Source organism: Semicossyphus pulcher, unplaced genomic scaffold, assembly GCF_022749685.1.
Source record: "Semicossyphus pulcher isolate SPU_LCO1_2020_fin unplaced genomic scaffold, fSemPul1.0.p SCAF_9, whole genome shotgun sequence".
In the NCBI taxonomy this organism is placed as follows: domain Eukaryota; kingdom Metazoa; phylum Chordata; class Actinopteri; order Labriformes; family Labridae; genus Semicossyphus; species Semicossyphus pulcher.
Genome location: NW_027211770.1, coordinates 12,354,096 through 12,498,274, shown reverse-complemented (window position 1 = coordinate 12,498,274; position 144,179 = coordinate 12,354,096). Strand labels below are relative to the sequence as shown.

General features: G+C 41.5%; 3 protein-coding genes, 1 long non-coding RNA gene and 1 other non-coding gene across 5 annotated transcripts; 4 read left to right on the top strand and 1 right to left on the bottom strand.

The window, feature by feature from the left end:
- Positions 1–59,314: 59,314 nt before the first annotated feature.
- Positions 59,315–117,861, top strand: LOC138583977 (A disintegrin and metalloproteinase with thrombospondin motifs 16). Its single transcript, XM_069656072.1, has 24 exons — positions 59,315–59,404; positions 59,527–59,617; positions 62,120–62,469; positions 73,386–73,713; positions 76,163–76,365; positions 79,860–79,943; positions 80,673–80,832; positions 82,338–82,443; positions 84,374–84,511; positions 88,308–88,461; positions 91,068–91,163; positions 93,660–93,808; positions 95,924–96,096; positions 96,224–96,354; positions 96,655–96,778; positions 96,886–97,130; positions 98,266–98,401; positions 99,819–99,945; positions 113,561–113,765; positions 115,239–115,433; positions 115,561–115,617; positions 115,856–116,071; positions 116,164–116,311; positions 116,419–117,861. The coding sequence occupies exons 1-24, from the start codon at positions 59,315–59,317 to the stop codon at positions 116,532–116,534; spliced, it is 3,822 nt and encodes a 1,273-aa protein (XP_069512173.1). The 3' UTR covers positions 116,535–117,861.
- Positions 117,862–121,629: 3,768 nt separating this feature from the next.
- trnae-cuc (transfer RNA glutamic acid (anticodon CUC)) lies at positions 121,630–121,701 on the bottom strand. The gene has a single exon. It is a non-coding gene; the product is annotated as a tRNA-Glu (tRNA).
- Positions 121,702–122,381: 680 nt separating this feature from the next.
- ice1 (KIAA0947-like (H. sapiens)) lies at positions 122,382–132,515 on the top strand. The gene is made up of 14 exons (XM_069655683.1): positions 122,382–122,471; positions 122,664–122,722; positions 124,063–124,174; positions 124,263–124,339; positions 124,420–124,457; positions 124,564–124,646; positions 126,573–127,454; positions 127,986–128,993; positions 130,170–130,338; positions 130,518–130,678; positions 130,925–131,115; positions 131,225–131,325; positions 131,436–131,534; positions 131,739–132,515. The coding sequence occupies exons 1-14, from the start codon at positions 122,382–122,384 to the stop codon at positions 131,918–131,920; spliced, it is 3,252 nt and encodes a 1,083-aa protein (XP_069511784.1). The 3' UTR covers positions 131,921–132,515.
- Positions 125,811–126,572, top strand: LOC138584399 (uncharacterized). The gene is made up of 3 exons (XR_011305444.1): positions 125,811–125,875; positions 126,021–126,358; positions 126,483–126,572. It is a non-coding gene; the product is annotated as an uncharacterized lncRNA (long non-coding RNA).
- Positions 132,516–133,672: 1,157 nt separating the features above from the next.
- Positions 133,673–143,466, top strand: LOC138583923 (terminal nucleotidyltransferase 4A-like). Its single transcript, XM_069655989.1, has 12 exons — positions 133,673–134,452; positions 134,827–134,950; positions 136,864–136,910; positions 137,285–137,405; positions 137,542–137,649; positions 137,737–137,865; positions 139,239–139,452; positions 139,862–139,988; positions 140,077–140,180; positions 140,290–140,474; positions 140,684–140,821; positions 141,081–143,466. The coding sequence occupies exons 1-12, from the start codon at positions 133,755–133,757 to the stop codon at positions 141,522–141,524; spliced, it is 2,439 nt and encodes an 812-aa protein (XP_069512090.1). The 5' UTR covers positions 133,673–133,754; the 3' UTR covers positions 141,525–143,466.
- The last annotated feature ends 713 nt before the right edge of the window (positions 143,467–144,179 follow it).

Genomic DNA, 144,179 nt, shown 5'->3' with positions numbered 1-144,179 from the left:
CAGAGGAAACATCACTCTTCCACAGGGAGTGGACAGGAGGGAGACCCGGTACGGTGGCCTTAATGCTCTGAATCCCAAAGAAAGTCCAGAAAGTGTCAGGTAATCCACATTACCTTCTTTTGTCCCAGCAGGGCTAAATGCTACAGTATGCTAATGCTACGTGTTTTGGGTTGACAGGGTCTGGACGTTGAGGATGGACATCACATTTATTCTCTTAATTATAAAGAAGGACTGTGACAGTGTTATCAGGATGTAAACTTGGGGAATTTATGCAGACCATCCAGGGTGCAAAGATGACCAGATAATTAGCTGTCCGGTGCAAACATCACCCTTCAGGAGAGGCGAGACGGGGTGCAAAAGAGGAAGTGGACAACATTTGGGTTGCATTGTCGACATACCCTGGTTGGATTTTTTTATTTTGTGTCTATTTTTAAAATTCTAAATTGCATTTTGTAAGTGCTGTGTGAATAACAAAACAACCTTGGACGTAAACTTTCTTTCATTCTTTTTATATTATGAGTGTTAAGTTTGGGCTCATTAAGAAACTACAACAGCAAAATATTAGGACAATAAAACCAACCGGATTTCAAATTAAAAGCCTATCCTTGTTCAGGTGAGCGTGTACTGTACAAAAGGTGGTACACGACAAATCTAAGGCAGTGAAAAAAAATCTAATGACTTCAGCCCCATTTTCCAAGGTTGCTAATTAATGGTCATCAGCGACTAAATGCAAACTACTTTCTTTCATGCTAAACATGCACACTGGTCCACATGCAGAATCACACAGACACCACCTCCAATACTAGTTCAAACATCATAAGTGGTTTGTGGTCATGTCTAATTTATTATGAGATGTTTTGAAGACTGGAGTTGAAAGAATTATTTTATTCCCCAAAGACAGCCGTCTCTGCACGAACACAACAGCAGGGTCACACAGACTGTCCTCTTTAAAGCAGTAAATCATTAGCCATGTAGATGTCAGCTAATCACTGCTGTCCGCTGTTGTTAGTTCACTAGGTGAAACAGATTTCTTCAGCCAAATGATCCATTAATATCGAAGGATTAGGGTCTATTTTCTGTTATGATACAGGGCAGAAACTGTCCTCATTATATGATTTAGTCCAGTCAAATGTATTCAAACGCCACCTTTATTACCCTGGAGGTGCTTTGCATAAATTGAATAAATCCAACGGATACTCTTCGAGAATCAAACATATCAAAGGTTTCCTGTCTTTGAAGTGGGGGTAGTCTCTAATTCCAAAACAGATTTTCATGATAAATAAATGCATTATTTATGAATTGTGGGGTAGTGGTGGTAGAAGACGACCAAGAAGAAGACGAAGAAGAACAGAAAAAAAAAAAAAAAAAAAATGAAAACAACGATAAAAATGCATAAAACATTTTACGCTGTGGAAATGTCAAGAGAGGCGAAATGACACACAGAGTGGCGCGTGCCCACCAACTGCCTGACTGATAAACAAACTGATTAGCATAAGCACATTGGAGCATATGTTGTGCTCATTTGCTTACACAAAGTCTCAATCAAAATAATACGCCGCGCTCGACGCGTGTCATAAAAGTCCTGAAATATGTTGATGGGAACGATGAAGATGGAGACATTTCAATTATTTCATTTCTGACAATTACACTGACAATGTGACAACCTCGACAACCGGCGCGCGGCGCGGTGACTAATTGCCTTCAGGAAATTTATGGAAATGGGGAATGAATAAAAACAAACCAACATGTTGACCAACTGCAGCTGCAGCTCTCACATTACTGTATGTTGACATGTTGTCATAATAATAACTGTGCATCATTTTAATTTCTATTAACATGAAATGGAATTTGTTAACGTGAAAAAATGAGACGCGCAGTAGGCCCAGAAAGAAGGTAGTTAAGTAGGTAACTGAGTGTATATATTTTGGTGTGTTTTCTTTTGGATGCTTAAATAGCATTGAAGCAGCAGACACACCTCATATGCTAAAACATGGACCATAAGGAGGTGTAATGTACAGGTGCAGATGTCGGGTTGAGCATGTTCTTGAGGCGGGCCAGGGATGCTAACCTTTGCTAGCCTTTAACATGCCTTAAAAGGGGCCATATCCTTTAAATGGATATTCTCATGTTTTGGATGTGTTTCACATTTTTTATTTATAAGGTTATTGTTCACAGTGAAAATGTGAAAACTGCATAATGCCGTGTTTTTCCAGAATCACATTTTTAAAAAAGGTCGCCTCTGAAATGGGCCTTCAGAACACTTGCAGGTTTCTACGTAGAACCTCGCTTTCGCTGAAATCATCATTCACCCTCATTCGCCTCAAGCTTCTTGCTTGTAGTCAAGTCGTGGTCAAGATTTCAACTTACCAGGCCGAATAACCGATCCTAGAGCAGTGTCATGCTCTGTTCAAAATGCCATTCTATACTAGCAGTCGGACTGATTTGGCCAAAATGTAGTATGCAGTATGCAAACAAAAGCAAAATGTGCAGTATGGCAAAAATACCCGGATGTTGTACTGATTCTGGGAAAATCTCCAGTATGCATCGGACCATCCTACCTCGCCTAATGTATCCCACAATGCAAAGTGCTGGAACGTTTACTTTTGTCCAAATCCGGAAACTAGCGCCTGGCAGCACACTGCAAAATGAATTTGAAAAGTTCCTCCATACTACATACTACCGCCGAACACAGTATGCAGTATGTAGTATATAGTATTTCGAACACAGCATCAGTGTGGCCGAGGGGCTACGCGGTCACTCCAAATACTGTCAGCCAATCGTGGCTAAGGTCTGACCTTTGAATGGCAAAACGGTTTGTTCGTTTCAGGAGGAAGGAGAGGCTCCGAAAAATAATTAAAATAAAATATGTAAACAATTACGAAACGAAACAAACTTTTCCAGCATGATTCAAAAACTGTAATAATAGAAAATTGATTGCAAAGCTAAAATATGTCCCCCTTAAAGAAGTGGCTGCAGGATTCACAGAGGCCATGGCAGCTAGATTCTCTGAATAATTACACATTGGCTTAGCTAAATCAGCCGGCCAGAGGTTGAGGAGAAAAACAAGGCTTTTTATTACATTTCAAACTTACCTCAGTAGATGTTCTATCCTATTGACGCCCAATTTAAACATTTCATGATAGTTATTTTTTCTTGTATAGACCAGATGTTACATCCGGCTCTTTCAGCTGCATTAGACATCGAATTAGAGTCAGTTTGAACAAGGTGCTGCAACACCTTCTTCCCTGACTCTTGTATGGTATATTTTTGTATGCATGCACCTTCAAAATCAATTACAACCAGAATAAATTCTTCTTACAGTATGTAGACATCAGCTTGTGCACAAGCAGTCCTTCTTCCCGCTGTATAAGAAAAATTACCGTCTAAGAACCATGTTGCTCGGAGCTATGTGATCATCATTTAAAACGCCTGATTCTTTTTTTCTCTCCCACAGGAACACACAGAAAGTACATTAGAAATATTACAAAAAAGATATTGAATGGAGTGAGGGGGATTAATCAATTAAAGCTTTGAGTAAATAACCACAAAGGGGAGCCCATCGGGGGTAAATAATGGAGGTTCTGCACCTACCCAAACGTTCATTTAACCTGTGAACCACAAGGTTATTTCTGTTAGAGATGACGTTAACACACACTTACACACACACGCACACTCACACATACACTTAGACAAACACTCCAGCCTGGAGGAAGGATGATTTATGTGGGAAGATCAATCTTCATCATCTTGCCTCTCACCTTGGTCTCCATCAGTGTTAATTAAAGGAAGGTCAGTGTCACCCTCCCCGCTCCCCCCGACCAGCCCTCTTTTACATAATAAATCACTCCAGACACACAAAGGGGGCTGTTGACACAAACAGAATGCTCCTAGCTAACTAGCTAACTGCAGTTGGTTGGGCTGAGGAGTCAATTCAAAGGCTGCCATAAATAATACTGAATGTCACAGTGTTGTGTCTTTGTCTGGGAACAAAGGGTGGGAGACAAAGACGGGTTGTTCTGGGACGAAAATAATCCATAATATATACAATATTTACAAGCATATGAAACATACAGGAGCCTGAAATTAAACGCAGAAACCAAACGAGAGAGTGCGGCCCTGTGATTTAACTTATTGTACAGCATAATGTGATGTCATACTTCCTTATTCGGGTCAATATTTGAGGGAGCTACTTTTTTTTAGGGTGCATTTTCCTTTGAATATTTTAAGATAAGTCAGTCAGCGGCCATATCGGAAAAGAGTGCAGAGAAAGTCAGTCTGAAACTCGCTGCTTGGTTGTGACATTATGTCAACAAGTTTATCTTAAATCTTCCGTGACTGAAAACAATAAAACCCCAAAGTAGTCATTATGCGGGTGACTCGCCGCATACGCTCCCATCCGTTATCCGCCCAGGACAGAATGTGGATGCGCAGCCGACTTAAAAAGAAACACCCATTTGCATGAATACACCTCCCTCCCTTAAAACCAGTACAGTAGTGTGTGTCAGAGCGCTTTGGTCAGCCCCACATTGTCCACATCATTACTTTCTTGGAATCAATTTTCCTCCCCAAAAGAAACAAGAAACACATGCTTTGTATTGTGTACAATTTCCTAGGTTTTCTAGGTTACTGTCAGACTTGCATAATGAGGGCCACGGCGCAGCAGAGTTTCCCCTCTTATCACAAACTAGCATGCATGGCCCCGCTGCTCTCTCCTCAGTCATCAAGCAATTGATGTAATTGAACCAGCCCTTTGCTGTCAAGCAAGCAGCGCAGCTCAATAGCATATGCTCCGAACACTCTGGACAATGAGAGCCACGCAGCCGGGCAGGAAGGCAGGCTGGCTCGTCGCTGTTCTGTCAATAAATTTCAATCCCACTAATTGTCTGGAATTCATTAAGCGAGCCTTTGAGACGACTCGGTCCCGCAGAAAAACGACGCAACAATATGAGAGGGAAAAAAGGCAGAGGAGGGTTTTTGATGATGTTGTGGGGTGTGTTGTGCGTATTGTGAACTGTTGTTTTGCATCCTGTCGGGGGTGGTGTTCGAGTGAATCCGGTAAATGATGAGGGTACGCCGGGACTTTGCTGAATGAAGAAGTGTGAGTGACAGAATATCTCTGCAGAGGATAGTCAGCTGTGGTGGAGTAATTAAAGGCAAACACAAGCTAATTGTTGTACAAAATAATTTATGCTGTAGTTTTAAATGTTTTAATACTTTTAATAAATGTACAATGATAATATTAATGAACTAAACCCGGCTTTATTGATTCTTATGTTCCCAGTTCTTCTAATCAACATTTATAATGTGCTTTTCTGGCTTTAACTTTACAGTATTTATTCCTATTTATTTCCAATATTGTTTCTTCTGATCCTAGTATGATATTTTAAGAATAAGAAAAAAACACTTTAAAACACCTGTTTTTATGAGAGAAATAAGTGACGGTGACTTAAAGATTTCATCATCTAATTAGTGTTTGTTCCTGTTTGACTTGTTTTGGGTCTAAATTACCACCCTGATTGTATAAAACAGGCAGCAATTATCTCACTAATTTCCCCTCCGCCATCTGAAGTCACAATAACAACCAATAACTTCTTTCCTCCTCTTGTTTTTCTCCTTCCTGATTAGGCCAAGCTTTCTCAGAGAGTCCTCGCTGCCCTCCAACAAAGTCCTCAACGTCCCACGTATCTGCCTAAGTGACCAGTCGGGGGGGTCAGGGGGTCACCGGGAGCTGCCACTTCCCCTGTCACAGGAAACAAGCAGCGGGGAGGCGGAAAGGAGAAAGAGAGAGGAGAGGAGGGAGGGGAGGTGATATTCAAAACACAACAATGACAAGGAGGTGCCTGGAATTAGCGCTTTGTTTCTGCCTCTGACACGCACACACACACACACTTTGTGGTGCAGAGGGTTAGGGTGGATAATAAAAGGCGTTCAAAGTGCAGGTTTTCAAATTAAAGGTGTTGAAAATTATAGTTTTTCCTGATTCTCGCTTGTTTAAGGTGCAGTCACATTTCCACAAAATGCAATAATATAAACAACCACCTTCCGTGAAAACACACACACACACACACTTCTTCGCACACATATAGGAGGTGCCCCAGTGAGAGCAGGGCATGTTATGGTTGAGTAAGCATGGAGCCAGTGCTGCTGTTGAGCCCTGCGCCGCTACTCAGGAGGATCACTAGATCACATTATCAATCACACAGCGCTGCACGATCACACATGCAGTATATACACCCTGTGTGTGTGTGTGTTGCTGTTCTTTTCTCTCTGCCTTTCAGTGTGTGTGTGTAGTGTGTGTGTTTTCAGACCCTAGTGAAACAATCATGCTTTTCGTGTTAACTTTGTTACATACTCAAATTACAGTTATGATAATATGACTGCTGTGAAAACTGTTTAAAATCGTATTTCCCTTTCAGCAGATTTAATAAATCTCCTCCTCAGAGTTTTTCTAAATATTGTGCGCTGTGGTGCAGCAGCAGCAGAGTTACCATGTTAAAAAACTTTAACTTGGTGCAACAGCAGCATCCACAGAACCGCTGATTCTCTTAGTGGGTACCAAAACACTACTTAGAGTGGCGACAGTCATCTCTTTATTGGTAAAAGAGCATAAGCGCGGTTCGGTGAAATGAAAATAACAGTTATCAAGAAGCTTCCGCATGTGCAGCAGAAAACGCTCCTTTGTGAGACTATAAGCTGACACATTCACTATGTGAGCGCAGTTATAAAAGTTCTTTAAAATGCCATGCACCTAGTTATTTTGAAGGCCGGCCTGTCATTATGTTTGATGTCGGTGTATGGCCATGCTCCTTTTCTCTTTGCCCCCCGACAGGCTTGTTTGTCTTTGTTTAACACGCAGAGAACTTTCCAGTTTTAAGGCCAAAGCATGAAAAATTTGACAAAATGTGTCTGTGCATGTGAGACAAAAAAGAGTCTCAAACACGTGAGGTTGTGGTTTATAAAATCAGACCGTTATTTTTGTATCGCCGAGTGTTATAAATTTTAAGGAGAGAACGTCTTGTTAAGAGGAAATGTTTCCAAACCTTCGGCATGTGCGCAACAACATCTCAATAAATTACGTCCTTTGAAATCTCTATGAGAAAACCAGAAACACTTTGTTAAATATAGCAGGCAGCCGAGCCAAGAATAATATTTGTTGTGCGCGATCGCCTCTGGATGGAGTTCCAGGCATGCCTGTAAAACATAGCTTTGATGTGTTAACACCATCTCAAAAAGTGGGGATTTTTCATATGGTTAGAATAAGTTATATTTCTATAATTCAGTAAGTTATTTATAAGATTTCAAAGTGCAAACTTTTTTTTCCCCTCCAACATCAGAAAATGTGCTGCCTGTGTTGATAGTGATGGAAATGTAATCACTTAATATTTAATTTCACCTAAAAAGCCTCAAAGCTGTTCATATCCTGCAGCACTGACAAAGCTTTTATTTTGAAATCAGAACCTGCAATCCTTTATATTGACAATTTAAGCATATTTAATGATGAAGGCATCTTCAATACATTGATAGCCTACTTCCACTACTTTTCACGCATACTTGAATGCATTTATGACCATTTATTTGCATAATCAAAATCCTTCAAAATAAGACTTTTTGCCATAATTAAGTGATCATTACATTAATGCAAACAATGACACAAACCTCCTTACACGTCAGTGCAGAGAAAGTGCGGCAAGTTAATACAAAAAATGCTCTCATATTTAACTTAAACATGTAACACATCCCCCTTTAAAGAGTGGATTCTACACAGGTAAAGGTGAGACAAAACTTTAACATGGCCCTCTTTGTTAAGACAGAGCAAAGCGTGCACACGACCCGTGTGTTTACCCAAAACCCTGAGACTGCACTGCCCTCAAATGGCACAACGAGGTCAATGCATACGCCTCTTTCATCCCCGTCCCTGCCTCTCTCCTTACAGCTCCTCCAGGACAAAGAAGCATTAATTAAGAAGCAACCATGAGCAGCCAAGGAGCATAATGCACACAGACGAAACACACACACACACACACACACACTGCAGTGACTCACAGCCATTCTCCACAGCTTCTGATAACTGTGAAATTCACTCCCTGTGCACAAAGACATGGCCGCGGAGGAAAATAATTTCAGTAATAGAGCTAATGGGTTTAAGTGAGACTGGAGAGCAGCCAAGAGCAGCTAAAGAGGAGAAGAGGGAGGAGAAGAAGGAGAAAGGGGAGGAAGAAGAAGACATAGCAGAGAGGAGAGGAAGAAAAGGAGGAACGCAGAGTGTCTTTTGCATTGTTTCGTGATTAGATTGTTGGGGAACAGAAGGGAACGCTCATTTTCTCCTGACTGCCATGATACAGTTGCTGATAAGAGTCGCTCTGCGCGCACAATGGGAGGATTTGGAATGGTGGTTAATTTAATTGATAAAGGCAAACAATGGCACAATGCTCGCACACCGATTACATTTCTTTTTGTGTAATCACCATAGAGGGAGTTAAACAAAGCAAAGTGAGGCTTCCAGGCAATCTGCAATGATTGTGAATGCACGGTATCACTCTCCCGTGAATAAACACACAGCAACAAAGATCTGTGCGGAGGACAACATGGCCACTTAGTACATCAGTAGAAATGTAGGAGACATCTTACATGTCCTATAAAGGATTCCATTAAAACCATGCAATCACAGTATTTACACCAATGGCTCTTTAAGTGTTATTTGACTTTTGAGCTACACATTTGTTCCTTTCTTTTTTAGCTATAATTGCAATAAGGTAACAATTTATGTTAACGTAAACCAGATTTGTCTTCATTTTCATCCAAGAAATGGAAAATTAACCTTAAATAGCAACACAAGATTCAGAGGAAATCTGCGTTTACCTGCAGGTAATTAAGGGACTATTTTATCTGCATTTAACCGTTATACATGTAAGTGTGGAGGCATGTTTCTGAAAGTGACACCAATTTAACATAAAGCATGTAATGCATGCTACAAATGCCTTATCTAAAAATAGAGTTGTTGGTCATTTGTTGTCAGAAAGTTGAAAAAGATTTTGCAGAATAAATCAATGTAACATACAACACAGTATTCCAACATTGCCCTTGTGATCATAATGTGTTGAAAAGCTTATTTGCTCACTTATACACTTACTAAATAAGCAGGTAGAATCTGCTCTAAGGCACAATGGAGAAAAGAATGAGGAAAAAGGGGGTTCAAAATGTCTCAGCACGAGATAAAATAGTTCCTAAGTTACACTTATTGACTAGAAATCCTCTCCAGCTTCCACAGACATAATAATCCTAGCTTGTGTCTGTTGCACGACAGAAATAAAGCACTATCTGCACTTAAACTTTAAAGACAACAGTTTGGTTTCAACAGCTTCCCCTCAGTGAATATTAATGTGCTTTTATTCTGAAGGCCTCGAGGATTTCTTTCCAGGCAACCTCAATTTAACAGCAAAAAGGAACCAAAGTAACAAAAACAACATTTTGCCACTCGTGTGAAACGATGACGGACGTGACAATTACAAACTACTGTGAGAAATAGCTTCATCGTCTCCGTTAGCGACTTTAACTGCTGCTAATGTAATTGCATTTGCTGGGATGCTTTCATTAAATAAAGAGCCTGTGTGGACAGGAGTTCGCCAGCAGCTGCTGACTGCTACATCAAGAATGAACTGTCACGTCCTCAGCAGAGCCTCAGCGAGGGCCAAGTGAAACCTCTATCCACCCTTTTTCCTCTCCTCCTCTTCTTTCCATCCACCCAGCCAACCAACCGTCCCAGCATTAAGTGAGGCGAGCGACAGAGATATGAATGTGATATTCCCTCTGGTATTTTTAACCGCCGTATTGAATTCGTATAAAACACTTAAGGCTGCTCGGCTTCTGCCTGATGGGAGCCTCTCGCAGGGCTATCTGCGAGAGTCTCTGGAGAGAGCTTCTCTCCTGCCACGAAAAATTCCTGTTTTCGCTCTTACACCATCCATCCCTCCCGATCTCCATCTCAGCCCGGCTTCCTCTGCTCTTTGATGCATATGGGGATTTCATGAGGAGCCCCGCCTGCCCCTCATTCATAAAAACCTAATGAAGTTAGAAGGAAAAGTCCATAAAATTCTCATTAGGGGTTCACCTCGTGATATCGGATACAAATCAAACTTAGAAGCCCTCCTGAGGATTGGTTTAATGAGTAATGATAAGTAGTATGTCTTTGGAAAAGTGCTGTTTTTTCAAGGCATGTGCGAGCAGGATGTCATATCAACAGCACTACCAGGCAGTGACTCCCAGTATACTCAAATATATAAGAAATAAGGCTTCAAATACAGCAGATGGAAAGCGTCAAAATGCGGCGTTCAACTTCCCATTTTTAAATCCTACAGTCGTCATTGTCTTTGAGTCTAACCCTAAAAGAGGAGACCATTAATGACTGAAGTCAGCGAGGGGATGTACAAGTCATATTAGGTTATATAATGAATAATGGAGAACCCTGAGAGACGCCTACACTGATCGAACACAACCTTATGAATTATACCGCCATGGGTTTTCATATTTATTTCCGGGCGCCGGCTATTTCTCATGCTTGAGCGAGGCTTATCACTTAACAATCAATTATTAACATGTGTCAGAATAAGGAGTGCTATTACAGGGATTGAGATGCATGTTGTACACTGGCCAGAACTGACAACACTTCTTGTACTCTCGCTGCGCTGTCTGTTTGAAAGAGCTGGGATTTTTTTTTTTAAGGTGGAACCTGAAATTTCGGCCTCTTAATTTGTGAATAATGCATCGGGCGGAATATGCATTATACTAAAAAGGTACGAGGAAGTGGGATGGTACATTAGAAAGGTTTCTCGCCCGACATGTTGCCTTTTTGCTATCATTTGCATGGATGTGATTGCATTTGATAGCACTAATTCTGTTTTTAAGCGATAAAAGCTCAAAGTTTTCCATCTGTCATGATGATAAAACACGACAAAAACAAACTACACGACGTACACACTATTCTAAAGAGGAAGTACGAAAGGTCAGAGGTTAAATAATCCACATATTGTAGCTGTAAATTCTTCAATTACATCAAATCAACACTCAAACATAATGTATTTAACTAAACCCCCTGATTAAGGTTAAAACAAGGCGGCCTCGCAGGAATAACAATGAGGCATTCAAGTCAGTCAGGAATATCATCATCACATAGTCATGTCCATCAACAATGGTACAGATGTAAGCATTGGTAAACCTGATGACCGTTAAACAAAGAGCGCATTCATTATGCACACAGATCATCGTCGCATATTGTGTTCATTTGCATACATCACAATCTCGTCTATTTGTATGCTAATCTGACGGATGATGAAAAAAGTGTGTGTGTTTTGATTGGGGCTGCAGGAGGAACAAGGGCCGGGTAGGAAACTGGTGGGTGTCTTAACGCAGGTTTTGAATATGCAATGCGTGTCTGACCTCGCCGGGTACGGAGAGAGGAGGCATGTAAGATTTATAAGTCGTCTGCAGCCGCCCCTGATTGACGAAAACACAGGGGATCGTTTAGATAATGCATCCCCGCTCGGTGTCAGGAAGTAGAGGAAGGCTGCACTAAGAGAGGCAGATCCCAAAAAGTATAGCATACAAGTTGTTTTCTCTGCTTCTGTGTGTTTACTTCTGGCAGGTGTGTGCTTGATCGGATGTCATATTTTCCTGTGTGTGTGACCTGAAACCCAAGACGAGCTGAGGAGGAGGAGGAGGGAGGAAGAAGGACCCTTACCTTTTTTTTTTTTCTCCAATGGCAATCTGGGTACGGGAGATAACAGAGTGAAAAATGTTGGAAGCAATCCACTCTGCCTTGGAGTAAGACCTTTACGATTTCACCACTTCATTAGGAAGTGGCTAATCTCTCCACTCGAGAGGCCTGATAAGGACTCCGCGCTAATGCAGGGGGAGTCAAAGTTCAAACAGCCTTCGATGTTTTGATGCTTAACTTACTAAAGTTCCTGTATGTTCATTAGACAGCTTTATCAGGGAACTCTTCTCTTACATTCCCCAATACCCATCAAGATTGGGAGAGGGAGAGGTGGTGGTGGGCGGAGGGGGACAAGGTGGAGAGTGCGGTGCGAGGAGATAACAGATAGCAGGGATAGCAGCTCTTGTAGAAGGAGGGATGGAGGGATGAAGTGGAGGGAGAATGGGAGACGACTGGTCAGACCATCTTCTCCTCTACAGCGCTCTCGCTATATCTCGATTAAGCCTTCAGCCCCGACTGGAGTGTAAGTGTAAATCCAATAGAGAGTGTGCATGTGTGCTGCTCACATTTGCATGCATCTGCACAGCCCTGTGTGTGTGTGTGTGTGGGTTTGTGTGTGTGTGTCAGGCCTTGATGTCCTTATGCAGTCACATCTCCATCCACGCGACAACAGCCCAGGCCCCCTCCACTCATCAATTTTGCATTGCCATTTAAAAAAGCCTATCACAAGTTCCCCATCAGATTCACATCGGCCCCTGGCGCACATAAAAAGGCCTATTTATACTGATCCCCTCTCCCTGAAATTGTTTTTCAAAGGGAAGATATTAGTTTGTGCCCTTCTAGTATCAAAGGCTCGTCAGCACTCCAGAGAGTCGACCACATATATCAAAGTAACACAGGAGCAAGAAGACACATTGAACAGAGTGTGAGCGGGGAGGGAAAAAAAGAGATAACACATTTAGCATGAACTACTTTGGGATGTTTGGATGCTCTTATTTTTGTTTACCGAATCTGGATTCTGTCACTTTGTGTCAGGCGACACCCGCGCTGCCTTTTAATTGGCTCTGACATGTTTCTCATCTTAGACTAACTTTACCGATGTACAAACATGCTGTTCAGCCTTCACAGAGGAAGTGCTAAAAAAAATATAGTACAAACTCCAGAGAGTGACTGAATCAAAGGTTACAAAATGTTCAGACATAGTGGAGTGGTACGGTGCGTTAGGGTGCGCTTGATAAAGTCTGTACAGGGAGACACAGGTGCAGTAAGCAAAGTATTGGCACTATATAAGTCATATAAATATAAAAGCATGTAGAAACCTGGATTAGATTTTCAGCCTCTCTTCAGTATTCTTCTGAGGATTCATAAATTAAGACGAGTATGTTAAATGTTAACATCAGCTCAGTCACCAAGTAAAGCTCCAAACCAATGGATGGATTCTTCTTGCAACCTCCAACTAATCACAATGTATAAGTTAGTCAACAGAATGGCACTGCAGTGGCAAAGAGGGGGCAGTTTTTGATTTCAGGCACCTGGTGTTGAGTCCCCTCCCATGTGTACCTCGATTTGAAGGTGTCCCAAAAGGGCCAAAAAAGAGGAGTCCACAGGGCACATCCAGGAACCACAGAAAAGATTACATTTCCAGCTCGCCTCTGAGCTTTCTCGCAAACTCCCAAAAGATACACAAGGATGTTGGTAAGGAAAATGACATCTGGACTGCCCCGGCTGCAACACTGACTTAATATGGATGGATGGAAAACATTGGTCAAATCGTTTTGTGATTTTTTTAAAGATTATTTTTATGCCTTTATTTATAAGACAGCTAAAGAGAGACAAGAAATATTAGGAGAAGAGAGTGGGGAATGACATGCAGCAGAGGGCCGAGGGCGGGAGTCAAAACCTGTGGCTGCTGCGTAGACGACTATAGCCTCTGTATATGGGGCACCTGCTCTACCAACTGAGCTAAACCAGCTCTCAGTCTCAACTGTTTTAGTGTTAAACAAAAGTCAAGAACATCAAGAGAATAAAGATGTTATCAATTGCTTCTCAAAAAAACTAATTGTTGAGTTGTGGCACACTGCCTAAAATCAGTCATGAACAAGAGAACATTTTGATGACACCAGGACATACTGGAAATCATTCGCCACACTTCCTGCATGTTATCATAAATGTTAGCTGGTTGGCTGGATTCGGTCTTGGAAAAACATGCGTGTCGTGGCAAATCAAATCACATTCAACCGTCATCTGGATTGAAGTACTGTTTCAGTCAAGATAGAGCTTTAGCTATCTTTCTTTAACACATCATGCATCAAGTATGTCATTATTGTCACAGCTGGTTTAAACAAAGCGCATTATATTGCTTTAGTAAAAGATAGATATACTTGTTTTCCTATATCAACACATATTTCAACACAGCACTCTTGCACAAGCAACAGTGGATGGTCTACCTCTAGTATCTCTGTGCAGGTGCCACAGAAGTACTGCTGGTGGTTTGGTTGGACTTTATTACTTCACAGACATCCACACAATACATCTTCTAGCAAAGAGAAGAAGTGAATCTGTCTAAGATGTTTTATTCTGACATTTCTCTCTACCTGCACAGACTGTACCTCAGTGTATCTGTGAGCAGATAACAAATGAGGGTGCCAACTGGGCCACAAAATGCCGCAGAGATAATCTGCTATCAGTGAGCCTCACTGATCCCGGGGAAAAGAAATGGGGCTTAGAGGGCGAAGTGTCAACACCTTAGATATCTGTACACACTTAGCCCTGGAATCAAAGCTAAGGTGGCAGGGCCTGCTCACTGCTTAGCCTCATATCTCCACAACAGTGACATCCCTGCGCTACAAACCAAAGTGTCTCTTGACTTTCAACCCTGGGAAGGCAGCGAGTGCCGTCTATACAACCGAGGTGTCTCTGAAACACAAGAAATTCATGTTAAATTTAGACATTTAGAAAGATTAGTTTCTCCCCCCCTCAGAATATCTTCATTTGGTTGACTTCTTCCCTAATTACCATTCAAATACAGGCCAGACTTATTTGGCTTTTGACCTGATGGTCTTTTTCCTGTCTGACCTTGTTATTCAGGTGGGCTTTTGTTGAGGCCAAAATCTAGTGACACCAAAAACAGGATGTTTTATTCTTACAGAGCTTTTAATAGAGACAAAAATACTTTGCATAATTAGTTTCTAATTATGCATAGTTTGCTTACGGAGGAGCCTCACATGGAAAGAGATCAGGAAAAACCTTGAACTTTTTATCCACTTACAGAATAAAGGGAACATTTAACAAAGACAGGAAGGATTGTACGCTGGGAGAAATCCAATCCAACACATTTCTCCCATAATCCCTCTCTTTGAAAAGCTGCACCAGTGCCAAACACATCATTTCTTCTTTATATTACTGCAAACCATTTTCCAAACCAAACACTTGTGTTTTACCGACTGTTGTTTCCTTACTTTACATAACTTTTGTCCTCAACTCGAAGGCTAGTTTAACAAATGGTGTTCAGATGTGACTCTTTGTATTCTTCAATTAATCAGATGTCGTGATATATGATTGTTGTCCAATATACATCAATTATCCCAGAATCACTGTCTCGTGATATTATTGTTATCGTGGGCCACTTATCGCGTATCATATCCTGAGTTACCCTGCGATTCCCACCCCTACTCATATAAGAAACCTACTTTAAAAAAGCACATTTTGCTTTGTCGACCATTTCTTAAGACTGTTGACAGCAATGGCACAACAGACAATCAGGGTAGTTTAGAACTTTTAAGATCAAGTCTTCTGAGTCGACATCACAGATGGAGGCTGAAGGACTGTCATCTGAATATTATTCATTCAATTGTGCTATAATGCTCTGCTATTATAGTGTGATGAAGATAGTCTTCCTTACCTATGTGTGTGTGAACATTACAAGGCAGTATGGTTAAATAATAAGACGCAAACCAGAAGTTTAAAATGTGTTGTATTAGTCTTGCAGCTTCAGCTGGAGATGATTGGAGGTCGTAATGAGAAACAAACATTTAGTTTCCTCTAGTTCATTAAGTCAAGTTGTGCATATTGGTTGTTTAACTTTGACACATGTCTATTGGAAGTTAATGATTAACTATTGGAGGATTGGGCAATAGATAAATGAAAAGATTGTTCAAGTCACTTCCCTCTTTGGCTGTGTTCGAAATGCTGTACTATATATGCTACATACTGTATACTGCAGTAACAATAAGTAAACAATAACAGCCGCTTCTTTAGCCAAAGCGGCCCCTTCTGCTGGAATGCTGCTGCTGTCCGTCATTTCAACTGCCATTGTGACGTTCCAGCGCTTTGCATTGTGGGATACAGTAGGCGAGGTTTCTCCGAATCAGTACGACATCTGGGTATTTTTGGCATGCTGCACATTTTGCTTTTGTTTGCATTCTACATACCACATTTTGGCCTATATACTGTATTTCTCGTGTTGGTGAAATGAACACCCGGTTGGTCTCCTCCTGTTGAAATCCAGCCGCTACACGGCCACCCTAACATATAGATAACAGTTTATACATCCAACGTTAGCTGACAGTCTGGTATTTCTTCTCAAAGCTTTAAATGCAATGCTAAATGATGGAATAAATGTCCAAGCAAATAAGCATTACAGTAAGCAATTCCTTATAGTGTCCATCAGTGACATGCTTTATCTGTATACTAAGCACTAAGTTACGCAGCACAATCTGTATAACAATGTAACTGTAAATTCAGTATGCCCGAACTTCCTTCTTTAACGCCTCTGGGGTCCTTTTTTGCAGGCAAAGATTGGCATGAAAAGAGACTGTATATGAAGAGTATGTCTCATCTCCCATGAGCTTTGACGGTATTTAACTCCAGCAGAGCCTTCATTATGAGTCATTAAGCTTCATAAGGTTTTCATGAGATTTCTGAGGGATGAGTCTCTCTCTCATATGTAGAGAGATCCATGCAAATTTCACATGCGGCTTAACTCCACCCGCTGCAGTAGACCAACCAGCTATTCCAAGCTATCGGAGGTCCCAGTGGTCTTTATTTCCCTGTGACTGAGTTTCCTTTTACCCACTGAAACAATATTTTCTATGCTTTAAAAAGTCAATGGAACAGTGCACCCATACACACAACTATGTTATTACGAGTTGGACACGTGTGCATGATGTAAATGTGTAGCAAAGGGTGTGCATACCTGCGTGCACATGTGTAATTTTGTCTTTTTTCAGACAAAGCTTCAGACAATGATGTGTCAGTATATCAAACATGACTTTTTCCTTCATCCAGCTTCCATTTTTCCATTGATCTTAGCACAGTCACTTGAAAAGGCCCAGAGAAGCACAGAAGTACAAAGCAGGGTTCAATCCCCCCTTTACATCTGAAGGACAGCCATGGCCCAGAATGGTTCCCCTCTCAGCCCAACACTGACAGACCGGCCTGGCTTTATTACCTGGTGGTTTGAGCCGGTGCAGAACAGAGGGAACACAAAATATCAGATTGCCGTGGGCGTTTAACTTTTCGGCCTTGTCCATACCTCACATCTGTCTCATCCTCCGTCTCTTTCTCTTTGTCGTTCTGTCGATGTGTGTCACGGCTTTCAGCTGAAACAAGGTCAGAAGAAGCAGAAGCAGCGGTCTCGGAAACTATCGACTGTGAACAACGATAAAGCCTCTGGAGGCAAAGGACTATTTTTCTGGACTTGCTGTGTTGCCAGTGGATAAACTCTTTTCTGTGAGCTGTTTAATGTTCCTGACTAGACTCTGGAGGTGTGAGGATTAAGTTGAAAGGATTGTTTTACCCTAAACAGCCACTGCCCAACGCAGAAATGCAAGTGGTCCATTCTACTCGGACGACAAACAGAAAGCAGAACGTACAGATTATACAGATTCTGTATTAATTTGCAGAATGTGAGATTACACCAACATTTAAGTGGATCATTTTTCTTTAATTTGCAACTTCCTGTCAACCTTAAACATAATCTACATCTGTATTATACATGTACACATCTACTGAATACATATTTACAGTACACAAGTATTCACAAAGACTCTCGGACAAACTGTCATCCCCCAATGCATGGGCTTTTACTCCTGTTTAAACATGCGCTTACTGTATATGCCTTCACAACAAAGCTTTCTATCAGCCATTTTCACACGCACAACATAAATAAATCCACTGCCACCTCCACACACGTCCTCCACCACCTTCAAATTGCAGCCCAGCAGCTCGATCTTTAGAAGTTCTCCTAATCAAAGTGCAGCTGCGAGGCTAATCAAAGGGCCCTAAATAACTCCATCTCCCAACACAGGCCATAGGAGGATTAAAAATCCACTAGCCAGAACTGGGTTTCTTCGATCTTGGGGCCGCTAACGCCTAATGAGAACTCCCCAAAGCCTGAGATCACAGCTGAGCTGCTGGGCGCAGCATGCTGAGGCCCCTCTTTAAATCCTAAAGAGATCCTATCAGGACCAGATGAAAATAGATATTGCCCTCTCTGGGTGTCAGATGATTAAAAGAATGGCAGAGGATTATAGAGTCCAGTTTGGACGTTAGTTCTGGGAGGGGGAAAAAAGAACCTCAGAGTGCTCCTGTATCTGTGTGTTTTCTTTTACATGGCAGCACGGCCCTCACAGATAAGACTAGTCTGAGACCAAGGGTGAATGTAAAGGCAGCGCTCCATTATGCAGACTTAGAAGACCTACATTTGTTTACTTAGATCTCAGAGGGATTACAGAACTGTTTGCTGTGACTCCGTTAAGCACACAGGCCTTTTGTTCTACTACAAGGCTTGATGACAGTTGAAGTATGCTTGTCTTTGGTGAACAGCTATCTCTACATTATAGCGGTTTGCCCCCCGGCCCTCTGATGACAGGATTATAACATTCTCTGGACATTGGATAGTTTTAATCATATACTGTACGTACTTATTCCAATGAGACATGTTTAATTCCGACACATACAAATCTTATATGTTGTTATCTTAAAGAGTAGTTGCCTCTAGAAACGTATTTAAATTCTTATGAATGTGTATTTCTCCAAAGAGATGGCAGTGATTGAAGATCATAGCCTCGTTTATAAAAGGTGTCTAATTCTTACAGTTCTTCACTGAACGTGTTCAGAACTTTGCTGGAACAGCGAGAAGCAAATTTGTTTTTGCCATGCACACTAAAAGACACAATAAGAAAGTACCGTAAAAACTGTAATATAAATCGCACCGGAATATAAGTCTGTTTTGGGGGGCATCCCACAGGGAAAAAGGTTTTCTATCACTATTCACTGAGTGTATTATTAGAAGTTATTTCAACATGATTTCAATTTAAACACATTCAAATCACACCCACATAATAGCCTACCATCTCTTTTCGCCATGTCGAATTAGCAATCCTGCTAGCCACCGCTGCGGTAGTTGAGCTCAGCCTACAGTAACGGTGGTGGTTGTGAGGGTGGCGGCTACACGGGTAGACAGTAGCTCAATGTGCAGGGACTTGGTTCGGACCGGTAACGGACCACACATGGAATTGGGGCTGGTAGCTGGAGAGTTGCCAGTTCCTTTCTTGGGCACTGTCGAGGTGCCCCTGAGCAAGGCGCCGAATCCCCAACTGCTCGTGCAGCCCCCTCACTCTGACATCTCTCCATTAATGCATGTCCATATTATCCTGTTTGTGCATGTGTGTATTTCGGGAAAGTATACCTTCCTTCCTTCTACACTGGCGATCGTGACGGTACATATGCCCCATCGTCTGGGTAAAATAGCAACACAATAAAATACCTCTCTCTGCATTTCATACTGGTTGCACTGGTATATAGGACGCAGCCACTTTTTAAATGAAAAAAATGTGTTAAAAGTGCATCTTATAGGGGCGCTGTTTAGCTCAGTCGGTAGAGCAGGCGCCCCATGTACAGAGGCTGCAGCCCTCGTCGCACTGATCGCAGGCTCGACTCCCAGTCTACCGATCATTTGGTGCATGTCATCCCCCACTCTCTACTCCTAACATTTCCTGTCTATCTTCAGCTGTCCTACGAATAAAGCCAAAAGGCCAAAAAATAATCTTAAAAAAAACATCGCCGTCAGTTGAAATACATTTAATTAGCTAATTGAATTGTGAATTTAAAAAATACCAATGTTACTTTTTTTGACAATATGCAGCAAGAGCATGGTGATTTTTTCACTCAGCACTCTGCATGTCAAACCTCTGATTTATTACTAAGGAGCAGCATTATGACCTTTACCCCCGTTAATGTTTTAAAGTCTCTCTTGTAACCTGTAAAAGTTTTCAATTCTTATGAGTTTATTGGATCATATTGTTCTTTTTTAGGATCATTCAAATGCCCCTTAAAGATGTACATAAATAAATTAGTTCCAGTATCTCAGTCTGTATTTGCTTCGCATAAAATAGTGTCAACAAATACAAAATACTTCCATGGTTGCAGAACGTTGGAAGTATACCAATTGGCTTTTAGCATGTCTAACATACAGAAATATATAAATTGGATCCCCTGTGCGCTCACCTATTCCTATACATTAATATTTACATTATAGGAATTTGGCAATTAGTCAGTCACTTCCTTGTTTTTGCAGTAACACGTATGCTAGCACCCTATCTGCCTGTCGCTCTTTCCACTGTGGAGGATCTGTATGCTCTAACTAGACCAACACAGATCTGACAAGGTTGTGTGCACCTGTCATGTCCCACTCTCCTATAACTTTAACATGTTCATGTCTGGGCCTGGCAGGTCATTATAATAAATGAGGTGGGCTTAGTGGACAGCCATGCCTCGTTCCTTTCCCCCCCTAATGGGAGCGGAGAAATCTGCAAACCGGTACTTTACATTGACTGATGCTGAAGGCTCAAAGAAACTAGTTAAAGTGGACAATTAGAATAGCCGGGGGGTTGGGTATATATCTCCCTGCCCAATCACATGAAATGTCCCTTGTTATTTTAATAATTCAGACAGCGGCTAATTTCTACAGCTAGACCGTGTCAAGGTAATGTGCAGCTCACATGTCCTAGATGTGTCACTTTGAACTTAGTCACTACAGCTTCTAAAGTAGCGCGGACAGGTTCCTAGCAGGGGAGACGGTCTGGACTTTCAATTAAATCAAGAGCGGGGGATGAAATGGAGAGGGAAGAACTGCAAAAGGAAGAGCTAAAAATCCTTGCATTGTGCGTGCATGTACATGAGCTTGTCTCTCTGTTTCTTGACTTGTGAGCAACCATACGCCCAGCACCACCCTCCGTCAACAATATGCCGAATCAAACACAGAGAGGAAATCACTTGTATGAAATTTCCTCCCCTTCCGGGCCACATTCTGCCCTCGGTGCTTACACAGTTCAACAACAGACCTACACACATACCTTGATGCTCGAATGTAAGGCTGTTAGACCCTCCACTCACATCTGAAGTGGCTTAGCACAAGTGCAAATCTCTCCAAACCAGACCCTGAGGACTCTATTTCATACTCGCAGCCCCGCTCTGCCTCTTCCTCTCCAATATGCCTGACCTAGACATCTGCGCTTCTTTCATCCACATTCCCATGGAAACTCATTTAGCCTAGCTAGAGGGAGAAGGCAGCCCTGGGTTCAATTGGTTGGATTTACACTTGAGATATTATTCATTACATTAGCTGCCATGCTGATCTCTTGCTCGGTTGTTCTCTCTCTCTCTCTCTCTTTCTATCTCTCTCTCATTGTCTGGTGCCAGGCTTCTCAATATATTCCCTGTCTTAAAATTCATGGACTTCTCCTCAATACATACCTACATTTGGTTTTTCTGCTATTGTTAGCCGGGCTGTCTCATCGCCACATGGAAATTGCATTCTTGAATGTCAAGAGCAATATTCTCAAGGACGAATTAAAGCGACGGCACAAAGCTGCCGCATAACAAAGTGAAGTTGTGTTAGGTTTATTTGAACGTGTGCCGATGATTTTAACAATATGCAAATGCAGAGATTTCCCTTTTGTCTTTTAAAAAAACAAATAAATAAAGAAATAAGAATAATTGAATTGTCGACGCTTGTTAAGACAATTCAACATGGTGTCCAGACAATGTAACAGTGAGAGGATTTTTTTATCTTCAAACACCAATGTGTGGCTATCAGTACCGTGGAATGTAATGGCTAATTGTCCTTGCTGCTGCAGATTTTATGGTCTTTAAGCTTATTATGCAATTGCTTGCCAGAGCCTGCTTCCTGCAGCGAGCTGATCCGTAATGAGTGTGCACGTCTGAATGTGTGTGTATGTGCATATCAAAAGAATTGCACGAGTGTTCTTATTCATTTCTCTACTCAGTTCTCATCCACACTCATTCTTTATATGGTAGCATATTTAATTATGTGGCCTGAATGTTGTATGGATACACACTGCAGCATGTTAATGGACATTTACATGACTGGAAGTTAAGCTGTTATTCGAAATTGGGCATTAATATCTTTAACTGCAAACAACCTCAAGGGTTGGCAGATATTAGCTTTAAAGTAATAATCTCAAAGATTTTCATTTAAAGCTCCTGTGAGGAGTTTTTCACTGGTTATGAAACAGACTGGAATTAATTCTGATTACTCTATATGACTGACAAAAGCAAACCAGACCATCAGCGACAAGACTGATTATTTCTATATAGTTATTTTTAATGCCTGAAACAGCTGGCGGGGGGTAGGTGTCAGACGAAGCGCTTAACTGCACGCTGCCTTTGTTTACATTTTCCAGGGCAGATATTTAAAGTGAGTGATAAATATGACTGTTAAAGAAAGCGAGATTTTTTTGTTAAAAACTACCACTTAAGCATGTACAGGACAAAATCAGCAAAGAGATAAGAGGTACGGATTCTTTATTTACAGTATATAGTATTATTACCGACTGGGTGTCTGGTGAAACTTTCACAGAAAAAAATCACAAGCAACTACTATGGCTGAACAAACAAAGAAAAGATCAATGACTACAGATACAACTTCAAAAATAAGTGAAAATCCAAAGAAAAAGAAACAAACTCGACGCTCAGATGAAGGCAAACAGTCAGTGACCGTCAGTGAGGAAAATCAAGAGTTACAACCGGAGCCAACCGTGGACGTCACACATGCAACACTGTCTGGATATCTGGGAAGTGTGCTCCTGCAAATACTGTTTAATTGCCATAGGTGCCGCCAAAGAGAACAAAACTGTGATTAGCACTTTAACTGTAACCCCAAGTTTCACATAAACATGCATACATGTGCACATACACACATAATGTTCTGTACAATATAAATATGCTTCACCACCTCCTCAACTTGACAATATATCTGCACCTTTTGGTTTTCTGGTCAGACATGTCTGTGTAGACGCTTACATTTAACACATGCATGTTTGTATGTTTACTGTATGTATGTCTGTGCTGCATTATAGTATACTGTATACTTTTTACGTCATACAGTCCCACACACACATGCAAGTGTGTCTTTGTGTGCCGATATGTGTCTGCGTGTGTGTATCCACATATTGTGTGTGCACATGCCTCTTTGTCAAAGTGAGCAGGGGGGTGTATCCATCTTTCCCAGTCCATTTTTTGGAGATAATGACGGCCATTTCTTCTTCTCAGTGACTGATGACAGGCAGAACTAACCGCTAATGGCATGCCAGTGCTGGAGCGTGCCACTTATGTTATTTTTCCTGACAAGGCTCAGGGGAAGGCTTCATTTTTTTGACATTTGACCATGCAAATTCACTCCTGCTACATTATTCCACATTTACATCCATCTCTCTCACCCCTCCCACCTCCTCCTCCTCCGTCTCCATCCACCTTACCCAACCCCACCTCTCACTTTCTCTCTCTCTCCTTCAGAATCTGCTCGTGGTTGCAGACCGCAAAAGCCGGGGCTAATAAAGTGCCATGAAAAAAGTCACTTAAATAGCAATACAAAAGGAATTCTGCATAAAGAGCCCAACCTTCTTCTATTCAATTCCTTCCCGGCTAAGACCTTTTTCAAAGCAAATGAGGCAGTCAAACGGAAAGCTGGTAAATGCAAAGTGATGTGGTAAATATGAGCTCCGGAGAGTGCAGTCAAGGTGAATATGAGCGCCACCAAATAATTCATTGACACAGGAAATTTCAATTTGTGTCTCTGTGTATTGTTCATTTTTGAAGAAAATCTCAGGTTTTAACAAACCCTTGCGCTGCTGTACAACGCAGATGGAACTCGCGATCTTGGAAACCACTCAGATGATTTGCAAGATTTATTACAGAACTTTTAGAAAGGGGGTGAATAATGAGGACAGCGTGGTAGAAAAGAGCACGTAAGGTTGGATCGGAAACAACATTTTAAAAAGGTGAAAGAAAAGGCGAAAAAAGTTTAGACAAATGACAGAAATAGTGCGATTCCTGGACAGATTACACTTCTCTCTCAATCGTTTATATTGTGTAACCTCAGATTATAACAAACAACTTCGCTTCTACAGACTATTTAATTTTCATTTCAGATTTTAGCCTCTCTCTGCAAACTTTTTATCCTTGAAAATAACCGCTCTAAATCAATCCATGTTATGTACAGCATGTGCATTCAGGCACCACACATCCATATTGAAACCCCCTTAGTGCACAAACATCAGGTGTGTCCACATCCACTAATAAGACATTCCTGGTCCTCCGACTCCTTCCTGCTTTCTTCATCTCATAAGTTAGCGGTACGAGACGGCACTCTTATTTATGCAACAACTTCATCCCCTCATGATTTAAAGAGCCATCGTCTCCATGGGTGGTATTGGTCTGGTGTGTGTGTGTGTTTGTTATTGTTCATTCGTGCATATATGTTTGCATATGCGTGCACGCCTGCAGTCAGAAATTCTGCGTGTTCGTGCTGCCCCAGCTGAGACACAAGACTGTGCATGTGTGTGTGTGAGAGAGTGAGAGAAGCAGGGGGTTGATGGGTCTTGGTGGGTCAGCACACCTGCTGCGGCTACAAGCACTCTGGGACAGCTAATGTTCTCTGAGCTGACAGGAATCTCCCCCTCCACCGCTCGGATGCCCGTCCCTCCTCCCTTCTCCTTCCCCTTTAGTTTGAGCGCAGATAGATTGCCCTTGTAACGGGGGCTAATAATGTGCCACAGAAGGCTTTTTAATGGGGAGGACTTTGATAGGTTTTCCAGGACGCCGAAAAAGCCACACAAGAAGAGGAAGACATATGCATGGCATGCACATGAAGACACGAACGGACACACACATTGATGCACACGTGCATGCTTCCTGTGAACTCACAAACCTAAACAACACACATCCCCGTGCACACACACACTCTACCTGTCGGCTTGTTTTACCACATTATTATGGCTGGCAGGGGGTCTCTGGCCCTCTGCTGTTCTCCAAAGGCAGCCTGTAATGTGTCAAGAGAGAGAAAATGAGGAAGGAGGGAACAGAGGGAGGAATAGAAAGAGGAAGAGGAGGAGGAGGTGGACTGCCAGCTGACAATGAAATAAAGCCCATTAGAGAGAAGTGAAATAACGCAGAGACGGAAGTGACAGCAGGCCTGTTACACACGCAGCCTTACTGTCTTTAACTACTGTCAGCCCCACTGTGTGACAGCAGCTGCCATCCCTCACACATACACATATACTGTAAAGGCAGGACTGTACACATGCGCACAGGTACACAAACATAAGCACTCACACACTCAAAGGCTCACGACTACTACTTGTAATCATGCAACGTGCAGGCGTTTAAATAAAGGGACACATGAAGACAAACTTTCAGTAGAGACACAGAATGCTCGTATTAAAACAGCGCTGAATGCACCTTGAAGGATTGTTTTATTGTGTGCGTGTGTGTGTGTTTGTGTGTGTTAGAGGGTGTATTTTGATTGGGAGTAATTTATCTCTACACACTGTAGAAGAAGCAGCCATAATGTTATTATATTGTATAATGCTTCAAAATAAAAACAGGAAGACATTTTTAAAAAAAGGGGCGCATTTTTTTTGGCCCCTTTTTTTAGAAACACTTCAGAAATACAGACATATGCACACTTGAATGCCGTTACAGTATTTTGTAATGAACATTTATGCTCTTATTTTTGTATTCAGTTTCCTTTAACCAGCCCGACTGCTGTCTAAGACTTCTATCAAAATTGACTTTTTAAACGACCCTTAACATGTTGATGGTGTGTGTAACGATTAGTAATAACCTCCATGGGTTAATTCACAATACATAACTGCCTAAGGGCAATTTGTGCAACATGACTGTCTCGTTATCCACCGGATAAGAAACACCGGACTTATGGAGTTGACATATTTCCATAACAAATCTTAAAGTGATTAAAAGCTCTTCCGCCTCTCTGTAAAGTTCCACAGGACCACCTGTTCCCATCCGTCCTCTATATCCTCGTCGAAAGATCTAGCTATCGAGGTTGCAAGAGCCGCATGTGTCATTCCCTCCCTTTAGATGGCTCTTGCTTGAGCTCATTTTATTACACATGTTTTGTTATCAACCAAAGACATATTAATCCTACTTAATGGATAAATGACATCGGTTTCAGTGAATTTTTGTGTGAAACAATCATTTGTTCATTCCTTTTGAGAGCACAGCGTTTTAAATTCAATAATGTTAATGTGTGCATCCGTCTAAATGGATTAAAAAAAAATACTCTGTTGGAACTTTTAACATCATACAGGAAGCAGCAGCACACACAGCAATGGCAGCAGATGGCAGCTGGGGAGATCCAGCTGCATGAGGACCACGACACTGGATTGGGAGAAGGTGTACTTGATGTGGCACAGATTGTTCTGCATTGCCTCACATAAATGTAGACAGATCTTATGTTGCCCAGTGCCCCGAGGGCCCTGAGAGCCCTTGTCACACAGAGGAGAGACTGAGTAGCAGAAGGACTCGATGTCAAACTTCGAGCACTGATCTGATACGTCGGAATATGTGCCAATCATAGTGAAGGAGAAAACAGAGACACTACTTTATTCCCCCCATTTGTCGGTAATCTCAAAAACAACCTCCAAGCAAAACATACATCACGAGACAACAATAGCAAAGTTTAAGGTGCATGGATCCTTTGCAAAGAGACACGTTTTCAGCTTTTCTTGTCAGAGTTGCCATCCGCATGTCACAATGTTGTTTGAAAGAGATGATTTCAGCGACATGAGGCCGGCCCTTTGGACATAAAAAGGATGTCATGTAAAGGCTGATCTCGCTAATGTTCTTGGCACCGTGGTCATTCAAATGCAGGTTTTAAAGTGACAGAAGGCTGAGCTGTCAGGAAAAATGGACTTTTAAATGATATCGGCAGAAGACTTGTAAAGCCAGGTCTCACTAATATTTTAAAATATTAATGTGTACCTCCATCAATGCATGAGTGAGGGATATTCTAATAGATACTCAATTATTCATACCCATAAATAAAACCTGCTTACCTAGATTGGGACTAAAAACCCAGACTACGATGGTTCATGAGGACAGGCTAATAATGTATGTATGCAAAGGTTTCTGATGTTCAGTACCTGCACATTAAGTCCAGCCCACAGTCTGAGAGGGGACGCTGTCATAACAGGAAGTATAGCCATCAGATATGTGCTAGTATCATATTCACAGGACCCTATTTTCTAGACCTTTATGCAAAAGCAAGGCCACCTTACATACTTCAGTATGTACAGTAAATGTATGGTGAAGGCCGGTTTGTTAGACTGTCAAACCAATGCATCGCCAGTTTCATGAGAAAACCATGTGACATCAGTTAAACTGGCTTTGTGTGTCTCGTAGATCAGTTTCTTTCAGAGTAGTTTAGAACCTTTTTAAATACGTTGCATTGTGATATTATGATACTCCTATGCAGAAGTATGCAGAATCACCATCTTGGCAACTAAGTTGTAATAATAATAACCTCAACAATAACACTAATTCAACAAACAAGAACATTATGGGTTATATGTAAGATAGGCAAGTACAACTAAAACACATCAGCAGTCAAAGATAGAAACAGGTGTTGGCTAAAATATCAACAATCAGAGTTAATGATACAAAAAGATAATTTACAGGAAAGCCTGTTCAGGAAGTATGTCTTAAGAAGGGATTCAAAGATGAAACAGATTTTGATTGCTAACATAACTTCCTCCGGTCACCTTTTGTCGTGAGCCTGGACAGTGGAACCAATAAAAGAGCCTGGCTTGAGGATCTTACGCTTTTGAGTCAGCTCATTAACAGTTCAAAGGTGAGTAATGTATCTTGGGGCTGGACCTTTCTGTGCCTTATAAGCATTCAGTAAAATCTTAAATACATTCTTCTTCATTTGTTTCTTTAACTGAAAGACGTTTTGTTTGTTTATTTATTTAACATCTGAGTACCTCGAGACAGTCTGTGAGGGAATGAAGACAGTTGTGATCATGATAGAAAATGTAGATATGATTGTGTATCGTCAGCATAAAAGAAACAAACAATGCCCACAAATTATATAACCAGGTGGAAAGATGTAAACGGAGAACAGTCAGGGTCCAACAATTGAGCCTTGGGGTACCCCACAGGTGATCTCCGCTGTAAATGATGTTTGCTTATATTGACAGAGAAAGTCCTATTGAATAAACTGGACTTAAGCCAACGCGGTGCTTAGCCAGATAGACCTACCCACTTTTTATGGTGATTCATTTTAAAAAATGCAGTGATCTACAGCATCAAAAGCTGATCTTAGGTCCAAACGGATTAAAACTGAGCATTTACTTGCATCCGCTGTGAGGAGGACATAAGTTAACATACTAACTTTTGAATGCACATTTCTATGTTATATTAATCCATCATAGAATGAAAGTTATCTTAAGGGGCACTATTCATTTGAAATGAATGCAAATACTCTCTCCAGTGCAACAAACTCACTTAGAAGTAACTTGTTTGCTTCATCCTGTGGTTGTTTTTCCTCGAGTGACACGTCTGGTTTGTTTTATCCTCCGGATCTGTTAGACCACTTGTGAGAGAGAATTAACTGCTAATCAGTTTTAGTCGCAGGCTGTTAATATTTAATTGAATAAACAAACAGACACAAACAACTTAATGGAGAGTGTTATGATAATGTTTTGCATCTTGCCTTACTTAAAATTCTGTCATGAAAAATGTAATTATTGTTGACTAAATTAATCACATTATAATTACGTTGTGGCAGAACACTGGAGTTGTGGAAGTAGGTTAAACACGAAACACTTTTCTTGAAGTTGTTACAAGAAGTTGTTTCCTCTTCTTGTGGTATATTTCAATGCCAAGTGGGTTACACAAAAAGTCATGTATTGTTTGCATGTTTTACAGATACACAGAAAGATGGCAATTTTTGCTGTAAGGTCAGAGTGTGATCAATCTAGCCCAGCCACCTTGCCTTTGTGAAAACACCCAATAATGAACTTTCTTCTGCACAGCTTGGAAAAGACCTTTAATTCAGATGTTATTGTCAAGTTGTGAACTAACTAAAGTTAACTGCTAGATGAAAAGGTCTATGTGGAATTGGTGAATATAAAATGAAAGGTTTACGGTTGTTTAAGCATGCATTTAGGATTTAGCTCACAACATAAAGACACACTTAACCACTTTCTCTGGTCGATGAGCTCGCCCAGAAATTAGTTTAACATTGGAAGCACAAGTTTCATAAATTTTTCCGATAGAAATTGGGGTTTTTTTCAGCAAAATTTAGCTGTTTCTAGAGAAAAAAAAATTAATACGCAAGCTCTAATAAATATAAGCATTTAAAAATGCATGATTTGTGATGACATAATTGTGATTATCGAGTATATATATGCTGTTAAATTGCCTTTAATGTGCCCCTGACCACTTTTGGCTGATAGTAAATATGAATTATAAAACTAGAGTATTTTTACTGGTGTATATTTAAACTTGCTTTGATTAAGACAGACAATACTTCCAAAATCAAAATGAATGATACTAATTTGTTTAATAAAAGAGAACTGTATGACGAGTTACTTTTACTTTCGATTAGGAGTATATTGAGTCCAGTAATACAGAGTAAAATAAAGAGATGCTTTCAGTGTTCCATACAATTATACTGTAGTATCTGATTAACATAAATAGTACAATACATGCAGAAAGGCCAGTAAAACATGGTCATAGGACTTCAAATGTACACATTTTCTTTGATTCTGCCTCATAAAACTATGAAATTTTGAGCCATCAGAAGCATTACATCTCTTCATTCACAGTTTTAAAAGCAGAGTCGGAGTGATGCAGCCGAATAAAAGAAGACGTTTCAGTGATCACTTGGTGAGTAAAGAGCAGGTCTGTGTTATTAAATAGACAGCGACTGTTTAAAGACTTCTGATGAGGCAAGCACAGCACGCCTGTGGAGAATCTGAGAGGAAGGAGCCACTGATAATGAAGTCTTCAGCCGTGGTGAGGAACACAACTGTGTGTGTATAATGATCCCAAATTGTGTAATTAATTATGAACACGTCTGAGGAGAGGAGAGATTTCAATAAAGGCTTGCGATACATGCAGAATGAGAGGGAGAGAGATATAAAGATTGTTCCCTGCTTTTGAGTCGTTTCCATCTTAATAACGCAGCAGCAGGGCGAGAGACGAGCCTGCTGTGCCCTCCTGTGGCCACAGCTGTGAAATATTGCCTGTCCCACTTCTCTGTCTGAGGCTTAATTGGAGTCACTCTGGATTCTGTTATCCTATAATGGGAGTGAATCATGGTGATAGCAGCGTGTGCGTTTAAAATAAAATCAGGAGGAAATCCCTTTTTTAATTCAGTCAGTATTAATCCAAAAAACCTGTTAAATCAGGGGACTGACGATTTTTAGGTTCACATATTAAGAAATATGCAATGTGTGCATGGCTCATAAGGCAAAGACAACCATGTCTTTAATAAGAGAAATGTTGAGATTATACTGGTCACCATTTTTATTAAAAACTAGTTTAGGAAAAAACCTTCTGACGATTGGTAGATGGACTCAAATACAATCAAGCAGAAGCTATTCATTTAGTATTTAGCTCCTTTACCCTTACCCTCCAAAAAACCCACTAACACCCGGCTTTTTCGCTTAGTGGGAAAGGTTACAATCGACATTCAGACCCGGGTCAAATGACTCTGCAGTAGACCCGGGTAATCATCACCTCGTCTCCGTCTCCGTCCAAGCAGCGCTTGAATATCGGCGCCAAGTTTGATAAATAGACTGAATGAGTAATGAATACAATAAAGACTTGACCATCGTAACATCTTCACTGGCGTCCGTGCTGCTTACCAAAGAGTATAATGTAAGTTCTTTGTGCTTACTATTATTAACTAACCCTTGCGTTTGTGACGTCAGGCGGTGACGCAGCACAAGAGAGTATACTCCACTGGCAATGGGAAAAGAGACAATCAGTTTCAATTTATTAGCGGGTCTTCCCAGGTTTTAAAAACCTGCGCCAACGCGCTGATTTTGGTGGGAAATACGAATTTGATACACCTAACTTATTCTGCATGTACTGACAAAGAAAAAAATCAATGCTGCTGCTGTTTAAGAGCGATGCGCCTATGAGTTTTAAGATGATTTCTAAGTATATATCACACAGTGTATATAAAAATCTGTTAGTCTCATCTCATGTTTTGCAGGGGAGTAAGGCTCTGCAAGCTTGCAGAACAATGAGCGAACAAGCAAACCAAGTTTTAAAATCTTTGAGACAAACAGCCACCAATGCAGTCAGTCAGACAGTCGGCCAACAAGCCACCCAGACAGTCAGTCAGAGTGACAGTCAGTCCACCAACAAGCCCATCAGACGCTCAGCTAATCCTTCAGTCAGCGATCCAGCCAGTCGACATGCCAACACGTCTACCAGTCCTTAATTTAGTCCCTCACAGCAGCCAGTCCAAACTTCACATAACCAGTCAGTCAGTCAGACAGGAAACCAGTTAACCTCTGCCAATGAGTCAACCGCTCCGTCAGTTTAACCAACACCCTCCCCGTCAGTGCAGCACAGTATAAATTTAGTAAGGCTGCAAAGCACACATGACCTTTCTCTCCCTTCCAGCGCGCAGGAGCCGAATCATTAATATCGCCGTGGTATCCGCAAGGCAGAGACACAAACTGGGGATAAATAAATAAGGCTGAACCATTTAAGGGTGGCCTGCTCGCACAAACATATGTGCAGTCGCATATGCACAAGAACACACACACACACACACACACAATATGGTAGCTGACATGTGCCCATCTCCTCTGTTCTGCCCTTGGAGAATCTAAATGCTAAATGTATGTGCATATTTTTTCATAGCAAGAGACATATTAGAATTTTTCCAGCGACCCCCTCTCCACATCCCCATCCGCCGTCTCCCATACGGAGGACATGAAAGAGTCTGAAGCGCATAATGCTGCAGGAATTAAGGGATTCCTCGGTGGCCCTGAGTACCAGGGGCCATCGTAATGACGAGGAGGCTTAAGCGCTTTGTATCCTCCCTCTTACCCCGCTCTGTCTCTGCCTTTCTCTGCCGTTTTCATATTTTTAAGGGCTCATGCATCATTGAATATGCATCTTAAGGTAAAGTAATGATCATGTGTTTGCTATTGAAAGAGGGAAATGTATTAGAAACGCAGAAGAGATAGATTTGTTGAAAGTCTGTTCCATATTTTTATAGTTTTTTTGAACTGGCTATCATATGCATAAAGGGCGGACTGCCAAAAAGACACAATTTCTCCACATTCCCCTGTGAGTTTACAGCAGATGATCTCACTCTTCTCTTTTATCTCTTCTTCTCCAATGATGGCTATTGATCTGGGTCAGAGGGAGCAGAGGGGAATTGATTGAGAAACTCTAGCATGGTGAAAGAGGACGGATTCCCAGCAGACCTTCTGACTGGTGTTGTATGCTTCATATGGATCTCTCTCTCCATCAGGGGCCACTTACCGTCTCACCAACACTGTCAAACATTATATTGTAGACGGACGGATGCCCTCTTTCTAAGATGTAAAGTAGTAAAAGGGGCCTAAAGAGTGAACTGTGCAGAATGTATCCAAGGACGTGATAAGGACTCATTACAGGATGCATGCGTTGTCAAGAATCTCTGAGAATTATGTGGAACTATGTGATTTAACAGTGATGAATACGTCTCCAGTCTTCAACCTGCTGTTAAAGTCATTAACAGCAAAAATCCACTAGAGGGAGAGATTGGACCGCTTACTGAAAAGAGAAAGCTCCCCATTTGCATTCAGCATTATTTACTGCATGAACATTTTTAAGCCATGTTTCTCTGAGTTTTGAGTCGTGGTTGAGTTTAATGTGTCATGTTTTAACTGCTTATGCTGATTGTCTGCTTTATATAGTCTTGTATTAATTGTTGCTTATGTATCCTACTGTGCATGATGCTGCCTTTTGCTTTTAGCCTGTTTGGCTGTTCATGTTTTGCATTTGCTTGTTCCGTTTTTTTAATATGTGTTTTATCTGTTGTTTTAATGGTCAACTTTACATTGGGCCGAGGGTCAGCAGTTAAAAATGAGCCTTTTGGCTAAAACTGGCACATTTACAGTTTTGATTGTCTTCTTGTAGACTGTCTGTCAAGTCAGATGCTGTTATTTGCGGTCACTGTTGTAGTTAAAACAAAAAGGGAGGAGGACCCCGGTGCAGACTTGATGATTTTAATGAACACAAAACACAAGGCAAAAACAAAAGCTTACTGGAAGAGTCCAGGTTTATTATCCAAAAGGAAAGAAGAAGGTCCAACCAATAGTCCAAACTGAAAAAACAGGAGGCCTCGAAGAGGGTTTCTCAACGAGGAATCACAGGGAGAGACGACAACAGTTCCACAGGAAACAAGACAATGAACCAGCAAACTCAAAGTGGAAGACTATAGGCTCTTCTCATTTCTCAGTTTGTACCTCCTTGAGTCCTTTCCTCGACTCCTCTCCTCTTGTCTTAGTCCCTCTAGATGCAAGCGGAGGAGGCGAGGAAGAGACATGAGGAGAGAGGAGTCGAGGCAACAGACATAACAACATGAGACATGCCTGCTTCAGAGCAGTCATTTAAAAGCGACGTCAATTAAATGTGATGTTTGGCACAGCTGCATCATCTGTCTGTTTTGTTACAGCCTGCTGTTTTTTTTAATCTCTGTCAGCAGAAGTGTTTATGACAAGTTACTTTTAATTCACTTCACAACGTGGCATAATGTGACGCGAATGTACGGATGTCATACATTTTAATTTTTTAATTTAACACACACACTCACACAAATAAGAGGTACATTTATTATAATCCTCAAGCATAACTACGTGGCACTAACAATCATGCCCACAGATTGTCCAGTGAACATCAGGCTGTGGAAACTTAAAATAAAAAGTCCAGGCCCACCAGTCCTTATTTTGTAAGAGACAATTTGTCTTCTGGTTTTGATGAAGAAAGAGCAACATGTGGACATGCTGTGGGTAAGTCTGGTGTGCACTCTGTTAAATGTGAGACACGCCGCGGAGAATACCTGCTCAGACGGAACAGGTGTCCCAGGAGCAGAGATATGCAACAAAAGGCTCCCGCCGTGGTTTTTATATTCCATCTGTGTTTCACGCCTCTTTTTACGCCACAGGTGCCAAAAAGACTTCCGCAAAGGATACACCGGTGTTTCCTTCGCTCATAGCTCCTCCAGCAAACCTCCTCGATCCTCTCTCCTCGAAATGCATTTTATGAATTGAGACATCCTTCAAGATGACATGCTGAGATGGATTTCCGGGTCACAGGCAGGAGGAGCGAGGAGCGAGGAGACGAGGAGGCACAAAATAGAGAAATAAGAAAGGCCTTTAATACACTGGGGACAATTAGAGACAGGTGAGACCAATCAATGCAGGTGAAGACTATGAGGGCAGGGCACACAATCTAAAAGGCAGGAAATGGAACAAAAGGAGGGAAGTTAAAAGGGCATGACATACGTGGGGCAAGAACTACCAAATAAAACAGGAAACACTAGAAACCAAATATATACTGAATGTATTAAAGGAAAGAAAAAGTTATGACATAATTAGAGGTTACAGATTAAAAGCTGATTTTAAAAAGTGGGTTTTGAGTCCAGTTTGGAGAGAGGGGCGTGAGGGAGAGTGTCTAAGGTGCTGAGGGAGATAGTAAGGGAGGGGGTGACAATCTTAGGTTGTGAGTGGGAGTGTATTGGTGAAGGAGTTTCAGTGAGGTAGGAGGGGGCAAGATTGTGGAGGGCCTTGTAGGTGATGAGAAGGATTTTGAATTGGATTCTATATTGAATGAGGAGCCAGTGGAGGTTTTGAAGGACAAAACTCACCTAATGCTAAAATTTCATCAGGGAAGGTTGTCTTAAGTTGAACTGGGACGCTGTGCACTTAGAGGCAATGAGAATAGGAAGATTTGAATGCTTATACCTCTTTTAAATTGTAACAATGAATATTATGACAACATCTGACTGATTGTAATCGGCTTACATGGTAAATGGACTGCACTTATATCGTGTTTTCTAGTCCTGACCACTCAAAGCTGCTTTTACACTACAAGTCACATTCACCCATTCACACACTGATGGCAGAAGCTGCTACTTAGAGGGCCCAGCTGTCAATCAGTCATCACATTCACACAACAATGGCTATGCCCAAGGACACTTTGACATGTAGATTGAAGGAGCTCGGGATCCAGCCACCAACCTTCCGATTGAAAGACGACTGACTCTACCACTGAGCTACAGCGGCTTAAATATCTGCATGCTTGTTTGCTCAAATATGAACCTGCCTTTAGTCTTTATTGTTTGTGTTCACGCTGCTATCTGCCCTGACAATGTGTCATCTCTGCAGCTACTGAGCCAGTATGGCCGCCATTGAGGGAGACGTGTCCAGTTTGTTGACTGTTTTGAGTATACCGTCCAGATACACTGCCTTCTGCCATGCTTGTCAATAAGATTGCACTTATGCTCTTAAAATAACATACACAAAACGGCCGGTTCCAAGTAAACCTTGTATATTTCCAGTTATTGATAGAATTTATTCTATTAGGCTCAGTTATGACATGTCCATAGACTGTATAAAAAATGGACGTAGTCTTAGTGACGTCACCCACTGGTTTCTGAAGAAGCGTTTTAAAGCCCGAATTGCGCCGGCGCTGGGGGTCGCCATTTTAGAAATGTCAGAGCCGGCTAGCAGCTATGAAGCTAGGCTATATGCTCCTCAGCGTAGCTAGCGGTTATTTTCCATAGACTGTATAAATCATGAATGAGCTAGTTTAACTTAGCCAGGAGGAGATTCTGTTGGTGGTGCAGGTGTTTAGTTATCAGACTAAAAAAGCAGTGGACTTGCTGCTCGCTCGCCCGGTGAGAGAGCGGCGAGCCGACACATAACAGGAAACGTGAAATAACCGATCTCTTCATCACTACAGTCCGCTGTAATCTCTCCGGGGAAAAGCCAACAACTCCTGACTCCTATTTACTGGCCAACGATTAAATAAATGTTTGTTAACACTGAACAGGCTAACAAGCAGCTAAAGGGAGCACAGTATACCTGCTACTAGTGCTAAAAATATTTCAATACAATAACACTAACATTTAACTCACCGAAAAGCTGGAGCTCAGACTTCTCGCACAGCCATAAAGTTCCATAAATTCCACAGAGAGAGATTATTTGTCTAAACTTTGAATGAAAAAATCCCCAAAACGACATTTTCCCATCTGCTGTAATGTTATTTCTTGTTTTCTGGAGCCTCAAGTGGCCACTCGAGGAACTGCAGTTTTTTGCACTTCTGCATTGGCTTCATTTTCTAACACCAGAGGTTGCCGCTTGGACATTTCCCAAGAATATATTTTTTATATACTACTTGTTTTCCATAGCAAAGTGTAATACTGCCTAGATAATGTTATAAAAGAGGCAAAAAGGGGTCTGTTCCATATCGTTTAAAAAGGACATATTAATATGGTAACTGTAGATCTAAGTTTCACCAGGTTTTATGTTTTAACAGCAGACAGTGTAATATAGGCTGTTAGTGAAATCACCGTCTCTACTGAATTACATACAAGCTTAATTTGCTTATAAAAGTTATAGTATTTTCAGTCAGCTCACATTTACAGTGTTTTTGTCTTGTTTTGTGATCCTATAACAGGGTTTTCTTTTTCACTGTAACAAAGTAAATCAATTTGTCACTGTGCGACAGCCTGAAGTAAAGTAAGTACAAAAAAATCAATGTGGCCACCGGTGATGGTGAGTACTGTAAACTCAGGGTAGTGTGGCAGGTCACATTCATGTTTTGTGTTAGTTTTGGCGTTGTTCCCCACGAGGGGGGAAAGTGAACCTCTGTCAAAGTGTCACATTCAGGCTACACTTGTCTTGATCAAAGCCGGCAACCGCCTGACCCAAATTGTTCACACACGCACACCCAAACACAGAGAGTGCATGTTTGGAGCATGTAAACACCAGTACAGTACACACTCATATACACACAAAGACAGCAGGCGTGGACTTTAACACAAGCTCCACCAAGCACACATTCATGCACAAAGACAAATAAGGACTGACACGCGCATACTGTATAGGCCACACACATTTTAATACACGCACACACTCACAGAAGAGGAATACCTTTTGAAGGAAAATAAGGGAAGCCTCAGGGAAGAGTGTTAATCCCCTTTGTTGTTATCGATGTTAATTGAAAGAATGAGCTCTATAATACGCTCCCCTGCTGGGCGATTACTTAGCCGGAGAGCAGCCTGGCACGTTTCAAAAACACTTCCAGGAAAAGCGCAATTACAGCCCTTCTCTGAACTATCGCTCTTAATAAAAGCGGCAAACCCCTCACTTCTTATGGAGGACAATGTTTATGTGAGGACACCGATCTGCTCAGCTGCGGGTGTTTGTGTCATTTGAGAAACAGAACGACAGAGAAAAAGAGAGGAGAGGAAACACAGGGAATCACCTTTCTCTGGGATTGACCCGAGCTCGCGTTGGCTTCGGGGTCAAGCAGAGTTCAGGGACAGTTCACACACAGTGTCAGGTGACCTCTGAAGTCATCCAGGGTCCCTGTAATTTTTGTTATCCTTACGCCCTCTCAAGTCTTGTGGGAAATAAGGCTGTGACTCCACCAGGTAATGTAGTGACTAAAGGTTTAACTTCTACTTTTACATCAAGAATTCCTCCATACATGTACATAGTTCCTAGAGAGACCGTGCGAATAAATCAGATACCGTTTTAAATAAAGACAGTTTACAGACATATATTATACATTTTCACAATCAAGAAATGCGCGCGCAAGTGTGGTTGCACTTAGTGAACGAGAGGTACAGTTATTAAAAATATCCTGTGACCTGACGTTTTTATATTACGTGAAGAGTTTTAAATGCCTTCCTTTCCTGGCATGTGCTGATTGACGTCCAAAAGTGTCAGTGCAATTGTCTCCATATTTCAAACTTTAATGACCTGAGAAAGATTGCCCTGATATCCGCTCTAAGGCTTATATTTCTGTGGATGAAGCTTTATGTGCATCCACAGGGAGCCTTATGTGGCTCCAGGGGGCTCTCAATGTAAGAACAGCCCCTGACCAGCTGTTCACAAAATCTATAGCAGAAATGGAAGGCATCTTCCACCCTGCAATTTTCACCTCATGGACCAACCATGTGTCACACACAGGGAGAACGGTGCAGGGATTTCCCCTCCATTCAGCTATAATGGTTTTTGTGGGTTGATCCTCTTTTCCTTTGGGTGGTTTTATTTTACCAACACATTAACCTGTAAGAGGAGGACAAATGTAGGAGATCATTTCCTGACCTAACCAATCTAATTCAAAAGAATAAAGCTTTAGTATGCTCAACTTAAGTTCAATGTTAAACTGGGGATTTGCAGAAAAAGTATCATCATGCAGGAATAAGTCATTCCCTGCATTTCCTGCAAGTCTTTACGCCCTCTGGTGGCCAGACAGTGAACGGTTACAAGGCTACATGCACTCACTTGTGTGCACACAAATTACCCCATAAACACATGCAAAAATACAGGCCAGTATGCACACTGCTAATATGTGACTGATGGTCGGCAGTCAGCAGCAGGTGTTGACTTGCCCTCGATTTGGCTCAAATATCAAAACCTCATCAATACCACATTACCCAGCCTCAATTTAAATGTCAAAGTGGAAATGTTTTAGCTGATAAGTTTACACCAAGGGCATGTATCAAGCATTATCACTAATCTCCAAATTGCACATGCAAATGATATGCATACACTGTGCACGCATGCATAACTTCTAAGCAGGTGCCAGTCATTCATCTTGTCAGTCTTTTTTAAGCACAGCAGCTTTAATTATCCTACAATCATAGACAAATATTTTCTCCTTTGAAAACAAAATTAGAGCCCCCTCTTTTTCAGTCATTATGGAATGCAGCCTTGGCTCTGTGTGTGTGTGTATGTGTCCGTGTGTGCCTTTATCTGTAGAATTAAGCATAGAAAGAGAGTCTGTCAGTCTTCAAAGATCTGGCACAGGCACCAGATATGTTTCCGGCTTAATGAGGTTGATTGAAATGCACTCTTGGATTATCACGTAAAGGTTTCCACTCATTAGACAGAGGATGTTTGTTGCAGGAAAAAAAAGCATGAAAGTGGTTCTTCCATCCTTGTTTCAATTTAGTCTGTCTACAGAGAAGGAAGTAGAGGAACGCCAGTTTTTACAGTACAAAATAATGCTTTCCTGCCAAATGTCAAAGAAATAAATTTCATGCTGTAATGCTGTAAGTCAAAAGTAAGTATGAGGCTGGACTGTGAATGGTCAGACTTGTTATGAATATCTAAGTGGTAGTGTCTATAATGTGAATTTTTTATATTTAATGTTAATCTGCAAATTTTGGTGGTTGATCTTTGTTGAATTTGTGCTAATTGTAGAGAAGTAGAAAATCACCTGACATGGTTAAAAGGTATAAAAAGTAGGATTTTTCCTTGCATTTTGTCAACAACACATTCAAACTGGGCCCCTCCTCCTGGTCTCTTCATCACCAGACGCTCACTCTCACTCTCACTCTCTAGTGCGAGAGCACGCCCACCCACACCAACAGCATCGTGGTTAACTTGCGCTAGGATGCTAACCACCGGTTACCTTTGCGCTAGAATGCTAACCGCCGGTTAGCTTGTCCTACCCGGTTTGAGGCACCTACCTGTCCAACAGAAAAAACTCTGCATCTCTCTTTCACCATGTTCGCCGGTCTGAATGGGGCCCAGTCGTTGCTAATTTGAACCACTCCCACACTCACCTTTACGCTGTGATTGGCTCAGGGAACCACAACAGCGCCCCTCCTGCAAAGCAAAACAACAGAATAGATGCAGAGGGAAGGGTCTCACAAGGGTCTGCACACACACTCACCAACACACGTGTACAGAGGCCCACAAGTGATGATTTATATTATATTATATTTGTAAAAGTCTTATACCTTTAAGCTACACTTCGGTGAAAAAGATGTGAATGCAGCTGAAAAGTTGTAAATTCCAAGAGCAATATTTTCCACTCAGAAATTACATTTTTTTATTTGAAGACAACTTATAATGAAGACAATGACACTCAGTAATAGTATGGTAAGGGGCTAGGACAGAACAGGAGTAATGTAAAGCTCAATGGATAAGAGACTGTGGCTGCAGGACGAGCATGAGAGGTAAACTATGAAAGTATTTGTACAACATATCTATTATCTAATCTCAGTTGTAATAATAATAGTTCATGATCGAAGTAGTAGCAAGTATTCACTGAAATGTATTTTTGCAAGCACTTCCCAAAAAGCTTATTTACAAAATGGAGGCATCATGTCACTGAAACTAGAGCCTTTTCTTTGAAACAGACAAACGATGTCTTTTCATAATTTAGTTTCAAACAAAACAAGGGGTGCTGATCAGAAACAAGAAGGACTCCTGTGAGAAAGATAGAATAGAACAAAATACTGTTTATTCTAGTTATCTATTTGTTCATTTGTTGCTTAATCTTGTTCTTATGTTTGTTCCTTTGTTTTATAGTGTTTGTTTATTCTTGATCTTTTGACAATTAGGGCCTCTGCCCTTTTTTCAGAATTCTGGTGTTTGTTCTAATGTTTGATTGTTTGTTTGTGTGTTATTGTTCTTGCATTTGTTTTTTTTGTTTTTTCTGAGCTCTTATTCTTGTGTTTGTTTCTTTTGTTTGTTTATTTTTCTGTGTGCTCGTGTGCTTTTGTTTTGTGTTTTCTTGTTTTTCTTGTTCTGTTGTTTGTTTGTGTAGGTGCTCTTTTTCTTTTGTTTGTGTGCTCTTGTTCTCCTTAGTAGGCATTGTGATATGGTTGCATTGAAAGACAGACACAGCGGCCATGATGGATAGAAAGGCAAAGGCGATACCAACCAAAAGACGAACTAACAGAACGATTGGCAAACAGATTGTACGAAGGACATCAGATCCACGGAGCCCAATATTGATAGATTGGAAACTCATAGCAAAGCTTCAGTTGCACAGCTTTCATGAAATAAAAGAGTTGGAGTAGGCGTTGGGATATGGTGGCATAGAAAGTCTGGCACAGCGGCCATGATGGACAGAAAGGCAGCAATACCAACAAAAGATCAACCGACAGAATGATTGGCAAACACACTGAGCAAAGGACATCACATCAACAGACCTCAATATTGATAGATGGATACTCATAACAAAGCTTCAATTGCACAGCCTTCATTAAAAAGTAAAATGTTCGTAAAAGTTTCAGAACAAATGACGGCTTGCAACTTGTAAAAGCACTGTGGGAACTTGACAGATTCATCCATCTGTGAATCTGCTAGTTAATCACAAGCCTGGGCCTTGTTTGTGTCATAACACGCAGTTACATGCTAATGACAAACTGAAATCTGACTCCAAACTGAACTGGACACAGGCTAATGTGTCTCTGCTGCAACGTAGTCAGAGCAGCTGCTACTACTACGGGAGGCTGTTTCCAATGAAAGGGATTAGTGGAAACCAGTTGCTAGTGGATGAATGAGAGCCATGGGAGTAAAGAGGTCTCCTCGAAACAGTCAAGCACACACAAACATAGCTTCACAGAAGCATACAACTTAGATTGGCACATGCTGGCACTATGAAACAGAAGCACACACTTATCTGTCCTGAATTTCTCCCCTGGGGATCAATAAAGGATTATCTTATCTTTGTCTCTACATGGGACCACATACATATGCAGCGAGCACTTTTTGGACCAGTGCTCTCACTCCCCATATTGCAGTATTCACTTTTCATTAACAATTTCCTAACATTAGAGAGTCCTTCACAAGAACAAAGGCCATCTTCCCCGCTGACAGAAAGCAGGTGTTTTCATTGTTCTGTTTTTAATGTTAGATAATTACACAAGCATGAAAATATGATGACAAAATTGAAACTTCTAAAGGAAGTACTGTTATCTATTTAGATTTTTGTAACCCTGAATTTAATCAACTGATGCAGCTGTATGACAACAGATCTGAAAAATTCAATGACAGTATTTTTCTGTGATGCACGCTCCATTGAAACACTTCCATGATCAAAAACTCTAAGAAGAAACAGAACCATGTTGGCCCATTATTTCTCACAGTGATAAACACTGATCTAAATCATGCAAAGATAAAGTATAAGTCCATCTGCCATGTTTGTAAGAAAGATTTTTGTCCAATTTAATAGACGGAAATACGATAACAAAAATGAGGCCACAGCTGTTTCTGAATGGGAAATATGGTAAGGTCACCCATAAAACTGTTGTATAATTAATACTTTGCAGTATGAACTGTATTTGTGCGTGCTTGTAGGGTTGGGTGGTGGTGGCAGAGATCAGATAATTCCACTTGTCTACTGGAACATTTGAGCGACACCGCGGTTTGTCACAGATCACACAGATGTATTCTCTGTCGTCCCCCTCCCCGACCCCTCCTACTTTTCCAGCCATGATAAAAGGTCTAATTTTTCTCCCCTCTCCCATCGCTAACTGTGCAGAGAAAGACTGTTCATGTCCATAGACTGGCATTTTCAGACAATGGGCTTTATGTGTCCATAGAGTGAACTATGTTGGGGACTGCCCACACAAAAGTACTGTGTGTCTTTACATGAGGGCCAGCTTGTGGGAAAGCTTGTCTGGGTCTTGAATGGTTAGGCCGTCAGTGCTGTTTGTTTACATTGTGTCCCTTTATGTAAATACAATTGCATGAGCACAATACTTAGTGTAAAATAACAACATAAGCCTGACATTTGATTACTGATAATACTGAAAATCTCACTTATCGTTGAAACAACATTGATTATTTAAGTTTCAAGTCCAACACTGACCAAACAGGATGTAGGATGAAAAACAGACATCTGATATATCTACAAAAAAGCTAATACTGCACCAATATTTATGCAAACTTATTAAGGAGAGAGAGATGTTAGAGTTTGAGCAGGCACAGGGATTTATAACTCAATAAGCATGGTGGGCAAGACCGACCAAAATGCAGAAAAAACAGAGCAACAGAAAACCTAAAATAACTGTTGGCAAACAGTCAAAAGAACAGATCAACAGTCCCATTATACACATAGTTCATTTTAATGGCACAGCTTCCATTGAAATAAAGAGTTAGAGTAGGTATTGGAATAAGGTTGCATAGATGTAAAGGCAAAGCGGCCAAGTTAGACAGAAAGACCAACTAACAGACCAACTGACAGAACAATTGGGAAACAGAGTGTACCAAGGACAGACCCCAATATTGATAGATGGATACTCATAGCAAAGCTTCAATTGCACAGCTTTCATTGAAATAAGAGTTGGAATGGGCATTGGGATACGGTTGCATTCAAAGTCAGGCACAGCGGCCATGATGGAAAGAAAGGCAGAGAAAACAGCAGCGCAACAGACGGAACAATTGTGCAAAGGACATCAGATCAACAGACCTCAATACTGATAGATGGATACTCACAGCAAAGCATCAATTGCACAGCTTTCATTGAAATAAGATTTGGAGTAGGCATGCATTAGGTTATGTCTGCATTGAAAGTCAGGCACAGCGGCCATGATAGACAGATAGGCAGAAATACCAACCAACAGACCAACTGACAGAACGATTGACAAGCAGACCATCAGAAAAACCAACAGATGAACAGGCCCTACTATTGACAGATAAATACTTAAAGCACAGCCTCCTTTGCAGGTATGTAGGTAGAAAGACAGATCGATCAGGTCTTATAAAAACAACTAATATTGAACCGATATTGATGCAAACTTAGAGAGAAATAGACACTAGACACTTCCCGTTTTTAGCTGTCACTGAAATAATCAGGAAATGGCCCCAATATTGATCTAAAATTATGACATTGATGGACAAATAGATGGATAGATATTCTATTAACATAGCCAATATTGATTAAAACTGATGACCTAAATAGATAGATTGGATTATTTTCTTATAAAGATCTACAAACGAGAAGTGTCACTGGAGAAACACAACATTGCACAATTTTTGGTCTTGATCAATTATTGATAAGCAGATAGATATATTAAATTGCACTTACCTTTTGTAGGTCTACCTAAAAAATAAAATATTTTTTTCATTCATTCAACATTTATTTAAATCTCAAATGTCCTTGAGGACTGCCTTGAAGATAAGTCTTATATATAATTGTATCTGTTTTATAAGATGTGCTGTTCAGTGTTTTGTGGCTGTGTGGCTGAGGATTAAGGTACAAAACACAATTGGCAACCAGCAGTCCAAGTAAGGAGATGTGGCAGGAGGGCGGCAGTGTGAGAAAACAGACAGGAAGTAACTTTTTGCAGGAAATTTATGAAAATGAAGGAGCTACAAGACAACGACCTCACGGAGCACTAATAAGAGCAATCCCCTTTCCAAACAGATAGAAAGGCACGGCGGCCATTGAAGACAGAGGCAGAGAAACCAACCAACGAACAAACAGATCAACCGATCACAATATAGGCATTCACTTGAAATACAGCTTCCATTGCACAGTTTACATTGAAATAAGATTTGGAGGAGGCATAGGAATCAGGGTGCATAGATAGGCATGGCAGCCATGATAGACAGAAAGGGCAGAGAAAACAACCAACAAACTGAAGACAATCAGAAGGACAAACAAATCAGCAGACCCCACTATTCCTAGATAGCAAGGCTTCTATTGCAGGAATGAAGTTTAAAAAGACAGACAGATACATTTAGATGTAACAAAAAAAACTAATGTTGCACCAATACCTATGCAGCCATATTAAAGAGAGACATAGACCAAATGATACAGACAGTCAGAGATATGGCACTTCCAGTTTTTAGTCACTGAGGTAACACTTAACTTATTAGGTGGAATGGAAGAATAGATAGAGGGATAGACAGAGATAGAGATTAGATTTAGACTAGATTTTTAAAGGCCTACAAACAGGAGGTGCCACACTGGAAAAACATTGCATCAATATAGATTCAAATTGTTTAGATCGAAAGAGCGATGAAGAATGAAATTAAACTTACCTTTTGTTGGTTTACCTAAAAAAAAAAAAGAGCAATACACACAAACTTATTGGATAAATCAGCAAAACACAAACACCATTCAAAAAAGCCACGGGTTGTAGGCTTATCAGTGAGGCCTGAGCGAGGCCTACTGACAATTTCACAACAAGCAAAGTCTTAAAAACTACTCAAAATACTTACTTTGGATCACTGGAAAGATGTACTCGTCTTCATTTAGATGCCCTCTGTGTTGTACATGTCCACATTCTCGGCCTCCAGCTTTACATTAGACTTGATGACCAGTCCAAACTTGTAATGTTTATCAGTTTGAACATTTCCTCAGCTTTGAAGTTCAGTTTCATTCACACACCGCTGCTAGTTGCAAACATTTGATTTTTTGGCTTCCTCTCTCTGCTGCAGATTTACCAACATGTGTCTTTGTCTTCACATTTGCAAACATTCCCTTTGGTATTGATTGCAGAAAGAAGTTGCTGGCTTGTTGATTCAAACTGTTTCTGCAGTGATTCAGCATCTTTGATTGATTTGAACAAGTTTTAGATTAATAATTGTTGTGCTGGTTGGATTGAAGACTTCAGTTTCCCGCAGAAAGTTACTTCCTGTCTTCTTCTCCTGAACAGGCAACAGGTAAAATAAGAAATGTTTGGCACGTGTGATTGAAGACTTAAGTTTCCTGCAAAAAGTTACTTCCTGTCTTCTTCTTCTCCTGAACAGACAACAGTTAGAATAAGAAATGTTTGGCTTGTGTGATTGAAGACTTAAGTTTCCTGCAGAAAGTTACTTCCTGGAAAACAGTGTATTGGTTAAATGCTGAAGAAGTAGGCGGGACTAGGAGCTCCAGCCAATTAAGCCCTCATAAACTTTTTGAATTATGTCCCACCCTATCCCATTGGTTTATTCTCTTGTCCTGGTTGCATTAACAGGAACTGCATCACATTAAGGAAGTAAAGCTACAATTTCCTGGAGATTTTAAGTTTCATTTAATTTGCAGATCATTCTTCTTTCCACCTCACCTCCTTAGCACTTTACACATTGCAGACATCTTGGCGTCAAATAATAAAAGTAAATAAATTCTCAACTTCTAAAGGTGGAGTGAAGGTGTCAGTAAAGGTGAGTAGTTTACATTAAATAATGCACATACTGTATTAACCCTACAGTAGATAGAGCCGTTGTGTTTTTTTTAAGATGGTTCCCTGGTTTTGTGGGATTTGTATTAGCTTTCTCACTACTTATAGCTCAAACTAAGACACATTTGATAACTAGAAAGGCAAACTACTTTAGGAGAATATGAATATTAGACACATCTACATAAATAGGTCATTGCTTTTTCTCCTCCTGTACGGAGATATGCACAAAGAAGTGTGTCACAAATGCCTGCTGACGTGCATGATGATAACGAACTGCTTGATCAGCTGGCTGCAACATGGCTGAACACATGAATATGGAAAATATGATTTTAGTATTATCATGAGGCAAATCGTAGCGCACACAATTCAATCATTAAACTAATTACTTTAACATGGTTCTATTAGTTTAAGCATCCATGTGAATATTTTAATAAATTATTGTATTTTGCTGATTTGTCCACCTGTATCTGAAAAAAAAATGCCCTGATCATTGACTTTGTTCAACGCCACGAGTTGGAACAAAAAGCCTACAGTATATCGCCACCAGTTTTCTCTGTTACGCAGGCAGACTAAGACTTTTAGAAAACATGAAATATGATGTAGAGACTTTTATAGAATATACAAACAGGATTTTAAGAGCTGAATGATTTATTAGACTTGGGTTTGATTCTGCTGTCTGAGTGAGGTTCTTAAATCTTACAAGCAGTTACCGTACCAGTTACCCATTATCAGTGAAATATGAACAGATTAGCCTAGATAGTGTAAGCGTACGCCTTCCTGAAAAATGCTCTTTATGAACTGTGTAAAAGAGTCTAATAAAAAAAGATGTAACGTCCCATCCTCTCTGCCTGCGATTGGTTTGGCTGACTTCCTGGTTCAGGAGCCAACAGGGCCGAGTCGGGAAGGAAACTGCCTGCACCCGAGTTAATTGGGTCTCTCCTCTTTTCCTCCACCAGCTTGTTTCGTTGTTTCTGTGTTTTGTTTGCATTCAACGCTACACTCATCCATACACTGCACTCATGAATGACCTATCCCCCTTACATTATTATGTTTATTTTACTCTTAGTTTTACGCTAAATTAATATTGTCTAAACAGTTTTTCATGTGTGATAACCTTCTTTGTCACTGACTTTGAGCCAGTTCGTGACACCCAAAAACAGGACAGTAGTAGTAGTAGTAAAGTGATTTACAGCAGGCATATTTGTGGCTACCTGTGGTCACCAGGTAGATGCTTCCAGCACTTGCACGTTGCACTCCATGCCTCAAATCCTGTATGACTGTGCGCAAAGATTAACGACCAGCATAAGCGTTTTTTTTTATGTTCCCGAAATAAATTGCAAAGATCAAAAGTTGGTGCAATAAACTCCTTGACACATTTGTGTCATGATGTGTGGTGATGTTTTATAGCTTTTTGTTTCAGCTCTGAAAAAAAAAAAAAAGTCAGATGTGTCTCGCTTGTCAGCATCAGATCTCTGTCAAGTTTTATCTTTGACCCAGATCGAAGGTAGGAATGTAGTTTTTACTAGTGGAGACATGGATATGTAAACTCTCTGCTCTAAGGGGTCAAAGGGCACGCCACATTCCAAAGGAGGCCCTTTTTTAAAAGTCGTAGTAGTGACAGCAGAAATTAAACCATTGACAGTTTATGGGTGATGGTTTTATTGCTCATTGTTTTACTGAACAAAGTGACTGTGGAAATGAATTATTTCAAAAGAGGGAGTTTCCAAGGTTTTAAAGGTTGTTAAAATACCAAAACAAACCTCATAAATACTTTATTCAATTTAATAGGCATTTATGTAAGGCGGAGACGGGACTAAATAATGAGTTTCAAGTTCAACCTCAGTGTGAAATTGTTTAAGCCACTGCACCCTTAAATCGAAAACTGTTGTTTGTTGCTTATGCTCTCCAGCTGTAGTTTCCACCCATGAATTTCTCCCAGTATGTGACGCATCCAAACAAATGTTTTCAGGTTCACTGACACAGCCACTCAGGCGGCCATGACAGCTTCTGTCGGCCAGCATCTCAGGACCTTTGAACCTCACAAGCAAAATAGGGCTTTGCTGCTGCTACAGATGGTCACCTTTTCTGTCACTGATGGGGACACATGCTGACGGAGGTGGTGACCTGTGATCACTGACTGCTTCACGCAGTGTTGTTGTTGTTGTTGTGTCTCTTAAGTCTGAGTGTGTGAGAGAGATAAGTGACCCATAGGAGGATGCTGTTCGACCCTGAATGAGCCACTGCGGAGAAGGTGTGTCCAACTGAAGGCCTTATTGCCTGCATGTTTGAATGCAACTGTGCACATACATACACACACAAACCAATAAGGTATACGCTCTTTTCCCACATTACCACCTGGAAGCTGCTCAGTGCAGCAGGTGGGGTTATGAGCCTTAGTTAAGGGCACTTGTTTATGAAGTCAACACTTCTGTCTCTGTACGCTTTGGCTTCTGCATCCAAATGTACTTTGTTTCATTGCTGCACAGACTTATATGTAAGCATCTGTAAGCTTTGCTTGAGTTAGAATTGTAGTTAGAAACACTCAGTCTGTAGAAACATTTAAATTACTTTTAATTACCAGTGTAAATGCTCATTACTTACCTTAAATATTTATACTTTATAATATGACTGCGGCCCTGAGGAATCTCACGAAACTATAATTTGTAAATTATACTAAATACTTGACCTGAACAGGAGGTTTTGACCTCGTCACCCATGCATTTTGACATTTTAGTGAGCACTGTCAGCAGCTCTGTATCAGGAATTTGCATGGTGTTTCTTCTCTATAGGCCTAAGTATCATTCGTCATGGCCTTACACATCACCTGCTGGATCTCTCACAGGCTTATTTATGGACACTAATTGGTTGTTTGATTTGTAACTGTAAGTAAACCTAACTTTGATTGCCCATTAGTGTAATACTGTTAAGCTTGTCTGCTCTTCTGCTTAACAAAAAGAACTAAATTGGCTCTTCATTGAGGGAAGTGGAGGGTTCCTGCAACCATGTAAGGCCTTCCAATCTGACCCAATGGCTAAAGAGTTCATAATTACAGCAATGATGTCCAGGTGGAAGATAATAATCCTAATTTGGGCCCTTGTGCCACCAACAGATCGTCTGTACATGTGCAGTGTGTGAAGAAATGGCCCTAATGAACACTTAAAGTGTTATATTTTAGTCCTGAGCTTCTGCTAATTTCACAAGACATGGTGGAAAAATACAACTTCACATTCAGTCGTGGCAATCTGCTTCTGCAAAATGCAGTGCCTCCTTGTGTGAGTGTGTGTGTGTGTGTTTGTGTGTGTTCGTAGGTGGTCTGTGAGATTTCCATACTGTGATTATCCTGTGGGATGAAGTGGGTTGTTGGTTTGGTGACTGGTGGCTGATTTTAGTTTGTCAGCATTATGTTGCAACAAAGGACTCTTTAATCCATACCAGCATGTTTGCTGGGTGCAGCTTGAATGGTGCTGCTGTAGAGCAACTTATTTGTCATAATTGTCGGCGCATGAATACTTTCATTGACAAAAGATGAGTTAGAAGTGTGGAGAATGCTAGCACAATGTGGTTAGGTCTACATGAGATGAGGTGGTACTGAATAAACCCTGAGGTTAACTTGGCAGTAATCCCCAAACAAAGGCATGTATTAAATATGCTATACGTCAATACTTATCAAACCTTGTGAAACTTAGTCCACGGCCCTTTTCATACTGTCTCTGTCCCACACTAGTACCTGGAAACTCCCAGCGGTTGAGTCAAAGTTACTCTGGTAGTTGCTGAATAAGCCCACACACTCTGTATGTGTTTGGTGTTACAGTCGCTGTGAATGAGTGCAGCTATTGTCCATCAAATATGGACAATGATGGTTATTTGAGGCTGATTTAAGGCTTGGGATTGTGGTGTAGATTAACTGATTGGAGAGTCAACAAGAGGGAGAGGTCAGAGGTCAATTTGCTTTTCAATAAATGGAATCTAGACTTTGACAGCATTAAACCAGAAAACGTTAACCTCTTGCAGTGCATTTCATTGCATTAACTACAATATAAAAGCTACAGTGACAGCTTTTGTGAATTCAATTTGACTCAGTAGGATTTCATACCCTGCAGGTAAAGAGGACTGTTGTACTTTCCCTCCTCTTCCTGCCAGCAGGTCCAGATCCACACCACAGTATGGACACTGGTGGGTTGTGTGGGTCAGACACTCTTGGCCAGACATCGGCTTCCCACCGGGTGAAATCCCACCACCACTTTTCAGACATGCAAATGATTGGGAACACTTTCCTATGGGTTTGGCAGTGTAAAATAGAGCTACTGTATGAAGAGACGGCTGTTGTGCTGAAACTGGCATCACAGTTTATGCTGCATTTGAAGAGTCACGCTACTGGAGATGAAGGCTTTCCATGCAAATGTGCTGCATGTTTTAACTCATGAAAGTTTTGTAATTCTTCTGTAATACCCTTCAAAGTGGCTGGTTTTTATCTGCCATGTCTGATGATAAAAAGGTACAGTCTCTCTCAGGGCCAAGATGAAGGCAGTTATTATAACAGCACTGCTTACACAATAGAGGGGTTGTGAACTTTAGCAAGCTCTCACCCCTGCAGAGTGTCATAAGACTAGCCACTTTGTTTTTAGGTTTCACCCCTCCAGAGATGCTCTTTCTGCCCCAGCGACCACATACAGCTGACTACCAATAATTAGTGCAATTCCTCAGCCCTTCATTTTCATCCTGGGCTTGAAAACCCAAAGAGAGAGGGAGAGACGGTGTGTTAGAAATGAGCTAATATTCCACCTTTAACGTTAACATGAGGAACAAAAAATGTGTGTATTACCGTAATTATTACGGTTTTTAGTGGTAAATCTCTTAAAATAAAAGTAAAATAACAAAATAAAGTTAAAAAAAAAATCTGTGACTCATTCGATTCACTCTGCTCGCGCTGTATTAAAGAACTTTATGCACTCAAAGCATAACGAGTGTTTTGACAGGACACTTGTTGCTAAAAATAATGTGCGCCTAATTGAATTAATAACTTGGACAGCAATAGATCAACATTAAAATTACCACTATAAATCACATTAATCAGCAATATGTCAGCTTCATGCACTATTGTGTCCCAATGTGAACTATCACTGCTCACATGATCAAACAGGATAAGATCAAGACCTCCCACGCTGCAACACTTCCCGCTCCAGCTGATGTGGAGCATTGACATCAGCACAATAACTCCACTAATCAGTGGTTATAATGAAGACTAATGCCTGCGTCGCTCAGCCGTGTCCAATATATTATCTAGTTCAGTGGAAGCAGTGCATGTGCAGCTTTCCACAGCGGTGCTGATGAACCTGCAGAAGCAACAATCTTCTGGTTTGTGCCAAATTACTGGAACTACTAGGCCTCAATGATTGGACTCAAGCTGATGTTATTGTAACCCACAAAGAGAACTGACCTACTTTATAACAAATCTACAGTCATGTTGTATCAGAAGGTTTAACTTATGTAGGATTCATGAGAGGCAGAAGATGTGGAAGCCATTTTTAAGACGGCAGACATAACATATGTGGTTGAAAAATAATTGGTATGAACTTTTTTTTAGTACCTTTTCTGAAAACTGTTGTCATGTACAAACCAATGACTTTAAATAAAGATGGATGACGCGTCTCCATCTGCTCTCATTGTACGAAAGTGATGCCAAAGTACCCCCGTGATAGGTTCTGCCATCTTTCGATGGTGACATCATTTTGAGCCAGAGTTGCGCAGTAGAGATCGCCGGGTGGAGCTGCCGTAGCCACTGCCACTAACCAAAACACACACTTAACTTACCGATAAAAACAGCAAGGATCCCGCACGCCGGCGTGTTCATCATCAGAACAGCTTCTTGTGTTGGTCTGAAGCAGACGTTCACAGATATGGAAACTTCAGTGACTGTATTGATTGTTTTAGTTACGTCTCCTCTCTCCGTTCCTCCTCTACTCTGCTAATCCAGAACAGATCGGCTGTAGGAGCCGTATTTGTCAACAGAGCTGTCAATCATCATTTTTACAGCATCAAATAGCTAATTAATAATAAACTTGTCAAAATGAACACTTGGACGTAAATCAGCATGATAAGAACTAACTATAATGACAGAAACCATGTTTGAGAAAAATGTATTTGGCGTGTATTTTGATTTTATAGTTTGACTCATGTCCCATCTGTTAACATGGAGGAGGCGGGCTTTATGACCTATACTGCAGCCAGTCAGCAGGCGGCAATAGAGATGTTTCAGCTTCACTTTTAGGGAGCTGTCATGTCGTCCATCTTTTTTACAGTCTATTGTACGTGCACATAAATTATAATAAAAAAACATGGGATGAGTCAGGAAACCGATATCAATGCAGACCCTCTGGTGGGCTATAGAGCTTATATAGACTGTAAACTAAACAGTATAAATTGACAGATCTTTGGTTTCATTTTTTTAAATTCTATTTTTTACCTGTATATCTGTTCCCCTCTTTTTTTCTATCATTGGAACTGTCGAACATTAAAAGCACGGGAAAACCAGAGACAAATTCCTTGTGTGCACATTTGGCCAATAGTGATGCTGAAGACAGTAAAAGTCCTGGCCTTGTTCATTCTAACATCTGACTTTCTGTTAGTGCTCATGTGTAGTTACTTCTTATCCAGTGCAGCTGCAGTCACACTGCTAAAGACGAACCATGTGTAGCAAAACACACAGTTGTGTTTGGACGATGCAGATGTCAGAACACATTGTGTATCTTTGCTTGTGGTTCCTACAGCAGTTGATAAAATGTCATTCTTAAATTTGTATTAAAGCATTGTGGGAGATTCATATTAGGGGGTCCCAGTATTGATCTTTAATCTTAGCATGTCATTGAAACATTATGCTGATTATTTAATGGTTTGTCAAACTGAGCGCTGAGGGGAAATCCTCCCTGAAAATGTGACAATATGATGCAGTCTCATTTATTTCAAAATAATATGTGTTTCTGCAGTCTCACAAAGGTGCTGTGCAGGACTGGTGCATGGGGAGACATCCAGTAAGATGCCCAACTATGAAATCATGTAAGACGGTTTTCCTTGCTTAGATTACTCCTGCTACCAAACCGGTTTGGGTTCATGCTGGCTGCACATCACAGGGGTACTGAGGCCATTTTCATATGGCTCAAAAGTGTACTCTTTAGTGGTCAAGCACTACACAAAAGATTGTTGAGAATCTTTTGTTTGTAGGCTGTAAATACATCCTCCACTCTGATGATGGTTGTTAAAGTGGTAATCTTGAAGATCTCAGTTTCGTTCTCTTTGGCAGCACCTATAGTGATAAACGGTAATTGCAGGAGCACACTTCCCAGATATCCAGACAGTGTTGCATGTGTGCCGGTTGGCTCAGGTTGTAACTCTTGATTTTCCTCGCTGACGGTCGCTTTCCTTTTCAGACTGTTTGCCTTCATCTGAGCGTCGAGTTTGTTTCTCTTTCTTTGGATTTTCACTTATTTTTGAAGTTGTATCTGTAGTCATCGATCTTTTCTTTGTTTGTTCCGCCACTAGCAACACTTGCAGAGAAGCAGCGGAAAAGCAGCCACTTGGCTCCGCCTACCATTGTGTTACCTCATTCAGCAATAGATAGTGACTTAACAGACATTTATTGAAATGAACATCTTCGGGATTATTTCTTCAAGTTTAAGCCAATAATAATGTGATAAAACTAAGTAAAATGAACGGCATATTTTAATATTAATTTGAATGAATTCGTTTTGAAAAGTCTTCAGGTTAACATAAATAAATAAATAAAATAATACACGCAGTTGTCACAGTATTGGGCATTAGTTTTATTTGCATCTAATGTCTAAACAAAATCATTGTTGCTAAAGATAAATAGTTAAATGGATAACTGGGAATGGATCAATTTGTGGCTAAAATCCAGACTTCCCCATCTGCACATGTTTAAAGGAAACAGTTGTTTCACTCTGAGCTGATGTGTCACAGCTGTTACACTGGATAAGGTCAAGACAACCATAAAGGCATCGTATTCTTCGACAGCAGCACCGAATCTCCGCGAAGCCCGACCGAACCTTCAATCATCAAACTAGCTGGCACCCATGCGTCTCCCCCTGCTCCTCGCTCACCTTCATCTTCCTCTCCCACCTCCCCTCACTCTCGCTCCCTGTCAGCTCCCATCAGCCTCCCCTCTGTGATGCTCAGAGAGGAATTTTACAGCTGCTGTCAGCTCACTATTCACACACACAATCGTACGGACCAAAACAAAGCACGCGCGCAGAGGCTCGCATGCACCTACAGGTTCACACTCACACAAAGACACACATGCACATAAATCATAGAAGAGAGCATGCACTCAGACTCACATATGCTTACCACAAGTGTACACTCTCATGCACAGACAGACACGTGTGGCCTTGATGACAGCTTAAGACAAAATTAAATTACACTATTGAGTGAAAGCTGTAGGAAAGACTAAACAGATTAAAGAAACTGTTTTTCAATTCCATGCTCCTATCATAACCAATTGCTAGCTAACCTAGCTTAGCATTAAGACAAGGAAGAGGAAACAGCTGGCTCTATCCAAAGGTAATAAAATCCGCCTTACAGCTCCCACAAAGCTCCCTGATAACACATGTAGTTTTATCTGAATAAAACTGAAGTGAAGTATTTCTAGGCCGGGTTGCCAGTCAACCTCAGCATACTCCAGGAATTGTTGCCTTTACACTCTTATTTCAGTGCAGTTCAAACACACCAGAAATAAAATGTAAATTAGTGAGCTTTAGAGTTGCTGGTAGGCCAAATGTGTAACTTTTGGACAGAGCAAGGCTTTGTCCTGGTCTGAATGCTAAGCTACGTTTGACAGCTAATATTAATAACAAAGCAAAAACAGGGAACTGAGTAGGCAATAAAAAGAACCCAAACAACATGGCCAAACCATAGACTGTATAAAAAGATGGACGACATGACAGCTCCCTAAAAGTGAAGCCAAAACATTTCGGGCGCCCCCTGCTGACTGGCTGCAGTATAGGTCATAAAGCCCGCCTCCTCCATGTTAACAGATGGGACATGAGTCAAACTATAAAATCAAAATACACGCCTGATACATTTTTCTCAAACATGGTTTCTGTCATTATAATTAGTTCTTATCATGCTGATTTACGTCGAAGTGTTCATTTTTCTGACAAGTTTATTTTTAATTAGTTATTTGATGCTGTCAAAAGGATGATTGACAGCTTTGTTGACCACTACGGCTCCTGCAGCCGATCTGTTATGGATTAGCAGAGTAGAGGAGGAACAGCGAGAGGAAACGTAAGTTTGAAGTGAAGTTTCCATATCTGTGAACACAAGAAGCTGTTCTGCTGTTGAATACGCCAGCATGGGGATCTTTGCTGTTTATTTCGGTTAGTTAAGTGTGTGTTTTGGTTAGCGGAAGTGGCTATGGTGGCTCCACCCATAGATCTCTACTGCACAGCTCTGGCTCCAAATGACGTCACCATCACAAGATGGCGGCGCCTATCAGGGGGGCTATTTTGGCATCAATTTTGTACAATTAGAGCAGACGGAGGAGTTGTCCATCTACAAATATATACAGCCATTGGGCCAGACACAGCAAGACAATATTAAGGATGGAACTAAAACAAGAGGACAAGAGATGTAAAAATGCAGCAGAGAGGAAACAGGTGAAAAAGGTAAAAAAAAAAATGAAGAGCAGTAAAAGACAAAAAATGAAGTAGGAAGAAATAAAGCAATAGTAGTAGCAATAAAAAGAATAACAAGAAATAAAATTAGAAGTTAAGAAGACGATTAAAAGTCAATAAAGAGACAGCATTGAATAAAACTAAGTCTATAAAAGTGAGTTTTAAGAAGTGATTTAAAGTGATTCTGCGAGCCTTATCTCCTCAAGCAGGTCGTTTCAAAGCCCATGGGCGCTGATGGCATAAGCACGATCTCCTTTAGTTTTAAGCCTCAACTTTGGAAGGACCAGAGTGCCCCACCTGAGGATCTAAGGCTGCGAGCTGCCTCATGAGGTGTCAACAATTCTGCCATGTAACTTAAAGCCATACGTGCCAAACCGAAAGCCAATGTAGGGACGCCAGGACTGGGGTGATGTGACCTGTAAGAAGCGGAGCTGCTGCATTGTGGACTGGTTGGAGGCGAGGTTTTTGGTTAATACCAGTTAGGAGGGAATTACAGTAGTCGAGCTGAGTCACCTGTTTCGAGTCTTTGTTGGAAGCAAAGTTACCCAACTCGTGGAAAATGGCTTCATACATAGCTTACAGACATGTGTGGTAGCAATCTTCTCAACTCCTGGGGGAAAAAAAACAAATAAGCGTATTACTCAAAATGTTGAATTTTCCTTTAAAATGGTCCTCTTACGACAGCAGCCAGAGTCTTGCACAAAGATATAAATTCTTGCAGATGTCTGTGAAAGAAAAGAAAATGGTTTTATTTCATTTCTTCTTTCGTTCAGACCAGTATACACATCAAACCGTTCCTGTAATGAGAACCAGTAAAGCAGAATGTTTGCAGCTTGTCTGATGTGAACTGATGCGCTGTTTGTGTGAGGCTACATGCGTCAGTGTGTGTGGAAATACATGTGATTGAATGAGCTCCATTTATGTGCCAGCTCTTTGCCTTTGTACATCCCCAGATCATATTGAAGACAGGCAAACAGTGTAGCTGAAAGAGAGAGGCACGCAGGCAGGCAGGCAGGCAGACTGAGAGCAATACAGGAGCTCAGGGGTTCAGAGGTCAAATCGCTCACGGCAGCCGGCTCAGTTCAGACCACAGGGGGGTTTTTCTTTATGCTCAACTTCTTCAAACAATACACGTCTTCCCTTTTAGTTCTCAATCTTGCCGTACCTGTTCACCCCCCTCAGTGAAGCACGCTCCTGTCAGAGTGTTTCATCGTCTGACAACACAACACTGTCTCAGAGTTCAAAGCTCTGGAAACTTTCCAATCAGCTGAGTACGTCTGCGTTCGCCGACCAAACATAAAGATTTGACTCACAGAAATATGTGCGCAGTATGTTTTCATTCACGTAGGTGCAGACCGAGTATTGCTTTGCAGTGTGCGTGTGCGTGAATGAAAGGGAAGAAGGGGCGATACGAGTTCAGCAGCAGCTGACACTGTAAAGATTTCCTGAGCCTGCAAACATATGGTAGGAATTGTCTTCATGATGATGTTTTATCACTGATTAAATCCAGAATTGGCAAAGTTAGGCTGAAATCTGGAAGTATGTTTTGTATATGTATCAGTTTTAAAGGCTTAGAGCGTATTACTCTCAGGATGACGATGTTCTTACATTTACGTTCTTATCTGCAGGAGTTCAACTTTGGATGGTCATTTTGAGTTGATACTGCAGAATTGTCTCCTTTATTCCCGACAAATGAATCCCTCTTGGTGACACTATTGCTAATCGAACACATTTGGATGCATGAAACACCTGGCACAGACCCTCGGGACAGACTGTCATAGAGAGCTGAAGTCCTGTCCCACTTTTATGGTTTAGCTCCTGGTCCTCTGGCGTCCATCGCTCACTGTAACTTATCATAAAGGTCGTCTCTCATCACTCTGTCTAAAATGCTGAAACATTACACTAGGGTTTTCTTTCCATATTGCTGTGATGGACACCAGAAAACCAAACTTATATGTACTTTTCTGTCAACACTAAACTGGAATATATCAGCTTTTGTGGCTAAGACCCATCAGACATTTTGTTAAAGTGTGTTAAAATGGTGCGATGATCACTTTTAGTTCCATTTATTTTAAGATAAAGAGAAAAACTCTTCTGCAAGATTTAGCTCTGTAGAAATAAAAGAAACCTATAAAAATACACATATTTATTGCAGGCAGACAGAGGCTACAGTTTACAACAAAGGATGGAACTTTATAGACCGTCTCGCTCACTATCACCTCTGATTCCTCTCACCCTGATACTCTGACGTATTGCCAAGAAGATCACACCGTAAACCATCGCACATTTATTTCTCCTGCAGCACAGCAGAAAAACTCATCTGGTTTTCTTTTGGGGGAGGATGAAATGCTCCAGAATATGAAACGAGCACTCCCGCTCCTCTGGCTCCCACACTCCTAAAGCACTTCCATGAATGATTGTGAGGGAGTTTAGAAATGTTGGCACGCTGCCTATCAGTGCAGCTGCGGAATACGGGAGAGATGGGGGAGAGTGACGAGCGGATTAAACAGGGTCAGGGGTTACATTTCAGACCGTAATCCATCACAAATTACTGATTACCTGCTTCGGGGTGTAATCTCCGAGTCACGTTTGGGTTACAGAGTCCAGACTACTGGATCCAAGCTAATATTTGTTATTCCTGACTTTGAAATGTATCATTAATTTAAAGTGACCTGATGCGGAACAAACACAACAAACAGTTGTTAGTGCACCCTCTTTACAGTGCATTTAAGGAGGAGAAGTAATTACTTCATTACCCTGCAAGCAAACAGAGCATTGAACCTGTTTTCTTCCTTTTAACACACTCTGATTCTTCCTGCAACCCGAGAGATGGACACAAACCCCATCTCTCAGCACAGGTGTCAAATGTGATTGGCTACAGGCTGCACTTACCACCCTCCCCACCCACACCCCCTCCCCAAAACACAAACATCCACACACACACAGTCCCAGGCAGCCTTGTGTTCAGTTCTCTCCCTCGGTAGACTCCCGGCAGAAACACACACGGACTCAGTGCGTCTTTCATAGAAGTCTGCTTTTGCCAAGACGAGACGCAGCCTATTTAAGACAATCACATGATTTCACTGGGAGTCAAAATGGTGCGCGGGGGTCACTGGGGAGAGAGAGAGAGGGGGGCAGAGTGAGAGAGAGAGACTTTTGGATACTGAGTCTGACTGTCTGAATGGGAAAAAAAGGAAAATGAGTTGCCGGGAGAGAGGACTTGAGTTCAAGCGGTTTTACGCGTCGGGAAAGTGCGCTTGGAAATGAATGGAAACCAAAGTGAAGAAGAAGCCCGCATCTGAAACTGGTTGATGCTTCATTCAGCACAATTCCTGCTGCTGTTGGACTGCGTTATTAAAACTATTTGGACTGTTGGCAAGCGCTGGTGTGATTAAGGCTTCTGCTCGTGCGTAAAGGTGACCCACGGAGATGGCTTTGTTGCGGTTTTGCGCAGAGTGGAGAAGCTGGACGCGACTGTTGCTCGTTTTTCACCTTTTTTGCTTTTTCACACTAAGCAAAGTAAGTCAGTTGTGTCATCTCACATGCATGCAGAGCTCATGAAGTTGTCAGCACTTCAAATGATAATTAAAGTGACGTTATTTTGCACGGTTTAAGCCGCATGTGCCTTTCCTTCCTTACAGAGCGTGCTTTTGAATAATGGCGCTGACAGAGTTGAATCTCACCAAGAAACATCGGCCCTGCTCCGATCTCTCAATTTACCTCAACATACAGGTATGTTGCATGTGGAACAAAGTTGCAGATTCATCTGTGTTTGTGCGTCTGGGATGACTTCTTCATGTGTGTGTGAGTGCATTATGACGACGAATCGGATCATGTTTTGCTTTAAGTCGCGATAATATTCAAAGTAATGGCACACAAGGTATGTATAAGGCGGACAGCAGCATCAAGCAGCGCTCACCTGCGCTGTGTGTTACCTCTCTTCACCGCTAGGGGGCGACCTGAGCCCTGACACAGAGCCATCACAATCTGCTACAGCAGTGGAGCTCACATTGGGTTCAAAGTCCAATTAAGGTTTTCACTCTTAATGAACTTTCGATTCGTGAGAAATCTTAAGGAATAAGCAGTTTAGAAAATTGCCATAGTATAATTGCTGAATGACATAATGAGACTTTCTCTTTCATAGTAATAAACTTAGATTTTTAAAAGTCACTTGGGAGTAACCAAATCCTTCAATGAAGTCTCATTAATGCTGGCTCGAGTCAATACGCTAATTAGTCCAAGCAGTAAGTGCGAGGCTTTCATCTGTTCTTTGTTTTGTGGATGTAACCCCATGTGGTGCTGAGTCAGCAACTGCTTTGGCTGTGCACTCTCCTTTGTGTTAGGTTTTTTTCTCTAAGTTACCATGAAAAGTACACACACAAACAAATAAACAAACATCAAAAGTGCGTTTTCTGTGCGCATGTGGAGATGATGTGAAGCAGAAATGAGGGGGAAGCCCTTCCTTCTGTTTCAGATCATCTCACAGCCAGCGCTTTTACAGCTATCGCTCTGGCTTAATGAGTTTAACATTCATACAGCCTGCGTTAGAGTGGATGAGGAAGGAGTTCATATGTCCAATCTTTTGTTTAAGCCTATAGGCACCCACTGGTTAGACCCCCTATCAGTGCTAATGGCACTCAGGAGCCACTAAACCAACAAACTAACCACCACAAGATCTTGTCTCAGGCCTTCAGACAAGATATGTGTGTGTGTGCTCTGTTCTCGCAGACGCTTTGTTTGTATACTGTCAGACACGGGTCACTGCAGCTGGGTTTTGAGTTAAGGCGGAACAAACACAGCGTGTGTGTGTTTGGGATAGATGGACAAAACGACAAACATCGAGAAGTCCATTTTCTGTCTGCACAGAAAATACTTGAGACTTGAAGTGTTTGCTCTTTGCCGTCCTGTAACACTTCAAGGGTTTGAGGTTTTGCTTCCCACTGCGGCCACCCAAGCCATAACATATGCCGCGATGCTAATGCAAGGTGCTTTAAATAAATGCACCCACTAATAAGTATATGTCATGTTGTTGGCAAGGGGCTATCCGTCAGCCTTAAGATGCACCAAATAGCCAAGTTGGAACCTCAGGCATTCACACTGCCAGTGATGACACACTGTCTGTCACCCTGCATGTTTCTCCCTGCACTGGCAAAACACGTCTGTCTCTGTGCTATATTTACTCATTATTCAGGCTGGGTAAAGCAGGTCACACTGTACAGTAACTGACACTGGCTCTTGTTGACTGTAAGTCCAAGGTTGCTGTTATTTCTGTGCAGATAAGGCGAGCATGTATCATTCTGTAGTGACAAGACTGAGCACCTTTGCAATGAAAAAATGCATTACCACACTGTAACAAAATCAGCGATGACATGGTTGTACTTGTTTGCTTTGTGGTTACTCACAGACCCAAAGTGCATAATGTGGTGAGGTGTGTGATGTTGGCAGTACCAGGCTCTCTCTCTCCACAATGGTAACACATTTGGCTGAGAATCATAGCATCAATCAATACAATATTATAAATGTTCTACACATTCTCCTTTTATGTATTTTGTGCACCAAGAGGCACAATTTCTAAACCCCTTGAGGACAACAACAACTTTGATTTGAGGTTTTTCTTCTGGAAAACTAATTTTGGTGCATCTAATCTTTCCAGGAAATGAGCCTGTTAGTTTCTGTGGCCACAGCGCCATTAGACATTTAACTGATCTAAGAGGCCGGGCCTGTGACCTGCCACCATCTCCCTTTATGAACTGCAGTTATCCAGCCTGCCTGCTGTAGTAAAAACCTGTAGTAAAACACACACAGGTCAAACATGATTCACTCTCCACGGAAGGACCTATGGTGGAATTGTCTAAATCCCTTCCTTTTCTTGTAACTCTTTCTTGACCCTGCCAGCAAAAGTATATGAGGCAGGTCAAGGAAAGGGGGGGGAGGTTGTAGTTTTTTATTCAGGCTGTGATGCGCCCAAGGTAAGAGCTGACACAGCAGGAAATAAATCACAGTAAATGATGTTGGCAGATCAAATTAGCAGGAAAGGAGCACAATGACCACAAGGACAATGCGTCTTATTTTGCCAAGGTGCACCAATAAAAAAGTCCATCACATCAGCATCAGAGCTCTCTACCAGAAATCTCTCCATTTGATTCCATTGTGTCTATATTTGTCTGATTTCTCTCTCTGTCCTTGCTAAAAGCATTTAAATTCACTTCCTCTCTTCCTTCCTCTCTCATCCAGAATATGAGATTGTTTCTCCATATGAGGTCAGCCACCAAGGCGTTTACATCTCTCACGAAGTCGCCCACCACCAGCGCAGAAGAAGACGCAGATCTCTGACCCCCTCCTCAAACACCGACAGCAGCAGTGAAACAGTCCACCTCCGCCTCAGCGGCTTGGGGCAGGACTTCCACATGGAGCTGAAGGAGGCCTCCGAGAGCCTGATTGCACCTGGCTTCACCATCCAGGTCCTGGGAAAGAATGGCACCAAGAGCCTGAGGGCCTACCACCAGGACGACCTGTGCTTTTACCAGGGGTCGCTGAGGTCAAGGGTCAACTCCTCGGTGGCACTGTCCACATGCATGGGGATGGTGAGTCTGAGCATGCACAGAGTCGGGTTGCGGGAGGAAGGAGGGAATAGTGGATGAGTTAGTATCCGGGTTGGTGTGTTTGCACAAGTGAAGAGGACTCCAGGGTGGGTTGATTTGAAAGTATGTATCCTGGACGTTTGGCAGCGTTGGGACTGAACCACCAAGTGAGTGGTGTAATTACACACACTGACCTAAAAGAAATACTGAGCCTGGGAGCCACATTTAAGAAATTTGGTTCATCCTGGGACCCCTGATAATATAAACACAGCACGAGTGTTTCGTCATGCTGACTATGAGAACGAGAGAAAGAAAGAGGTCCATGAGTCATGTTGGATTTAAAAGTCAAAAACACTGAGTCATCAGGGTAGAAGTACACTGTAAGTTTAATGACTTAAAATGCACCATGATTTGGGCTTAGAAGACATTAGACAGCAATAACCAGTCAGACATTGAGCTAAAGGAACGAACGACAGGGGAAGAAGAAGAAAAATCTGATTACAGCCTTCCAGTAAATCTATCAGACATCTTTCAGGCACTGTCCTCCTATTTGACACATACACTACTGCTGCCTTTCACTCATCATTTGAGTCAGCACTTTGGCTGTCTGCTCTGGTCAGAATATTGACTTGTACTTGACTGAAGTTGACTTTAAACCCACTGGATACGTTTGCAGTCCATTCACAGAAGCGTCTTCCTTCGTCTCTGTTGTACATCATTTGTTCTGGCTCACTCTGTGTGTATCGCACTTTTGCCTAAACCAGCTAATGAATAGCTAATGAATGGAAAAGTCAAGTCTATGAACACTGGAGAAGGTTTGGTCGACTCGCCAGGAAAATCCCCAAAACTCACGCAAGACCAGAAACAATGTTTGGGTGGTACTTAATCATTTTACTTGGCACGCAGTGTCCTGCTTGACCAGCGTTCATGGCTAACAGATGAAGTGTAGCTCATGGATATAATATAATTCAATATTTCTTCACTCTGAGTGGCATCTTTTGCATGGATTTTATTAGGTTGTCCACTCACGAACAATAATCTTGCAGATCTAAGACAGCTGGCAATATAAAAATGGAACTAACTGTTTTTAAATTGCAAAATACTGTTCACAGAACATTTGATTGAATTTAAGCATCCTGGAATTGGAAGGGTTGGATGCAACTGGGGACTGCACGGTGGTGCAGTAGTTAGCGCTGTTGCCTCACAGCTGGAAGGTTCCTAGAACCCCGGTTTGGACGTAGGGGGCCTTTCTGTGTGGAATTTGCGTGCTCTCCCCGTGCATGCGTGGGTTCCCTCCGGGTACTCCGGCTTCCTCCCACAGTCCAAAGACCTGCTCGTTAGGTTCATTGGTGACTCTGAATTGCCCGTAGGTGTGAGTGGGAGCATGAAAGGTTGTCTGACTGGCGATCAGTCCAGGGCATACCCCGCCTCTCGCCCAATGACAGCTGGGTTAGGTTCCAGCCCCCCACAACCCTGGACAGGATAAGCGGTATAGATAATGGATGGATGGATGCAACTGGGTAGTAGTATTTACTGCTGTTGAATTGAACAGTATAAACCTCTGATATGTTGAGCAGTGTGTGAACCAAAGCTCTGTGTTTGCTCTGATGGTTTTTAATGTTGTCTTATTATACATCCAACTTGTCCTGGATGAAAGTCATTACTGTAAAATGTAGGCTAATGTTGCTAAATGTGCAAAATATTCTATGTACAATTTTGGCCCAATTTCAATCCATGCCTTGGTGGTCCTCCTCCTCTCCTTTATGAATATAAAGGAGACATTATTGTAAGATTGACATTAACTAAGCTGAAGTGAAGCGGCTCCACCCCTGTAAGACCCCAAGTTTTTTGCCAGCCCTCTTAGCAGTCTGGACGAAACAAAAGACTTTATGAATACACATTAATCCTCTCAGCTCTGCACTCACATACACACATATTCAATGAGAGCTGAACAACAACCGGAGATGGAGTGAAGGAGCAGGGACGTAGGCAGAGAAGCTATTGTTGCTACGCTTGAATGTGAATCTTGCAGTTAATAGTTTAAAAACAGGAAGTGAGTCTTTAAAACATCAATCTTGTGGTCTTGTAAACTTTTCCTTGTTAGAGGAGAAAATAAATTGGATTAAGTCATTGAAATTTGCTGGTTTCTTCGCAGTTTAAACCAAACAATGCCTTAAAGTGAGCACGACCCCATTTCACTTTTTGCATTTCAGTGTTTTTAATCATCCTACATTTCAGGCCCGTCTTTGTTGGTTTGCTGTTTATGTTTAAACGTAGAGGACCACTGCTGTGTCTGAGAATTCCCCCCTTAAACTACAGACAGAGAATGGCATATCTCCAGGGATGCTTCTGTCTTCTTTTGTGTGTGTTTGAGACTGTGTCCGTGTCTGTGTGTTTGTGTGTGCGCGCGCATGCCTGCATCTCAGACCAGATCCCAATAAAAGATTCAGCCAAAAGGTCCAGGGTTGCAGAGACTGTAAATGTGGTTCTCACGACTGAGGCTGGCTCAGATGGACTGGGTCAGTGCATCAATGAGAATGTGACTTTTTCTGATGGCAATGAGGGAAAACAAAGCGTGTGTATCAGCAGACTAAGTATCCAGACTTCTTGGGAAAGCTAAAGATATGATTCTTCAAATAAAGTCTTTGATCATGTGCTGAACTACATATTTTCATACATTTTCCCTGCCTGACTTAAGTACTTAATATAAGACAACTTTTTGTGTATGTGTTTATCTGTGTTGCATATACTCATATACCCATATTATATCTTCTGTGCTCCAGATTTTCCACATTATATGTCTGTGACTGGTCAAAATTGGTAACAAAGTTCAGTAGGCCGCCTGAGAGTGCACAGGGGACCTTGCACTTTGGTCAGGTTCCTATTTGGCAGGAGGAGGGTAAATATTGACGCAGATCAATAGCTGTATCAGTGAGAGAACCTGGCCTCCAACTGCAACACGGTACCGCCTAGATGAGATCATTCAATCAGCCTATTTTGCCATGTCATTGTTTGAGAAGTTGTATTCGATCAGGCAATTATGTTTTCACAATTGAGCCTGGCCTAGAAAGCAAATACAGCGCAATCCTCTGAACACACACGATCAAAACAAACCAAAATACCATGTTTCATTGGAGGTATACAATGTGAGGGAGGAGTTTGTCAGCATCATGGCGATGGAATGATTCATCAGGAAAGGTTGGTTTGATATGTCCTGGAAAGTTTTTGGTAATTTCAGGATAATTCTGTCGCAGAGTGGATCGTTTTCTGTAAGTTGCAAAAGTAACAATGCTGTTTCTCAGTGTAAAAACGGAAATCTTTGCAGACGACTGCAAAGTCATGTAAAGGAGTTCATCTACATTAAAGAGGCTCATACATTATAGTTTTTCTCAGGCTGTCTAAAGGATCCAAAGCCAAGTAGGATCAGAGCGAGAGTCGTAGAGATGAAGGCTATAAAGGTCATTGTTCCCTCCCTGGCATTTTGAAGTGCTGAAAACCCCCTTGCAAGGAGTGTTACGTTGTAAAGCCTGTGTATAAGTTGCCTTTTCAACTCCACTCATCTGGCAGCCCGTATAGTGGTTAGCCCCGCTTTTAATGACAGTAAAGAGTTCAACCATAAAAATCTCCTACTTTCAAGCAGGAATAGAAGAAAACAGGCCAGTCCCTCTGACTCTGTTCACCTGCCAAATGGTTTGAGTATCCGCACTGTGACACACATGTGGAAGAGGAGATCATAAAGCAGGTCCCTTCTCTGTGTCGACTCTATGCTGCAGCGTAATCCTCTTTAGTCTGGCTTTTATGGGGGTGAGGGAGTTGAGGGGTGAGCGGAGTGCCATGCAGGCGCTTCACTCTGACTACATAAGTCGTTGTTTTTCTCCCATATAGGATGTCTTGTTTGATTTTTAGCCAAGCTTTAGCATTGACCATGTTGGTCCTTTGGTCCGCAATTTTGGTCCTGACTGAAAGACTCTATTTAAGCATTTGCAAGATGGATTGGCACAAAATTTAACAGGCAGACAGCAGACGGACTACACCTTTAGGACGGCACGGGAAAAGTTCTGAGTGTTGTTGTATCAAAATTAAAAGCTTCTAGTTGTTCAGATCACCCTTGTTTTCTTTTTACTTTGGACTGTAATGCCGTCTACCGTTACCGGCAATCTCTGCTGGCCTCATTTTACCGTCCTGCTCTCAACCATTAAAATGATATCCGGTTTGTCGTCTGCCTGAATCCATGTGAACACAGCATTAGAGTCCCCAGAAGATGAAGTCAGATGACTTTGGTGATCCAGACACTTATCATTTCCCCAAATGACCAGCATTTCTTCAAATACTTTGATTTGACTAAATACTTGCAGACATCAGCCTCAGTTGAACTTTGTATCTAGAGCTAATCAGCAAATGTTAGCCTGCTACCAATTTAAACTACTATAAACATCGTACCTACTTAACTTCAGCATGCACAGTGTTGCCAACTCAGCGACTTTCTACTACTACTTTGTTAGCTAGAAAAGCTAGTTAGCTACTTCACCTTGCTAGCTAGAGATGTACGTCAATATCTTTAAGCTTCACATACATCAGTATCTGTTTGTCTAAGCTAATTTTACTCAGACATGTAATGCTCACCTTTCTTCTGTAGCAAAGGGAAACACTCAGTGCTCCCTCTACAAATCACTTGGAGGTCATGTGTTTTCCTCTTGTTAAAGGTCGGGCGTGTTTCTCGCCTCAGGCCGTGTAGTAGTCGTAATAATAGAATGTTGCACACTCGTCCCACCTCTGGGATTTCCAAGCACATATGAAGCATGGTCTATTGATGTGATGAAGCTTTGAAAAGCAGCCTGTGTGGTCTTGGCATGTTGCTACTGTCAATTTTCAAAACATATACGAAGATCCATCAAACGACCTTATAGGATTGTAAGTAGTTTTATCATGCAGTAACATCACTCATGGTTTTCTCATTCACACAGAGTAGATTTGGAATCGAGTCGTCTGCTTGTGTCTCTGAGACTTTGGAAAATGTGTTGTTGACCTCCAGTTTGTGTAATGTGTGCACTGCCTGCCAACAGATGACTAAAGTACAGCTTGAAGTGAAACTGCTAATTGATTAAGGAATGGTGTCTAGCGCAGAGGTTCAATGTCAGAGTATCATTCCCAATTTTCCAATAAGTCCTGTCAACACCGAGACGAAGTTTGAACTCCTGCCTTCAGCCGCTAGCAGTGTTTCTGTCAGGGAACCAGTCGGCATGAAACAAACACAGTTAAAAATTATTGCTGTCAAAATAAGGGTTGTTTGGAAATTTAAGGATTAAGGCTACAGAGCTATCAAACAATAGATTTGTGTTGGCCAATTCTTTACTTAAATTCTAGTGTTCCTGCTTTGGTTTGTGGCTACAAAACCTAAAACCAGTGGCGGTTCATAAGTATATCTGATCTTAACTAAGCTGTAAGACCTTTCTCACTTGAACAAAAAACAAGCGTGCACCATAAATACATTTCGAGCAAACATTTTAAACTCTGCATATAGCCGTTTTTGTTGTCCTTTTGTTGCCAGTGGGACGACTTAAAGAGACGCAGACGGAAAGAAGCAAAGCACCATATACTGCACGCAGTCAGGTGCACCTTGTAATGCACTGAAAGCCCCCCCCCCCCCCCCCCCAGTTCCGTTTTCCTACCGTTTTTTCCCGCCCCCCCTCCCCCATTCCTGTCGCTGCCTGTCTGGATGCGTCTGACTCCAGAGAGTCCAGCTGTTTGCACCCTCCCAAGTAGTGTTTCAGCATTTTATGACTGCTATTTGCACCTCGTAGAGCGCACTGTGTAATCTGATGACTTTGGCTATTTAGGAAAGGCACTAGCTGACCTAATCTCCTAACATAGAGGTTTGCATACACACGTAGTCTGAGGAAGTAGCTTGAGGGACGCATGTTGTTTTATGTAAGGCCAGGGTTAAGCTTAAAGGCTGTGCAGAGTTTATAGATTGAAGGCATTATAATATCTGTGGTGTTTGATGGCTGGTAAACAAAGCAGGATGCATGTTGTTTCACTTAAAATATCATTGTACTTTCTGTTAGTACATATGGTTTTCTGTACAATTTCTCGTCTGCGTTCTGCCTACAAAGAAAAGTCGTTTCTGCACACTGGACAGAATATTTGCATGCTTTAGAAGAGCACAGAGCCCTCCACCCAAAGTTAAAAATACATCTTGATTGAATATGTAAAAGACGGATCAAAAAACATATAGACACAATATTTAAACCAATGTCGGACGTTGATGTACCTTGAGGAGAAACAGTCCATCCAGTCAGTGTGACAGCAGACGCAGATGAGAGGAAACAAAGGGATGTTTAGAGAGCGACTTGTGCTTCTTGTTATGATGGAGCCTCAAATAAAAACCATGCAGGCTCATCCCTTTCTTCACTTTGCAACAAACTGGTTCTGATTTACATGTAATCACCTCAAATGAAGTGTGTAGAAATCATGAAAACCTTTTATTTGAACAGCTTTTACAAGGATCCAATGTTTTAGAAGAAGAAGAGTAGTTGTATAACAGAGAGAGTTGACAAACTGCAGGGTAACTACATTCATTTCACTACATACAGAACATCCCTATGTACAGAATGTACTAACAAGACATCCTTATGTACAGAATGTAGTGGAAGTTGGCAATATGCCGATGAAAATACACTTACTTAGTGATCTCCCTAAATCCCTTGTTTTGCTAAGGGACCCTGGAACTGGAACCTCATCAAAGACCAGTGATGATAACCAGACCCCAGTTTGGGAAAAAGTACAATCGAACTGATAGATCTATTTTACACTGAACATGATAACAGCAAAAAAACCCAAACGTCTTTACCAATTGTGAAAAGACAGACCAGACTAGATATAGACACTGTGGAATGTAACACATGGATGCAGAGGTGAAATGGATGAGATAACGGGGCCGTCAGAGAGTGAACATTGTCATTCATAAATATCATGATGTTCCTGCTTGTTGACGTGCCTTGAAGTAATAATCTCGCTTTTCTTGTAAATAAATGTCTGTTAAGTCACTATCTATCGCTGAATGAGGTAACACAATGGTGATTGAGCCTATGGCCCACCTTTGCATTTGCTGTATTACGGTCTGGGTGTCAAAAATCACAAGTGGCGCCCAGTTAGTGACACGTTTTCTATCACCCAGCAGAGGTTGGTCTGTCAGAGAAGATGGGCGGAGCTAAGCGGCTGCTTTTCCGGTCTCCGCAAGTGTAGTGAGTAAACAGTAATCTACTATGGCTTAACAAACCAAGAAAAGATCGATGACTACAGATACAACTTCAAAAATAAGTGAAAATCCAAAGAAAAAGAAAGAAATTTGAGGCAAACAGTGACCGGCAAGGAAAGCGACCGGCAAGAGTTACAACCGGAGCCAACCGTGGACGTCACACATGCAACAGTGTCTGGATATCTGGGAAGTGTGCTCCTGCAATTGCCATTTATCGCCATAGGTGCTGCCAATGAGAACGAAACTGAAATCTTCGAGATTACCACTTTAAGTGGAATTGTTAAAAAGGCTTTGGCTAAAGTTACACCTTTTTAAACTCTGCATGATTCTATTCTGCTGTATCTCACATACATATCTGCAAACTGCCGTTAATAGTCATGTAACATAATGCAGATAAAAACAACAATGAAATTAAAACCATGTTTGGAAAAAGTAATACAGCTCTTTAAATATTGTTCTCTTTAAGACTTAATCCTAACCAGATGACCCTGTTATCTCGGGACGACTCTTTATCAGACATAAGAACATAGAAGTTTCTATAACAAGTCCAAACTAAACAGTCCAGTCCAAAGGCGGCAGGTGTAAGTCTCATGATCGTATCTTTCCATCATCGATTTCCTTTTCGTTATCAGTCCCATCTCCTTTCACTGCCATTGGAATGAGCTGATGAAAAATAACCTTCATGTTATAAACAACATAAAAAAGAAAATTTCCTTTTATTCAGCTGCTCCAAAATTCTCAAGTCCTAACTCTAAAGGTCAAAGCACCAAAACAGCAGACTTTTATTTTGTTAACCATCACATGGCACCCTGCTGTAGCTCCACACTAAAGCCCCACTGCTCGACAACCCCAAAAACCACCCACCCAGACAGAGCTAATACTTAGCAGGAGACATTTGTAAGGCTGACAGCAGCACAGTTCAGGTCAGAGGCCTCACCGTGACTTGGAACCAAATTATGACAATCGCCTGTGATTACGCAGCGCCGGGGCGGGTGCCATGCGGATGACAGGATCACGCACCGGTTGTCACATGTGATTGCAACCAATGTTCCTGGCTGGGGTTCCCGGCAAGGATTATTTCTTGACTGCTGGAAGGAGAGCTCCAGCACAGAGGACGGCAGTATTGCATAAGCAAACTTCTTTCTTCTCAACTCTCTTTTTTTTCAAACTCCACAAAGACAACTAGAGTGTGTATTGGGGTTAATAATCAATGCTGTCATGGAATTTGGTGCAACAAAACCAGAGGAACACCACAGCTGTACTTTTTAGGGGGGGTTTTAACACAGAGACATGTACACGTGTAAGGTTTAAGGACCTCATTATGGGGTTTCCATTGTTTTGTTTCCTTGTTTTTTAAAGGGTCTAAAAGATTGTAATCATCTCAATAAGTACTGTTCCAAAAAGTGTGTTTCCGCCTGTAAAGATGTCTCCAAATATGTTTCCGCGACGCTGTTTGTGGTTATCTTTTGTCCGTCAAACACCAGTTACTGTACGCTGGGAAACGATCATTATCTGACGCAGAAACACCTGTAAACAACAACTGCTCTCCACTGCTGTGCGGTAAGGGCATAAAAGTTAACAGTGGGATTTGCACAAGCGTTCCCCCCCCAACTGTAATGAAATCCTTGCATACACATGCATTCATGCTTTTTCTTTTGTTCTCTTTTTGATGTAAAATAAGGAAAACTTTGAGTGTAAATATTTTAGGGACAATTTGGCAGCGGAAGAATCAATAACACACAAATGCAACATAACTGCATGACAACTTTTTGCTACATTACATGATTAAAGATGTAAATTGTGCAGTCATTGCGGTCACAGCGTACACATCTGTGTTGGCTTGCATGCTTAGACTTCATCATTCCCAAATTCAGATCTTAATACAGTCAAAGCGTTTTCCAAGAAGTCTGTTTCTCTGGTTTCCTGATCTGTGGCTGACAGGCTGGCCGAGGTAGAGGCCTTTAGTAATGAGTGATGATGACATGGGGGAAATCAGTAGTGAGGATCACTAAAGCAACACATTATTTATAGAGGTCTGATTCTGCAAGATTGACTAATTACAACAAGAAACATTCCCAGTTGAATGCACGGGAAGTTGTACATATTCACACAGGTACATTCATTTGCACATGTACTGTCTTCCCAGCTTCTATACTCACCCTGGGTCAGTCACAGCTTCACGTGTGCCTCTGAGTCAGGCTCTTTCTCTCACAGTGACAAAAAAAAGTCAATTAAACATATTTGAGGGGAAGCGCTATCTCTGCCAAGAACGGTTCCAGTCCAAACACTTCCTGCCAGTTGACTGTCAACACAGATGTGGTGCCTGTTTGGAGAGAGCGAGACGGACAAAGAGAGCAGGAGAAAATGTCTGAATGGGCTGTGTGGATGGAAGTTTATTGAAAACTGAAAATGTCTGAGTCTCGTTCCCAAGAAGACGGACAGAAAGGGAGAGAGAGAGAGATAGAGAGAGACCTTCTAAAATGTATTTAAAAGGTGTTGCTTATTATATTTAGACAATACTTTCGGAGCTATTTTTGTTAGCTGTAATTTTAATAAACGTGACCATTAAAATAAGAAAACCATTAATGTAAGCATTGTTAACACAGAGAGATACCGCTTCCCTCCACCCCTTCTGTTTGAAACTCCTCCTATCTGACCAAGCCTCATTTAGATTTTGCAGAGATAACGTCTGACCCTGACCAGCTAAACAGATGTTGAACATGAAGAAACACGGCCAGTAATTGAGCCACACAGAGGTTTGGGGGGGTCACGTGCACAGTGACCCTTGAGTCGATCTTTGACTAATTGCTGACAGAGACAGATTGGGACGCTAAAGGAGTAGCTTCAGAAGGTTCCTGTTTTGTCCGTTTGTAGTATATGACTGCGGCCCTAGAGGGTTTCTTTTTAGTGGACCGAGTGTTTCCGCTGTTAAGTTGTTGGACTTGGGAAAGTTATTTTTGATGCAATTGACCACATGGCGGCCATTTTGGTCGGACGTTATGCCAAGGGTGGGAAACTCAAATGCTCTCACAATGTTGTAGCTACTCATATATGAGTAGGGAATCCAACTACTCATTCCTGGTTCACCATCTCCTCGTGGATTAACAAATGAAGAGACATCGGGGCCATATTTCAAAATAAAACAACACATTTAGCATTTAGCCACTTCCTTGCTAATATTACTGTTAGCTTGGAATTGTTAGCATTGACATTTAAAGTGTTAAATAGTGTTACTCAAAGCGATAGGAAAGTTGTAAATTGCTAGACGAGGATAAAGTTAGCCTGAAGCTAGCTGAATGCTAAAATAAGCTGTTGTCTGATGTTAGCTAATGAGTGATTAAATGTTTTTCTTTACGTTGAAATATGGCGCATTGCTGTAAGTTGCTGATCAATTGGTAAGCAGTGAAAGGATAAAGACTTGATGCATTTCCCATGTGTATACCACTTTAACTTAGAACACTGCGGTAGGACATTATAACAGGAGAAAAACGGAAGCTGTGTGAACATGATCAATTGTAGCTTCATGGATTAAGTGGACAAGTAAATGTAAGTCTCTAGGATCCACATATGGCTTGAGAGCCTACAAATTAACCTGGATGCAACTAGATAGGTTAAAGAGATACTGCATTAAAGCTAATAGCACTTTCTGTTTTGCCTCTAGTCAGGTTTGATCAGAACACAGGATGCAGACTACTTCCTGAGGCCGGTGCCCCGCAGCCTCGCTCAGACGGAGAACTTCACGGCACCCTCCAGTCACCAGCCGCACATCCTCTACAAGAGCGAGAGGGAGCCCAGGGTGCTTCAGAGAAGATCCACAGATTCAACTCATCACAAATCACACGGACACTTTGTCAGCAAGAGATCGACAAACTCACGGACAGGCCCCAGCTACAACACAGTTAATGGAGAGGAGCAAAAACAGCAAAGTGACAATGACTACAGACATGGGGAGAAGCAGAGGCAACACTTCTGCGGGAGACGGAAGAAATGTATGTAAGGGCAATTTCTCATTCTGATCCACATTTAGCACACTGCACTCTTATTAAGTTACCTGTTCATGCAATAAACCTTCCTGCAACTGCTCCTATAGATTAAATTAAAAAATGACTTCATCAACCCACGCAGATTTGATAAAAAGCTTACACTTACTCACTTTAATCCTCTCTCACATATTTGCATTTGTATCTTTCGCATTTCAACTCATAAAATTTCATTATGTAGTATATTTTGTTCTGAAAAATGTCATGTCATGTTTGCCCTTTACGATCCCTCATATGATAATAATTACTATTTGACACTTAAACAAAAACGTTCCCATTCAGACGTGCATCTCAAGTTACACGTTTTAAGAGCAGTCATTAGTCGTTTGAACTCAAAAAGTTAAGGCACATTTTGAGGAATTATCACACCACTTACATTTTAATTGCGGAAAACATAGAGTGACATATAACAATAATTGTATTTATTGATATTACCCTTTTATCAATGTATCTTCTGGTGTTGCATTTGGTTGGTGCAAGGAGAAACAGCACCATTTATATGTTCCCATATTCATGTTATTGCAATGAATGCCATTATTTTCATAGGATAACTGAGTGCTGCAGAGTTCATTGAGTGCGTTGTAAAAACAACACATGATACATCATTTTATCACACTTCAACTAAAAGTAGCACACTGTGTGCTAATGTGCTGTTGTTAACACATTGTTAGCCCCTGTTGTGTTAATGAGCTGTGTTTTTATACTGCCTTAACAAGGCCTAAATTAATCCAAACATACAGCTATTCCTTTAAAAGCAGACTACATTTTTGACTCATCAGAACATTTTAAAACCTCTAAATACTCTAAAAATCGACATGTTTCGTAAATTTTCTTGGGAAAAATCTGTCAGGGGAGGTTTTGATTTTTATCTCACGTGATGAAAGATCTTTCCTCTGAAGAGTATATTCTCCATTTATTTTGACATTGCTAATGATATTAGGGACATAACATGTGACAGGTTGGAGGAAATGTTTTATATCCACTTTAAACTGTGACTAATTTAAAGAAAATTACCATAAGATCAGTTAACATTACTGGGGTCACAGGGGTCACTTGTAAGAGAGCAGGCGGAGCTCGGACTGGTACCACCACCATTACCCTGCAGAACCCCAGCTGTCTGTCCCCCGTGAAAACACACTCATGTTTACATTCCCGATGGATGACATCACTGAACACCTGTGCCATGTTTCAGACAAAAAAGGCACTTTGGTCTCTCACCTGCTTTCCGCCTTTGTAAGCAAACTTGAGAGCCTTTATAGTTGATTGCAGCCAGGCAGTGATGGGTGAAAGTTTTGATAACCTAGAAATAACAAAAAGGGGAGATTAGAGGTGATACCGTCACAAGCTGCAAAACTTTAGGCCGTGCTTTGTGTGTCCTATTGACCTCATGTCAAAGTGTAAAGTGGACATGGATGTGAGGCATTTTCCCTAAAAGGCAATCAAGCTTCAAAGGAGAGTTAAAAACAGGGCAGTCTTGGGCATTTGATGTTGAGATTAAGCCTGTATATCTGAGTCACATGTTCACTTAAAGCAACAGTGTGTTTTCATAATTACTTTGTGTTGTGAATTCATCACAAATACATCATAATTTTTATAATACAGCTTTGCCTTAGGGAAAAAAAAATCTTACCTAGTCTATGACACACTGACAAACTTTTGTCACCATTTGAAGTTACCTTTATTAACAAAGTTTGCAAAGTTCTTTAACACAAAGATAGATGGACACATGTAATGCTATTATTTCTCATAATATATCAAGAAATGGCCCATCTCCATTTTTAGAATTGTGTTATGTCCACAGAATATGAAATTTCCCAGAGATTTGATGACCACGCTGACAGCAAAATGGATTAGCTTTAGCATGTAAAGCTCATATAGAAAATGTAACACGCTATGGCTGATGCTAATTTACAAGCACATGCTATGGTTTCACACTTTACTTAATGGTAGCAAAACACAGAGAGTGCCAAATCCAACAACAGAAAAAAGCACAGTTTGCAGTATATGTATGACATTAGGTCATGAAATAAAGAGTATAGTTAATCATCCATAATGGTTGTCTGCTTCTTGCCAGAATCACTGGCTAACACCAGCAGGCAAAGCCAGTGGCTATATGTTCCTATTATTGCACAACATATAATCATCTGTGGGAAGGAAGTGTTGTATATTTATAATGGACGCCATAACTGCTATTAAATGGCTATTATATGCACAATTGTTTTTTCTTTCATTAATCACTTACTGCCCACTCATACTGTATAACACTTTGTTCTTAATCATTTTGACTCTGCAGCCACAGTGTGATTCATGAAAGTTCATTCAGTCTGCTATTGTTTCCACATTTTTTTCTAATCAAAACTGTTAATGCTTTTTGAAATTTCTATCCTGTTTTATTCAGACATGCCCAAACCTCCGGAAGAGGACGTCTTTATCCTTCCAGACGAGTACAAGTTCATCCCCAGGAACAAAAGAGCCGTGCTGATGAAGAACCAGGCCAACCAGAGGCTTAACGTGGAGATGCTGGTGGTGGTGGACAAGAAGATGATGGAGAACCACGGCCACGAGAACATCACCACATATGTTCTAACTGTGCTTAATATGGTGAGGAAGCTTGATTACAACTAATGTGCAGGACATCATTGGAGCTAAATCAAAAAGAAAATAGAAAAGAATGGATTTAAAAAGAGGTGGTAACTGTCACTTCAAACAAGCTAATTAGCCATGTTAGCCGCCTGGCCCTAAGGATAAAAATGTTAATGTCAGTTTATTTGTCACTCATTTAAAAATTGACAACTTAAAAACTAAAAAAAACAACCTGCTAAAGATTAACAAGTTTCTCTTGCTTTTCATTGTGAGTATGTTAGCATGCTAATGTTGTCTGGCAAATAGTAGCTTGCATAGTGCCAAAACTTGGCAGTTAAATTGGGTACACGGTAGGGCTAATCACAGCTAAAACAGAACAAAACAAAACTGACATATTTATTGTGGGCAGTAGCAATAATTATTGCCAGCCATAAACAAGAGGACTCATTTATTGGTGAGTGGCAGAGTTTTGTTCTGTTCAGTTTTAGCATGCTAAGGTTAGCATGTAGGTCAAACTGCTGTGCTTATAATGTCATGTAGTGCAGCTAGCATGGCTTACACTTGGTCTTATAGTCATGAAAAACAAATATCTGTTTTAGCTACCTTTTGTAGTTTAGAGTGCAATGCATCAACATAAAAATACAAATAAATTAAATAAATAAATAACTGGATTAAACAACAGTTCAAAAAAGTTTTAAGTCAGTTAGCTGTGGCTAATACCTCATGAAACAAGGCTTTGGCAAGTTACACCAAACCTTAGCCTGACTTCAAAGTTGTAGTTTTGTCACTTGCTAGCATGAAAATGTAAATGTTCACTATATTTTGTTTCATGGCTAAATATGAACCTGCTAAAGATCAATGTGTTTCTCTTGAACTTCAATGTGAGTATGTTAGCATATTAAATTAATATGACAGTGATAGCGCAGCCTCTGGGAATTGGCTGCACGGTAGGGCAGAACAAAACAAAACAAATTCATTTATTGTTAGCAGTAATAATAGCAATAATTATTGCAAACAATCAAGACAAGGACAAATTCATTAGTGAGTGCTGGAGTTTTGTTCTTTTCTGTTTTAGCATGCTAAAGTTAGCATGTGGCTCAAACTACCGCTGTGCCTAGAACTGTCATGTAGGGCAGCTAGCATGACTTACACTCAGTTTTATTGTCAGAAATAACAAATGTTAAGTAGGATCTGTTTTTCTTCTAGCTACCTTATGTAGTTTAGAGTCTTGCAATGAGGATGGACATTTTTATTCAGTTGGAAGTGGCTATTATGTCTCATAAAATGAGGCTTTGGCATCTTACACCAAACCTTAGCCTGACTTCAAAGTTGTTTATGTTCTGTCACTTGCAAGTGAAAAGCAAAAAACAAAACTCTAGGCCACATAAATTAATTTCACCACAGCTTTGGATTTAGTTACTTGACACCCCTATCCATCTTTTTGACTTTATCAGAAAGAGCGTATCTAAAAACATGAAACTGATATCTTGGTGAGATCACAGTGTCCCCCGGGTCCCTCTCAGCTGATCTGCGAGCAAATTCTGTCACGCTCGTTTTGCTACTTAATGACTGACTGACAAATCCAAAGATAATCCGTCTATTTTGAAAACACAGTTCCCTCTAGTAGAAACCAAGCTGGAGCGGTCACAGCCCGCCTCAGAGGAGTCACCTAAATACAGTATGGAGTTTCACAGAAAAAACCCAAGCACCCTTCCCCCATCCCCTAAAACAACTCTCATGGGTGCTAAAAATGTAATTTAATACATGTAGGAAATTAATTACACTGCACATTCTGTAAAACAAAACACTGAAGCTCTATGGAAACTGATGAGTGTTTCTTTTATGAGGCAGCTAAAACAATCTTTTGAATCGTGCTTATCTGAAACTCTGTCAAACACTGGCGCTCCAGGAGATCTTAGCTTAAGTAAGTGGTTTTGATTGCCTCTTTGACCTCAAAGTTTTGCTCCAATTCGGTAACAAACCACGGCCATGTGTCTTCTCATGAGTCAGTGCAGAGGAAGACCAAACATCAGGAACATAAGGAACAGATGAGAGTGTTCCTGAAGGGGGGGGAGGGCTTAGTGAGTGGCACCTGAGGTATTCATAGGGCCCGAGAGAAAGACAGAGAGCGAACAAGAGCAATAAGATCAGGAGTCCACTTTCAAAGCCAAAAGTGTTATGATTGATGGTCAGATATCCGTGTGAGTGCAAGAAGCTGAATTGGAAACAGCAGTTGTGGCTGTCAAACATCACTGATAGCATCAAAAGGGTTTAAGGTGTTATTTCTACAGGAATGTCAAGGTGTGTTCGCTTATACATTTGACACAGACCTCTCTATTGTACGTGTCTACATGGTGCCAGAATATATAACCTATAACAGTACTGATCTCAAGGTTTAATGCCGTGATAGTTAGTTAATAGTTAATGATAAACATTTACATTTATTCTCCATTAGCTAGTTGCTTAGTAGCATGCATATTAGTCTCTTTCTAACTCATTATAAAACACTTTTTAATTAATTCATATGCATGACTAAATTGTTGGATCCTTTGCATTGCTCAGTATTGTGAAACTACCACTATTGAAAGCTTATAAGATCATAATTCATGTACAACAACTTAACAATAATAACTGGATGAGAAGGTTATCGAGGCCTTCAGTGGCTCAGGAAGACATTTGGTGGGACACTGTGATAAATGATTAGCTGTAAGATTATCGTGGAGAAATAGGAGGGGTTTTTTGGACACAGTCAGCAACATGTTTATTTTGTTAACTCTAAAGTTTAGTCATGAAGTAAATTACTCCAAATTGTAATGAAAAACCTGCATGTTCAACAAAATAAGACGTATAATGTCCTATACTGATCTAATCAACTCAAGTTCTCCAAAAACACGTTTGCCATAAAAAGACTATTTGCAGGATGCCAACTTGATATGACTCAGTCAAACTGCTAAATAGCTTTAGCTGAACACAAATTTTGTAATAGCCAGCATGGACAGGTTTTCAATTTTAAAATGGGCATATCATATCTCTGTAATCGACAGTATTTTAAATTGGCGCCATAGCTGTGGAGAAAGTTGTACAAACAGCTCGTTGTTTCGCCCATTCTACATTCCTACAACAGCCAGCGTGCATTGCCCTCCCCCCCAACAAGACATGACATCGGAGGCGGGCGTCCTAGATTTAGGAAGTGTAGTTTAGCAAGCTCCCCGGCCTCCGAGATAACCTGTTATACATAGTCTGGAGGAGGTTTTCCAGGGCCCATTAGAGAAGGCACAGAGCGAAATTGCATTTTTTTTCCTACCATAACGGCATTAGCTCCCCATAATAGCATGATAGGACTGAGGTTGAAAATCGGTGAACTGGCCCTTTAAATACAGACAAAAATGTGAAAATGTCTTTAAATGTTGTACAAGTCACTTTAGAGTAGTTACTATACCTTGAAGACTTGCTGCTAACTTTAATAAGGTTATTATGAACACATTTAATAGTTTTGTTTGTGTGTCTTCTAGGTCTCCAGTCTCTTCAAAGATGGAACAATAGGAGGGAACATCAACATAGTTATAGTGGGCCTTGTGCTTCTGGATGAAGAGCAGGTGAGCATGTCAAAGCCTGAAAGCACCACCAGAGGAAACCCTAATATGTCCAAAGATCCAGTCTCTCAAACACTGAGCAGTGATTGATGGCTGCAATTAAAAATAGGTTTTGCTTGACATTCACATGGTCTCCAAGAGGATCAAAAAATGCTTATTTCCCTCTCTGTTTCAGACTGGAAGGGAATGCTAAATACAGATCATCTGTTTGTTTGTTTGTTTGTTTGTTTCTTTGCCTGAAGGTCGAGATCTCCCAGTTCTCTCAGAGATTTTCCCGAGGTGGTCCTAACTACTAAGTACTTTTACAGTGGTTAATTATAGGGTATGCATTTCCTTGGATCTTTGCCAGATTGAGGAGGGAAATTCTCGTGGAGAGCAGGAGAGGGAAGGACGGCCTTAGATTAGGAGGAAAAGAGAGAGACAGACAGAAACAGGTGGGGTTCTGTGAGAGAAAAAAGGAGGAGGATGGATTCTGGTTTCCATCCACCTGTGATGTTAATAGATTTCAATCTCCCTTAAGAGGCAATTATCAGCCGCAGGAATGCCAAAAATGTCCCACACACTTGTCTCCCTAGCAACAACACTTTATATTATCAGTGTCCCCTCTCATCTTTATGTTGCTTCTAACATACATTTGACTCAAGAGGAAGGTTTTGCCATTTAATCTGACTAACATTCATCATAACACAGCTTCCTTTCATAAAGGCAATATCACCCCTCTTTATCTCACAGGATGGCTTGGTGATCAACCACCATGCAGACCACACACTGAACAGCTTCTGCCACTGGCAGTCTACGCTGGGAGGCAGGGAGGGCCGGCACCACGACCACGCCATCCTCCTCACAGGACTCGACATCTGCTCCTGGAAGAATGAACCCTGTGACACTCTAGGTACATCTTTAAAGATTGAGAAGTAGATTCTGCAGTTACACAAGTGAGAAAGTAAGAGAGTGTTTCATAATAGCCACTCAAAGTCAAATTAATACAATCCGTCCCTGTTCCGTTTGTTTCTTAGGTTTGATATAAACATGTAATTATCTCTTGCTGTGTGTCCTTCTCTGGGAAGGTGGCCCTGTCTTTTGTCACACGTCAAATCAACGAAACCAGATGTTAAAAAAATCTGCAGCTTCCAGATTTTTTCAAAATAAGAAAACATGGAGGAAAATTATTCTTCTTATTAGAATACAAAAGCGCCATTAGAAGGGAAAAATCTGCAACATATTCATTTAAAATGCAGACCTATTGAATAACAGACACATTCTTGCTGATGTAACAGCAGGAGAATATAAGCTACGAGTAAATAAAATAAAACATGCCCATCATGTTTTCACTTAAATCACAGAACATTCAAGAAGAGCCCTTTAGCTATCATCTGCACCGTCGCAGCTCAGCTGCTTCAAACAAACACAGTCATTGTGAGTGTACGCCATCTAACAAACTAACAACAGCCTGTTTGTGGTAATGACCATGCCAACACATTGTTGTCTTCCCCACTGTGAGAAAAATCTTCCATTATGTGTCCCAGAGATACACGCAGTGACGCACACCGAACAGACACACACACACGTATGAACAAAGACACACTACCTTTAAACCCCAGACTGGAGTTTGACTTCAAAGTGCTGAGGCTAGCATTAGCCCTAATCGTTGCTATCAGACCCCAGTTCAAAGGTCTGTGCGTGTCTGAGTGCAGTCAAGAAAGAGTTAGCTCTGATCTATTCCCAAAGGTGCAAGCCAAAATGACCCTCACTGCTACCAGTCAGAATATAACACAGTTTATTTGCATTACTGTAACAGCCCTGTTCCTCAATGTTTTCCTCCATTTATCAAAAGGAGTATATGATACCAATGATCTACCTCTCTGCTGACACAAAAAAGGAAAAGTAATGGTTGTTCTCACAGTCAATCTGCCTGCTTATGTTTGAAATCATTATTCACATTAGTTATGTACATGAGAACATTACGTTAGGGGTTGTGCACTCTATCGCGCATGACTTAGAGCTGTAAAATAACAAAACACACGGCTAAATTCTCCCTCAGACACTGAGACAAAAACATTAGGGGAGGCCCCTATGGGTATTATCCTTTTTGATTCAGAGCCAGGGGTGCCGTGTGTGTGTGTGTGTGTGTGTGTATGTGAGAGAGACAGAGAGACAGGGAACTGAATAGTAAAAGGGAGTTTAATAGACAATGAGAGATATGAAAAAGAAGTGAAGACAGACAAAGAATGTTTGAAGTGAAGTGAAAGGTAGCAGGGGGATCCAGGAATGTTCCCACAAGATATTTAAGATTATTTTTAAGATGTGGAGGGTTTTAACCCAGAATAGGGTGAGTTTTCTGCCTAGACTCATGAAACTACTTAACTGTAATGTAAAACTGCGTCTCTGGTTTTGCAGGGTTCGCTCCTATCAGTGGGATGTGCAGCAAATACCGGAGCTGTACCATAAATGAGGACACAGGCCTGGGTCTGGCTTTCACCATCGCCCATGAGTCCGGACACAAGTAAGGCTCTTGATCCCTGATATAAAAAGGGCAAAGAATGTCGTACTTCTGGAGGTTAAGGCGTCAACCTTGTTTTCTGTCTTGTCTGCGCTGTCAGCTACCCATTCAATTGAAAAATTGCCCCAAAAAATGATGACAAAAAAGGGTGTGTCTAAGAATGTGTTGAAAAATGCACGATGTGATTATTAGATGCTATAATAACTCACCCTGTAAAATAACAAAAGAGACAATGTTCATTATACAACAGTTTGTTCCGACCAAGTAATCTGATTGGATAAGAGGCATTCCAGTGGTGATTAATGCTGTGCTCCAGACAACTGGGAACTCGAGAACTTCCCAGTGGAAATTTCCAACTTCCAAACTGTGAAGTCTGGAACGCAGCATTTTTCCGACCTCCAACTACAAAAATTGCTATGGAATGCCATTCAAAGTCGGAGTCATCTAGCCCGACTTCACCATCCGAAATCGGAAATTTCTACTGCGAAGTTCTCGAGTTCCCATTTGTCTGGAATGCAGCAACAGAGAACGTCACAGGGACTTTTCACTCTGTGTATCACTCCGCCTCAGCCAGGTGTTCTGAATACTGTTAATTAATATTACAGCAGACCGTGAATGTCTACATTGATGAAACTGGTCCCTCTGAATCACACAGCAGACTCTTATTTCACTGGTTGATGATAAATTAAAACATAAATAAATATACAGATAAATATACATGATAAAAAATAGCTGATCTGTGGGCACCTGTAGACACAAGCTGTGCCCCAATCCAGGGGCTGCAGCCCTCGAAGGCCGTATTTGAAGACCCAGTTGCGTCACAGAAGCATGTCGAAGGCTCCTTCAGATGCGGCCAACAAATGTGTCCTCTGTTCCCTGGAAGGATGCACCCAATGGATCCTTCACGGCCTAACGTATCCCGAGATGTGGCCGAGTAATTTAGGAGTTTATATGTAAAAAGTTTCTGGTTTTAACTCAATCGAATAGCTAGTGTTACACATGTTTATAAAAATGAAAGGGCCCTTTAAACAAATGATCTTTAGAATAATAGGTTAACTTATTCGACGCTAGCTAGTTAGCCTGCTAGCTACCTGTTGCTAGGCGACAGGAGCGGCGTTTGGTGACACAAGGCTAATGGCAGGAACAGTTGGTGACGCAAACAGGAGACCTCCGTAGACCAGACCTTCTCATTTCCGTTCAGCTTTAATAGTGTGCGCAGGCTATGAATGACGAATCCTCCGTGGACCGCCTCCTTCGAAGGCTGCAGTCCCTGGATTGCGACACAGCCACAGAGTGCAGGAGAGTGTTTGGGTTGCTTGGCAACAAAAGTCCAGTTTCAATTAAGTTGTGGAACTAGTTGAGTTGGTGGAGCAAAAAATAATCTGTAGTTGATTATTACTTTTTACTACTGTTTTCCACTTCTATAACTGTTGTATAAAAGCCTCGTGCCTACGACTGAATCACAGCCGTGATGATATTCAGTACAAAATCACTCCCTCTCATGTTATATCGCTTAAATAAACTATACAAGAAAGCAAATCTCCAAACAAAGTAATGTAATACTAGTAGTAGTAGAAGTAGAAGTAGCTCGCAGACTACCAGAGTGAGTGTTTTTATAGGGCCTGGAGACAGTAGCCAGCTGACTCTCATTCCCTAATGGGCGCCAGAAACAACCAATCAGGAACTGGTGACATTAAAGAGAAAGACAAAACAACAAAACAGTAACACCAGCCCGAGCAGAGGTCTTGGAACCAACAGAAGACACGTATTTGACATTACTTATATCAAAAGAGTTTTAATCCATGTCCAAATAATAATGAAGATAATGAAGTTTCCCTCCTTTAGGCACCCAGAGCAATGCAATGATGTGGTTTCTGCTTGCACACCTTTTCTAAAAAGCACATTTACATGGTATGTTTTTTACATTCCCTAGTTTTGGGATGGTCCATGATGGTGAAGGGAACGTCTGTAAGAAGTCAGAGGGCAACATCATGTCTCCAACGTTAGCCGGTCATAACGGTGTCTTCTCCTGGTCCGCCTGCAGCCGCCAGTACCTCAGCCGCTTCCTCAAGTAAGCAACCACATTTCCTATTACTTTAATCCTATTGTTTTGGTGAACAATGCTCAAAGGGTTGATTTAGGAAGCACGGTGGTTTAGAATGACGTTAATGGGAAGCGCCGTTTGAAGAGTCTCATTAAGTTTTAAGGACATGAGAGCTCCATCACATCCACATGGCTTATTGTGGAGTAATGAGCAAATCCCCATGCAAACTTGGGTTGAGTGCTCATGCAACAAAGACATAAAGCACTGTATCAGTTTATACAACAAAATTATTAAAGCATGAGTCCCCCCAAAGTGCTTTTAAACATGCATTGTGTTTATATTTTCCAGCATGTGTTACTGATAGATGAACATGTGTTGTAGAGAAAACATGCCAGCAGCAGATATATCATTTACGAATGCTGTGCTGATCTAAAGAGTGCCGAATGAACAACTGCTCTCATGCTATAACTTATACCGGGACTTATTTTGCAAATGCAAAGAAAACAGGCCCACTTCATTATGTGTTTAAGGCTGAGATATACTGCTGACATAGCAGCTAAGTCACATGTGGAGCTGCTATTCTCCTGTATGTGTTGTTTTACTCTATATTTTATATGTCAGGGCTCATGTGTGTGAGGGAGAAAGTTGTACGTGTGTGTGTTTGTGCAATAAATGCATTCTTTCTGCATGCGGCCTGCTAATCCAAGTGAGGAAAACAAGTATCACAGACACAGTGTCTGGCTGTGTTTCTATGCGTCTGTGCATGCGTGTGTTTGTTTGAAACCAGATAACCCAGAGCCAGTTCCCTCCACTAAATTTACCAGTGTGTTAGCCGAACTGTCAGGTCTCCCCTCTCAGAGTGGTGGAGACAGACAGTGTATTTCCTCGCTGAGTTATTAGAGCGGGGGTGACCTCACCCTTGTTAGGCCTGTCAGCCTTATATTAAACTCCCATCACCCCCTGAGGCCACGTGGAGGGGATCTCTGCACCACTGAAACAACCAGGGGTCGTCTTCCTGTGTAATCATGAATGAACAAATGCTGCAGCATGTTTTCCTAATTGCAATCAACAGAATGGTATATTTAAATGTTCTTGGCTAAACAGGCCTCATTGCGTTAACAGAGGCTACTAAATGCTTCTACATTCATATGCTATGGTGGGGAATGTCGTGTTAGCCAACAGAGTTTACATCACACTCACTCTAAATGTGCCTCTCCTCGGCCAGCTATGACTGAGAGGTCTCTGCCAATGCTATATGTGTAGTGAGATGCTTTATCTGAGCTCTGTGTCATTCCTTAAATGCCTGGACAATTTTCATTGCAGGGTAAAATCCCCTTAAAAGCCACTCAGAGTTGTTTTTGTTAGTATGGCCACTGTTGAAACCAATCAAGAAGTCGGTGAAACATGCAAGCTCCATGGATGAAAACCACACTCAAGACTGTACTACAAGACTGTAGCCTGGGTTAACAGTTAGCACAGCATTAAAGGTAGCTAAACCCTCATATGGATCTCACACAGTGATTTACACATTATAGTTAGCTTCCATACAAAATTATACATCCAGCAGCGTAAAAACAACACTGTTGGTTTTTGGGGGTTATGTGCTGGACTATTTCTTGTCCCGAACGAGTAACTTCCTGGCAACTGGCCAGCCACTTTACCGTGAAGTTTTTGAAGGATTAAACAGATGACAAAAACTGAGTTAATTACTATGCTGAGAGGTGCTCAGTTGTTACTTTTCAGAATCAGCCATGCTAGCTGTTCCCCCTGTCTCTATACTAAGCTAAGTTGATGGGCGACTATGCCCTCCTACATGCTAACTATAGAGTGCAGTGCTAACTGGTGGGCTCTGAATATTTTGTCTTGAGTTGTTGCCTCATATAAATGATCACTCTTAAGTTTCAGTGATTCTAGTCAAATATGTTGGTCGTTGTCTTTAAGGTGGGAACCTTTTACTGACCACCGTTTTGCCAGTCTTGTAATTGGTGTATTTTCAAGACATAACATGCTGCATAACGTCATTCTGGTGTCTTGATGTTTGATGTACCAACTGGGTATAAATGCACATAAATTTTTCAGGGATGCATGATATATTGGGCCTTTAAAAAATCTGATATAGCTCATATAAGCCTCTTACACTTGCATTGGTTTATTTCATTATTTGTGTACATGATGTCCGCTACGTTCCTATATAGGGGTGGGAATCGCAGGGCAACTCACGATATGATAACGATAATATCACAATAATAAGACAATCATATAAAGATACATCACGATATCTGATTAACTGAAGAACACAAAATGCCCCTAGAAAGGTAAAGGGCATAATTAATGTATTATTCACTGCAATTGGGTGTCAGTTTCACAGATTTTGACACAAATAAAGATAAACAATGATTAAACAAATTGTCAGGGAGATCTGTTTAGAGCACCATATATTCTTTTAATTAGAATATCAATATTTGCCGCCAGCGATACGATAATTGTGTTGCACCAGTCATGGCAACAATATATATTGCGATATGCGATATCCCACCCCTATTTCTATATGTTAACTTCTTCTTTTTATTCACACTGGTGCAGAACATTTGCTAAATAAGAAACAGAGCCTGCAGATAATTTAAACAGTGGACAGAGGAAGGCAAGATGATTGATATTTGCAATATTAACTCAAAATTGGAAATGTTCTGTTATCATATTAGTATCAGCTGAAAGTCTGTAACACGCATCCCCTCACTTCTCGTGTGGAAGAGATGAGTCAACAGATCTACAGGGAGTCCTTGAAAAGAATGGATGCTTGTTTTCTCATTGATTTTATTGATTTATACCCTGCTTAAGATGATCTTGTGGTATAAACTGCTCACAGCTGAACTGCTGGAGAAACATTTTGTTCTCAGCCTCTCACAGTTCCATCAGTGAAAACAAAAAGCTGTTATCAGGCAAATCTGTCCAGAGATCTTGCAAATTGGCTACTTTGGGCTTGTAATTTTATGTGAGCGACTGCCTGTGCCTGCTGATGTGTGAACACTGTAAATGTGATGTATTTTTTAGAGACTTTACATTGGGAATAATGTAGAGTATCAGAATATCGCACTTGCAGCACAGCCATTGTTCTCTGCAGACACATAAGAGCCATAAAGCTACACAAGATCTCTCTCACACACACACACATATATACTCTGCTAAAGCAATCAGGACCACTCACTAACACAATGAGCCCGTCCAACATATTTTGCCTTTTCATGCTCGTTCCAGCATATTCTTGTATTTTATTCCCCAGACTGCAGCGTATAAGCAGTAAAACATCTCCGTGTAGTAACCAGTGATATCAGTTAACATTGGAAACCCCCCGCTGGTGTGAGGATATGAGCGATAGGGGTAAAGGTTTTTTATGTCTGTCATAATTGAGTGTCTGATGTATTAAAAAGTGTTACTCTCAGGGTTTGAGTTTGGCAGCTTGTTATGTCCCCATGGCAACGCTTTAGAGTACTTTCCAAAATGGGAAACAATGGAACAAAGTGGAAGGACGGACGGATTTCTGTGTGCAGAAACGGACGTTTATATACCAGCTACCTTACAAATTTAAAGTTAAAATATATGTACATCGTATGTTACCAGACTTGTTTAAAGATTAATGATACATTTGCTCTCCTTTACTCCCCTTTTCCCTACTTTCCTGTCTTCTACTGTCCTCCGCTGACCTTTCACCTCCACCTCTTCTCCCGCACTCTTTTCTTCCTTTCCTTTCCTCTTTTTCTTCTTATCTCGCTCTTCTACTTTTACATTAATTTGTCTTTTTTTTCTCTCCTCTCCTCTCCTGCAGCTCTGCCCAGGCTCTGTGCTTATCAGACGAACCCCGAGCAGTCAAGGAGTATCAGTATCCTGAGAAGCTGCCTGGCGAGCTGTACGATGCAGACACGCAGTGTAAATGGCAATTTGGGGAGAAGGCCAAGCTCTGCACCCTCGACTTTAAGAAGGTAAAAGTGATTTCAATTATGCCACACCATGCCGTGCCATATTTCTCTCTTAAGTTTTTTCACCACAAACACTAAAACCTCAGCGCTTAATTAGGTTAGAAGAACCCGGTAGCAACCGCGAGTTAGACAAACAAAGAAATTGAGAGTGTGATGGAGAATGATGTAGAGGGGGAAAAGAAAGAATAAAGGAAAAGGAAGGAAATGAGAACATTAGTCGGTTTACATGCCCTTATCTGCACACACACACAGGGCTACTGTACATTCTCACACACGCAAAGTAAACAGTGGTAGTTACAAAGATGCCCATGAAATACTCCGTGGGATAGATGACTAAATATAAACTGGAGCGCTGCCAATGGGAATCTCTCATAGTGGCTCTCCCATTGTCTCATTAGGGGGGATGTTACTCTTTGAGACTATCTGCATGAGTCCAGATAGGGTTCAGGTTTCTTGACACAGTTAAAGCATTTTTAAATTATGTGTGATCTCATTTGGTTGCCGTGGTGCTCATCCGGACCTTTACCTGAAGATTGACCTGCCAATCCAAAGAAAGGAAGCAATGGATATGTAATTGTTTTTAATGAGATAGAGGCATTGCAACGCATTCTCATCCCGAGTCACTTTGTCACACCCATTTGGCTCATCTATCTCCACTGAAGCAGACTTTGTTGGTCTTTGTACTACATCACTAAAGTCGCTTTCCCACTGGTCAAAAAACCCGCTAACACCTGGCTTTTTTGCTTAGTGGGAAAGGTTACAATCGGCATTCTGACCCGGGTCAAATGACTCTGCAGTAGACCCGGGTAATTATCGTCAAAGCTCCGATCGGCATTGATGGGAACACAAAACCTGTGAAAAGAGACCATCAGGAGTATACTTCACTGGCAATGGGAAAAGAGACAATCGGCGTCTACTAGCGGGTCTTCTCAGGTCTGAAAAACCCCTGTCAATGCGCTAATTTCAGTGGGAAAGGGGTACAACAGCAGTGCCTATAAACGCAGGATGGTGTTTTAAATGAGTCAGTATTGGACATCTAAAAATAAGAACAGGCCGGGCATTTCTTCTGCATTCTGGCTAAAAGTATCCGGAAATCCACTGAATTAGTATCATCACGCAGCCAAGGTTAGATTACAAACCGAGCAAAGTGGGCATCCGTGCCAGAATCCAGCCTCTCAGGATCCCCAACGTGTTAGGGTTGCTCCTAATATGCAAAGAAGATAATTTCATAGAAAGGAATTCAGACCATGGTGTACAATGTTTCTGCTATGTGCATGGTGGAAATCCAGACTTGGAAAGGTTTCCTCAAAATGCCACTGAGTCTTTCAGCTAAATTTGAACCCACTATATCAGCACATGGTGTCCTCCTTAGCCCTCTCTTTTAAACATCCATGCATTATTTCAGCAATGAGATATTTGAGAATTGCTCCCTTGTGGTTTAGTTTTTGGTCTCGTTCTCATGCAGCTGGTAGCAGCAAGGTGCACAGGACCCTTAAGAATTCCCCACGCAGCCGTCACGCTCGCTGTCTTTCCAGACACTTGTTACTAATAAAAAACACCACAAGAATCGGCCTCAGCGGTGCAATTCATCGCGTAATGAATTCATATTTCACAAAACTTTTTGGCAGGCGTTGTCAAGATAAGGCGCTGCTGGAGGAGCCAAATGACACTCTCCACGGTGTGTGCGGTTAGACGGAGCTGGGTTACACATGTACAAGTTCCTTTAACTCCATCTGCGTTTCACTCCATCCATCATCTCTTAACCTTCCAGTATTTCCTTTCTCTTTTTCCTCGCTTACTCTCTTGTCTCTCTCTAACATTTTTACTGCTACGATAGGCCTGAGCAAGCAAAACAGCTGGACAAATAGGCCTTGGGATGGATTCCATGGTGGCTCTTGGCAGCAACAAGCTGAGGCCGAGGTGCCTGTCAGCATCTGCACTCGGTTGTCAAAATCTGATGTAGTCATTCAGACAATAATAGAGTGGACATGTTAAAAAGTAGCCGGCCATGTTTCTCAGGCGATGTGCTCCCATGTGAATCTTTTTGACCAATGCTGAGCCATGACGTCATGAAGCTTTAATGTGCAATTAAGCCCTTTTAATGCAAGTTATTACAAAGCATTAGCTGTTCATCCTTAGGTTCATATCCTGTTTTGTGTGTGTGAAGCAAAGGAAGTGTTCGCAACTTCTTTCATGTTTTTCTTCTGTCATCATGTTACAGGAATGGGTGTGCTTTTTATAATCATTCATGTGTTTTAATGCCTGTGGGATAACGCCTTGGACCAAGTTGCATGTTTTTCTTGCCGTTTTTTTATCCTAGCTACTGAAGCATAAATATTATGTAGCTACAAGTGTGCTGCACACTGATAGCCTGCCAGACGATCGTTACTCGGACCATCTCTGTTTCAACACGTTTCCATCAACATGATTTAAAAGCTCTCTGGTGGCCGAATAACAATGATCGTAATTATCCCTCCTTCCTGTTGCTCGCTTTGTTTACAGCTGTTGTGACACGGATACGTTTCATCCAACTTCTGTAATTTGGAGCAGATAAAGAAGTTAGCGCTGACATGTAACTTAACTTTCGTCTTTTACTCATGTCGTTTCAGGATATCTGCAAGGCTCTGTGGTGCCACCGCGTTGGGAGGAAGTGCGAGACCAAGTTCATGCCAGCTGCTGAAGGCTCTGCATGCGGCCCTGATATGGTGACTTAACACGTTTTCTTGTGTGTGTGTATGACATGGAGGGGGTTGGGTGATACGCTCTCAAGCTTTGTCACCTCTAGAGCGATATCACATGACTCGCTTGAGAACCCAGTCACTGGTATTGGTCTTTTTTATCCACTGCCTTCGAGGCAATTCAAGTGGTCATACCAAAGATGTTTCCAAAAGCTAGCAGGGACATGCAGCTGATACCTCTCTCTTCAGGATGTCATTAATCATGTGTTTTGGCAGAGAGAAAAAGAGTATCGCCATCCATACAGGGGACAGAAATCTTATCATATCATTGCTAAGATAACTTTTGTCTCTGCCAAAGGAAGCAAATTGGCTTTGCAGTTTATACGCCTTTCAGAAATCCCTGTGCTTTTTAGTCAAATGAGGACAGCATGTGTTTTTTAATGACTGTTGCCAGCACACTGCTCCTTGGCAACATCTAACCAAATAAAACACAAATGAAGGACACCAAACAAAAGTCTTTCACAAACAGTTCTTTTTGCAGCTTGGGTGAAAATGTCCCCTTCAGCGGACCAGCACAATTCAAACAAGAACATCGACACTGACAGCTCCCAGATGCCCCTCAAAGTATTAAAGGACAGAGCTGCACACAGATGATACGAGTGAAAGTCTTACACTTAGATTCTTCTTCCACGGGATACCACAGACCTCTGAGTGAGTAAATTGTATGGGTAGTATTTTATAAGGTGAACTGGCTGAATTAATGGAGATACTATTATAAAAGTAACATTTATTGGGTGTTTTAGTGTTATATAACACTTCTACTCCCACTCAGTTTGGTCATTTTGAGACAAAAGGCCCTGAACTGAGCAACGCTGGGCTTCCTTTTACACACTTATGTCGGTGTCCCAGCGCAGACCAATAAATTAAATTGTGAGAGAAAAGTTTGGACCGACTTTGTTTCATTTTGGACTTCAGTTCATTTGAGTTCATTGTCAATAAAATCTCTCTTCCTGATAAAGGTACAGCACTCGTTCTCCATGGGTGTACCTCAGGGAGCAGCTGCAATTGGTTTGTTGCTGACATGGCAAAAAAAAAAAAGTCATTGGAGTTGAGTCCAAAAAGCAATCTGTGCTTTTATTTATTCTTTGTTTCTTTCTGTACTTCTTTCAAGATGATTCTCCCCCAAGGTTCCCCCTCCCCTCCTCCCCCTCACTCCCCTGACGGTCCCTCATTGACGTTTGCTTCTCAATATATTGGACTTGATGGTTTAATCCCGCCCTCTCCCTCCACGGGACAATTAGCTGAACACAAACAATGACAGGCCCACTTAGGAATCTGTGGCACTCGGCCGCAGGGGGAAAACTGAGGGGAAATCAGCTGTTCTAGGTCTTAGTCAAGGACCACGAGATTAGTTAGAGGGGCGTGTGTGTGAGCCTGAGTGTGCTGGTGTGTGTGTCCTTGGGCTCATGTGCAGGCATGAACACACAGTGAGAACAGGAACAGCTGAATATATGCCCCCCCCCATCAATGCTAATGCATGAGTGTGTGCTGGCAGAGGGTTCCTGAGATCACTCCGAGCGAGCAGTCGAGTATATTGTGACTGATGTCATCTTGACATGTACAAATCCAGTTCAATCCTGAGCCAGGAAACAGCTTGTGACATAATGTTGCTTTAACTGAATCTAGATTTTGAGAAGTATTCTCACGTTACATTGAGACAGTGAAGTGGTGCTCAGTTTGGGACACGTGACCGGTTGGTTAATGACTCAGCCTTTTTGGGGGGACATAGAGTAAATAATTTGTTTAAGGCGTATGAGGATTGTGTGTCCTGTGCTACCTCCATCATCACGTGCGTCCCTCTCTGCTTTGCCTGGTTAGAAAACATTTGGTAGTGGAGAGCCGCTTGGTCAGAGTAAAGCCTGTGCAGAGGTTTGGTGGTATCTGAGGATGCATTTGTGTACATCATTGAAAATCCTTTTTGAACTGTAAAAAGAAGCAGCTGGTGACTTCATGGGTGCACATGGCTCTCTGCACACTCCCCGGGCTGCCGGGGAGTGAGCTATGAACAGATTTGCCTTCTTGGAGAACTCAGGAAAATTATGGAAATCTGCATTTTCCTGTTTGCTTCTTTCAAAAATAAGGTAGACACCAAATATGAAGATTAATAAACAAGTTACAAAAGACTTATGCATCAACCCTACTGTTGATTTGCGCTGTAAAAATGTTTCACAAGAACCATGCCAGATATTTATTCTCTTAAAACTTGCAGTTGTTTTTCTCGTAGCTCTATTAATTCTGGCTGATGACAGCTCAAGGTAGAGACTGTCCAAAGGGCAGATGCAGAGTATATCTTACAGACCTCTCCCATGGTTTGACTGACAGTCATCATAAAGAAGAAAACAGGCAGGGTCTGTTAGAAAGTCTGTTTTTGACACATTTATGACACTTTGCTCTCCCCTGGTGTGCGCGTACCTCCCTTCTTCTGCCCTCTCTTCCACTCATAATTCCTCTCTCTTTTCCCAGTGGTGTCGGAGGGGCCAGTGTGTGAAACAGGGTGACGAGGGTCCGAGGCCCCAGCATGGCCACTGGTCAGAGTGGTCCTCCTGGTCTGCCTGCTCACGAAGCTGCGAGAGCGGGGTCACCTATCGAGAAAGGCAGTGCAACAACCCCAGGTAGAGACACAATAACTCTAACAAAGGAGAACTGCAGTGCATGTTAGCAAAGATGAGAGCAGCACATGCTAGCAGGTGATTATCTTAGCTTAGCTAACACGTCTCAAGTTGACTGCATGTTGTTTTTAATTTATATGTAAAGTGTAAGGTATAAATGTACAAAATGTAAAATGTCTCTTTTTGCAAAGAGTGTTATTGTGAAGCCATTTGTTAAATACGAACAGTAAGCAACACTTTAGTGATGTAGCAGTCGGCTGCTAGGCTAGGTATCTAGTAATTAATGTCTTCTGCATTTGGCATGACCTGGTTTAGAACCAAACACATAGTATTTTTACATAATGTGAACTACTGTCCAGATTCTTTAATACTGCCACACATCAGTGGCAGCCATCTTGTTTGTTTACAAAACGCGATCCATCCAGATGAACATTTGTTATTGGCCTGACGTAAATCAGGTTAGATGGAAATCTGTCTGACTGGGGGCAGGTGGATAGACTCATCCGCCTGAGCAAATAATACATGAGCTCAAAGATTTGTCTGGATCCCAGGTTTAGTCAGGCTAGCTGTTTCCCCCTGCTTTAGGTCTTTATAGAAAGCTAAGCTAACCACTTCCTGTGTTTTAAGCTAATGGCAGAAAAATAATACTAATTCTTATTTCCAACAATTAAAACTATGAATACACTATTGTGACAATGCAATCAGAGAGCCCAAAACATGTAAAAGCCCACACATTAAAGTTGTCATCTCAAAGATCTCAGTTTCGTTCTCTTTGGCGGCACCGATGGCGATAAACGGTAATTGCAGGAGCACACTTCCCAGATATCCAGACAGTGTTGCATGTGTGACGTCCACGGTTGGCTCCGGTTGTAACTCTTGATTTTCCTCGCTGACGGTCGCTTTGCTTTTTAGACTGTTTGCCTTCATCTGAGCGTCGAATTTGTTTGTTTTTCTTTGGATTTTCACTTATTATATTATATTATTCACTTATCTTCGAGATTATCACTTTAAGCTAATTGTTTGTGTTGTTGTGGTTGCCACGCTTAGGAAAAGTATTTGAACCTCATCCCAAATATAATCTTTCACTTGTCACTACTGTAATTTGTAGCACACACAGAAGATTTACCAAGCAACTATGTTTGGGTGCGGAGATGGTCTGTACTGTTTGTGATCGTTTGACTCGAGGCCAAGAGTAAATTGAGACACGTGATTAAAATAGTGAAGATCACTCACATGGGTCTCTCGCTTCATCACTTATCTGTTCACTTAGTCCCCTACTCATCAGTCACTCAGGATTATTTGCACGGCCAGTCAGTAAAGGGGCCCTGTCCCAAATGCCGGGGCCTCTTCTTTATCATGTCATGCCAAGATCCTGACAAGTGTCGGGCTAAATTAGACAGAGAGTGATGAGGAGAAAGAGAGAGAGAGAGAAGGTGGTGGTGGGTAAGGAAAAGACAGAGAGAGGCAAAGGAGAGAAAGAAGGGGGAGGGGGGTTTAGAGAGATGACAGAGAGGGATTTAAAAAGGGAAAGATGAAATGCAGAGATATAAAAGGAGAGAATCTGACAGCGAGAGAGAGAGATAAGTGACAGTGTGATGGGAGGGCTTATAGGAGGTGTAATTGTCCCATGGAGGGGAATTTAAGGAACATAGCCTGGGGTTAGACACCTGTGATTGAAGAGGCCTTCACAAAGGCTCATCACACACACAGTAACGTATCAGTCATCCCAATACACAGACCTGCAATAAAATTCAATGTTATTTGTAACTCAAGGACAGATTTAACTCACTCAGATCAAATGAAACAGTGTTTTTTTATCATAATTTCATGTTCATACATTGTATTTTAGTACCCTTTCAGTCCTATGCCTCTCAAAGTCTCTTTTAAACTTCAAATATGGATATAATGCACGTTATTTTGCAGAATAACAAAGAAAATTAAGATTTCTTGAAAGTGAAAAGCCAAAATTAGGATGTACAATCAAAATTACTGCAAAATAATGTTAAAATGCAACAAAATATATTTCCTCAAAGTAACTTTTACCCATGTAAAATAATTATCGGAGCACCAAATGGAGAGCTACTGTTTGATCACATACTTTTCAATCCTTCTCTGCAGACCTGCATTCGGAGGGAAGTTCTGCGACGGCTCCACCAGGTCGTACAAACTTTGTAACACTCACGACTGTCCCCCCAACACTACCGACTACAGAGCACAGCAGTGTGCGGAGTTCAACAGCAAACAGTTCAGAGGCTGGTTCTACACCTGGAGGCCTTACACCAGAGTGGATGGTGAGACAATTTCCCCTTGATTTTTAAAAGTAAAAAAAGATTTGAAATGATTTAAGAAAAGACTAGCCATGTCGTTGTTGTTAACCTTCCCTGTTGCCTCTCGTGCCTGTGCTTTTGTATCTCCCAGACCAGGATGTGTGTAAGCTGTACTGCTTCGCTGAAGGCTACGATTTCTTCTTTGCCCTGGCCAGCAAAGTAAAGGACGGGACGCTGTGCTCACAAGACAGTTCTAACGTCTGTATTGACGGACTGTGTGAGGTAATTCTTTGAAATGTGAAGCAGTGAGACATAACATGGTTTGATTGAAGAAGGATTTCAAAGTGTTTGGATCGGAGTCTTTGAAGTTGAGCTGTAAAACTTGACAGGATTTAGCAGTCGAAAACATCAATATCCACCCTTCACGACTTCTTTTTACGTCATGAGAAAGAAGGAATATGTTGACCTGTCACCACATGAGGGATAAATGATGATAGCTTTAAACTGATGTATGATGCAATGTTGAATAAATGTATATAGTCTACTTTATTGTCAAATGCATGTGATGTTTTTCTCCCACAGAGAGTGGGCTGTGATCGTGTGCTGGGCTCCACAGCTGTGCCTGATGCTTGTGGTGTGTGTAAAGGAGACAACTCCACCTGCAAGATCTACAAAGGACAGTACACCAAGCAGCATTATACTAATCGTGAGTCAGAGCGTTAACTTGTATAATTCATTAGCTTTGGTGGTTCAGTTGAGTAACTTAGAAGTTACTAATTTGTTACTTTGTAAAGTTGTGTATTGTTTTTTCAGAGTACTATGGGGTGGTAACCATCCCAGCAGGGGCTCGGAGTATCCGTGTTATGGAGCTGAATACGTCCAGCTCCTACCTGGCTGTCAGGGACACCCAGAGACGCTACCACTTAAACGGACAATGGACTGTGGACTGGCCAGGAAGACACCCCATTGCTGGAGCCATATTTGAGTACAAGAGACCCTACAACAGACCAGAAAGCCTCATTTCAACTGGACCCACCAATGAGACACTGGTCATAGAGGTATGGGATCAGTGGTACTGCTTTGACTAATCTCAATAAAAAGTGGTGATGGAAATGTTCTAATTGTAGACGAAGTATCGTCCACTGACGTTACAGTGGGCTTTGCTTTTATAATAATGTGTGGGGAGTAAATGAGGCGGAACCCATCAGCTATCATCTGATGACGACTTTTTTCTATAACATACATCTGCATATAAGTGCCAATAACAATCCGGACGTACACGTTACCAGTTCCCAGTTGTGCCTCAGCTCAGACTTAACTCTTGCTTCTCAAGTTGCTAGTCTGATTGTTAGCCGTGCATGGGAACGGCAGTCCGAGCCCGCTTAACTGAATAACCAGAAGTCCTGAAAATTGGCCATCGCTCCCAGAGGCTCCCGACGATAGCATACGGGTTCCAAGATTGTGCCTTGTCTGATGTGTTTCTACACGGCATCCTATGTTTATACATTAAGCTCTTGTGTCCACTAACAGCGCTTGTGGTAGCACCCACAACCTCAAATTTCTGAGCACTTCTTGCCGGCGCTTATTGTTGTTAGGATACCAAAGTTGTCTGGGGCACTTCCCTCATTAGTGAGCGTTAAGTGTGTTTTAAATTGCTCTGTATTTTTAATATTTGCTTTAACTCAAGGAAATTTTACGAAGAAAACATACAAACGATGAAAAGTAGTCGTCTCCTGGCATTAGCAGCAGCTCTACACCTGGAAATTGTACCCTCAATAAAACGAGAGGATTAGCTTCTCCTCCGCCATTGTTGTCAAAAAAAGTTGATATCTGAAGCCCCGCCCCTTCTTGGTGATTTTGATTGGTCGGTGAGGGAGCAGTGACTTTGTCAAGCGCAGCAGTGTTCCAAAAGTTGAACCATTTCCAACTGAGAGCGCTGTGAGCACGGCGCCAAAAAACAGCTGCCGCCAAGGGCGTTTTTGCGCTGAGGACGCTGAACTGCATTGGTTTTGTATAGAAAATGGGTGTGGACACAGGCCCTAAATATTTGTTTTATGTATGTTTGAATGTTTTTTTATGTTTTTTATTGTCCACTATATCCCTTTGTATTTCATTCTTCTGTGACCTCTTTTGATAACTTACATCTGATATATTATTCTATTTATTGACCCTCATTTTCCTTCTCTCCTGTAGATATTACTGCAAGGCTGGAACCCAGGTGTACGTTGGGAATACACTCTGAAGAAAGCAGATGACAAAAGAAATCACATCAAACACAATTACACATGGGCCATCATACGCTCCCAGTGCTCAGCCACCTGTGCCGGAGGTAAGTGTGAAAATGAACGACAAAAAATGTGTCATATTACTCTGATTGAACACTTTCAAAGTCTATTGCGCTGATGAAAAAGGACAGATCACCTTCAGATCTTCAATCTGAGCCAGCATCTGAAGCTCAGTCTGACCTCTCTGATCTATAATAAGGCTTTTAGCTGCAGGTTAAATGGAGAGGGGCGTGTTCCCATCATTACTGAGGGGACATTAGCAGCCCCTGTTTGGAGAATGGTGGGACCTTTTCTTGTTCTACTGGAGACCTGCTATTACGTGCACACACACACAAACACACACACACACAGAGCCGCCAAAGCAAGCAAGCACACACATGCATGCATGGCTTTGACCAGTGGCCTTTGTCCGATCAGAGGCCTTGTTTTTAACCAGCACACACACACAAACACACAAGTAAAAACTGTTGTGATGACCTGAGCAGACCCCGTGCGTTTAAGTCTTTGTATGTGCTACAGTGTGTTCGAATGTGTGTGCGTGCACTTGCTTGCCCCCATGAGTGTGAACAAAGCCCCCAGTGTAAAGTTTCTATTGATTGACACTGCAGGTTAAAGTTCCCCACCCCGGCCTGTTGCGGTCCACCCTGACCACCTCCACCTCTCTGTGTCCTGATTGTAGGCCATGATGGGTTGGGGGTCATTTGCTTTATTAAAGAGTGTGACTGACTAACCGGCCTGAATGAGTTAAGATGTGCAGATTGACCATGCCTGAGGCCAAATACCAACCGGGGGGATCTGTGAAGCTGGGTTTCAAGTTTCACATGAATTAAACAAGACTGTTAGATCTGCATTTGTGCCAGAAATCACCAACTCAAGAGCCAGGTTATTTAAGATTTTAATGAGCCGCTGAAGTAAAAAAGTGAATACAACAAAATGTCCAATTGTTGTTTATATCTGTTAAAGAGACAAAACACTACAGATAGACACAAGCAGATGAAGGTGTGGTGAAATGGCACATTTGTTCATACATCTATCAACATAAAGTTCACTACCCAGAAGGTATTTTTATTAGCTTAAAACCAATGACATGCTGCTTTCTCATTATTAGACAGGAGGCACATTTTGCACACACATTACAGTATGTAGAAACATTTGACAGCATCCTAATAAGCGACTGGACACATTATGGCTGAAACAACAATGCTTTTTTTGTCGTTCCATTTAACTTTTTTCTCGAACTGATGCGTTCAGGTGAAGAATGTCTCTTGGAGCTCAATAACACTGGTATTTTTTATATCGGTGCCAATAACGTATCATGCGCTTCTATTTTACTACCTTATCCATCATAGTAAATGTGAGCCTGTAGTTTTGGTTTACTGCTAGAATAGATTGTAACTCCATCTGAAATTGATCCTTTAATGATGTGTCTGAACTTGCTGTATTGATTTATAACCCGTACAGGCCAGATGAACACCAAGTCAGCGTGCTACAAAGACTTGAGAGTGCAAGTGAACACATCCTACTGTAATCCGAGATCGAGACCAGCCACTGGACCGATGCCCTGCAGCACCCAACCATGTCCTGCCAGGTCAGACCCTCTGCTCTGTCACGTGTTAGTGTTGTGTTTGCGAATGATAGACATAGTAGTGATGGTATTTTTATTTGAATGCATCTAGAAGAAGATTAAGACATACTTTATTATTAAGGGGAAATAAAAATGTTTCATGCTGTACAAACATGCTATATACACATAGGCCCGAAAACACACGAATACACAAACAGGACCTTATGGACATGCATCAGTGGAGAGATGTCACAGTGAGGGGCTGCGCATGGACATGCACCCCAAGCAGTTGGGGGATTTGGTGGCTTGCTCAAGGACACTGTCGAGGTGGACCTCCCCAGGAAAGGAACTGGCACCTCTCAGCTACAAGCTACCCAATTCAATGAACCGGCCACCTTCCAGTTTCCAAGCCAAGTCTCTACAAACTGAGCTACCGTCTACCCCCACTATCTACTTAGTAACTGTTGAGATTAATGTTTTTTCCATTCCAATAAGTTCAGTTTTAGCCATTCTTGCAACTTTACTGATAGGTAAATATCTCAACAGGTATTGGATTGATGTGGAATTGATTGGATTGATGGCTAGGTTTTATACATTGGCAATTCCCAAACTTCATCAATCATCATCAGGTCAAAATTAAATAGAAAATAATTTGTCCAGTGCTCTGCTTTCTAACTAAATACCTGCAAAATTACAGTGCTATTTAGTAAATGTTACCATGGTTAACAAAGGTGTGGAAAATGGAAAGAACTACACCTGCCAAACATACGATTTTTAGCACTGAAGCTGTGAACATGTTGACATGCTGAGATTAGCATTTAGCTCAAGGACGCCCGAGCCAAAGCACAGCCTCACAAAGCAGCTAGCATGCCTGTAGACTTAATATCGCAACTCATTCAACTCAAACCTTTGTAATGTCACTGATAATCTGAGGCTTCAAACATTTGTGAATGACCTCATAAACATATCCGCGATCTGTTTTCAACTAGCTCTCAATCTGGACATTGTTAAGAATTGGTATTTGAACGTTGCAGACATTTCCTCTTATTTTCCTGATACACTTTTTTGGATGGAAAAAGACGGAATATTTGGCCCTGCTTGATTTCAGGGTATGTCAATTATTCAATTGTTCAATTGACACACCCTGGAAGGTCTATGGCCTATAATGTACTGCAGGCTGTGTGACAGCCAAAAACATTGTTGGCTGTAACAGCTCGACATTCTGTACATGCATGTTCATGTCGGGAACTTGAGGAGACAGCTTTAGGGGCCACCAGCCAAATGCGTTACAGTATTTCAAGCTTACCCTGCAAGTGGAGCGATGACTTCTCTTCTTTGTCTTTTCTTCTTGTTTCTTTCCGTATCTCTCATCCTTCTTCACCATCTCGGTTCAGTCCTTTGTCTTCCTACCTTCTGTCCTTTTCACCTTCCTCCTCCCCCCACTCCTCCCCCTGACTGCCATGTGTTACTGGTCTACGACACCTACACATCTGTTCTGTAGTTTCTTGACATGCGGTGTCAAACAGAGCTGTTTATTGGTTGAGTCGATTCTTCCAAGCTCTCCACACTATCTGCTCATACTAACGTGAATGAGAGGTGTCAGAAAGCATTTACAGTATTCTCCACCCTGTTCCAGCCCAGTCAAGCACCTGTTCCGTGATGATGACATTTTCCTCCCATGTAATGAAAAAAATAACTTATATTTTGGCCCAAACATGCGTGAGAGGGAAAGAAGGGGGACTTCCACTGGATATTCAGTGCATGTCTTCATCCAGTTCAGCATGATACCTCACCAACTGTCAGGAATGGTTAGCTTCTTTGTTTGTTCAATACAGCAGGCCAAGAACTTGTAAAACTTTTCACCTGTACCATCACTTTGGGACCAAAGCTTATAAAATGCTAGTCCTCTGGCTCTCTACAGACCCATCAGAGACATCTCTTTTGTATGTGAAGTTAAAGAAGTTCTGCGGTATGCTAAATGCACTGCCGGCTTAATTAATGGGGCATGTTGGTTCATCCAATCCCCGGTGATTGAGAGGGATATTTTTGCACCAGAAACAAGCTCAAGAGTAATCGCAGTCGGGATCCAATGCTAGAAATGTTAACATATGTTGCGGTTCACTTCCAGGTTCCTCGGGCCAAGAAGGATTTTCTTGATGTTGTTTAATGTCACTGCTGTCACTTGGAGTGACACTTACAAACGTCCTATGATGTATGACGCTACCAGACAGAAAAAGAGTGGGAGCGAGATCCACTAAATATTCTGCGGTTTCAGGGTGTGGCTCTGTGGGATCTTGGCTCAGGTCGGTTGGTTCGGTCACTGTCTATACCCCTGACATACAGGCAGAGGATCAAAGATCAGTCAGCGTGGTCCAATGCTATGACTGGACATCATAGGGAGTGGTGCGCCTGTTGACAGGCAGGACATGTATGAACACACGCACGCATGGAGACGCACACAGGGGAAATGTCCCTCCCTTGTCTGTGCTGCTCTGGACAATGTCATGAAGGGTAAGACCCTGGCCAGAAACCAATCAGCGGAAGACACTCTTGGGACAATACTGCTTTTATTGAGAAGGGAATTAAGATTTTGTTGTTATAAGACATGTTTTTTAGGCCACAAAATATTTGAAACAAGCATATGAGAGAGATAAATTATGTTTGTGTAGCGTTAAAAACAGATTGTTGGCCACAGTACTTTCAAAAACCATCATATCTCTGCAATGACCCACAGAAATGCAGAGTGTCATTCCCACAGCAGCTGTTGCTGATGTTGAGCTTCCCCTGAGTGAATTTTGAATTTGTATTTTGAGTAATTATTTCTCGAGTATCACGCAGACCAGATCTCTTGAGCCTACGTAACTCCTTTAAGAGAAGGTCAGCAGTATAAGTTCCAGGAAAGATGCATCGTGGGTTACTTATCCCAACTGCTAATAGAGAGGCTAGCATGTCTGCACAGGTTGTGTAGCATTAGCAGCACGTTAGCAGGGTCACTATCCTCACCAGTTCATGCAAGATAGAGGTTAGAGTCATGCGGTCTGTTTCACTTTTTTCATAACAAGAGTAAAAGCCTTTAGGATGAGGACCAACTAGCAAACGTATCAAGAGCAATACAGAGCTGCTAACATTAGCCTCACTCTAGTAGCATCCACATGCTTCTACACAGTAGTGAAATATGATTGTGTGTGAATTGATTTTTTAACATAGCCTTTTCCCCCTGAAAAAATGTGCATTGATATGCTACTTGGCCCTCAATATTAGGCTGTGCAAGGTTACTACTGTAGATGAAAAGTGGTTTAGCTAGACATGCTAATGCGAAAGCCTATTTTCTGGATACGAGTACTGCTATCCTCTTTCAGGACTACTAGGACAGTAACAGTACAGTAGATGCCGGTCTCTCAAGGAATAACAAGAGCATTATCGAGAGACTTTTGACAGCTGCTGTTGAGGCGTCAATTCCTCTGTGCCTCTATTCTGAGTATTCCCATGTACACTCTTTGCAGTGGTCTGAAATATCATCCAAGTCTTTGCAAATAAAGTGGACACTGCTGACAAGTTGTGATTTGATTTACGAGGAGAGAGCAGTCTAGCTGAGACACTGACCTCATATTGGTCAGTGTTGCATGTGGATGTCTAAAGGAAAATCGGTTGTGTTGTGTCCAATGTGGCTTTTGTCCCCTGCATGTAATAACTGTTTTGTTACGCTGTAGCAAAGCCAAGCCTTTTAAATGTGTTAAGAACTCTCATTACTTCTCCACACTAAACGGCAATGCCAGAGACAGGCATAATATGGCCTTTTTGCATCGTTTTTCCTTGACATTAGCGCCACTAGTTTTCTGATTCGCTTCACAAAAACAAAAGTCATTAGCTGTGTCCAAATTCAGGAGCTGCATCCTACAAAGACGTTCGCATGCTGTCCCATTTCGAAGGCTCCTTCAGATGCTGCCGACACATGCGTCCTCCTTTTCCCGGGCCACGAAGGATCCATCAGGTGCATACATCGCGTCCCAACGTATCACGAGATTCATTGCACGGCAATTTAAAATGAGATGGCGGACTCTCAAGCAGCCGAGGAATAAACCTTAAAATGTAAAAGTTTTTGGTTTCAATTTAATCAAGTAGCTAGCGATACTAATATAAAAAAAAAACGAAAGGAGCCTTGAAACTTAAAATTATCTTTATTATTATTTTAACATTAAGTTATGTGATGTTTGTGGTGTAAGCCCGTTGGTCAGCTAGCTACCTGTTGCTAGGCGCTTTGTGACGAAAAGGTAAGGGCGGGAACAGATGGTTACGCAAAAGACCAGAACGTCTCATTTCAGTTTGACCTTAGTGCTACCAATGACTCATCCTTCGTAGACCGCGTCCTTTGAAGGATGCAGCCCTTGAATTGTAGTTGTTGCCATCATGTTGCCAAGTGCAGAATGACAGGCTGATCAGCTGCTGTCTAAAAGATACACAAACACAAACACACAAGTTTGTGCAGCTATCCTTGTTAGGACACTGCGTTGACTTTCATTCATTGTGGACAGTCAACCCAAACCCTTACTCTTCCCTCAACAAATACCAATTTATAGCTAACACTAACCTTTACTCAAGCTTAATTCACACCCTATCCCTGACGCCAAACTTTAGAAATGAGGACTTGCAAAATTATGACCGGGTTCTTGAGGGCTACTGGTCCTGATATGTTTAGTGTTAATACCTAAAAGCCAAACACACACACACAGAGGAAAAACACAACAAAGGTCAGGAGAGGACCAGAGGTGGTGTCTGATAACTATAAAGCTCACTCCCATCCAAACTCACACCCTCTCATCAAGACTCCCAAGGAACAACTTTAAGTGTCTCTACTGCACCCCACCCAAGGTACTGCAGCCCAAAATCTCAAACTGCGACAACATGTATTACAGTTACAGTGATGCACACTTTTGCAAAATTCATATTCAATCTCTTCTCTCCCTTTCTTTTGTTCCATATGCTTTTCTTGGAAATCTCTACTCTTGCTGGTGAAGTCTCTTTTTTGATTGTGTCCCAACAACTGCTGAAAAAACTGCAGTTTCAGAGGAGCTTTGACAGTATTATACAGGGCACCAATGTTATGTAATCATGGAGTCCCAGTTACGTTACCATTTATCTCGTGTTTTATAGTAACCAACAGCTGTTTGAAAGGGGATTTTTTCCTCTGCATAGCAGTGTCATTGCCTGCTCAGTGTGTGTTGTTTTGGAACAGGTATCCTAGGAAAAATCCTGCATGATTACCACCGAGCTGCGTCGCTTTCACTGACATAAAGTAATGACGGTGTTGACAGAAAAAATATAAATATAGAGTCTTAAGAAAAGGAAGCCGTGTCCTCCAGAGCTTTGTTAGGTCAGACGTTTTAAGTAATAATGGCATGATTGCTGTTCATTGTGTCATCATGTGTGGTAATGTGCTGTAGTCAGGCCTGCTTTGTTTCACTATTAAATCAAGTAAAACGGATACTGTAGGAAATGTGCACCGCTGCCAACGTTGCAGATTATTCCCACCCAGGCCAAATACATCTGCACCCATAGAGTTGTGACGCAACAAGAGTCAGCCAAATGTTATGTTAGGATGGCTACCACTGTGCTCCTCCAACAGACTACACTATTAACTATATCTTATTATTATGAGTAATTACTGTTACCATGGGGTTTTTGTGCTCAATAACACATCTTTTTTTGTTTAATTCATAATGCAGAAGTAGAGGAAGTTTCACCATCAACTGTCAACTGGCTTGATGACATAAGTACAGTTATATGTTACATATGTAAATACTGTAACTCTCTATAGTTCATAAATGCAGTTTATTATACATGCAACACATACAACTTGCACATTTTTTCCGAAGCTTTCAACCCCATATTATAGCCTCCTTTTGAAGATCGAGTTGATGACTTGTCATGGAGGTAGTTCAGATGTTACATAACCTCGCATTAAATTTCAGTCACCTGAAAACATGTTACAATAAGATCTTTATTTTATATTTTCGTCATCTATTTTAAAAATGCGTTGTCTGGACCTTATGCAACAGAACATAGGTGTAACTGATTACAGTTTTAATTGCTGCACTGATTGCCGGCAAAGCCATCGTGCTTTCCCTCCTCTGACAAGGCAGACTGTCTGCTGTGAAAAGGTCAGTGAATCTGATTTATTTGGGAACAAAACAAGAGTGCTCTGACGTAAGCAAGACTAACAATACTCATGTTAGTAAGTCTTATTAAGAAAAGCAAAATTGAATTTAATGTGGACAGACTGATGAAAAGACCTTTGATACAGTAGAGAAAAAAGTGGCGACGGTCTTAAAGTAAACATGAATTAAAGCCAAATGAAAAGAAGCTTATGCTTACTTATCCTTTCAATACAGCAGGATAACCTCGTGTCTGCTGAAACTGAGTCAAATCTTTGACAGTTTGAGCAGAGGTTAACTTTCATTCTTTACTTGTTATACTTAACAGAAATCACTGCATGAAAATAAACATGCCCATTCCTGATATTGGTATCACAGTTCAGTTTAACTTGGCAATAATATTGTACGGATCGATTTAATATGCAATCAATTTGTCAAGGGGAAGCATGAACCTTTTTTTGGCCTCCAAAGGGGTCATGAAGGAAAGAGTTTGGAGAATAAAATAAGTTTTATAGCCTGTATGACTTCCTGGTAAACTGGATACAATCAATGTATATTGAAATTACTCGATAGCCCTTTTACACTGCGGCTCCGCCTCAGCGCCGTAACGAAGCTCCGCCGTCATGCTGCCTTTGCCATTTTACATTGGACCAAGCAACGCCGGCATTAAGCCGCCACAGTGTGTGTTTTTACACAGCGTTCTGGTGTTGCTTCAAATACACTTACACTGTGCTGTTCCGCCCTGCCGGCTCAGCTGTTAAACACAGACGCTGTTTTGCCTCTGTTCCTGGCTCCGATGACGGCTCAGAGGCGTGATGGTGGGGCGAAGTCATTCTGTTAAGTGGTAGTGCGTTTTATGTAGAAGACAGAACGTAACAGAGGCGTCATAATCTTGCCTTGAACTGGCAGTGTGAATGGGGCTAATGATTGGTTATACCCATGCAGAAATCAGATAACACATTAATATGTGCATACCATATATGTATGCAAACCAAATGGATGGAGTGTATTATATTTCTCTGCAGTGCTTATAATTGGACATGTAATTATATTCCAACTGATGAATGTATTATAGTAGAGACGGGAAACCAAGCATCTCGTAGGGAGGGTTTACATCAAAGAGGAAACTTTTGCTCACAGTGTTTATAGTGTTTATTTTTCTGCAGACAAGCCAGACAATTCAGTCTCTATCTGCACAGGTACAGTGTGTGATTACACTGCCATTAAATGTTAGCCACAGACAATGACTGTTTCATTTCCAGGTTTTAGTTAGTACTTAACTGCTTACTCATGCCTCCGGGTACTATAGGTACAACAGATGCTTCATTTTCCACTAAACCTCTAAACACACACAACTTGACTGCAAGTGTTATATCCATTTTTTGCGAGGGCCACAGCCTCCCTCTGTCCCCATCCCCCCTGTCTTACCCACAGTTCTGTCTGCCTCACTGTCTGTCTCTGTCCTTCTCTCACAGACAGAGGCATAGGTGAAGCCTTTGAGGTCAGTTGTGAGACCTTTCCTTCCCGCCTCTAACTCCTCCAAACACACACACACACACACACACACACACACACACACACACACACACACACATACTGCACAGAGCACAGAGCAACAGCAGGCTTGGATATTAGACCTCCACTGCAGTGTCCATTACTGGGTGGCTTCAGCTGTAAACATAACCCTTGTGGCCTGGACACTTTGATGTGACGTCTTTTTTTCTCTGTGACTTGTCCAGCCCTGTCCTACCACACATACTCGCTCTCTCTCTCACACACACACACACACACACACACACACACACACACAGTGATATCACCAAGCAGCCAGCCAAGGATAGCTGTCATTCAAACCTCGTAGCGCTCAGGTTGCACTTTCAATCTCTCAGCGGGGATTTGTCAGGCTGTGGCTTTATGACAAACATACACACTGTCTGTCTGCTTGTTTGTCTGTCTGGCTGTCTGTATCATTTAAAAGTCATTTATAAATATACTCAAATTACCGCTCTCTTACTGTTGATGCTACTTTGCTTTCTTTTCTTTCTCCTACCACTCACACAGCCACACACACACACACACACACACACGTCCCTATCAGCATTTACTAATGGATTTGTGTGTTTACACTGAGTTGAGGAAGCAGTGATAATAGTGGCTGTAAAGTAATCTCACAACTGTTTACACTCATCCCTTGGGCTTGTCTCCTTCATTATCTACAGCTGGGGCTGCTTAGGTGTGCATGTGTGTTTATGTGTGTGTGTGTGCACAAGCATGGGAAGAACCAGGTATATGCAAGACAGTTAAAGAGCTTTGCTTTTTACATGTTTTACGATAAGTTATATGTGAAATTATTTAGTGTTTGAGTACATTATACAGCTGTACTGTGTTTAGGTCTTTGGCAACAGATAATTAACACTGAATTAGCTGTGGATATGTATGCTATGAAAGCCTTTTATTTTGAAGGATGTAAATTAATGATAGCACAATATAACATGATCTTGTGATTTATTATCTCTTATATAGGAATATTGTTCAATATAATCTTGTTTAAATATCCATATTTATAACTTCATTTTATCATGTAGATGCACAATTGTCATCACATCTTGTTGGGTTCCAACCTTAGACTGTGTAAAAAGATGGACGACATGACAGCTCCCTAAAAGGGAAGCCAAAACATCTCTACCGCCCCCTGCTGACTGGCTGCAGTATAGCTCATAAAGCCCGCCTCCTCCATGTTAACAGATGGGACATGAGTCAAACTATAAAATCAAAATACACGTCAAATAAATTTTTCCCAAACATGGTTTCTGTCATATAGTTAGTTCTTATCATTCTGATTTACATCTAAGTGTTCATTTTTCTGACAAGTTTATTTGTAATTAGTTATTTGATGCTGTAAAAAGGATGATTGACAGCTCTGTTGACAAATACGGCTCCTGCAGCCGATCTGTTCCGGGTTAGTAGAGTAGAGGAGGAACAGCGAGAGGAGACGTAACTAAAACGATCACTGCAGTCATTGAAGTTTACATATCTGTGAACGTTAACCTCAGACCAACACAAGAAGCTGTTCTGCTGTTAACCACACAGACGTGCGGGATCTTTGCTGTTTATTCGGTAAGTTAAGAGTGTGTTTTGGTTAGTAGAAGTGGCTACGGCGGCTCCACCCGCAGATCATGACTGCGCAACTCTGGCTCCAAATGACGTCACCATCGCAAGATGGCAGCGCCCTTCACAGGGGTTATTTTGGCTTCAATTTTGTACAATGACAGCAGATGGAGATGCGTCTTTCATCTAGTCATTGGAGTCCTCACGTGACAGTATAAACTTTGTACAGTATTAATATTTGTAATCTACCCTTTTCCAATTGGTTGCAGTCTAAACCTCCAGGCTGCATTTTCATGCTTTAACCCTCTGATTATATTAAATTCCAGCATTATAGTGTGGTGTATACTGATCTCAGATTTCATATTTAACATTTATAACATGCATAGTTTCAATGCTGTGGTTGTGTTGTCACATTCATTTGTGTATCCTCATGTATTAGAGTTCATTTTCATGGTTTAATCCACCAGAACTGATTTCACTTGTCCCCTTTTCCAATGCTTCAAATTCAAGCTATTTTGTTGCACTAAACTAAAACATCTTGCCACATTATCTGTGCACATGTGTTTATTTATTTCACCAAACATGACAAATGTTTCAAAGGGCATCAGCTTTTTGTGCTTTGCGGGCTCTGCTCATGCATAAACTGTGAGCTGAGACAACACATGCGCTGGACCGACCAAAACCATGCATGCTCGACTAGACAGTCTGGCTGTGGTCATCAGTCCATCTCCACCATCGGACTATTCTGAGGCCCTGCAGTTATTTAATTTTGCTGTGTGTGCACCCGCTATGTTGGACCAAACCGGCATTACATCATGGAAAAGGTCTCCGATACCCGCTCACATTTAAAGCATGATATCACTCTGTCTCTCTGTGTGGATGCACAGGGATATAAGCAGAGAAACGCCCACACTGGCATACACGAGAAAGCTCAAACACACACACACACGCACAAAGTGGCACAGCCATAAACACTGGTCAGAGGTTATTTAATGCCTCTGGTGAGCATCCAGACAGTCATTTAGACCACAGAGGTGATCTGACACTCTGTCCACAGGATATCTGATCAGCCACGCTTCTGTGCAGAGAGTCTGGTGCTTACTCATCCCCCAATAACACTTACAAATAAAACCACAAAGATCACAAGGTGGGCTGCAACTTTATACCTTATTAATCCCTATATGAGTCTACTGGTGCCAGTAGGGTCATTAAGGGGATAAATCTGTAGTACAAGTAAATGCCCTTAAGCATTAATTAAAGCTCACCTTCATCATCTGCCACATGAAACACTATATTTTACCTTCTGAGAGGAAACTGAAATCCAAGCTGTGACGTCATGATGTAATAGGGCCAATATATGATGTTATACCGTAGCAAGTTTCTAATGTTCTTATATAATAAATCCAAAATATAAGCTAACCACTGCACGCTTGTATGTTACATCATCCTGTACAGAAATACAAGATGCACATCTGTGTGAGTGTGTCCAAATATGTCTCAGTTCTTGAAAGACATCATGTAGATTGAAAAAACTTCTCCTAGCACTTAATTACTTACGTATATGTAAATGGACTGTACTTATATAGCGCTTTTCTAGTCTTTGCGACCACTCAAAGCTGCTTTTACATGACAGATCACATTCACCCATTCACAGTGCCCAACTGTCAATCAGATATCACATTCATACCCGTTGGCTATGCCACCGGGAGCAATTTGGGGTTTAGTGTGCCCAAGGACACTTCGACATGTAGCCTGAGGGAGCTGGGGATCAAACCTCCGACCTTCCGATTGAAAGACGACCGACTCTACCACTGAGCCGCAGCCGCCACACTGATGATAACACACTGAGGGTTTCGGTCCCATTTCTGCACAAAGAGCCAATATAAATTGTGTCAAAATAAAAGTGCTAATCTCGAAGATCTCAGTTTCGTTCTCTTTGGCAGCACCTATGGTGATAGACGATTTTCACTTATTTTTGAAGTTGTATCTGTAGTCATCCATCTTTTCTTTGTTTGTTCAGCCATAGTAGATTACTGTTTACTCGCAACACTTGCAGAGACTGGAAAAGCAGCCGCTTAGCTCCGCCTACCCTCTCTGGCAGACCAACCACTGCTGGCTGATGGAAAACATGTCACTAACTGGGCCGCCACAGACACCCAGTCTGTAATACTGCAAATGCAAAGGCTTTCATCAGTGGGCCACAGGCTCAGTCACCATTGTGTTACCTCATTCAGCGATAGATAGTGACTTAACAGACATTTATTTAAATGGAATTCTTCAGGATTATCACTTTAAGTATGCAACATGAATGTGTGGATCGCTCAGTCGAAAGTTTAAAGTAAACAGATTCATTTTCGTCTCCAAAATTCTTTACCCTTTGATGCTACAGAGTGTATCTTCCTCCTGGCAAACAGTAACACACATAAGACCAGATGGAATTTGTCCATCCATATTTATTTAGATTCAAAAGTGCATGTATAATGTCCTTTAAAGCTCTTCTCATCCTCATACAGCATTCCAAGCAAGTGATGCGCCAAATTAATATAAATAGAGTCAAGACTGTTCATATATACAACTGTTTGTGCTGACAGTGTTGTTTTGAGGCTGGGTGGGTACGTTGGGGTGAAGTTTAAGGAAAGGATGACAGAGAGTGTGTGATGAGGGATTGAGCAGCCTGCACCTTGAGTTTGGGGTCACTTGGGATGGATGCGATGAAGCTTTGAGGAGAGAAGGATCAGGAGGCTCGGGGATTAGGCGACTCAGACATGTGGTGTGCCGGGGTGCCGTGTAGAAAAAAAAAAAGCTCTAAAAATAACAAACTGTACTAAACTGAGCACTCATTAGGGTCAGCGGATTGTGTGTCTAAGATCCATTAATATGAAAGATGCTTATTATATATCTTGAAAAGGCTCCATTATGTAATAGATAGCATACATGCAGGATTCATTAGGGGTGTACAGTACAAATGGAAGTAATTAAGAAAGAGATATATTAGTTTTAGTGGTGATGAGGGCCTGAGTTTAGACAAGAGGGGGATTAAAGCCGCACAGTGAGGCTTAAGTTACAGTTTAAAAGTCTTACTGATGTCAGCCGTGAACAAATGCCTCCTCCCTGTCAAGTTGGGCCTGCAACACAGTAAGAAGATTGGAGTTCAGTCACTGAGAGGGATACAAGCATTTTCATCTCGACATTGTTTTTGGTGAACAATTGTTTTGTATTGAACAAGGATCAACAGACATGACACATCACATCTGTCTTTTCATCCCTTTCTCCCCCACCAACGCTCCTGCCATCCCACCTCACCACCCTACAACCACTACCCCACCTCGGTGGCTTCTAGGTTCAGATATCGCTATTCAATACATATATTTATTCAAGTAGTTCTGATATTACAGAGGAAGCCCCTTTCCACATTTCTAATGTGATGGCGTTGGCCTTGTTTACCTGGGCTGTAGACTAATTAAGACATATTAAATTCGCCGAATAGCTCATTTTGTTTAGTTACAAAGAGTCCCTGCTGCAGTGGCCCTGTGGCCCTCAGCCCTTTGCTGCATGTCATCCCCAGCCTCTCTTCCCTGTGTCGACTGTCTATCTCCGGCTGTCCAATCAAGTAGCAACAAAAAAAACCTTTAAGAGAAGAACTTTTTAAGCTTTTGTTGTAAACCAGAGGCCACTACAAAAGAGAGGGGCTTCGATACAACACCCCAAGTAGCAAAGTACACATATTCTTTACTAGAATAACTACAGTTGCAGTACAGTTTGTTTACTTGTGTAATTGGAGTAAAAGTATTGAAAAGTACAGGCTCTGAAATGTACCACTGGCCATCAGCTAGTTAGCTTTCACCCATGGTTCTGCATGTTTCTGCTGTAAGTCACAGACATCTAATTCTGTCGACCCCCCGTCCCTGCGGTTGAGTTTCCCTCTGTTTAGTCTTGATACATCTTTTACACAGTTTTAACCATGTTACCTCTGTCATGCGTAATATGCACTAATGGACAGGGCAAAGATTTGTCTTTTGTATGTGTATTTGTCCCATCTGTTAAGGTTCAAATCTGTCTTGATGTTGGGAAGATGGTGCGCCATGAAGTAAAATAAAAATAAGAATTCTTCTCAAATACATTAAAAGTAACAGGCCTGTTTTGTGGGTCAAAGTAAGAAGTTACCAGAAAAAAATATGTGCTAATAAAGTACATGTACCATAAAACTCCGCTTCAGGACAGTATAGAAGTAATTGTTACTTCCTGCCTCTGAACTACACAGGGCCTCTTCTTTCATTGTACAGTGATGGTGTCATTTGTGAATTCCCGCAGGCCTGTCTGGTTAAGTGATTGAAAAGCTGTGCATGTTGACTCAGCAGCCTTGTGTTGTGTTGTCCCAGCTGGTCTGTAGGAGAGTGGGGGGTGTGCAGCCGGAGCTGTGGAGGAGGGGAGCAGACGCGGCAGGTCCAGTGTGTCCAGAGAACCAGCCAGACCAACGTAGACGCCCTGGCCGACTCTCACTGTGCCCAGCCCACCCCGGCCAGGAGGCAAGCCTGCAACGCGCACAGCTGTCCACCAGTGTGGACCACTGGGCCGTGGTCTCAGGTAAGCATGTGTGAAAGTGATCTGAACCTGCTGTGTAAGGAGGAAAAGTCTCACGGCGCTTACACTGAGCTTCGTCTGTAAAGGCATTCTGCTGTAGTAGTTATTCACAGCAGCACTTCAAGGTTGCACCCTCTCCATTCAGCCCAAAGAGCTTTACACTGTGTTGTTAGGTGAACCCTGGCGTTGATGGCTTCACCACATTTTATGACAGTGATCTCAGTGGCCTTAAACGATGAATGTGCCCATTGAGACCTCATGTTTTGTCCCTGGTCCAATTCCTATACATTGTGCCTGGTGACTTCTCTCACTGTTAAACTTATTTAACTGCCGTTTCACCCCAAATATCCGTAACTACCTGCCACAAATGGTGTCCAGTTTACTTCCTCTCTGGTACTCTGAGGCACGGTGAAGTGCGTCACAGTCCCCCGGTTTCTTGGACACGGTGCAACACTTTCAAGATTTCGATTCAGGCTGTGCCATAAGATTTTCACATAGGGTTAGAATGAATGTTGGGGGGATTGTTGGACTTCCTCAAAGGAATTATTGAGGAAGTTAAGCACAATAAGTGACTGTGTGGAGAATGTGAAAATATGGTACTTATGCTGAATTGCTTCCTGTGCAAAGTTGAGACATTTGCCCTTCAACATTTTTTCTATGGTTAAGTCATTTAATAGTTACATTATGACAAACTGAGTGAAAGAAGTTGGACTGGCGACCTCTGAAACAATGAAAGAGTTAAAACCATTTAGCCAATATTCATTAAAGGAGCATTTCGTCCCTGTAAAAAGCCACTGTCAGTCAAAGCTGGTGTTCTCTGTAATCGATAGAAGCAATGATATTTGAAACTGGCGCCACAGCTGTTGAGAAAGTTGTACAAACAGCTTGTGGTTTCGCCCGTTCTACATTCCTACAACACCCAGCGTGCATTGCGCCCCTCCCTCTGAAAGGAACGGCCCAGCGAGAGACGCTGGAGTGAAATACTACCTTTTTCCTGTCAAGCACATTTATCACTGCAGACAAAGGCTCAGAGCGGTACAGAATCCGAAATAAGACGAGAATATACCAGTGGATCGTCTAAAAAATCTTCGGGTCTGCAGTCTACATTTGAAACCTGACGATTTTGAACGAGACATGACATCAGAGGCGGGCGTCCTAGATTGAGGAAGTGTAGTTTGGCGAGCTCCCTGGCCTCCGCCAGACTACATAAAAGCATCACCTGGTTTTCCAGGGCCCAGAAGAGCAGATAGCGTCCTCCAAAGGCACAGAGTAAAATTGCATTTTTTTCCTACCATAATGGCATTAGCTCCCCATAATAGCATGACAGGACTGAGGTTGAAAATAGGCAAACTGGCCCTTTAAGAATATTGTGTCATTGTCTGGTAATTCGGATCATTTACCGCCATAAGGGCAAAGTTTTAGCTTAAAGTATTTAAAGACATAATATGTCATTATCATGTTTCTGTTTCACGGCAGTGTTCTCGAAAGTGTGGCAACGGCCTGAGGAAGAGGACAGTGCTGTGCACGAGCACCGACCCAGGAGCCCAGAAGCAAACACAACCTGACAGTTTGTGTGCCGGCCTGCAGAAACCAGCAAGTCAAGAATCCTGTTTCATCAAACGCTGCCAGAAACAACGCAAAGTCCAGTGGTTTGTCTCAACATGGCAAGAGGTAATTTTAGACCAGCTATAACCACAATTAAATTAAGAAATGCAGTGTGTTACATTGTTTTTGGCGAATTCAACAAAGTTCTCTCTCTCCATTTCTTGTCTGTTCCTTTCCGTCTTTGATCGTCCAGTGCTCAGTCACATGTGGTCGTGGCTATCAGGCACGCTTCATCAAGTGTGCAGAGAAGGTGTGTATCATATTACTGTGTTTACTCAAATATCTGCACGTCAGTTCCTTATTATTAAATTAGTAACTGTAGATATAAAACATGACATTTGACTGCTTTGAATTCTCATATCTGATCGCCCAAATGTTATATTCTCTCTGCTTTAGATTATATTGTAAAGGATAGTTTTCTTGAGGTTGTCATATTTCACAGTGGCATCTTGCAGCTTACATGAACATTATCTGTTTCCATAATAAAGGACACAGCAGGGAAATACAGAGAGCTTGCTGCAAAGAAATGCCACCATGTCCCCAAGCCCACAGTAGAGCTTCAGAGGTCGTGCATCACGGCCGAGTGCCCAGTCCGCACTACCCCACCAGTCCACCGATGGAGCACGCATCATCGCACCTATGCACCCCAACCCCTCCCTCAACCTAAGACTCAAGCTGAATGGCACTCGTCTCCTTGGTCGCAGGTACATTACATTAGACTAGGACAGTTATACTTTGTAAGATGTACTGTATTCAATTGTATGATGTTTTAAAATCTGTTTTTTGTATCCTCCAGTGCACAGTGACATGTGGAGGAGGCGTGCAGGCCAGAACGGTCCAATGTCTGGTCCAAGGAAAGCCCTCTCCTGGCTGTGCCCTCCATCTGAAACCATCCATGTCCCAGGCCTGCAACACCAACTTCTGCCCACAACCTGAGAAGAAAGGTACTCAAGCTCTGACATTACATACTTCTTTGATCCTAGGTTACACTAACTGTGCTACTTGTAATCTGTAGTTGGCATAAATCGACTCTTTTCCTGTCTTTCCACAGATGTCGCTTGTAGGGATTACTTCAACTGGTGTTACCTGGTGCCCCAGCATGGAGTCTGCAACCACAAGTTCTACGGCAAGCAGTGCTGCCAGTCCTGTTCAAATTCAAACCTATAATCAAGCAGTGCGAGTCTATCTGTGACACAGGCAGATAGCTACTTAGACAGACAAAAGACTGTGTTTGACGCCCCTGCTTGAAGAGACAGCGTTTTTGCTTTAAGCGTGTGGCGAGCACTGAAAAACAAGTGACATTTCAATGGAAGTGCAGAAGAGTTGCAGTGCCCTTTCTTCTCCCCGCGATGCCGGACATCTGGATACAAGAACTTGATGCTGACAGCACTACACAAGAATGTGATCAGGACAGTACAAATACAGGAGAGAATTATGAGGAGGAACGGGTAAATTGGGAATCTTGATTAAAGCGAAGAGGGCTGACGTGTCCAAGAGAAACTGAAAACCTGAAAAATCCCAGCTTTGTTTATATACTGTTTGTAATTGCACAGAGCTGTACCCAGGACACCCAACTTCTTCCAGTCAACCAAAGGCCAATGATGGCAAGCCAACAGAGGAAAAACACTTGACGAGGTTTCAGGCACTGCCACGCTACAACATGATACGTCCTGTTCTGCACTGCAATTCCTGATCAATTGGGAATGTGGGGTGTAATAATTAAAAGGGATTTCAAAGGAGCAAGTAAGAAAACATTATGTTAATCTACGTCTTGATAAAAAACAGACCAGGGATAATCAAAGTGGGCTTCCTCGATAGCTGGACAATAACAGGAAGCTTTGCGCTGTGATGTAAAAGAAAAACACTACGTGCATCATACATGAGAGAACTATTGTGAGACGGGTAAAAGCTGTGTGAACTTTCATACTCAGCGGTGCTACAAGGTCGTCGTCTGTCACCAAATCATTTGAAATTCTCACGTTTCAGGAATGAACAAATGATTTGTGTGACCCGTGTACAGTTGTTTTATTTATTGGCTTTACAATACAGCGTTGCTGGAAGACTGTATTAATAAGCAGTATAAATGTGTCCTTTTATTACTCTACCCTAAGCCCATTACCCTTATATTTTGTACTATGTTTCATAGGATTTAATGCTGACTAAATGTACCTTTTTTATACAAAACATCGATTTTATTTCTCAAGACAAAGATGCAAAAAGCCCAATTCAGAGATGTCAACAATAACTAGCATTTAAAATCATGGTCAATCATACAAGATGTCTGCAAGCATGCTGTTTGAACAGTCACAGCTCTACTTGTCCATTGCATTGTGCTGGATTATTACAAAAGTAAATAATGTGTTGCATGCATTGAGATGGAACAAAATAATAGTATATATTGGTTAAGGTTTTAAAGCAATGGCAGATGATGGCAAATGCTATTCCAATGATTTTTACAGTGTAAGTGAAAAAATAATAAACAACTGTGTGTCATGTCAGCATCCCAGCTGTGGCATGTGTCCTGATTTCATTCCTTTCAGCTGTGTGTTCGGGGGGGATTTGATCTTACCAGTGTGGTGTGAAACTTTACAACTTGAAGTGTATAGGCTACTTGCCAAAGGCAAAAGAGCTCAGGCAGAACATTTGATTCCTTCAATCGAACTTTTTTGACAAATCGACACAATATTGTCATTGTAGCCTGACAAAGGTTTTTTTTTTTCAACATACGGAAACAGCAGACTGTGAGAAATAATGCAGTTCAGACGTGTGCAGTCATATCTAGAGTCGCCCTGTCAGTTGCTAGTTTAGATTTAGAGTCACATGGCGGCCATTTTCATCATACTGAGGATGGGAATATCATCAAGTTAAATGATAACTTATAAAAGTTAAAGCAATTATTTGAATACTCATAAGCTAACGTAAGACAAAGCTGGTACAAAACCACTTCCTAGCTAACATCACCAATTGATTGTAAGCTATCACACAATAAAACAGGAGAGGCGTAATTTCCTAGCTAACATAGCTTGGTTGGCTATGCTCACATGTAAGCTTGCCAAAGAACTATATAATAGCAGATGTGAAATCTTTGCTAACTTTACTTCATTGAGGAAATTTAGGCCTTAATTAATTAATTTAATTTAACTCTATCAAATGGTAATGTTAGGTAGGAAGTGGTTAAATGTTAACGTAAGTTGTTGTCCATTATTAGCTAACGAGTAGGGATGGGTCATGAATTTTAAATATTCGATTAGTCACTAATTAATTAAAAATCGAAGAGGTCATGTGAAAATGATCTCATCTCAAAAATATATTTTTTCCATTGTTTTTACCAGCACCTCGTAATAATGCTGTACTACCGACAGACACTGGCTGTAGCACATGTGAAAGCTGTTTGCTAACTTTCCATTCATTAACAAAAGAAGAAGAAAGCATTAGCGCTAGGTGCCGGTAAAACGGCTGTGGCACTGTGAGATTCGAAACCGTAGAAAAATGCAGAGACTTCTGCAGCTGTTAAAGAGTTCTGTGTGGAACTTGTCTAAAAAATGTACGAAAAGGTACAACTAGCATATCATGTCTACAACAACTATGCACAGTGTGAGGGGATTTTCACTGTAAGAGAAGTTAACCATGTCTGTGATTTATAGGTACACACTTTGACATTAAAATAATAAAACCAACAAGAGTTGTGAAATAGAAATCGTTCCCCCTCTCTCCTTCTGTCAGCGTGTGTTTACAAGTGCAGGGGGATTATTCCAATAAATGTCAAATAGTTCCCAGTGAATATTAAATTGTATTTTTGCTTCAAATGCACATCCTTACTAACAAGTTTATCAAATATTTGTTTATCTTGAAATATGGCCTGATGTCCCTTCTGATTTTAACCATTTATAGTTTTTTCAGTTGCTGATCGATTGGTAAGCAGTGAAATGCTAATCATTCATCAGATTCTGTGTTTATGTTTTGCAACCTAGAACACAGACGTAAAACATTATAACAGCATTTGATCCTCCCAGCCTGAGCATGATGTCTGAGGATAATGGCATTGAATATTTGTCCAATAAAGACCTGTAGAATTACATATTATCACCTTTTGGAGCTGATATTCCAACCGTCTTGACACAGTCCCCTATTTACACATCCAGTGACTATAGTCACAGGCCGATGCGCGGAAGATTAACTCGCCTTATGGCCCCATTTTTGATCTCTACTAGCTACCGAGAGAAATAGCTAACTCTTCAAGTCAGGGCTATAAAGTTAAGCATTTAGTCAATATTGAGGAAGTTTGTTCTTCAACTCCAACACACTACAGATTAGCATTGTATGTCATACCATAACATGATGAAAGTAAGAGAAACAGGATTTGGTGTGAAGGATATGCCAATGTCGTCTAATTCTAAACTCTAGTCCTCAGTCTGCCATGAAGTGCAGCGCATGAGCCAGCGCCCTGGCTAACAGTAATTCCAATATGGTATTAGCCATTTCAACACCTATGACATACCGTGTCTGGGCTTTACTCTTTAGTCATTTCTCAACACAGATTCCCAAAACAAAATCCCCATTGTCATAATCCCAGAGGCACAGCCATAAGGCCTAAAGAGAGAGACTGTGGGAGGAGAGAAGAAGAGTGTGAGAAGACAGAGAGAAACAGGGTAGAAAGAAGCAGAGGAGGGAGGAGGGCATCAATGTGCTGCTGGTGCTGTCATAGAAAAATGCTCTGAGGAAGAGAGAGGTGTGTATTGAGAGAGAAAGGGGTTTTCCTCCTTGTCAACCACCTCTCTGAAGTTGATTTATAGCTGGTCAGCTGTGGGCACCATGTTACACTGTGCTTTTTAGTGTGTAGACACTTTGATACTGTATACATGTAGGCCAGGGCAGAAGTGTTTTTTAATCACAGGTTTTAATCAACAAGATGTTAAGATGCAAAACTATTAGTTATTAATGCCAGTTTGCTGACACCCCACAAACACACACACACACACACACACACAGGGAGATTACCGTAACCCCCCAAAGGAATGTCCTGTCATCAGCCTCTTAACATCCCTTTCAAGGCATCCCTGTCAACTCTACAAGTAATTTCTTAATCTTTTATTCAGTATTTCTGCTACTTGCATTGTCTCCAACTGTGTGTTTTGGTTTCCTCCCGTTGTTGTGATTTATACGTTTCTTTTTATTAGACAAATTTCCCCCTCATTTGTATGATTTGCTTCATCAGTTTAAAAAAAAAAGCAAGAAGAGAAAATCCAACCACACAAGAAGAAAGGGATTAAGAGGATGAAGCACTTTTGTTTATTCTCAGATAGCAATCAGACAAAGACTTCCTGTAGATGACAAAGTTGATTGAGACAAAACTGGCTACATCCAAAGTGTTACCTAACCCATGTCAGGTAACACAAGAGATTATCTGTCAGAGAGAGACAGGAAGTGAGAAAGCATGTCCAACACTCCTCTTTCCACTTTGAAGCAACTATGCTATCTCTGACTGCATCTGTTTGCGAGAGTTGGCTCTGAAGCCTTGAGGCTACACTTAGAAGGTTCATCTGAAGTTACAGAGTTATTATCTTTCCATCAGGATGCACCTACAGCAAGCTGCAGCACCTTTAGTTACTTCCTCTCAGCTGTTGGAATCACCAGGTTGCAGAAGAGCTGCTGCCACATAATTGAGGACCCTTTTCAAGCACAAGAATGGTCCCTAATGGTTGTCATATTCAGAGATAATACTACTTTCAAATTGTCTATTTGAAAACGGTCTGTTTTTGTTTGTATAAACTCTTTCTATGTTTTGTGTTGTCAAATGGTAAATTAAATTAAATGTTATTTTAGCCATTAGGGCTCGAGGAGAGTAGTTGTGCTTTGTGTGCATGAGTGAGTGAGTGTGTGTGTGTGTGTGTGTGTGAGAGAGAGAGAGAGAGAGAGAGAGAACGTTAGGTACACTGTTATCTGTACAACAGCGCCCTCTGCTGATTATTTAGAGAAATTAATCAATGCAAACAATGAAGAAAAATATACAAATCAATTGCAAATCATAAACTGTATAAAAAGATTCTCTTTAGTCATTGCAGCAAATGCACCAGTCTACTATAAAGGGCTATTTGACTGCCTGTGTTTCTTTTTCCTGCTGACCAATGTTTTATAACTCTCTGAGCATGTTTTTGGGGCACGTGCCGGGTTTTCTTAACGTCGTTGCAAATGGTATTTGGTTATACATGGCATCTTTCTGAGGCGGCAGACAGAGATCATATAATTAACGTGAAAAAGGTAGTTCCCTGACCGGGAATCGAACCCGGGCCGCGGCGGTGAGAGCGCCGAATCCTAACCACTAGACCACCAGGGACATACATATGCCCTGTAAAATCCTTCGAAGTTATACTTAGCAATACCTTTTTGAGTGGTAGAAACTACCATTTCAATTTTAATTTGTCGGGAGTCAAGTACAAAGTCAGACCAAGTAAACTGACGACTTCGCTTAAAAACGGATGTAAGCTCTGCTGCCTGCTTTCAATGTTGTCAGGTGTGCAATATATTTAAAACACAAGACGTCAAATCATCATTGTAAACTAAACTTTGACTTTTCAGTCTCAACAGGACGGTTACTCTCCCCCTACAGGCCCGGCTACGTAGTACGTAGTCGCGCATTTTTACCAGTAAAGTTAACGCCCCCTTATGTCATAATGCACTGCCTGAAGAAAATACGAATGCACGCTAACATTATGTTTCGGCGACCAAAAATAAATAAAAACATATCTACAATACAGCTGTACTCATATTAAATTGAAAATAAAGCAGAATTTTAATGTGCTTATAGCGTTAAAAGAACATTCTAATTTAATGCTAACCGGCAGTTCTCCACGCGCCCTCTTTGGGGTCCTTGTTTGGGTCCTTGGTCAACGTGGGAGACGCGAAAATGTGAAGTTGTTTTGAACCTGTCTGGAATTTTTGTCAACGAGACTTGGAAATCTAATTATGTTTTCAGTTTAAACTAAGGACTGTAAGAATTTCTGAATCTGTCTTACCATGATGCCAGGGGACAGTCAGTCCAAAATGGTGGCAATCGCCGCGGACGCGACGGTTGGAAGCTGTCAAAATTGCTCTGTTTTGCACCAGGTCAGTTCATGTTTCTGTCACGGCAGAGTCGTTAAAAGTAGTTTTTTTTAATGTTTGTAGACTCAACATAAATATTGATCCGATGGTTAATACACAACTCGTGTTTTTATTCTATCAGCTTAAGTGAAAATGTTTCTAATTGTAAATTTTATTTTCCCTGTTTGTTTTTGTTTTGTTTCGTCCCTGTATCAGAGCCTGAATGAATATCTGTCGTCATTCCTGGCACTAAAACAGAAGATAACGGTTTCAGAGTGAGTATTAACGTCTGATTAGTTACCATGGTGACACGTCTCACAGTAAAGTGATAACAGTTAACTAGCCGTGGCTTTAAGTTGGATTTCGGTTTTGAAGGAAAAACACATTTCACTTCAGGTTTTTCGGATTCCAGGGAATGTATCAGGTGTAAGGTGACACATTTTGATTATAATAATTTATTAAATATATGAATTATTTTATTCCTTCTAATGTTGCTTAACGTGTATGTTGTGTGAGGGACTTAGACCTAAATAAATGTTTGTTGAGTCACTATCTATCGCCTAATGAGGTAACACAACAGTGATTGAGCTTATGGCCCACTGAGGAAAGCCTTTGCATTGGCTGTGTTGCAGACTGGGTGTCCACAAGTGGCGCCCAGTAAGTGACGGATTTTCCATCACCCAGCAGTGGTTGGTGTGCCAGAGAGGGTAGGCGGAGCTAAGCGGCTGTTGTTCCGGTCTCTGCAAGTGTTGCGAGTAAACAGTAATCTACTATGGCTGAACAAACAAAGAAAAGATTGATGACTACAGATACAACTTCAAAAATGAGTGAAAATCTAAAGAAAAAGAAACAAATTGGACGCTCAGATGAAGGCAAACAGTCTGAAAATGAAAGCAACCGCCATCAAGAAAAATAAAGAGTTACAACTGGATCCAACCATGGATGTCTGGTTATCTGGGATGTATGCTCCCACAATTGCCTTTAATCGCCATAAGATGCTGCCAAATAGAACAAAGCTGAGAACTTCGAGATTATAATTTAAAGTTCAGTCACGCAAGTCAAAACGACGACTCATGTGTGTGTGATAATTAAAACAAAAAGTATGTCCATATTGCACTCCAGGAAGGTACCAACATTGTGGTTGCCTTTGGCGTGTCGCTAGTTGTTGATTTTCTTGACGGCCCCGAAAGTTGTGGTAAAGTTTTGTTTTACCCTCAATGCTTGGGCTTGGCTCAATTTCATGGTTAGACTCAATTTCATGACATCAATGGATTTGAGCTCTGATTATTGTTTGTTCTGATTTATTAAAAATATCTTAAAGCATATGCTTAACAAAGAGATTGACTTTGGCGATGATAAAAGATAAAAGACTCCTCAGTGACAGGTTAGTCAAAGAATTTCTTTAATCATCTGAGCATCTTTCTGCTGAACATAGAGACTGCAACCGAGGGACGAATATATATTTGATAATTCGGTATCAACCAACAATACCAGTGCAAAGACACATGTAGGGACATAATTGCTTTATGGGGAATATATGCAAACAGGCGTTATGCTATTTTGTGTTGCATACGTTTAATTTTAACATAATCATTTTTATTTATGTCTACTGCAGTGACACAATCAGGCTTCAACAGCAGCTGGAAGAGCTGAAGATCAAATTGGTTACTCTGGAGAAAAAGACAGCAGATTATGAATCAGTGCAAGCTGAACTTGAAGAAAAGAAGGTATGCCCTTTAACATTTCTCCTTTATGTTTTAGTGTTTTCTGCTATTATGCTTACTGTATATTCGCTCTGTCTTTATTTTTTTATAGGGTGCTCTAAAGGCCTATGGCGAGATGTCTGAAAAGATGGAAAAACTGAAGCAGGAAAACAGCAAGACAGTGACAGAGTAAGGAATCATTATTAATCATATTATAATGGTATCATGGTTGGGTTAAAATGTTAACTAGACCTATTCATATCACTCAGGAATAAGAAGCTTGAAGACCAGCTGAAGGATGTGAAAGGTACCTTGCATTCACATGGCCGCATTTTAAACAGTGAAAAGTGATACAATTTGTACTTTGTTAAATGTACTTCTGATTTTAAGTAAAGTCTCTTTCAAACTCTCAGATCTGATGGAAACACAGTCACTTGAGAATGCACAGCTGAAGAGGGAAAAGGCTGTTGTAGAAAATGATTTGCTTGAAGCACAGGTAATGAAAAAAATTGCTCTCCAAATACACCTCAGTCTTTTGAACTTGCTGCAATTTTATTACTTACAGTGAATGGACCATTGCTATAAAGGGAACATATCTGATATCATTTTTATTTTCACCTCGACAGACATCTTTGATGAAATCTCAGGCAAAAGGAGATCAAGTTGAAAAATTGATGGAGGAAAATGCCATGACAACGAGCATGTAAGAACTTTAAACTTGCTCTATAGAAGTGGTGTCTTAAATTGGACATCAATGGGTGTTGTGTATTGCTCTCTCTTGTGTGTATCTGTTTGTGTTACCATGACACCCACATTAACGTTTTGCAACATTATTTGTGGTTTGTTTTTTATCTTGTTTTGTTTATGAGAAAATCATTTAAACCATTTTATGTTGTTTTCTCATCAACAGAAAGGAAAACCTCGAAAACAAAGTGACACTCCTTGACGGTTTGTATTTAAAACTGTATTTCACATAATATACATTTTCTTCAATCTGTTTACATATGGAAATACATGTCTGGTGGTTTTAGTTAGAAACACTGTGTATTTGTTCTCATTTCAGATAAAATTTGCAAACAAAATCATCAAATATCCAAACTGACCAAAGAGAAGATCCTGCTGGAGAGAAATATTGATGACCTCCAGGTGCAGTTATGACCTTTACATGCAACAAATTGGTGGAAAATATTGAAATACTGTTTATTTGACCCTTCTTTGTGTATAATTTTGATTCATTTACAGGCGAGACTGGTGAAACTTGAAAGAGAGAGGAACAAAGGTAAATAAATAACAGCTTTATTTTGAAAAAACAGCGTTACAATGAATGCTTATTTAGCTGTGGAAAGATGCTGTGTTTAGGTAAATAAGAAGAATAGCTAAAATTACCCAACTTAATATGTATTTGAACTTGGTTTCACAGTATTTTTCAGACTTGAAAACAAACATTATCTGAAAGTTATATTGTCATATTTCTTGACAGATTATAGGAGCACATCAACTCAAGCAAGTGTACCGGAGGAGCATAAAGTTGACAAAGGTATGCAGTTGTCTTTGTTTTTTTATCTTTTCACATGTATTCATCCTGAGAGCAGATTATTTTAGTTTTGTTTTGCAGCATTTGATTATTTGTCTGTTTTTCAGAAAAGTTCCGGATGCTGCTCGAGAATTTATGGGCCTGTGTAGAACCTCAGCAGCAGCACACTGCAGACCTGTTGCACTTACCTGGTGAGGCATCATTAAACAGTCTTGTTTATGTGTTAGGTTCCTCATTTTTTAGCAATGCCAGTGACTTCTGTTTTTTCAGGTTTATTTGTATTTCTTTTACCCTCCTACATGCATGCAATCAGCTGTGTTATTGTTCTAATTTCAGAGTCCAGTTCCAAGCAAGTTCTGCCCTCCTCTCCACCCAAAAGACTGTCTGCTTCTCACAAGATCAGTGAAAGCCACAGTTGCCCCATGCAGACAAAAGCCACGTCTACACAGATTAAACTCTCTCCTAATTGGCAGAAAGCCGTCACACAACAAGCATGTCTGCGGTCAAAACGTGCCAAGAAGAAAACGGACACGCCCAAAAAGAGGAAGCGTTTGTCAGAGGAACTGAAAACTGAAGAATCGTCTACTGACCTGGGCAACTTCAAAGCATCTGTTGAGGAGATATTGGCTTTGTTCAAACCAATACTTCCCTGCATATCACCACTGCCAGATTTGGTAAGAATTCAATCATTTTAAATGCAAATGCTTTTTTAAATCACTGACTTATGAGCATCTTCACCTGTTTATGATGCTAAAATGCTTTGTTGCAATCTCTTCATCCTTGTTTCCGTTCTCTCAGGCCACAGAGATGGAAACTATGGCGACAGAAGCTGGAGAAAAGGAAAACCACCCCAAACACTCTGATGACTCTGTTCCTCTTCAACGAGAGACGCCTGCACTCATCACATCATCAGCGTCCGGCCACTGTGCAAAATCTTCTGCTGTACAAATGGAGGAGATGGTGGACTTGCCGGTCGTCATGACACAGGAAGCAGAACCCATCTCCAATGAGAATTACTCCAAAGACTCGGAACAAAATGAGCCAAGTGACATTACTGACATGACAGATGAAAGAAGCGCAGATGGTGAAGAAATGCAGCTCGAAAAAGACGTGCAGATTGAGCAGGAGCCAGCAACTGAGCAGTTAGTATCTGCATCAACATCGTCTGCTTCTTCCACGTCAGACATAACAGTTTTATTTGAGGTTGTATCCTTAAATACTGAAAGTCAAACGCCATCCTGCAGTGAAAATCCTGAGAGCAGTGGTGCCAATAGCATCTCTGAAATCGGAAACGCAAAGGAAGATCCATCAGAGACTCTTGCAAAGATGGAGGTTGATGAAACTGGTGCCAATACAGTCACTCCAAGTCAAGAGTCACCTAGAAGAAGTGATACAACTGTAATCTCTGAGAAAGCAGGAGATCTACAGCAGGATACTTCTACCATTGCTTCCTCAACATTCATTGACTCTGAGAGAAGAACAGAGGTTATAAACACAGGAGAGGGTTCAGAAATGGGAGAAGATCATCAGGACTCTTGTGGTTTGGGAGAGGGCAGTGAAGATGCCACAGTCTTAAAGCCCAATGAGAAAGAACAGTGTCTCGCCCAGGATACAGACGTTGATAAGCCTTCTTTGTCAAAGACCTCTGATGGCGTATGCAGCGTCTCAGATATAAATGTTGAAGAGAGGCTTGAAGATGATGCACCCGTCAAACTTCCACAGGAGGAAGCTGAGAATGAAGCACAAGAAAGGAAGGAGGAAGGAGTGGATGTAACCGCTTCTCCCTCTGAATCAAATGGTGATAATAGACCTAAGTCTCCATGTAAGTCTTCACTGCTGAGGACTGAAAATGACGAACCCCATCCGGTTCAGGAATCCTGTCAAGCTAATGTCGAAACTGCCTCCGGAAAGGATGATAACATAAAGACGTTAAAAAGTGAAATACAAGCAGATCATGCACCTTCCCTTTCTGATTCCCAAGATTCAAAGACTCTTAACTGTGAGTCTTTGAAAGAAAGTCCACATTCTCTCTGCAGGTCGTTGAGTCCTTCATGCCTGTTTCCAACTGTCAAATTGCACACATTGGAAACCCACCCAAACCCAGAACAATTGGAAGAAGGTGTTAGCATTGAACACACTTCAACAAACAAGAAAACTCCACAGCCTGTGCCCAACTCAGAGAAAGACTGTGTAATTATAAACACTAATGCCAAAGACTTGCCCGAGGACAGTATTAATGCAAGTAGCCATAGAGTGAGCAGATGTAAAGTAAGCACTGTTAAACTTACTACCTCATTAAAGCAAAGTGCTGCTGCCAAAAAAGGTTGTTTGGAATCAGAGGAAGAGCCCCGTGCAGAAGCAGTTTCCACTGCAGCCAAACCACCAGAATTTTTAGGCCAAGTTCTCTCTGAAATGGGGCCTCCGCTTCCTCCCGTCCTAACCCCTCTAAACACATCTCCGAAGGCGGGAAAATCAATCAATCCAAGGCAGGCAATTGGGAAACTCTTATTTCCATCGCCCATGGAGAGATTGGCTTCACCTACCACTCCTGTCCAGGCTCATTTGAGCCCTTACAGCCAGCAGAGTTCCTCGTCTCTAAACAGTCCGATCCGTACAAATGGAGTCCCCTCGTCACCCCTTCAGTTCGGCTCTGCCACTCCGAAACATGCAGTTCCGGTCCCAGGTCGCCTGCCCAGAACAGCAATGAACTCATCCTCACCGTCTTCCTCCAGTCCGTCTCAGGAAAACTCCATGAGGATCCTCGACACCATGTACCCAGAGCTCTCTGCCCACGCTCGCACTCTGAGCATCCTCAGAGGGAATGTCGGCCTCGGTATGTGTTCATCAGAGAGTGGAACGTCACCTTCAACCACCGTCGGTCAGATGTCTGGCTTTAAAACCATTAACTCCACTTCTACGGCCTTCACCAAGACTGAGACAAGAGGAGAAAAACGACAGGCCAATGATTTGCCTCAACCTAAAAATAGGAAATGTCTCAGGCTGGATAACTGCTCTCCTTCTCTTAGTCGCACGCAGCTGCCTTCCTCCTCCTCAAACAGTGGAGAAGAGACCTCCTCACCCCAGTCTCTGAGGCCCAAACAGCTCCAAAATGAAGTAACCACTCAATCCATGGAAGAAGAACCCACAGAGCAAAATTCTATAGATAGCTATTTAAAGAAAATTGAGAACAAGTGTTTTGATCTGCTGCCTGTGATCCAGAGCCACCTGTATGTTGGTAATTTGCCCAAGAAGCCGGTCTTAAGAGACGAGGAGAAGGAGGTCATCTCTGAGATCTGCAAAAGCAGCTCGGTGAGTAAGCTTGTTTTTTGGGTGCTTATGTTTTCAGCTGCTGACTGAATTCTGTCCCAGTTATCACTTTGCACTGCATTTTCACTAAACTTTGGATTGAGGGAAACATTCTAACCTTAAGTTGGCTTTCTGGTACCCACCTTAATTTCCTCTGCATCATAAATTCAAATGTTAGGGGTGACAAAAGCCCCATCTATCCATTTTAAATTATGATTGTGAGGACCGTTTTGTATTCACAAGCAGTCATAATTGAAATAAGGAGATGCAATATCTAAACCTGCTTACATTGGATTGCTATAATATTTTAAGCCGAATAGAGTATTTCTCATTTAGAGAGTTGGCTGTTTTTTGCAACACTGAATACTCCCCTTATTTTTTGCGTATGGTTTCTTAAGCCGCTTTCCCACTGGTCAAAAAACACCTGGCCTTTATTGTTTAATGGGAAAGGCTACAATCGGCATTCAGACCCGGGTCAAATGACTCTGCAGTAGACTTGGGTAATTATCGCCTCAGCTCCGATCGGCATTGATGGGAACACAAAACCCGGGTCGACACGCTAATCTCCTACCCCTTTCCGGCGCGATGCTATGCTCCATCGGTAACTTCTGCGACTCCTTGTCATCTCAGCTACAAATTCAACCTGTCTCCGTCAACATCGTTCCAAATTTGTCGTCACCGAGTTTTATACACAGACTGAATGAGTAATAGATACAATAAAGACCTAACCACCGTAACATCTTCACTTTACTACTAACCCTGTCTCCGCCGCTGTCGATGACACAGCAAAAAAAGGGACCGGAAATTACCGGAGACCGGAGTTACAACCGGAGTCAGCCATGGACGTCACACATGCGACACGATCTAGATATCTGGGAAGTGTGCTCCCGCTATTACCGTTTATAGCCATAGGTGCCGCCAAAGACAAAAAACAGATCTTCGAGATTACAACTTTAAAGAAAAAAGATTAATTCGTCAGTAGGCAAAGTCTACGAATGAAGGAAGTAAACATAACAACAATGGTTCAAATAAAGCAAGCAGGTGGTTTTGTGTAGCCTCTTAAAAATAGATGTCTACAACAAATGTCAGTCAATTGTACATAAGATGAAGTATGATGGGGTTTTTTTATTCTGTTCATGTGAAAAGAACTTATATAAATGTTTTTCACTCGTCTCTCAGCTTAAGGCAAATGAAATGATTGTGGCCATCCAGAACAAACTGAAAGCAGAGAATAGAGATCTCAGCCCGAACCACATGCAGGCGCTCTGCAGAGTCCACACAGGGATCTGCAGACAGAAGAGGGACTGGGAGAAGGCTCACATCCTGGCCTACAGCATTCTCACAGAAGGTAGGCACACACACTTGATACACCTGCACCTGGTTGGCCTTTGTACTCTTATTGCAAATATACTTCAGTGGTATGTTCATAATATTACCGCAAGCCAATGAATACAATTACTGTCATGTGTTTTGTCAGCTTGTCAACACTTAAGCTCGAATTAGCTTTTTCTTTCTTCACTATTGCAGATTTCCCAGACGCTGCTAAGCTGATTTTGTTCATGGTGACAACATGGCCCACTGTTCTCTCACACAGCAGTTCTCTGTGCCAAGCAATACATGCTGTCACCAAACTGAAAGCACAAGAAAACCTCCTCAGCTGCCTTTCTGCATTCCTTGGTTGGGAGAAGGTGAAGTATTTGTCGAGCTTATATTTGTTGTGTTGCATATATTATTTTACTTTAATTGAGCTTGTTAAACATCTATCCATCATGAGTCCATTTTTTCTTTATATACTGTTTGAATTGGACTCTGTGTAGTTTAGTCAGATCTTTGTCTTTATCACATCATCTCGTCTTTTCCGCCTCCCCCGTGTTTTGACTTTCAAATTAGGTAGATTGAGCCCCCTGAAAGCTAATCTCCCTGTCTCCCTGCAGAGTCCTCCATGTAATATTGACAAACTGATCTCCAGAACACTGTCTGATATCCGGTCAGGGTCGAGCCTGTCTTTCACTAAACACAGTCGGCACGGGGAAGACCTGGGGCCCGAGGCTTGGGAACATGTCTTCACTGTGCACCTCCTTTGTACACACATGAAGTGGAAGTGGACCTATGAAAATGTATTAGGGTATGTTTTTTTGTTTTTGTTCATAAGTGTCTTCTAAATAAAATTAAACATATACACCTCAGTTAAAGAAGAAAACAAATTGTGTAATCTGTTAATATTGCTTTGACAGCAAGGAGTTATGGCCAGTAATGAACACTTGGGTGACACAGCCAAGAGATCAACAAACACCTGTCTCTGATGTGACCGTCGCCACTGTACTCCGACTCATAGGTCAGTTGTTTTATTTATTTACTTGTATAGTAACCATGATAACAAGTGATGTGTAATTGGATGATCATCAGAGGAAAGCTGGTGTCATTTTCTTTTTTGGTTCTTAACAGGGCGCATCAGTCAGCAGGGAATCAGAGAGAGGAATGTTTCCTCTGTGGGAACTGTCGCAAATGTCATCAACACGTTTGGTAGGCATGGACACACTGAAGGTATGAAATATGTAACACTTGAGTGAATACAGAATAACTCAGCTGTTATCTAATCTGAAATTACTTGTCTATGTGTATGCTAGCAGATTCCATTATGTATAACTCAAACTAAATAAACTACAAACTCAATCTAATACACTGATGTGAAAGATCGGCCCAGCTGTATTTATAACCGTTCCAATCTTATTGGCTTCTCTCCCCAAGGTGTGCCATGGGAGGTCCAGTTAGCAGCCATCTACTGCATCTATGACCTGTCTCCTGTCAACGTCAAACAAGCCCTGGATGCTCTGGCAGGATGGAGAGGAGAAACGTCTCGGAGCGTCCCTCCTGCTGTCACTAGCTGCATTAACCAGTTAGCCTCTGTCTGCAGACAGATCAAGAGCTGAGAGAAACAAATACACATGGACGTGATGCAAGTCTGAACCCATTTTAAAGACAGGAGGCTTAAAAATCCCATCATGCACCCATTCAGTCCATTCAACTTGCTCACTGGTGTCCTTTGATAGAGCTGTTTTATCATTAGGGCACATGGACGGTTACATAGAGGTTTTATGTTTTGCCTAACACAGGATGTCTGGCGATTCAGTGAAATGTATCCTCAAAAACATTTTTTATGTGCACTTCTACTTTAATATTACTATGTCCTTTAAATGTACTCTGATTTGTAGCAAATGTTTCTTCAACTTTTAATGTTAGAGAAATGTAAATTTGGTTTTCTAAAATTCTTAACTGTCCACACCCTGTAATAAATATACTGACATAACTCCATGCCTTTTTGCTATACTCAGGTAACGCTCACAAATATTGTAAAGCATGTACTTGTGAGTTCTGGTTTAACTGTGGCGCTTTTGTAAATGTTTTTTTTTTAAAAGACTTTGTGAATATTAGGTAATTAAAAATAAGATTACCACATGTACAAAATGTGTTGTACAGTTTAAAGTTTCAGAGCATATTTAATATTTCAAATTAAAATTTGTACAAATGGAATCAAATGTGTGTATTAATGCATTCTCTACTCACCTGCCGTAATGCAATATATTTTAAAGCCATGCCCTTAGTGGTGGAAGATTTCATACATCGATCGTCTATGCATCTTTAAGCCATGTGGGGATAAATTATTTTAATTTTGGGAGGGGGGGGGGGGTCAGCAGTTTGTGCATTTGGCTGTTTATGAACATATTTTACATTTACCACAACATCAACGGTCCAAAACATAATCCGTGGCGGTCATTGCGTTGATCCAGCCAAATTACTACAACAATCACGTTTTGTAATGCCCGGTTTGATCTGTGTAAAGTATTGAAACGCATAACAGCTACCATTTCCGAGATCGGCCTTCAAAATAAAAGGCCACGCTACACTTGAAACATTGTTTCTTCCCGATAAAAACCAAGAATATATTTCTTTCAAGATTATAATATTTACGTTTTAAATTTGACAAAGAAGGAATTATGGTGACTAAGTGTGGCCAAGATATTAAAGTACATTTTGGGACACATTTTAGGAGTTTGAAAAAAAAAATCCTTTATCTGGGGGAATTGCACCTCATTTTGTCAACCCATGTCATCACTGAAGTAAATAAATTATTGTTATTCTTATCCTAATATATTGCCGAAGAGAATGGCTTCAATTAAAAAAAAGACATTTGTATTTAATTATACATTATTGAATCCAAAATTACTTATTGTTATAGTTTAATATCCTTATCATTAGTAATAAGAATATGTTTGTAAATGTGATGGTAGTACAGACCATAAGATGGCAACATATTTAACAAATGTACATAAACACATTGTACAAACAGTGAGCAAGTTGTAAGGAAGTAAATAAAACATATTTTTTGAATAATCCGAGTCATTCAATATACTTAAAGGGGCAAAAAAAAAAAAGAAATAGTTCAACTTCCGGTTTGTGTGGCCTGTTTGCGGAAGACTTGACGCATCTCTCGGTCCTGAGGGGTGTGTTCAAAGATTTAAATCCCTCAGACATGCGCAGATGCTGATCCGTGCTGTTGGGTGCGCCATATTGGCTGGCTTACATGGGGAGTGGAGTTGGGCAAGCCGCTTGAAAAACCAAACCAGTTTCCAGGCATGAAGTGCTTCGATGATATCGAGTAATTGAACGCGGTAGGATTCAGTTGTGTCCTGCATTGCAAAGTGTTTAAATTGCCAAATTGCACGCCATTTTCCCGTGAAGAGGTCCTCAGTGAACTCGGCTCTCATGGATCCCAGGACCGCTTGGATCCAGCCGGAGCAGAAGGGACCTGCCAATTCCCTGTGGATGCACATTTGGGAAACCTCTCAGGGATTTGGAGCAAATTCGGGCATCGACAACCACCTTCACCACCAACACAACTTTGCAGCGCACAATGCCAACTCCGCGGACACACACGGCGACTACTGCAGAAACGTAGCGCCGCCGCCGGGAGGTGTGTTTGGAAAACTAGCGAAGCGAGACGGCGGCGGAGAGAGGGGAAGTGTCCGGAGGAAGGGCTCGTTGTCGCCGTCCTCCTCCTCCCTGGACTCGGAGGCCGAGAGCTCGTCGCCCTCCGGCTCCTCTCTGCACATCGACAATTTGAACGTCGCAGAAGAGGCCCACCGGTTTTTTCACTACGGCGAGCACGAGTTGAACGAGAACAATCTCAGGCGGCAACATCCCCCTCCGCCTTTTCACACTGTTCAGCAACACTGTCGCAGCATGCAACAACCCTTCGGCCACACCCCCAGTGGGATGAAAAATCAGCACGGGAACAAGCACCACCACCATCAGTCACATTCATCCGGCCGCAGGAGGCATCTGAACAGAGCCAACACTTTCCACGGCATCAACCCGCTGCTGTCCTTCCCCTGCAATGGACACTTTGTAGACTCTACCTGTAGCCTGTGGAAGACCAGGCGCTACAGCCCGGGCATCAACGGGTGAGGGCATATGGAGAGATTTAATTGTTTTATCCCATTAAGGTATCTCAAAGTGTGGTCTGAGCATTTGAAAGAAATTCCCCCAGGTCCCCATAAAAAGTACATTGTGTTCACACTCATGACTTAACTATAATGCTCAATATCAATGAAATATTCTAAATTATGTACTGTTTCCTAGATATGATGTGCAAAGAAAGTTTCTGCGACCACTAAATTATTTGGCACTCAGACCCATATAGTAGCTTTTTACTCATACCTTGTCCTGCAGAATAGTCAAGTAGGCCCAGTCCCAACACATCTGATTTGCATCCAGGAATCCATCCTGTGTATTTGTCCATGATACAAGCTGTCCTGTTTCCCTTGTTTCCTTACAGTCTCCATGAAGAAATCGTGGACTTTTTCAACTTCATGTCACCACGACCAGAGGAGGAGGCCATGAGAAGAGACGTTGTGAACAGAATAGAAAGTGTCATCAAGGACTTGTGGCCCACAGCAAGGGTAAGTGTGCAGAGGCCTGGAGAGGTATCTCAAGCTGTTTGTGGGAACAGTCCTCCACTCTGGTCTACACAGTATGTAAGCCTCTAACCTGTCTTGTTGAGTACTTGGAAGTGTCCCACACTGCTTAGGTATTGAGGCCAGGGTATTCTCAGCCCCTCTGCCCTGTTAAATACAGTTTTTAAATATAGTTATTTTTTTCCGTTGAGAATTTACCTCTAGGTTTGGCTTGTGCCAGTCCAACAGTGTTTCATAGGTGTTTTACTCTGAGCAGAAGTGTACAAGACAACACACGTTAGCAGACTTCTACTGCTCTAATACCCCCCAGGACTCATAATGTAACACTTCAAAACACATGTTACAGTGAACTTCTATAACAGGAGTTTTCATGAAGTTTTTAATACAACTTTGTATTTCTTTAATTACCTTTCATTATGAAAGAGCTTTGCAAACTACTCTGCAATGCTGTCTTCTGCTCTTCTGGAAGTTTACTGCACTTCATGCATGTTTTTTTCCAGGCTGTAGGCATTCAGAGGTCTGGTTTACACTGAACATCCAAACATAGTTGACCAAATGTAATCATTATTGTTGTCACTTGAAGTCCCAAAGTAACATTGGTTAATTATTTTCCATTGTATGTTGCCAACAAAATGTTAGACAGTGTGTACTTTGTAAGAAATTGAATTTTTTTTGGTTAACAGGATAAACATTTTGAGTTAATCATGGCCCAGAGAAGTCCCCACGGGGCCCACTGTAAAGTTGATATTTTTTCTTCTCTCCAAAGGCCAATTTGTGTTACTATTCCAAGCTGCGGCAGGGCAACGCTTTAATTTATGTTGCAGGCTCTGCTCCAGGATCAGGCAATAAGGTCATTGTACATTACAGTTGACCTAAAACCACAGTCGGTTAGATATGTCTTATAGCTAGCTACCACAGTTCAATGGTTCATATTTGATGTAGCATCAGGTTTTTCTTCAGAGACTTCAAACTTACATTTGCAGAACTGAACATTAAACAAAGGCATGCAAACTGTGGTAGACCTTCACAATGTGTTTTGAGCATGATCTTAAAATATAATTCATAATTCCTCGATTAATCTGTCTTGAAGCCTTCTGCAGCAATAGTCTTTTCTAGACGTGGAAATTGTACCGTCAAAAAAAACGAAATGTTTCAACTCAGCGGTTGTTGTTGACGAAGTTAATATCTGAAGTCCCACCCCTACTTGGTTTTGATTGGTCGGTGAGGGAGAAGTGACATTGACGAGATTGGTGGTGTTCCAAAATTTTCAACTGAGAGCGCAGCAACAAAAAACAGCTAATGCCGAGGGTGTTTTTGCGCTGAGGACGCCGAGTGCTGAAAACGCTGAACTGCGTTGGTTTTGTATTGAAAATAGGCTCAAAAAACGGCGTTAGTGGACCCGGCACCCAATGCTTAGTTAAGGTTAGGGTTACACCTGTTCAGGCTATTTGCACATTGCTAGCAAGAATGTTTTGCCACTAATACTGCCCTTATATTCATTATTAGAGTGGACTTTAAGACTTATGTTAATAGAATGACTGTTACCTATATTATTTTATAAGTTGAGTGTATCTGTACAGGTGAAAGGTTTGTTTAACATTGAATTTCCACAAGAGCGGTAGCATGAAAGGACAGCTGAATACTCCAATCCTAGCGACCTCAATTCCCTCTTTGCTGTGTGAAAGTAGGACACGCACACCAGCCAGGAAACCTGAGGTGGCATTTGACCAAGTTTGATTCTACTATCATTATGTTTTCGAGCAAGAATGGGTTAAAGGAATAAAATGAATTCAGTAGTTACACTGTGTGTGTTGGCAGTTGTGACAGAGTTTACAACACTTAGTTAAATCACCGAGTTAAATCAGGCTTGTATTGATTTGTCTCTCTTTTCTCTGCAGGTGGAGATATTTGGCAGCTTCAGCACAGGACTTTATCTTCCAACAAGGTAAAATTTGTGTCTTCCTTGTGCAGTCTGACCTTTACATGGGCCTCTTTTGAAATGTCTCATTAGCATACAATTTTAAGTTACCAAGAGCACTATTTTTTTTTTAGCTCATGTTCATTTTTGTCAGGGAGCATCTGTACTATAATATCATGCAGTTTTTAGTGAAGCTGTTCAGTACCGAATTGCAACTTACTTTGAACTGTCTGCCATGAGCTGTCTTGGTGTTTGTCTATACACTATGTTTCTTAAGGCTGTGTTTTTGTGAGGATCTGATCATCGCTTTAATGAGGATTTTGTGACGGGATCATCCCTATGCAGTGTGTGTACAAGGAATAATTGTGAAATGGACTTAGACTTTATTTGTTTGCTCTCAGTGACATTGACCTGGTGGTGTTTGGAAAGTGGGACCATCCCCCACTGCAGGAACTGGAACAAGCCCTGAAGAAACACAATGTGTCCGGCCCCTATCCCATCAAGGTCCTCGACAAAGCTACAGTGAGTTGCAAGAGGCTGATAATGGCTTTTTTACTTTGGTGACTCACACTGTTTGATTCATAATAAATGATGAACACAACCTCTTTCATAGTATCAGTTGTGAACCAGAGATGTTGACTCTCTGACCTGTCCTCAGGTGCCAATCATCAAGCTAACAGACCAGGAAACGGAGGTGAAAGTGGACATCAGCTTCAATGTAGAGACTGCTGTTAAAGCAGCACAGTTCATCAAAAGCTATCTAAAGGTGAGCTTTTAAACTTGACATTTTTACCCAAAAATGATCTTTTTTTTTTTATCGTTACTCATGCTTTTATTTTTTCCTGTCTTGTAGAAGTACACAGTTCTGCCTCCTCTGATCTTCGTCTTGAAGCAGTTCCTCCTGCAGAGGGATCTGAATGAAGTCTTCACTGGAGGCATCAGCTCTTACAGCCTCATACTGATGGCAATCAGCTTTCTGCAGGTACGCATGCTTATCCATGCTGTGTGTATAATAATAAATGCTTTCATGTTTATTCAAGACACAATTTTATCATCTATTTCGGCATTCAGATACACTTTTGCCTCATTTTGTTGCATCTCAAGAAATTACACAGTATAAGTTTGTTTGTATGATCAGCTGTGTCTGAGTTAATTACAGCTGATTGGGATAACCCACTGGAGGATCCACCTAAGTTAAAGTCGAGCTGAAACGCGATTTCGAGAGTATCTAGCTTCCGTATCGTGACGTATTTCCGAGTGAAACAGGACGTGCAGGCGGGACATATCATTGGAGGGATTTGATTTGATCTTTGATAAGTGGGCGTAGACAGACGTTCTCCACAGCGCAGTAGCTAGCTAACTGACCGAGCGTTGTTGGTGCTCTGCGGCTAAATGTTGCAGATTGATTGGTTGAAATTGTTTGGTTCTAGCGTACGTAAGCACACGGCATATTTTTGTTTTACAGGAAGAAAAAAATTATCGGATTTTGATATAAGAATACGAAGAAATGGATTTTCTGGATTTTTTTTGGCCTATATTGTCAAATAGATGCACAATTTTACCGAGGATGTGATCTAAAAGGATTAAAATGACATTTTTCATTTCACCTCGACTTTAAAGGAGCAATTCTCCCCTGGAAAAAGCCACCGTCAGTCAAAGCTGGTGTTCTCTGTAATCAATAGAAGCAATAATATGTTAGGGTTAAATTGGTGCCATAGCTGTGGAGAAAATTATTTATAATACGACGAGAATATACCAGTCCGTCTAAAAAATCGACATTTCAAACCTGACGATTTTGAACGAGACATGACATCGGAGGCGGGCGTCCTAGATTGACGAAGTATAGTTTAGCAAGCTCCCTGGCCTCCGCCAGATGCCGCGTTTTACATAGTCCAGTGGAGGTTTTCCAGGGACCATTGGAGAAGCGGATAGCGTCCTCCAAAGGCACGGAGCTAAATTGCATTTTTTTCCTACCATAATGGCATTAGCTCCCCATGATAGCATGATAGGACTGAGGCTAAAAATAGGTGAAGTGGCCCTTTTTAAAGAAGTCTGTCAGTTCAGTAGCTGAGTGTTCACATGCCTTTTGGATTTAAAAAAAAAAGTCTGCTAGAAGCACTTCAAAAAATTAATGTTTCTTATTTTTGGTGAGCTATACTTTTAAGGTTTTTCATCCGCATCATGTTTTGTGTGTTTTGTCAAGTTACACTATGTACTTGCAAAAAAAAACAACCTACAAGTTAAATATTTACTTTTTGTCCTATTCCTCAAGAAACTGATTTAAAGTTGCCTGTATTGGATAACAAACTCTGACACAGTGTAGGTAATGAGTTCTTCTTGTCCTGTTGATCCCAGTTACACCCTCGGATCGACACACGGCGCACCAACATCAACCTTGGCATCCTGCTCATCGAGTTCTTTGAGCTGTACGGTCGCGATTTCAACTACATTAAGACCGGCATCAGGGTGAAGAATGGAGGCGCTTACCTGTCCAAGGAGGAAATGCTCAAAGCCATGGGAAGTGGAAACAGGCCATCCATGCTTTGCATAGAGGATCCAATACAACCAGGTCAGATTTTAACTGGATTTATGGATGAATGGAGAGCGACAGTATCGCATAACCCTTCCTTAAAGAGGGTATGGATGTTAGCTCAAGGTAGTTGTAGTAAACCTCTGTGATACAAAGAGGTACATTTTATATACAACTTTTCCAGCTTATTTCCTCGGTCTAACTTCCTTACTTCCTTCCTTTTTAATTGCATTGTCCTGCGTTTGGCTGCTGCTCGTTTGCTTTAGATTTGACTGACAAATTCTGCCCTAGAATTAGCCGATATCAGGCTTTTACATGCATACATAGCTAGTACTGACACACATTTCCCTGGAGCTCTGTAACGAGGACAGATTTGAATATAAATTGTATTCTACAAGCTGCTCTAGTTGGTAATCTCCATACCATTGTCATGTTGTGATCTCCACAGGTAACGACGTAGGCAGGAGCTCATATGGCGTCCTGCAGGTCAAGCAGGTGTTTGACTTTGCCTACATGGTCCTGAGTCACGGTGTGTCTCCTCTTGCACGCGCTTACCCCAACAAAGAGTATGACAGGTTGGTTTCTTCAATGATTCAATCTGTTTTTTTAATGTTTTTTTCTAAGCGTTTTCTAAGTTTGACTGTACCTCTCTCTGTGTTGCAGTACTTTAGGACGCATCATCAAAGTGAGCCCGGAGGTGCTGGCCTACAGGGACTGGACCATCAAGAAGTGGGGACTCAAGCAGTATGCCAAGCTAGAGAACCATGGTAACTTTGTGGCAACCTGGGCTTTTCATGTGACTTAAGTTGAATGTTTTGATGGATTCCTGATGCTGCCAAACAGTTTTTCTAACAGTATTATTCTGTTTGCTCCTAGATGTAGACACCTGTGAGCAGGACCTCGCCAGGCTGATGCTGGTTTCTGTGGAGGATCAGAGAGACACTTCCTCCCCTCTCAGCGCAGACTCCCCCTCACCCTCTCCAGTCTTCCTCCCCAGCCCTCAACACCACTCGTCATCATCCTCAGCATGCTCGCTTTCCTCCTCCTCGGGGAGTGACATAGTAAGCTACGATGATATTTTGACTGTTTATACATTTAAAAATAGTGAACCAGTAGTTCCCACTTTTGCAGCTCACAGTGTGAAACCATTTCCTATGTGTTGTTTTGCACTTTTTGAATGCCTGATAAGCTTTTCAACAGCTGAATGGTAGACTCATTTCTGAAGGTTTTCTTCATCTGTGCAACGTTGTAAAATTTTGTCTCTTTCCAGGAGTCTGATTCTCCACCAAGCAGTAACACTGCTATCCAACTCCACCCCCTAACTCTGGCCTCAGTCCACTCAGTCATCCAGATGGCTACCGACCTGAGGGCCACACATCCAGCAGGCTTTATCCACACCACACCTCAGGTTGGTTTGATAGCTTTATTTTACAAGTTGCAGAAAAAAAACATGAGCATTCAGTCAAACTAAAAGTTATATAATATACATGTTTCTTGTGGGAAAGGAAGCTATTGCATTTCCCTCTGTGTTCCATTTTTAAATATAGTTAAATTTGAAGGTGAGATCAAAGTCTCAGCTTAACTTTGCCCTCTGTGTTTCATCAATCACAACGCTCCCCCATGCCTGAGTACTCCAGTAATCCATATTCTGCTTTTTCCCCCTTCAGGTTCAGATGTCTCTTCCTGAGAATCTAACCATCCCCTCGCTCTCTAATTGCCAGTTCTACCACGAGAATCCACCTTCCATCAGTGTCGTGCACCGTCACACGGCACAAGCTGCACAAATCTCCCAGCACACTAACTCCTCCAGCCCTCTCCCCAGCCCCCTCCACCAGCTCCACCATCCTCAGGTAGGAGGGCAGCAGAGCCACACTTACACCATGAGATCCAATTCCCACGGCTCGCTCGAGCCGCACAAAGTTGGCTTTAAGCACAACCAAGGTGGCCACCGAGGTCAAAATCACTCTCAAGGTAACTTCAGTCCCCAGCGGCGGTTTGGTCAGCAGGGTCACAATACCGGTCCAGGTTTCAGGAACCAGCAGCAGTACAACCAGAACACCTGGCGGCGCAGGAAGAGGGACGACCTTCCTGCTCTTAACCAGAGCAGATGAAAGACTGACGCTGCGTGACTTTATGCGACTGGCATTGGTTTTTGAGAAGCTGTGAATGGGTGATGATGCACCAAGTTTTTGTCGAAGGCTCTCAAACTCACGCCTTCCTTATCCCACAACTCACAAGTAAATGGAAGTTTCCTCCCAGGGTGTGTGACGATCGTCTCTATAAGCTTTGTGAAAGCAAGTCTCTTCAAAGAGGAGTTGAACAACTGTAACGGTCATCTTCAGTCTGATGGGATTCAGAAGCCCTTCCTCTGAATTCGATGCACACCAGCACAGACTCTGAGTGGACTGAGGAATTACTGATTTCCCAGACAGGCTCTTCTTGTCAGTGTCACTTTACAGCTGCTTAAAGACCCTGTCTCGTTGGCTGAAGAGTACCGATTTTCCATGCAACTTTACCATCTCTGAAAGCAACATCATGTGCCATAGTCCTGAACTGGTTTATCAAACCTGGTTTGCTTGAAGTTTTGTCTCCGATTGGGCCTTTTTTTAGATCAGGTTTTGGGCTCATTTGATCTCTTGAATGCAACTCCTTATCAGCTACGCTCTTGATTCAGAGCTCTTGGACTATCACCTACGAATTGTACTCTGACCTGAAGCGAAGCACTACCTTTCTACCTATGCAGCGCAACGCTGACTTGATGTTCTTGGTGTGACAGCACAAAACGGACCTTGTCTCAAGTGCTTAAACTGTGATGACTTGTTTGAATGTACCAAGTGTTTCTTTTCTGTGTGTTGGTCATTTTCATTTGTTCTCTTGTTTTTGTCACTGAGGGATTTTTTTTTGTTCACATTGGCACTATTATATTTTTTTGTAAACATTTCCACCTTATTTTATGTTTGTTGCGTTTATGTGCAATAATGACTTGCTTTTATTTAATTTATTCCACATTTTTAGTTTTATTTTAGGGGATGTTCCCCAGTATAAGTTTGCTTTTTTAAATTTCTAGACTACATCGATCAGTGCAATAGATGGATTTAAGGGCCTCGAAGGAATGTGTTTATGTGTGTACAGCTTTCCAGCTGAAGGGGGAGCTGTGGTATTGCAGCATGAGAAATGTGCCAAAAATCCCATGATGCCAACATTTTACTCATGTTTAATTTACCATAGCGTTTGTGATCACTTGAAATTTTCGCCAACTGCCTGTCCAAATCTTTCCACCTCTAGTTCTCATTGTAAACATTCCTGTTTCCATAGTTACCAGGATGTAGTTTCTCCTGTCTGGGGAAATGCACCTTCAGCAGGTTTTAGTCCACATCATTTAAATAATAGTTGGTGCTACTTTATTACCAGCAAAGTGCTTGTGTTTTTGCCTTATATCTCCTTTGGATTCTGTTGAAGCAACAGGTTAACTGCCTTCTTAAACGACCAAATTAGCCCTTTTTCCTATACTTATCCAGCTTTCTGTTTCTATAAGCACTGCCGGGTTTACTTGGCTTTTATTTTAACATGCAGCTTCTGGGTGAACGCTCCTGGAGTAAACGATTGTTAACATTTCACACCTTTTTTTTTTGTTTCTTTTTAATTCAGAGGAAGAACTAAAAAGACTTTCATTTCCCTTATTTAAAGAGATAAGACAAGGTGTCAAAGCTAAATAATTCACGCAACAATCCATAACAGAGCTCGACCGTGGAATGTAACAGATTCACTAATATGGGAGTTTTGGCAGAGCCTTTAACAAAACCAAAATGTGGTGAAGTCAGGCCGTCTGCAGTTATTGGAGCACCCTTCATACCAAACTGATGGAACCATCATTCTACTGTAAGTGTTATCCCCTCGTTCTCAGTACGGCTTTTATTAAGCTCTGTGGAGGATAATCGTTGGGTTGTTGCGTCATATTGTCACAAACCAAATCCTCAGCTCATTTGTGTGTCATTAAGGATCGGTTGTAATATGTAAATGACTGACATATAGATGTATACCTTGTTTTTTTTATGTAAGTTTTTCTATTTTTTTAATAAACATTTTAAAACTTCATTTTCCTGTTGAGTCTGTGTCCCTAATGTCCCGAAAAGGAACTCCTTATCTGCTTAAACCAAATGCTAATGATCTAAAGGTTGTTACCTGTGTTTGTTGACACTGTTATCTTTCTGCTGCACTAGAAGGTTGTATTTATAGCCTCTAACATTTGAGATTTACTCTTGCTTCAACTGCTCTGATCTGGTGTAGTTCCTCATCCTCTCTGATGGTGGCACTGGTGTATCGTTGCTCGGCTCTATTCTGTCTAATCCATTACCTTGCAGACTGTCAGCAGGGTGCAAGGAAGTAGAGCAAGACAAGAAGAGTGCTTCAACAAAATCACTCCTCTGAGGGTTTCGATCATCAGAGGGTTTGTGGCTGGAACCAATGTCATTTTATTGCGATTAAACCGAGAGGAAAAGTGTCCCCATGAGACCCCTTTTACCCTTTCTTACATCAAACTAGCTGACTAAGGCTCGAGGAAATTAGATCCTGCCGCCTTGTCGTCATCCAAGTCTTGGATGTGTCATGATTGATGATGAAGTAGTAGTGATACTTTGGCACAGGCTATAGTTTATAATATTATTAAAGGCTGCCTCTTTGTTCCTGAGGGACATATTAAACAGATTAGACGGGCAGGGCTGCATTGATCCCGCATTGAAAATCTGCAGACACAAACACACATGTGA

What these genes read in the sequence shown, in the direction of transcription:
- ice1 (XM_069655683.1), top strand. Translation starts at nt 122,382, where the DNA reads ATGATGCCAGGGGACAGTCAGTCCAAAATGGTGGCAATCGCCGCGGAC. An exon ending in ATGATTTGCTTGAAGCACAG is followed by an intron (nt 124,647 to 126,572) that starts GTAATGAAAAAA and finishes CTTCAACGAGAG; the next exon opens with ACGCCTGCACTCATCACATC. An exon ending in GGAAGGAGGAAGGAGTGGAT is followed by an intron (nt 127,455 to 127,985) that starts GTAACCGCTTCT and finishes ACCTCATTAAAG; the next exon opens with CAAAGTGCTGCTGCCAAAAA.
- LOC138583977 (XM_069656072.1), top strand. Translation starts at nt 59,315, where the DNA reads ATGGCTTTGTTGCGGTTTTGCGCAGAGTGGAGAAGCTGGACGCGACTG. An exon ending in CAAGCAGCATTATACTAATC is followed by an intron (nt 96,779 to 96,885) that starts GTGAGTCAGAGC and finishes TTGTTTTTTCAG; the next exon opens with AGTACTATGGGGTGGTAACC. An exon ending in TTGTCTCAACATGGCAAGAG is followed by an intron (nt 115,434 to 115,560) that starts GTAATTTTAGAC and finishes TTGATCGTCCAG; the next exon opens with TGCTCAGTCACATGTGGTCG.
- LOC138583923 (XM_069655989.1), top strand. Translation starts at nt 133,755, where the DNA reads ATGGATCCCAGGACCGCTTGGATCCAGCCGGAGCAGAAGGGACCTGCC. An exon ending in CCCAACAAAGAGTATGACAG is followed by an intron (nt 139,989 to 140,076) that starts GTTGGTTTCTTC and finishes TCTGTGTTGCAG; the next exon opens with TACTTTAGGACGCATCATCA. An exon ending in TGCCAAGCTAGAGAACCATG is followed by an intron (nt 140,181 to 140,289) that starts GTAACTTTGTGG and finishes GTTTGCTCCTAG; the next exon opens with ATGTAGACACCTGTGAGCAG.